The 144,179-nt window shown below is 43.5% G+C and overlaps 1 protein-coding gene across 3 annotated transcripts; it reads left to right on the top strand.

Annotated features, from left to right (window-relative positions):
• Positions 1 to 33,897: 33,897 nt before the first annotated feature.
• TUBGCP3 (tubulin gamma complex associated protein 3) lies at positions 33,898 to 128,817 on the top strand. 3 transcript variants are annotated; one of them, XM_009192254.3, is made up of 22 exons: positions 33,898 to 34,178; positions 52,555 to 52,662; positions 55,700 to 55,767; positions 60,649 to 60,726; positions 61,612 to 61,829; positions 64,276 to 64,448; positions 65,505 to 65,623; positions 66,329 to 66,454; positions 71,795 to 71,863; positions 72,229 to 72,361; positions 74,072 to 74,238; positions 87,075 to 87,185; positions 87,506 to 87,614; positions 92,224 to 92,413; positions 94,941 to 95,076; positions 95,912 to 95,980; positions 98,374 to 98,509; positions 110,829 to 110,917; positions 111,408 to 111,539; positions 116,333 to 116,473; positions 124,468 to 124,584; positions 127,674 to 128,817. In XM_009192254.3, exons 1-22 carry the CDS (start codon positions 34,103 to 34,105, stop codon positions 127,830 to 127,832), a joined length of 2,724 nt encoding a protein of 907 aa, XP_009190518.1. In that variant the 5' UTR covers positions 33,898 to 34,102; the 3' UTR covers positions 127,833 to 128,817.
• Positions 128,818 to 144,179: the final 15,362 nt, after the last annotated feature.

The raw sequence follows: 144,179 nt of genomic DNA, 5'->3' as shown, positions 1-144,179 counted from the left end.
TTGGATATTCTTAGTACTTTTCTTGAAAATCTTCTATAAGTTTGCAAGTTTCCCAGCAAGAAGTTTCAAGGCTCTGGGCTGAATTGTGCTGTATCAAGGAGCAACCTCTGTCTAGGAGACACACAGTTGCACTTTCTCTCTCATGGTTTCCTTCAGGTTCCATTTCTAGTGACCAAGGCATGGGTTTTCACGGTGCTGCCTCATTTGCCAAGTTAATTTGAGATGTAATATTGTGAAATAACAAGAAATATATATTTGGTCTTTGTCCCCAGTTCCTGGCACAGAACCCCTAATTCCTTGGAATTTCTGAGGTGATAAGAGCACCTTTTGTTCTAATGAGGTGACTCTTGGTGGCCCCTGGGAGGGGGGCTGGTCACCGGAAAGACAGAGCCACCATGAGAAGTCTGGAACCCTCAGCTTCAACCCCCCGGGGGAGCTGGAGATGGAGCTCATCACGGATGACGCCCACGTGACGAGACCTCCATGAAATCCTCAACTAAGAGGTTTGGAGAGCTTCTGGTCTGGTGAGCACCCCGACATGCTGGGGGTGGGGCTGGTGGGGGTGCACCCCAGCTCCTGCACTGGCGACTTTCTTCTTCTGAGAGTTCATCCATAGTCTTTATAATCAATCAGTGAACATAAGTGTTTCCCTGAGTGCTGTGAGCTGTCGGCCAACTATGAAACCTGGAGAGGAGTCCGTGGGGATCCCTGATATGTAGCTACACTGGACAGAAGTGGGATTCCTTTGGGGACCCACTGCTTGAAACTGGTGTCTGAAGTGGAGGCAGTCGTGCAGGACTGAGCCCTCAACCTATGGGGTCCCACTAGCTCCAAGTAATGCCATGACTGAGTTTTAGGACATTGCATTGGTGCCTGGAGCATTGGAGGTTGGTTAGTGTGGGGGGAAATCTCCCCTTTTGGTTTCCATAGCATTCTGTAAGAGTAGAGAAAAACAGACTTTTTTTTCCTCAGACATTATGAAATGTGTCTTTGTTTCTCTTAATTCTCTGCCTTGAAGTCTACTGAGATTAGGACAGCTGATAGTCCAGCGGTCTCAAGCTAATTATTTGTATGGTGTATCCTTCCTCATCACTGGTCCTTAGCCCACTCGTGTCCTTCATCACCGCTGAAGTCTTTACATCTGAAGGGGAACTCCTGAGGACAGCATACAGTGGGATTTGCGTTCTGAAATCCACACTGATAATGTTTGCCTTTTAATTAAACTGTTAATTAATACTTAAGGCCGGGCACGGTGGCTCACGATTGTAATCCCTGCACTTTGGGAGGCCAAGGCCGGCAGATTACCTGAGGTCAGGAGTTCAAGACCAGCCTGGCCAACATGGTGCAAATTCCATCTCTACTGAAAGTACAAAAATTAGCCAGACGTGGTGGTGGGCACCTGTAGTCCCAGCTACTCGGGAGGCTGAGGCAGGAGAATCACTTGAACCCGGGAGACAGAGACCTGAGATGGCGCCAATGCACTCCAGCCTGGGCAACAAAGCGAAATTCTGTCTCAAAAAAAAAAAGAAAAAAAAGATATTGTTCCACTCTCCTCTGGCCTTGTTTCTCATGAGCAGTTAGCTGTTCTTTGAGTAATGGTTCCTCACTATATCATGTACAGAGGGAAGACAGGGTGAGGACGCAGGGAGAAGACAGCTGTCTACAAACCAAGGGGAGAGGCCTCAGAAGGAACCAGTCCTGCTGGCACCTTGGACTTCCAGGCTCTAGAACCGTGAGAAAGTAAATATCTATTGTTTAAGCCACACAGCCCGTGGTGCTTTGTTATGGAAGCCCTAGCAAACTAACATACTGGGAAGCTGTTTCCTTTTTCTAAGTGTCAATTTCCTTCTAGAATTTGTCTTCTTTTGAGTCATTCTTCAGGTAGTTGAATCTTTATTTCTTTTTTCTTGAGACAGGGTCTTGCTCGACCACCCAAGTTGGAGTGTACTGGTATAGTCTCGGCTCACTGCAACTTCCGTTTCCCAGGCTCAAGCGATCCTCCCACCTCAGCCTCCTAAGTAGCTGGAACCACAGGCTCGTGCCACCACGCCTGGCTAATTTTTAATTTTTGGTGGAGACAGGGGTCTTGTCATGTTGCCCAGGCTGGTCTTGAACTCCTGAGCTCAAACAATCCCCCAATCTCAACCTCCCAAAGTGCTGGGATTGTAGGTGTGAGCCACTGCGCCTGGCCAGTTAGTTTATTTCTTTTTGAAAAAAAACTTCGTCTTGAGTTTATAGTACTTTCTGTAAGAGGATTGGTTTGACAGGAGCTTACTTGGTCATCACTTGAGACAGATCTTCATTGTTTGTTTGTTTATTTATTTATTGTTATTATTTTTTTCACTCTGTCACCCAGGCTGGAGTGCAGTGGGATGATAACAGCTCACTGCAACCTCTGCCTCCCAGGTTCAAGCAATTCTCATGCCTCAGCCTCCCGAGTAGCTGGAATTACAGGCATGCACCAACACGCCTGGCTAATTGTTGAACTTTTATTAAAGACAGGGTTTTACCACATTGGCCAGGCTGGTCTTGAACTCCTGACCTCAAGTGGTCCACCTGTGTCGGCCTCCCAAGGTGCTGGGATTACAGGCATAAGCCACTGCACTCAGCCCACAGTTTATTTTTGAATATTGACCTGTAGTCACCTTCATCTGTATTTAATTTTTTTACATATAAAATATTTTTTTCCGTGAGTAAACACAGTTTTATATCTTCATTTCCAATCCTTAATGTATTATTATTATTATTATTATTTGCTTTTGTTCTCTGTCTAGAAGTCCAGTTAAAAGGCGAGAGCGTAAGTGGTAACAGTAAACCTGCTTTCTGCTCCTGATCTCAGGGTAACACTGTTTACTGTTGTGTGATTAAGTAGAAAGCTTGTTATACTTGCTCTGTAAATTATATTTTTCAGATTTAAAGTATTGCCATATTAATTGCTGAGAACTTTGATCATGAATGAATATTGAATTTTATGTTTTGTGCATCTTTGGAGATTGTCACACATTTCACTCCTGTGTTCTACTACTGCCGTGAGTTATATTGATGGATTTTCTAAAGTTGACTAATTTTGCATTCCTGGGATTAATTCTATTTGGTCACAATGTATCAGCATTTTAATTAGAATTACTACACATAGTTTGCTTTTTTTTTTTTTTTTTTTGAGACAGAGTCTCCGTCACTCAGGCTGGAATGCAGTGGCAGGATCTCGGCTCACTGCAACTTCCGCCTCCCAGATTCAAGTGATTCTCCTGTCTCAGCCTCCTGAGTAGCTGGGATTATAGGCGTACGCCACCATGCCCAGCTCCTTTTTGCATTTTTAGTAGAGATGGGGTTTCACCATATTGGTCAGGCTGGTCTCGAACTCCTGACCTTGTGATCCACTCACCTTGGCCTCCCAAAGTGCTGGGATTACAGGTGTGAGCCACCACGCCTGGCCTGTTTGCTATTCTTAATATGATTTTTGCATCTATGTTTATAAGGTATGTTGGCCTGTAAGTTTTACTTCTGGCAATGTTTTTAGGAGTTCGGTATGAAGGCTATCCTGGTTCCAAAAACGAGTTGGTGCACTCTTCTCGTCTTTCTTCTGTCTCCATCAGCACATGTGAGACCGCTATGTTTCCTTAAAGTTTTGGAAGAATTCACTGGAGAGGCATATAGGTTTGGATTTTGTTTTGTGAAAAGTTCTAAAGTTATGGATGCCAATTTCCTTAATAAAAAAAGACTATTCAGATTTTCTATATCTTCTTGTCTCTGTTGGGGTAAATTGTGTTTTTCAAGGAATTTGTCCATTTCATCTAAGATGTCGAAATACTTGCATAAAACAGTTCAAAATATCCTTTTGTTATTGCTGTTGTTTTGTTATGGTTGTGTTTGTGTTATACTAACCTGGGCTGACTAAAACGCCACTTCCCGTACCATCAGCAGTGAGCTCTCAAACCCATCCTGAGGACACACTTTTCAGACCACCGCTGCCATGGACTCTTTTGCCTGGGTTGCCCCAGACAGCAGAGCTGGAGACAAGGGCCTGTGTGAAGGTGGTTGATTTGGGAAGAGGCCTGGGGCAGGAGAGGGAGGCTGGGAAGCGTGGAACCGGCACGGAGGAAGGAGAAATTAGGCGTGTGCTGTCAGGCTGGCTACCACTGTTGGTGACAGGCCTCAGGGGAGCCCTGTCCACTCTGCAGTGGGGTGGGAGGAGTCCTGTTACTCCTGGGCCCCTATTCCCTGGTGTCCAAGCATTGCCACAGGGAGTGTTGATGCCCTCATGCGTCCAGCCTGGGGATCCTGCATCAGGAATGCCCCAGAGAAAAGCAAGGGCCGCACAGAGCAGCTGGGTGACACTGGCCACCAGAGCAAGGATGAGAACACAAGGTGGGACTCAGGGGGTTGGGGCAGGGCCACAGAAGAGGCCAGTGCACCTGCAGAGGGCCACAGAGAGCAGCTGGGTGACACTGGCCACCAGGGCAAGGATGAGAACACGAGGTGGGACTTGGGGGTTGGGGCAGGGCCACAGAAGAGGCCAGCGCACCTGCAGTGACCTTCTACCAGCTCCACTTGGCTGGTTTCTGTTCCCCCTTCAGCTCTCAGACGGCCAACGGCCCAGTGCCGCAGGGAGGCCCCATTATTCTTCTTGGGATTACTTCCCTCATGTTTTTGTTCCCCATAATTTGTAGCTACAATGTTGTTTACTTGTTGACTGTCTTCCCGATTCCTTGAACTACAAGTCCAGCTAGCCAGAGACGTGTATTGATTGTATGTTCACCATTACGCAAGTCACCCGAAAGAAGTGCCCTTCCGGTCACATCCTTCCAGGGGGTGCCTGGTACCCACATGAACTCCTGGCAAGACTGTCCTCAGAATAGTCTGGCCCACTTCTGACAGAGCCATGGTTCTGCCATCCCATGGGGTCCCTGCCCGGACATCTCTGTGAGCAGTTGGTTGAACATTTATTTATCTGTCTCTCATTTATTTATCTACACAAGCAAAAAAAAAAAAAAAAAAAAAAAAAAAGGTGGGGTGGTGGGGACTTCGAGAACCTTGTTAGGCATCTGTCTGAGCTTGAGCACTCACTGAATGTCCATTCGTCACCAGATGGAGGGTCTCGACAGCGAGCTGTCCAGGTTCTTGGCACGGTGAACAAAGAATTGAACAAAACGCAGAAACAAAGCAACAAAAGAATGAAGCGATGAAAGAAGAAAGAAGCAACAAAAGCTCAGATTTACTGAAGCAAAAGTACATCCACAGAGTGGGAGGGAACTTGCGCCAGCGGCTCCAGAGTCCCCCGTTAGGGATTTTATTAAATCGCTACCTAAAAGAATTTGGTAACACCCCCAGCTGCCCTACAGAGGCCTCCAATGGCTACATCCTATTGGCCCATGACCAATCAGAGGCTGAAGTGGAGACAGTCTTGTTATTTCAGGAGGGAGGCTGTGGCCTGAGTGCTGCCTGATCCTGCCCAGAACTGGCTGCACCTGCTGTTCTTTTACTTCTGCCTTATCCCTTGCTTACCCTCATTCCCTATTCTCCTGCCTCACATGGGCCTCTTTTCCTCTTCTTTAAAGTGGGGATAATAATAGTCCCTACCTCACCGGATTGTCAGGAGATCGGCAATCAAGTAGGTTGGCATATGTAATATACTTACGTTTGGTACACAAGACATGCCTAGTTATTATGACTACCTGTGCATTCTAAAATAGAAGAGAACCTTTATTCTTTACCTTTCAGCCATAAAGAATACAGAGTCATTAATGCAAATGTGTCCCTTACAATGTATCTCATAAAAATATAGACAACAGAATGTTACATGAATTTTAATTTATTCCATTTCCTAAACCCCAAATGTTTATGGTTTAGGAAAAACAGGGGCTGGTGGTAGAAGCGTGCACAGCAGGACGAACCCAGCATTCTGCTCAAAGCGGCCGAGTCCCCAGGTGCCAACCAGAGTGAAAAGGAATCTTAGGAACAATAATAGTAGAAACCATTAGAATGTGTCACAGCCCTCCAGGCGCGGTGGCTTGCGCCTGTAATCCCAGCACTTTAGGAGGCCGAGGCAGGCGAGTCCCTTGAGGTCAGGAGTTCAGGATCAGCCTGACCAACATGGCAAAACCCTGTCTCTACTCAAAATACAAAAATTTGCCAGGCTCCGTGATGGCAGGTGCCTGTAATCCCAGCTACTCAGGTGGCTGAGGCACGAGAATCGCTTGAACCCAGGAGGCAGAGGTTGCAGTGAGATGAGATCTCTCCACTGCACTCCAGCCTGGGCAACCGAGTGAGAGTGAGTGAGACTCTATCTCAAAACAAACAAACAAAAATAATTTGTCACAACCTTGAGACACAAAACTTTATAGGTGAGGATACCCAAGTTCAGGAAGATTGAGGAACTCCCCCAGGATGAGACAGCTAGAACGTGGCGAACTTGGACTTCTGCCGACCGGCATCCGGCCTCGGGCCCCTTGCTTTTCTCGTTGCTGAGGATCGAGAGGCTGGGGGCAGCTGGGTCCAGGGAGATGCCACCGGCCCTCCTGTTGTGGCTGCCACCTGCTGTCTCTGAGCAGCTTGGGATGACGTCACTGTGTCCAGGCCCCCAAGAGGGGGCGCAGGTGAGCTCAAGAGCTTCGGGGGGACCCTCCCAGGGCTCAGCACCTCGCCGCTTCCTCTCAAGGCCTGAGTTAGCATGAAGTAGGAGCTCAGAAATTATTTACTGGCTGATTAGACAGTTCTTGAGTTTAAGTCTTAGTAGAGATGCAACAGGTCTCTACCAAGAGAATTTGCAAAAAGAATAGAGTTTGTAATAAGGGCTGGGGAGAAGCGTGGTGCTGGGGGCTGGGCTAGTTCATGGACTCATGGGTGACCCCACACTATAGCATGTCCTGTGAAAGAGGACCTCTCCACAAATTTCTCCCCTGTGGAAAGGCTGAGGCCCTGGGACGGCTATGTCCAGGGAAGACAGCGAACGGGCACTGAGTGGCTGCCTCTGGGCTGCCGTCTCAGTGGGCATGGGTGTGGCATGTGTCCAGATCTCAGGCAGGCCATCTCCTAGCCCAGCATCCAAGGGTCAATGCTGTCTATCACATGGTGAAGAATCTGGAGCTCCCAGGGACCTCTGCTGTGACCTGGCCGGGGGTCTCCTGCTCTTTCCTTCTCTTTGGATCTGTTTCAGCTCTGGATGGGTGACTGGGCCCTGGAGGGAGGGGGTGCCCCAGGTCTCGCTGTGTTCACCTTCATCTTGAATCCCGAGAGAGCAGCCTGCATTTGGATTAGGACTGGTGTCCACATTCAGCCCTGTCTGCAGCCAGACGTGCGCCTCCCAACAAAGACAGACGGACAGTGGGACTCCAGCCACCAGGCGTGAACCACCGGCCTCTGGACTGACAAAGCCACCTCCCAGCCCACAGGAGAGAGAGGCTCTGCACGTTGACCTGGTGAAGAATAAGGGGCCGTAAACCATGGGATTCCTTTTGGAGTCCCTTGGGGAGGGAGCTTCTGGCAGAGACGATTCTTCTGGACAGGTTTGATGTATTCAGGTCTCACTTTGCAGTAAGAATTGATTGCAAGAGAAGAAGATGGAATCACCTTCCCTAAAGGTCTTTAACGACAGGATTGGTTTCTGTGTTGGGTCAGTTAACTGGATCCTGCCTGAAGGGAAGAAAAGGAATCAGGGCATTGCCCAGGTTCCTCCTAGTCCTGTGCTTGTGTGACCTGAAATAAAGAGGGTTTGCCTCTGCATCTAGAAAACTGAGTGCACGGGCTTGGCTGGGTCTCAGATGTAATCTGTTTGCACGTGTCGTTGGAGGTAATTTAAATTATCGAAAATACTTTGTATCTGATGTCTTTTAAACGCCAATTTATGAGCACAGTGAGAACAAAATGCTTTAGGCCATCCAAAGAGGTATTAAAGACAAAATACCACACTCCCGTGTCAGTGGAAAAACCAAACTCTGCAAAATACTTAAAGAGATTTATTCTCAGCCAATATGAGTGACTGCAGCCCAGGGAAACACAAGCTCTAGAATCCTGACCCAGTGCTCCCAAGGATCCTGACCCTGTGCTTCCAAGGCGGACAGCTTGTAACTGTTTCACACATTTCCAGGATGTGTGACCCTTACAGGCAAAGTCACAGATCAACACATGGAGTTTATGCGCTGGCTTGGCCAAAAAGGCAGGAAGTATTGAAGCAGGGACTTCCAGGTCCTAGGTGGATTCCGAGATTCTTAATTTTGAAATTGGTTGAAGGAGCAAGGCTTTGTTTGAAACTTGGGATCAACAGAAAGGAATGTCTAACTTTTGACTTTACCATGTGTTAGTTAAGACAAGAAAGTTTGCTAGCTGTGCCAGAGCAAGCCACGGTTCCTGGGGTCAGGGTGGCCTCTTAGCAAGGCTGATGGTCTGCAGATGCGACTGTTGACAGGTCCCTTAGGAAGGAATTTGGAGTGAAGAGCGGTGGCCAGAGCTTAGTGCTCATTGTCATACTCCAGGACAAACCAGGGTACGTCCCCTGCGGAGATGCCAGGAACAGTTCCAGACATGCACCTCCAGGCACGGAGGAAGTGAGAAAAATATTGCCAGAAGACCAATTGCAATGGTCATTTCTGGGGGAAAAAAAGCAGATGAGAGATGGATTTACCGATCAAAATAGGAAGCCTTTGAGGGCAACATTGAGTTCTCTAGAGTCAGGAGGACCTCAGGCTCCTCACCAAACCCGATCCCAGCACTTGGGGGACCTCTCTTTAATTCGGAAGAGGCAAATCCACTACTTTTCAAAGAAAGCATTGAGCTTTTATAATAAGTCAATTGATGAAACTCTTAATGCTATCATTAATAATAGGAAGAATTAAAAGGATTAAATAAATTAGTTGCTGGTGGAGACAAAATAGCCTTGAGGACAGCTGGGACTTTTGACCATCTGCTGTCAGCTCCAGCACCACTGGATCACTCCCGAATGCGGTGTTTGTACTGTGATTGTCAGATCCCAGCACCCTGAGCTGGGGGGACGGTGAGTGACCGCGGCGATAACTCTGAGGCCTGCAAAGAGGGGCTGGCCACCAGCTGCAGGGAAACTGCATGCATCTGGCAGGTTGACACTCTTTTCAATGTGAAGAAATAGCCATTTGCAAGTTATTGGTTTTACGCCAAACACATGAATATCACACATCACTTGTGTTATTTCACAAAAGCCAAACTTAGGGAGTAAAAGTATCTTTTCTTAGCCTTGTAAAATGCTGAAGAATGCCTCCTATTTGGCCCCTTCTCTGAATATTTATGATTCACTGAAGGTCTTTCCCCTAAGTGCCTTTTGAATCACATTTAATATGTCTTCATTTATTTATTCATAGCAAACACTTATTGAATGGCAATATATCGATGCTGGGATATAGGTATTAATAAAGTATGGCCTCCACCCTCAAGGAGCTCAGAGTCAAATGGATGAATCGCACGAGAGTGGTGAGGTTCTGTGCTGAGGCTGCCCTCACTGCCCTGCCTTGCCCCGGGCACACCCACCAAGGGCCGCTGCTGCCAGTACCTGGGCTCCTTCCTGAGGGCTCCCTCCAACTGCCAAGGTCCACTCAGCCTATGAGGCTGGTGGGGCAGAGGGAGTGGGGTTAGCACCCCTGGGAGCAGCCCATAGACTTGGTGGGTAATTACCCAGCATCCAAGTCACCAGCAGGTCGGGGAGACGAAGATACACAGAAGCCAAACCGTGCCCCGATGGAAGCTTGGAAACCTGCCATTTAAGGGATAGTGGACAGGAGGAACCATTTGTCAATTAGTTTTACAAAACCAGGAAAGAGTGGTGTTCCCAACACCAAAAACAGAGAGCTTCCAAAGCAGCCATTGTCCAGTGCTGGGGAGAGCTCAGGTAGGATGAAAATTCAACACTGACTTTTGACCCGGCACTGAGGAGCTTACGCTGACCTTAGACAGGCCAGCAGAGCAGCTCTTTGAAGGGATATGGAAGGAACGAGGGCTGGGAATGCATAGTAACCCTGTGTCTACTAAAAATGCAAAAATTAGCCAGGTGTAGTGGTACGTGCCTGTAATCCCAGCTACTCAGGAGGCCGAGGCAGGAGGATCACTTGAACCCAGGATGTGGAGGTTGCAGTGAGCTGCGACTGCATCACTGCACTCCAGTCTGGGTGACAACAGAGTAAGACTCTGTCAAAAAAAAAAAAACAAAAAAAAAACAAAAAGCCAACAAAAAACAAACAAGCAAACAAACAAAAAACATTGAGGGGAGGTTGGAGACAGGGCTCACTGGGGCCAAGGGTGAGGCGAGGTGTCCTCGACAGGGCCCAGATGTGATATCTTGGGGCGCCGCACAGCAGGTGCACATAGAGAAGAAGCATTTAGGTTTTTCCTTAGTGCAACATGATTCAGAGATCAGGAGGAAGAACGGAGACGCACAGGCAGTCAAGAGCAAGCTCCATAAAGAAGAAAAGGAGCAGGGTCGGGAGCTCAAAGCCGGGGCGGACCCAGGGCTGAGAGAACAGGTGGGTCTGTCTGCGACCCCGGGAGATGAAACCTTGCATTCAAAGCCTTTGAGGAGTTCTTTAAAACACCTGCCTTGGGTTCAACCTGCAGAGATCTTGGTGGTATTTTAGAGAGCACCTCAGGGAATTGCACAGCCAGGATTGGGAGTGCTGGGTCCACGCACGGGCGAGCAGAGGCCCGGGATGGCTTGGAAGGTGATTTATGTAAAGTGCCTGCGCTCAGTGGGCACACAGGAAGTTTCTGCTTCTCTCCAGCATCTTTTAGTTCCTTCCACATTTTAACTTCTCAACCATCTCCCACAGATTCTACAAGCTTTGCAAGAAATCTGCCCTTGCTTCTCAATGTCGTGTCCTATGAGATCACTGCAAAAGAAAATCATTTTTTAAACCATCATTTTATTTATTTTGCCAAAATTGCACTTTTGAGTCTATTGTTGGCAGGGGTGGCAGCATCATTTTTAAGCATTATCGCATACCCGACAGTGGCATTATGGAAACTTGATATAAAACACTCTTTCTATCCTGCTTGGATATTGATTTACTTTCAGAGGACCATTTTCTTTTCATCTCAACCAGATGCTAAAAGGAACTTGAGGTAGACAGGAAGGACGCGTCCTGGGCCAGCTACCACTCAGCTGACCGAAAATAGAAGACAACTTTTCTTCTCCTTTGAAGCATCTTGAGGCATTTTTTAATATATAGAAAGGAACACGTAACTGCGTGTTAAGAGACAGCAGGATTCTAAGTGATAAAGGTAAATCTGAGGGACCCTTTTTGGCTATTTAATTTATGTGCACCCTTCACTGTGACTGTCTGGCATAGGAGCAGAGGTCCAAGCCTCCGTACACAGAACCCCAAGCAAGGCCACTCTGAAAAAGGACTAATGGCCACAAACATATTGATAATTGTGTTTATTTGAATACTTCACCTCTTACCTCATTTCTTTTCCTAGAGTTTGCAACAGGGCTTCCAGGGCCATGCAGTCAACAAAGCAACTTCATTTTATTCCTAATCTTAAAGGAAATATTTATATATACCATATAAGGATTCCCTTTAAGAATTTATTTAATAATACATTATTTATTATTATTATTATTATTATTATTATTGAGATGGAGTCTTGCTGTCACCCAGGCTGGAGTGCAGTGATGCAATATTGGCTCACTGCAACCTCTGCTTTTCAGGTTCAAGTGATTCTCCTCCCTTAGCCTCCCGAGTAGCTGGGATTACAGGTATGCACCACCACACCCAGCTAATTTTTCTATTTTAGTAGAGACGGAGTTTCACCATATTGGTCAGGCTGGTCTCAAACTCCTGACCTCAAGTGATCCACCTGCCTTGTACTCCCAAAGTGCTGGGATTACAGGTGTGAGCCACCGAGCCCGGCCAATAAAACATTTAAATGTTTGCTTTTGAGTTAAGTACATGTACTTGCTTTATTTAGGTAAAATTTGCATACAGTGATATGCATGGAGCTTCAGTGTCCTATTCAATGGTTTTGACACATGTGTATCCCCAGGTAACCAGCACTGCAGCCAAGATATGTGGCCGGATGTGGCATCTCATACCTGCAATTCTAGCACTTTGGGAGGCTGAGGTAGGAGAATCGCTTAAGCTCAGGAGTTTGAGACGAGCCTGGGTTATGTGGTGAAACCCCTTCTCTACAAAAAAAAAAAAAAAAAAAATTACAATACATTAGCCAGGCATGGTGGCGCGTGCCTGTAGTCCCAGCTACTTGGGAGGCTGAGGTGGGAGGATTGCTTGAGCCCAGGAGACGGAGGTTGCAGTGAGTCAAGATGGTGCCACGGCACTCCAGCCTGGGTGACAGAGCCAGATCCTGACTTGAATTAACAAACAAAAAGATGTAGAACTTTTCCATCACTCAAGAAACTCCTGCATGCTTCATTTTGGTCAGGCCTGACCTCTCCCCGACATGAGCATCCACAGTTCTATCACTGTTGATTAGATTTGTGTCATTTCAACTTCAAATAAAGGCAATAATACACAATTGTTTCGGGCTCCCTTATTTTTTATTTTTTATTTTTTTGAGATGGAGTTTCACTCTTGTTGCCTAGGCTGGAATGCAATGGCACCACCTCGGCTCACTGCAACCTCCACCTCCTGGGTTCAAGCGATTCTCCTGCCTCAGCCTCCCTAGTAGCTGGAGGGGATTAGAGGCATGTGCCACCATGCCTGGCTAATTTTGCACTTTTAGTAGAGATGGGGTTTCTTCATGTTGGTCAGGCTGGTCTTGAACTCCTGACCTCAGGTGATCCGCCCGCCTTGGCCTCGCAGAGTGCTGGGTGTTTCTAGCTTCTTTTGTTCAACATAATGTTTCTGAGATTCATCCTACATTTTTATGCTCCAATTGTTCTTTCTTTTTTCAACTGCTGAATAGAATACCACTGTATGATCACACCACACTGTGTGTCTGTTCTCTTGTTGATGGATAGTGCTTTCTGTTGGGGCTATTGTAAACAAAACTGCTCTAAACATTATTGTGAAGTTTTTTTGTGTGGACATATACTTTCATTTCTCTAGGAGAGTTGCTGGGTCATAAGATTGGTGGATGTTTTGCTTTATAAGAAATGTGACACATTTTCCAAGCAACTGCACCATTTTATTATACAATCCCTATGGCAGGAGAGAGTCCAGCTGCTCCACACCCTTTGCTAACTGATATTATCATCTTTTCTGTGTTGGCCATTTTAGTGTAAAGTCCAGTTTTCATTTGCATTTCTTCAAGGGTTAACGATTTGATTCATCCCTCGAAGTTGTCACGTGCACGAGTGTAAGTTGTAGGTATGTTCATAGTAATCCCTTTTTATCCTTAATGGCTGCAGGATCTGCAGTTGTATTTGCTGTTTTATTTATTTGTTTGTTTATATATTTATTTTTGAGACAGAGTCTCACTCTGTTTCCAACGTTCTCTTGCTCGTGACAGGGGGGAACGAGCTCGTCCGCATTCTGAAAACCGCCTTTTTCCGTCAGGCAAAGACTGTGGACCACGATCAAAGAGACTCGTTTGCGGAACGGGGAGAGCCCTCGTTACTCGTTTGTAGAACTAGGAGAACCGGGCGCGGTGGCTCAAGCCTGTAATCCCAGCACTTTGGGAGGCTGAGACGGGCGGATCACAAGGTCAGGAGATCGAGACCATCCTGGCGAACACGGTGAAACCCCGTCTCTACTAAAAAATACAAAAAACTAGCCGGGCGAGGTGGCGGGCGCCTGTGGTCCCAGCTACTCCGGAGGCTGAGGCAGGAGAATGGCGGGAACCCGGGAGGCGGAGCTTGCAGTGAGCTGAGATCCGGCCACTGCCTGGGCGACAGAGCCAGACTCAGTCTCAAAAAAAAAAAAAAAAAAAAAAAAAGAACTAGGAGAACCCTCCTCCCTCGTTTGCGGAACTAGAACCCTCCTTACGGCGAGTTTAGCATTTTCTTCTCTGGCACCGGCTGCGGCTCCCGCTGGACGGCAGGGGGCAGCACCAGGCCGCCTCAGGGACGGACCCGCGCGGGCGGCGCCGGCGCTTCCTCTCAGGCTGCCGGGGTGGGCGGGGCAGCCCGTGGCCTGGGCGGAGTCGGGAAGGGCCTGGCGGGCGCGAGCCTCAGACTGAGGGAAGGAGAGGGCGCCTTTCCGCTCCTCCGTTTCCCTGGAGAAAAGAAGCAAGTTGAGAGAATTCAGAGCCAAATGTAGGTTTTCTCGAGTGGCTCATTCCACACAGCGATCTTGCTGGTAGCCGGGAGTGTGTTTCTTCTGCATCAGATGTTCAAATGCTGTCTTCCAAAATGTTTCTGACTGAGGCAGGAATTGCAAACGAAATCCTAGGAGCTAGAAGAAGAGTGACAGAGAATCGCGAATTTTCAGGCAAGACGCCAGGGATCTGGGGAAGAGAACAGTAAAACGTAACAGAAACAGCAGCTTCCTGATACGGTGGAAGTCATCTGGTGAAGATTTCTTGTACATTTTATATCGACTTTTAATCTCCTACTTTATTAGTAAAGTGTTAACCGAAGAAGTAAGAATGCATTTTGTAGCTCATCATTGTTTAAATGGAGGCTTTGAAATTCAGTCCGTCTTGGTGATTGTAGCTGCAGTGGCTGCGGGAGGGGTCTGGCCTCTGCTCAGCCGCTCGCTGCTGTGGGAGCTGGGCCAGAACACTTGCTGTCTCTGAGCCCGTCTGCTGACGCCCAAAGCCAGGCTGTGATATCTGTGGCTGGGCTGTTCCGTGAGGAAAGGCGCCTCATCTCCAGCTCTTCCTCAAGGCTATGAATATAATCACAGGTGGATGCTCAGGGCCGTGAGTAAGAGTTCAGTGATGCAGCGTTTCATCCAGTGCGTTTCTCTTCCCAGGCCTCTGTGACATCGTTTTCCCGACCAGCTGCCCCACTCTGGGCTTTTACATCGCTTTGCAGTGGCCGCACTGAGAGTCGACAGCTGCTTCAGGACTTAAGGTTCCAGCCCCGTCCCCTCTTTGCTTCCCAGCACTACCTGGTCAGATGGTAGAGGACAAAGTGGAGGCAGAAGAGGGAGGCGCTGCTGACATGTGGGCCAAGGGCTCCCCAGGCATTCTGAAGAGGTGGCTGACAGAGAGCCTCAGCTTCATGGAAAGGTTGGGATAAAGACCTTGTGTGATTGTCTACTCCAAATTCCTGACTTTACAAATGGGCTTCAGCCAATGGTTTGGGTCCCAAGCTGTTATTATTATTATTATTATTATTTTCATTATCATTTAAGACGGAGTCTCGCTCTGTCACCCAGGCTGGAGTGCAGTGGCGCGATCTTGGCTCACTGCAGCCTCTGCCTCCTGGGTTCAAGTGATTCTCCTGCTTCAGCCTCCCAAGTAGCTGGGATTACAGGTGCCTGCCACCACACCCGGCTAATTTTTTTGTATTTTAGTAGAAAAATTTTAGTTTCACCATGTTGGCCAGGCTGGTCTCAAACTCCTGACCTCAAGTGATCCACCCTCCTCGGCCTTCCAAAGTGCTGGGATTACAGGCGTAAGTCACCGTGCCCGGCCTCAAGCTGTTTTTAGAATGGCTTTAACTTTCTTTATATGTAATAGTGAAAAATAAAAAATTTAAAGACAAGCCGGATGTCATGTTTGAAGAGGGGAATTAATCCCATAAAGAATAGCACATCCATGTGATGGGGTATTAGGAGGCCCTTAATAGTCAAGGGGTAGCCTTTTTGATGACAGAGAAAAATATGAGATATGATATTGAGTGAAAAGGGAGGTTACAAAATATGTGTTGTGCAGTCACAAGTGTATGCACACACACGGTGGAAAGAGACTGGGCAGACAGCGCTAACTCATTACCAGGGCTGTCTCCTTTTTTGTGGTTTCCAGATTTTTCCATGCACATTTATTATCTTGGGAGCAGGAAAAAACTTATTTTTGCCAATGAAATAAAAATAAGTTTGGGCCAGGCGTGGTAGCCCACTTCTATAATCACAGCACTTTGGGAGTCTGAGGTGGGCGGGTTGCTTGAGCCCAGGAGTTCGAGACCAGTCTGGGCAACATGGTAAGACCTCATCTCTACAAAAAGTTAAAACATGAGCTGGGTATGGTAGTGCATGCCTGTAGTCCCAGCTACTCAGGAGGCTGAGGTGGGAGGATTACTCGAGTCCGGGAGGATTACTCGAGTCCAAGGCTGCAGGGAGCCGTGATGACACCACTGCACTCCAGCCTGGATGACAGAGTGAGACCCTGTCTCAACAACGAAGCAATCAACTTTGTTGGTGAACATCTGAAGATAGTTTCTCAAACTAAAAGATACCAAAAAAAAAAAAAAAAAACCTTGGAAATACAAAAAGAATGCATGAATTGAAAACAAAAAGCCGTAATACAAGACTCTAAAGACATGGAATGAAACCTAGTAAGAGACTGGTAGATCAAATGAGAGCAAAGCATTTGAATTTGACTGGATTGTTTTCTCACCGGAAATAGTGATTCTATTAGTTCATCATTAACACACTTTTTGAAATTCTGTAAGTAGAACTTGGGCAGTGACTTTTTGCCTGGAAAACTGCTATAGGATCCCAGGGAGGACTAAATTTGAACAGAGGAAGTAGACGGTGTTACAGTGTCTGTTCTAGCTTTTGGTTCTAGAATAGGAAAGTTAGAGCACCTATTTGGGGTGGGGAAGGCAGAAAGCAATTCTCGGTATCAATCAAGAGAGCAGAACAGCCTCTCTCCCTCCATCCTCCATCTGCCCTCTTCTCCCTCCCTCCTTCTCTGCTTTCCTTTCACTCTGTGTATGTTAGCTTTGGCCCCATTCCATAAGCCAAGATAAAAATGTTAGGCATGATAAAATTGTGACTGTTACTAACATTTGGGATGTTTTTTTTTTTTGAGATGGAGTTTCGCTCTTGTTGCCCAGGCTAGAGTGCAATGGCGCAATCTTGGCTCACTTCAACCTCTGCCTCCTGGGTTCAAGCCATTCTCCTGCCTCAGCCTCCCAAGTAACTGGGACTACAGGTGCGTGCCACCATGCCCAGCTAATTTTTTTTGTATTTTTAGTAGAGACAGGGTTTCACCATGTTGGCCACGATGGTCTCAATCTCCTGAACTCTTGATCCGCCTGCCTTGGTCTCTCTAAGTGCTGGGGTTACAGGCGTGAGCCACCGCGCCCAGCACATTTAGGATTGTCATTTGAAATTCTTCATTGGTTCTAAGTTTAAAAAAAACAAAATCTACCAAATATTAGATATTTAGTAGTTAAATGAAATCATTAAAAGAGAGCAAAGACTCACCCCGTTTTAGGTGGAGTAAATTCTGGAACTTTCAATACAAAGACAGGCTGGGAAACTGCAAAGATACCTTCGCAGTTCTTCTTGGTGTGCAAATCTGTAATCATGGATGGAGAAGCTGGGAGGAGAATCGGAAGGCAAGGTCAAACTTTATGGGACGTGATCCATTTGGTTCTTTCAATAAGAATCCAAAATTGGTAAAATACCACAGTTTGTGTTTCTCAGCTGAGAACGTGGGCGAGAGGAAGTAAAATGATTTATTCTCATCAGTAGCAGAGCCACCCAACCCCAGTCTTTGGCCTCAGGCTCTTTCTGTGCTTTATTAAGTCAGCTGCTTTTAAACAGAAAGCCGAGTTTGCACACCAGACTATAATGCAGGTCTTGCCTTGGGAATATTTACATGGAAATCTTATATTCATTCATATTATACACTAAATGTTAGCTGGGCCATTGTGTAGAAATATAACTTGTGCAAAATAAAACCGTTAATGTGTAAAACACATGATGGGGGAGTTTCTTGGTTTTGAGTGTCTGCCTCAAATTATACAGACTCATCTGTAAATTCCAGCTGTATCTTTAAAAATACACTCAAGTTAATGTTGAGTAAAATGAACAAACACTAGTGGCAGTGCGTGATCGGTCACTAGCCCACTCAATTGTTTTGTGAGGCAAATGAAATATAAAAAGATGACAAAGAACAAATGTTTTCCTCTCCTGTGCAGAGATGAACTGAAGCCTGCCGCTGCCAAGGTAATTTATAACATATTTATAGAAATAAATGGCCCGTCTGGGCGTTCATGTGTTTCAAATCAATCACGGAGTACAATGCTCAGTGCCGAGGGAAAAGAGAGGTATTCAGAGGCCTTTTGAGACCTCCTCTGACCACGGTGGTGGCTCGCAGAAGAGTCTGCAGCTGCAGGTTCTGTGGTGGACAGAGGCTCTCTATCTTTACATTATTAACCTGGGTGAAGCGCTTTGTTCAGGCAGAAGGGGAGTAAGTGCTCTAATCATCCGGAAACTCATTAACTTCTTTCTTTCAAATGTCTTATCAGATTTCTCCCTTGATGCTTTCCTCTAATTCTTTAGGACTGAAGGGCTAAAGACACTGGAGAGTGTATGAAAATATATTAAGCAATCACAAATGTCTGAATGCGAGGCACTGCCGTAGAGCTGGAAAGCAACAGCCTGGGGGGCTTGCTGCACAGATTCAACCCTGGTCTCCCCCCACCGTGAACTTGGGCAGGCTACTCACAACTTCAGATTGCAGCTTCCCTTTCTATAAAATGGGGAGAACAAGATTGACCTTGTTCAGTTGTTGTGAGGATTGGAGATGTAACTGCTAAGCGCCTGGCACAAGGAGCAGTAGTGCAGTGATCTTAATTTATGAAACAGCAGTGACATCCCAGGGCTACAGAGGCACAGCAGGAAGTGCAGACACCAGGACTTCTAGGGTGCTGGGCTCTCTGTAGCCATGGCCCGGGGGCACCTGGGCTCTCCTACCCTCTGGCTTCCAGAAGCTTAATAGACTTGATTGGTCACAAGGAATATTCTGTCATGAAAATCAATGTTTTGGAGCAAGCTGAGTCCAGAAAAAGGCTTTGAGAAGGTTTTATAAGCCGGAAAAGGGGGGGCATGGAGCTTGCCTCACATGGCTGGGGATGAGTTGGACCTGATTGGGGCACACCTAACTGCCACCTTCAACTCGACTCCAAAGGTCTGGACCTTCCACAGAGATCTGACCTCAGAACCTGACATTCCAGATGTCTCAGGCCACCTGGGCGAACACAGACATCTCAGCACACGCTTCTCGTTACCTCATCCACTCCTTACAGCAGCCCTGGCCAGAGCTGTGGGAACTGTGAAGCGCTGTTAACGCTACCGAGAGAATGAATCCATCCTCATCTCAAGCCCGGGAGACAGAATGAGAACACTAAACCAATTTACGAAGAAAACCAGTTTATGAATAAACAAGTTAAAGTTCATGGCAAGTGCATCATTAAATGGGCCGTATGAAGAAGAGCAAGATGAGAAAAGATTAAAACATTAGTCATGGAATTTTGTGTCCAAACAAGGACATTTCATCACCATTATGAAAAGCCATTTGTATTCTTTTTAAATTTGTTTCGTTTTGTTTTTGAGACAGAATCTTGCTTTGTGGCCCAGGCTACAGTGCAGTGGTGCGATCTCGGCTCACTGCAACCTCTGCCCCCCGGGTTGAAGCAATTCTCCTGTCTCAGCTCCTTAGTAGCTGGGATTACAGGCAAACGCCACTGCGTCGAGTAGAGATGGGGTTTTGCCATTTGGCCAGGCTGGTCTTGAACTCCTGGCCTCAAGTGATCTACCTGCCTTGGCCTCTCAGAGTGCTGGGATTACAGATGTGAGCTAAATTGTGTTTTAAAATTAAATTAAAATACGTTTAGAATCAAAGAAATAGTGTTCCCCTTGAACACCATACTAAAAAACTTAATATGCCTCAAAAACTGTAACTATAGACCTGAGTTATAAGACAGAAGAATACAAGCAGAAATGATTCTGGAGAAGAGGGGAGTAGTGGCTTCTGCTTGCTAACCTGGAGAGAGAGGCAAAAAGCATCCTTCGATCCTAGTGATATTTATAGTAAAGCCTTATCAAATGTCAACCTTTGAAAATTAATTCCACTTTTTAAAAAAGTATAAGAAGAAACACTACATGCTCATAAAGCAAGGTAACAGAAAGGAGAGTGGCTTAAAAGACTTCTTGACTTCTAAAGTAATTTATCCATCTACTTTCAACAGTTTAATGACATTTTCCTGAAAGAGAGGAGTTTTTCAAAGCCTGGTTGAAGTTTCAATCTGTTGAAATGATGTCAGAACAACAAATCATTCTGATCTCATAAAAGAAAAGTGAGTATAAATTTATAAATTAATTGTAATTTTAAAAATCATTCACTAGTTTTAGTCAATCAATCAGAAGCTCCTGATACTAATTGAGTGGAGTACTGATAAACTCATTAGTCATACAGCTTCCAGTTTAGGCAGGTTGAATGCATTTTCCCTCTATAATATCAAGGTGACATGAGAGATAGAATATAAAAGAATTTTAAAACTAACCCGCATCACGGAAAGAAGAAATGGACTCACGCCAAGATGGATGATTTGCAGCCGTCTTTGGGAATTCTGCACCGCAGCACCCCACCAGCGTCGCGTCACCTAAAAGGATCCATTTCATAGAGAAGAGATGACAGTTGGGGCACAAGTGTGGGATTCGTAGTCTTAGCATGGACTAATGCGAACTGTGGACCTCAGTTAATAATCATGTTTTCATATTGGTCCATTCGCTGTGCACTAATGCAAGATGCTAATTATAGGGGAAACCTGCCATGGGTGGGGAGACGGGGAGAGGTGTGTGACAGTCTGTACTATCTTCTCATTTTTTTTGTAAATCTAAAATAGTATAAAAATGGTATAAAATCTAAAATGGTATAAACCATAAGGTGTAGGCTGGGTGCAGTGGCTCATGCTTGTAATCCCAGCACTTTGTGAGGCCAAGGCAGGCAGATCACGAGATCAGGAGTTTGACACCAGCCTGGCCAACATGGTGAAATCCCGTCTCTACTATTAAAAAAAAAAAAAAAAAAATTGGCGGGCCTGGTGGCATGCACCTGTAGTCCCAGGTACTCGGGAGGCTGAGGCAGGAGAATCGCTTGAACCCAGGAGGCAGAGGTTGCAGTGAACCAAGATTGCACCACTGCGCTCCAGCCTGGGCAGCAGAGTGAGACTCCGTCTATAAAAAAAACAAAAAACAAAAACCAAAAAACCATAAGGTGTACTAATTTTTTTTTAACTCCCAATGATGAAAGAATGTGAAGGTGACACAGGAACCAAGTGAAAGAACTTCAAATATTCAAGTCTGAAACAATTTGAGCAATAAAATAAGCAAAATAGTTTTAGATTATAACTCAAAATATAAATTAATTGCCCACAAATACTGATATAAATAAACTATTGAATAAATAAAAAAATGAGGGAGAATAGACAACTCTCTCAGTCAGAACAATGGTAAATAATTTATGTGGCGTTCCATCCATAAGGCAGTGGAGCATAAGGACCCATGTATTAGGTGTGGGCTGCATAGTGACTTGTTTCCAAAGACTACAGTATGGAAAGAAAAAGAAAAGGAATAACCTCATAGAATAACTTTACCTGACAAACAGCACCCCAAGTCAGGTGATCAAAGTTATTACCACCAAGAGTGACAAGTCATGTTGACAGTATGCACCCTTGATAACATGTGATGAGACCTGTACTTTACCTCTGTGGATTTAGTGCTTTTATATTTGATGTAATTTGTGAGATATTTTGGTTTGATTCTGCCATCTTTATATTCTTTTTTTTCTCTTACAGTATGTTCATTTTTATTTATTTATTTATTTATTTATTTATTTATTTATTTTTTGAGACGGAGTCTCGCTCTGTCACCCAGGCTGGAGTGCAGTGGCCGGATCTCAGCTCACTGCAAGCTCCGCCTCCCGGGTTCACGCCATTCTCCTGCCTCAGCCTCCAGAGTAGCTGGGACTACAGGCGCCTGCGACCTCGCCCGGCTAAGTTTTTGTATTTTTAGTAGAGACGAGGTTTCACTGTGTTAGCCAGGATGGTCTCGATCTCCTGACCTCGTGATCCGCCCGTCTCGGCCTCCCAAAGTGCTGGGATTACAGGCTTGAGCCACCGCGCCCGGCTTATTTATTTATTTATTTATTTATTTATTTGATTGATGGAAACCTTTTATTGTCTAATAATTTACTTTTTTTTCTTTTTTTTTTTTTTTTTTGAGACGGAGTCTCGCTCTGTCGCCCAGGCTGGGGTGCAGTGGCGCGATCTCGGCTCACTGCAACCTCCACCTCCCAGGTTCAAGCGATTCTCCTGCCTCAGCCTCCTGAGAAGCTGGGACTACAGGCGTGCGCCACGAAGCCCGGCTAATTTTTTGTATTTTTAGCAGAGACAGTGTTTCACCGTGTTAGCCAGGATGGTCTCCATCTCCTGACCTCGTGATCCACCTGCCTCAGCCTCCCAAAGTGTTGGGATTACAGGTGTGAGCCACTGCACCTGGCCATAATTTACCCTTTATTAGTTTGGTAGTTATCAAAATTTTTACTTTTCACTTAATGGTTTCCCTAGAAACTACAACAAATATCCTTGACATATCAAAGTTTAATATAAATGGTACTTTTACCTCTTTTAGGACATTTCAAGGGTAACAGAGCACTTTAATAATATTTACCATCTTCTTTATTGGTGAGATATTTTTGTTATGTGTTTAAGTTTACATATGTTAAACTTAAACTATTATTGTTTTTTCTAATCAATATCCATTCATATTTATCTTGTATTTATGGCATCCACTGTTGTGTGTTCCTGCCTACAGTGCCAGCCTTCAGCTAGTATCATTTTTCTTCTCCCTGCAGGAAATGTTCTTTAGTGTTTCATTTACTATAAATCTGCTGGTGGTAAATCTTTTTCATTTCCATTCTTCTAAAAGAGCCTTTGTTTCTCTTTCTTTGTAAAATGTATTTTGGCTGAGTATAGAATTCTAGATTGGCAGTTGTTTTATTTCTGCACTTGGAAATATAATTCCATTTTCATCTGGCCTCTGTGTTTTCTTTCTGCTGAAATATCGACTATCAGGTTAATTAGTGCTCCTTTGATGATAACCTCTTTTTTCCTCTGGCTATTAAGACTGTCTCTGTTTTTGCTCTCCAAGGATTTTGCTTATATTTGCCTCGGCATGGCTTTCCTTAGGCGAGTGCGGCTGTGGTTTGTGGCACTTCTATCATTGCCTTGATGTCTTTTGCCATATCAGGAGTGTCACTTGCCATGATCTCTTCAGTTATTGTCTCTGACACATTTTCTTTCTCCCCTTCTTCTGGATCCCAATTATATGAATGTTACGCTTTTTCACTCTGTCCTCTATGTATTTCATATTCTTTCTCATATTTTAAATCCTTTTCTCAGCATGCTTTAATGTGTCTGTTTTCTTCATGTCACCATTTTTTTTTTTAGTTGTATCTAAACTGCTATTAAGGTCACACATTGATTTTTAATTTCAGTTAATGTTTTTTAATTCTAGAGTTTCTACTGGCTTTTTTTTGTTGTTGTTCTCTAAATTCTTTTTTTTTTTTTTTTTTTTGAGACGGAGCCTCGCTCTGTAGCCCAGGCTGGAGTGCAGTGGCTGGATCTCAGCTCACTGCAAGCTCCGCCTCCCGGGTTCACACCATTTTCCTGCCTCAGCCTCCCAAGTAGCTGGATCTGCATACCACACCAAGGTTTTTTTTTCCTGTATTTTTAGTAGAGACGGGGTTTCACTGTTAGCTTGTGGATGGCTCTGATCTCCCCACCCTGATCCTCCCGCTCCTCGCCTCCCAGCACTGATTACAGGCTTGAGCCATGTCCGGCCCTGCTCTAAATTTGTTTTTGAGACGGAGTCTCTGTCGCCCAGGCTGGGGTGCAGTGGCCTGGATCTCAGCTCACTGCAAGCCTTGCCTCCCACCATTCTTCCTCAGTCTCAGCCTCCCAGTGAGCTGGGACTACAGGCTACCACCTCGGCCTCGGGCTAGTTGTACTCTTTTCCACTGGCTCACCATGTTAGCCAGGATGGTCTCGATCTCCTGACCTCGTGATCCGCCCGTCTCGGCCTCCCAAAGTGCTGGGATTATAGGCTTGAGCCACCACGCCCGGCCTTCTCTAAATTCTTTGCCATTCCCAATCTTTTCTTTGATTTCCCTTAAGCATCTTATTCATAGTGCATTATCTATGATACCTGTAAATCTCTATTTTCTGTTGTTTCTCTTGGTTTTCCAAAACACTGGTTGTCTCCTCACCTGACTGGTTAAATTGTATTGTGTGACTGAGACACTATGTGAAAGCTTATAGAGGTACTTTGAGGCTAGAATGAAGTTTTGTTTATCTAATGGGGATTTATGTTTGATTCTTGCAGGTACTAGGGGCACTAGCAATCCTGCACACCACATTAATCCAATCATAAGTTGAGATAATTTAAAGCTGAGCACAAATCCCTAAAGAGGACAATCTATTTACAGCTTAGTCTGTATTCTACAATTTTACCATCAGTTCCCAACCCAGATCCCTAAGCAACCTTAAGAGCCCATTAGTCAGGCTGACAGACCAACCACCACTCTCCTTATCATGCCATAAACTCCAATTTTTGTTTTCGTAAGTTCAGAGGTAAGTTTAAAGTAAGTTTCAGCTTGTCAGTATCCCAGCTATTTCTTCTGGAAATTGGAGGAAATCCGTGGGGGAAAACTATTTCAAGTGCCAAGGTCATCCTTCTGTGTTTTCTTATTCTCCCAAATCTTGGTCCCCAGATTTTTTTACTGCCTTGTGTTCCAGTGCCTTCGAACATATGGTTTTTATATTGTATCCATTGTTTCCATGTGTTTGCAATGGGAGGATTGTTCTGAATTAACTAGTCTTTCATTACCCAAAATGGAAGTCTGGAAATGTTAGAATAATAGAAGTCATTCAATCTGAACAACAAAGAGAAAATATATTTTTTTAAAAATGAAGAAAGCCTCAGAGACTCATGGGCCTATAACAAAATAATTAACATCCACATCACCAGGGTTCTAGAAGGAGAGCAGAATGTGCGCAGGACTAAAAAGTTGTCAAGGAATAATGTCTGAAAAATTCCTAAATTTAGCAAAAGACATAAACCTATAGATTCAAGAAGCTGAACAAACTCAAGGAAACCATGTCAAGACATTTCATTGTCAAACTCCTAAAAACTGAAGGCAAAGAAAAAAAAATTCTTGAAAACAGCCAGTGGGAAATAACATCCTAGCATCAGGGGAAAACTATTTGAATGAAAGAAAAGTTCCCATTAGAAACCACAAAGGCCGGGAGGAAGTGGCACAACATTTATCAAGTGTTAACTCAGAATTCTATATCTTGTGAACACAATCTTCAGGAATGAAAGCAGAGTCAAGATATTTCACATGGAGGAAACAAAAATAATTTGCTGCCATCATACCTATCCCCAAAGAATGGGTAGTTCTCAAAACAGAAAGGAAATGATAAAAGATGGAATCTTGAAACATCAGGAAGAAAGTACAATGAGAACAATGAAAATATGAATAACTACAATAGGCTCTCTTCTACTCATGAGTTTTCTAAATTACATATGAAGCACAGACAGTACCACCATTTAGCGTGGTTCTCAATGTTTGTAGAAGAAATACTTATATCATAAATAGGGGAATGTAAATGGGCATAAAAGGAGATTGGGTTCACTCACACCATAAATTGTCAACAGCAGTAGACAGAAATAAGTTATGTACATGTAAAGTAGTACCTAAAGAAACTCCTCAAAAAAGATGCACCGGGAAACATTAAGGACAAATCAAACTGGAATTCTAAAAAAAATTGTTCAAATAATTCACAGGAAAGCACGAAAAAGAGAGAAATGGAAAACAGAGAATGAACAGAAAACAAAAAATATAATAGCAGACTTAAGCCTTACATATCATATTATATCAAATGTAAATGGTCTAAATATACCAACTAGAAGACAGAGATTAGAAGGCAGCATTAAAAAAACATGGCCCCTGGCCGGGCGCGGTGGCTCAAGCCTGTAATCCCAGCACTTTGGGAGGCCGAGATGTGCAGATCACGAGGTCAGGAGATCGAGACCATCCTGCCTAACATGGTGAAACCCCGTCTCTACTAAAAAAAAATACAAAAAAAAACTAGCCGGGTGAGGTGGCGGGCGCCTGTAGTCCTAGCTACTCTGGAGGCTGAGGCAGGAGAATGATGTAAACCCGGGAGGCGGAGCTTGCAGTGAGGTGAGATCTGGCCACTGCACTCCAGCCTGGGTGACAGAGCGGACTCTGTCTCAAAACAAACAAACAAACAAACAAACAAACATGGCCCAACTATATGCTATCTATCCTTCAATCACAATCACATAGTAGAATGAAAGGCGAAAAAAATCGAAAAAAATATATACCATGCAAACAAAAGAGGCAGGAGCAGTCCTATTAATATCAGGTAAGGTAGACTTCAGAGCCAAGACAATTATATAATGACATAAAAGTCCAGTTGCTAAGATGGCATAGCAATTTTAAACATATATACACTAAACAACAGAGCTGCAAAATCAGTTAATACAAAATTAACTGATAGAGCTGAAAAGAGAAACAGCAATCCACAATTATTGTTAGAGACCCTAACCCTCCTTTCCCAACAATTGATTGATAGAACAACTAAACAGAAAATTCACAAGGACAGAGAACAACTTATGATCAATCAACTGGATCTGATGGGTATTTGGAGAACATGGCGATCAACAACAGCAGAATATATATTCTTTTCTGGTGCCCACAAAACGTATAAAAAGATATACCAATTCTGACCATCAAACAAACCTCAACATATTTAAAAGAATTAAAATCTTAGTCTGTCTTCTCTTACCACCACTAGAAATCAACAACAAAATAACAGGAAAATCTCCAAACACATGAAAAATAAATAACACACTTTTCATTACCCATGGATCAAAGAATAAGGATCAAGAGAAATAAGTGAAAGTACACTGTACAGAATAAACATGAAAATATAGCATATCAAAATTCAAAGGCTCAGCAAAGCAGTGCTTAGACAGAAATTTATAGCACTAAATGTTTACATTAGAAAAGAGGAAAAGTCTCAAACAATAACCTAAGTGCTCACCTTAAGAATCTAGAAATAGAAGAGCAAATAAACCCAAAGCAAACAGAATGAAGGAGATAATGAAGAGATTAATGAAATAAAAGCAGAGACATAACAGAGGAAACAAATGAGACAAAAAGATGATTCTCTGAAACTTCGTTGCAGGTTTATTTTATAGATGACCTTTATCAGGTTGTGAAAGTTTCTTTCTAGTCATAGGCTGGGAGTTTTTATTATGAAAAGGTCGGTTTTGTCAAGTGCTTTTTCTGTGGCTATTAGAAGGTCATATGGTTTTTTTTCTTTTATTCTATTGAGGACTTACAACATTAATTGGCTTTCAGATGTTAGCCCAACCTTGCATTCCTCAGATAAACCCCACTTGGTCATGTTGCTGGATTTAACCTGCAATCACTTTGTTAAAAAGTTGTATCTTTCTCATTTTGTAGTTTTCTTATGATGTGTTTGCCTGGCTTTGGTATCAGGTTAATACTGGCCTTGTAAAATATTTGGGAAGTATTTTGTCTCTGTTTTTTGTAAGATTGATATCATTTGTTTCTTAAGCATTTGAGAAAATTCACCAGTGAGGCGATTTGGTTCAGATCTTTTCTTTGTGGGCATGTAGTTAATTGCTAATTCAACTTGGTTACTTGTACATCTATTCTAATTTTCTATTCAGTGTTGGTCAGTGCTCATAATTTATGTCTCTTTAGGAATTTGCCCATTTTATCTAAATTATCTATTTTTTTTAACATTTTTAAATTTCTTTGTGATATTTTTAGTTTCACCATGGACCCTAATATGTTATTTCTTTTATTCCTGATTTGGCAAATTTCTGTTTTTGCATTTCCTTTTGGCTTGTTCAGTGCAGCAAATATGATCAGTTTTGTTTTCCTAGAGCCAACTTCTTTCAGTTTCTTCTGTTTTCCGTATTTGTCATACTGTTTTCTGTGTCACTGATTGCCATTCAGATATTTCTTTTTTTTTTTTTCCTTTTTTTGAGATGGAGTCTTGCTCTGTCACTCAGGCTGGAGTGCAGTGGCGTGATCTCAGCTCACTGCAACCTCTGCCTTCTAGATTCAAGTGATTCTTCTGCCTCAGCTTCCCAAGTAGCTGGGATTGCAGGTGTGGGGAACCACGCCTGGCTAATTTTTGTGTTTTTAGTAGAGATGGGGTTTCACCATGTTGGTTAGGCTGGTCTCTAACTCCTGACTTCAGGTGATCTGCCCTTGGCCTCCCAAAGTGTTGGAATTACAGGCGTGAGCCACCATGCCCGGCTTTATTTATTTATTTTTTTTCTTTTGAGACAGAGTCTCTCTCTCTGTCCCCCAGGCTGTAGAGCAGTAGCATCATTGCTGCTCACTGCAACCTCTGCCTCCTGGGTTCAAGCGATTCTCTTGCCTCAGCTTCCTGAGCAGCTGGGATTACAGGTGCATGCCACTATGTCCAGCTAATTTTTGTATTTTTGTAGAGACAGGGTTTCACCATGTTGGCCAGGCTGGTCATGAACTCCTGACCTCAGGTGATCCGCCCACTTCCGCCTCCCACAGTGCTGGGATTACAGGCGTGAGCCACCGCGCCCGGCGTCCATTCTGATCTTGTTGCCCTTCCTTCTACTTAGTTTGAGCTTGATTTGGTTTTCCTTTTCTAGATTCCTGATGCAGAAGCTTAAACTATTCCTTTTACCTCTTCCTTTCTAATGTAAGGATCAAAACTTAGCAGCATCCCATCAATATTTTGAAATGTTTCTTTCTTTTTTGAAACTAGTTTTATTGAAACAGAGTTGGAATGCAACATGCTGCCTGGAAAGTTGGCTGCAGCCCAAATGCCTGTGGGATCTTTCAGGTCTGACCACGGGCGATGACAAAGGCCCCACCTGGCTGCCTCATGGTGTGTGGCCAGTGCACTGCCGTGTCTGAAGGCTGTTGTAGGGAAGGACCTGGGTGCCCTGGGCATCCCCTGTGCCCAGCCCAGGCACCTTCCTTCCGAGACCACACGGGTCCCTTGGCTGAGGCCTGTCTCAGGTACCTCTGCCAAAGCCTCCTTATCAGGGGGCCTGGAAGACATTTTCCCACTCTGACTCAGTATTCAGCACTTTTCCACTCTAAGCTGCCTCCCTCTCGCTCTTCCCCTGACTCCAGGGCCATAGAATGGCAGAAGCCTTTTGTTAGGGGCTCTCTGGGCAGTGAGACAGTATTCCTTCACTGCTGTCTTCACAGACACACCTTAACCTTCACCCAGTGCTGTGGGGGAAAGTCAAACACTGGGGTGGGGCTGGCACCCTCCGTGAGGCCTCTGGCTCCTACTCCTGCCGGGAGTAACACCTGCCTGGTGGAGACGGTGTTTGGCCTTTGACCCACCCACCACCCGGCACCTGGCAGCCGGCCCCTCCCGCTCAGTGCCTCACAATGCACAGATTAAAAGTGTGTCGTTTATTACATTTAAGAACCAGTATTGAAACATTATTAGTCAAAGTCCGTACTTTATTCAGACTACCTAGTTTTATCTACTATCTATGCCGGTTGTGAACTATTCCATCCTGTGTCCAGGCATAATGCAGAGAACGCTGTCCTGGCCACCCTGGGGGTAGCCATGGCCACAGGTCATTGTCACAGAGTCCAGATGTTCCATTTGGAGTCAACCAGTAAACACCTGGTCACTGTGCCCACTCAGTGGTACTCCGGCCAGGACTCTGTAACACACTGGCGTGGATGCCCTGTTCTCTGGGTTTCCAACCTCGCATCTCCAGGACTCTGTAACACCACGCATGCGGATGCCGTGGATGCCCTGTTCTCTGGGTTTCCACCCCGTATCTCCAGGACTCTGTAACACCACGGCGTGGATGCCCTGTTCTCTGGGTTTCCACCCCGTATCTCCAGGACTCTGTAACACAATGGCGTGGATGCCCTGTTCTCTGGGTTTCCACCCCGTATCTCCAGGACTCTGTAACACAATGGCGTGCATGCACTGTTCTCTGGGTTTCCATCCCATATCTCCAGTGCTACTGGGCCAGGGATCTTTGATGTGATTCTTTTGTTCCCAATGTAAAGGGGCAAGTGGACTAAGTTGACCAAAAGAGAGGGTAAGCCAGGTGAAACCATCTCAAGTTTGTGTTATGCCATCCCAATACTGAGTGGTCTAATCTCTCGGTTGGCGTAGTACCAGCATTAAGGCATGTGTACTGGTTCCTTTTACTGAAAAGCTCTTCCTATGGCTTTTGCTTTGCAAAGTATTATTATTATTATTATTATTATTATTATTATTTTGAGATAGAGTCTGGCTCTGTCACCCAGGCTGGAGTGCAGTGGCCGGATCTCAGCTCACTGCAAGCTCCGCCTCCCGGGTTTACGCCATTCTCCTGCCTCAGCCTCCGGAGTAGCTGGGACTACAGGCGCCCGCCACCTCGCCCGGCTAGTTTTTTTGTATTTTTTAGTAGAGACGGGGTTTCACCGTGTTCGCCAGGATGGTCTCGATCTCCTGACCTCGTGATCCGCCCGTCTCGGCCTCCCAAAGTGCTGGGATTACAGGCTTGAGCCACCGCGCCCGGCCGCAAAGTATTATTAATAGACCAGTGATGCACACTAGCCTTCGTCATACTAGTGCTAAGCACCAATGACTGTTCCTGAGAAACACAGACACATTTCTGATATTCTGTCTACCATTGTCCTTGAAGAGGAGCTGCCAGAACCACCAGAAAGGGGCGTGAGGCCACACACCTACCAAGTGTTGTCCTGTAATTGACTAGCACAGGCCCAAGCCTACTGCAAGATGTTTGCTTCATGGGCAATGGCTGGTGATAGCAGCAACAAAACATAAGAACTAGGGACAAAAAGAAGGAAATGTGGTGGGAACTTGTAAAGGAAGACCTTCCTCACCTATTAATGATGATTCTCATTAAGATACAGGCCTGGTCAGGTGTCTTGAGAAGGCTGATCGCCTCAGATGTTGTTTTCTTCTCATCCTTGTTGGAACTGGAGAGTTTTAGTTTTAGATCACCAATCCAAGATGAAGTCCAAATTGGCAAAGCAGCTTTCCTTACATGGGTGGCAGGTATCCAGGAATCAACTCCTTTAAGCTTAGTGGCACAAGGGTTGGTTAGGAGTCCTGATAAGGTTCCTTCCTCTTTCGTGGAGAAAGTCCTTTAAAGGATGCTATTTCCTACAAAGTCTCCTGGCTGAAGTATGTGGTCCTTGAGTTTTTGCTTCTTGGAGCTCAATGTGGAGAGTCTTTGACTAAGTAACAGTTTTTACTTAGGTGCCTTATGAGGCTGCTGCAATACTACAACCTGTCCCTTTCTAATATCATTGATTTACAGTTTCCTGGAGACAATTTCATAGGTCTGTCCATTATAATTTCAGATGGAGACAGCTGGCATTTACCCATAAGGGCTGATCTTAGGTGAAGCAAAAACAAGAAAGTGCTCCCAGTCAAGGAAGTTTTAAAACTTCAGTTAATTTTGTCAATTGAGTTTTGATTATTCTGCTTGTGCATTCTACTAACCCAGATGACTGGGGTGATAGGCACAATGGAAATGCTGGAAAATGGGCCAGATTTTGCATACTGACTGGATTATTTGTGCAGTGAAATGAGTGCCTCTGTTGCTATGAAGTTCTTGAGGAATTCCCCAAGTCGAAATAATTTTCTCTAAGATAACTACTTACCGCTCAGGCTGCTGCTTTTCTGCATGGAAATGCTTCTGCCCATGAGAAAATACACAAACCATCACTAGGATGTGCCTGTATCTTTGTGATGTTAGTAGCTGAAAAAATCTAGTTGCCAGACCTCAAAAGGGCCTTCTGGTAAAGGGAAATGACCTGGAGAACTGGGTCAAGGTTTCCTTGCATTATATTCTGGGAAGACAGCAGTGACTGTATACCTAAGAGAAACAGTTGGAGAAGGTTTCTGATGACATTGTTCTCCTAAAGAAATCAATAATCTTATCAGGGTCCAGTGAGTTACATCGTGTATGCACATTAAGAAAGACGGCTGGGCCAGGTGCGGTGGCTCACGCCTGTAATCCTAGCATTTTGGGAGGCCGAGGTGTGTGGATCATGAGGTCAGGAGATCGAGACCATTCTGGCTAACATGGTGAAACTCCGCTCTACTAAAAATACAAAAAACTAGCTGGGCACGGTGGCGGGCGCCTGTAGTCCCAGCTACTCGGGAGGCTAAGGCAGAATTGTGTGAACCCAGGAGCTGGAGGTTGCAGTGAGCCGAGATTGTGCCATTGCACTCCAGCCTGGGCAACACAGCGAGACACCGTCTGAAAAAGAAAAAAAAGAAAAGAAAGATGGTTGTAACTTAGTTGGAAGTATGAGTTGGAGATTTGGATTGAGCTAATTTTACATAAAAATCTAACTTCCTTAAAGGCCAAAATGGTTTGATCTTTTTGTTCAGATAGGTTTATGGTCACCCTGTTTGCTATACTATCTGCTAACTGGCTTATCTTGCTTTTTTGAGTGTCTTTGAAAGGCCTGGAATCTTGATAATGGCTAATGATTTTGGCAATAGTATGGTTTCCCATAATTCAAAAAAAGGCACCCATTTTTTTTGTGGGCTGACTAGAAAAGGTTAAAAATCCTCTTTGTCTCCATAGCATTCCAAAATTATGAGCGACTCTGAGCGTATCTGCTATCGGTATAAAGATTAGCAGTTATTCCTTTTGCCAACTGACATGCTCTAATTAATGCTATTTGTTTGTTGAGATGGTTGCTCCTGGAAGACAAGCACTTTCCATTTCTTTGGGCAAAGGCGCTATGGCATAGCCAGTGTAATACCTTCCAGCTGCATCCTTTAAGAAAGAGCCATCTGTAAACCAAATAACATCAGCGTTAGTGAGGGGGGTTTCTTGTATGTCTGTCCTAGGAGACAGCTGGTCAAAGATGATGCAGTCATGCAGCGTTTCAGCTGAAGGTGGGGGAGAGGGTGGCAGAATGTAGATGACATCTGGACACTGTAGTATGGGGCTGAGAGAATAACTTCATAAGAAGCCAGTTACTAACTGATCGTGTTGAGTGTGGTGCAGGTTTAGAAGCGCTTCCACAGAATGTGGACTGAAAGCAGTGAGGGGTGATGGCATCCTTGGTGCTTTGGTTGCTCTTGCAGAGCTGTGATGGTTGTTGCTTCATGCAAGGAGGCAGTCCTTTAGCTGCAAGGTCTAGTTGTTGACTGTAATATCCTACAAGTCTGCTTTGTCTCCATGTTTTTGAGTCAGAACGCCAACAAATGTTTTACTTGCTAACAACTCTGGAACTTGAGCTGGACCCAGTCCCGACGGGCCTTGCAGACAGTCACATGTGTGGCTGGCCTCAGCTGGGATGTTGGGATAGCTGGATTGTCCTCCCTCTTCCATTTCATGGGATCTTGGGATCTCTTTCCATCATTTTTCCTTCAGGAAGTTGGCCTTTTAACATGGTAGCTCACGGCTCCCAAGCGTGCACCCATGTGTAAGCTTTAACGATTGCACTGAAGATGGCTTGGTGTAATTGTCCGCTTATCGATCCTTTTCTCGGTAGGTCTTCTCCTGTTCTCTCACTCCGTACGTGATTGATTTATTTTCCCAGGACGTCCCAGTCACCCGGGCCTGGGGGAGCGGCCTGCGCGGCGGTGTGAGGTCGGGCCTGAGCAGGGCGCCTGCTGGAGAGTAGCAGGTGACTTGCCACACCGCATAACCCTCTGCACCCTTTAAACAGGCGGCTTTCATCAGAAGCGTGAATCAAACCAATGCCGTTAACACACACGCCCCCATATAAACACACCAAATTATGGCCTTTAAGGTGCTACCGGCCACCAAGTGCTCTCCAAGGAAGCCCGTGACGCTCGCGACTCCAGGGCCGCTCTGTCCGCGCAGCTCGAGGGCCTCGGGCCACCTGTCGCCCGGAACTTTCCCGGCCGGACGGGCAGCAGCCGGGGGAATACGCAGGGCAGGGCCGGGAACGCTTAGGCAGCCGCACGCGCGGTCGCGGCGCAGGGAAGAAGCGGGGCATTGTGGGAAGCGCCCGCGCTTTCGGCGGGTTCCGTTAAAATGGCGCCCTGGTGGCCGGCGGCGCTCGCGCCTTAGCCTGTCGGGAGCCGGGAGCTTGAGGGGCGCAGGGAGGGCGCGGGCCGCGGTCCCTGCGCTTGCGGCGGCGGTGGCGGCTCTGCCCAGACCCCCGCGCACAGTCCCGGGCAAGGATGGCGACCCCGGACCAGAAGTCGCCGAACGTTCTGCTGCAGAACCTGTGCTGCAGGATCCTGGGCAGGAGCGAAGGTAGAGGGGCCGGGCGACGCGGGGCCTGCAGACCCACCCCGGGGGCCACTCCCTGCGCGTGCAGCCCTAATACGTCCCGGGGCTGGAGGAACGAGGATGCAGGGCCGGGGCAGAGGGCTGGGGACGGGCCGAGGACGTGGGGCCCGGACGAGGGAGCGGAGGGCTGGGTTCCGGGGTTAGGGAGCCGGGGAGGAGAGCGGAGGGCTGGGGCTCGGGGGTCAGGGAGCCAGGGAGGAGAGCGGAGGGCTGGGGGCCGGGACCGGGACGGAGGGAGTGGAGAGCCCGAGGCCGGGGCCAGAGCGCGGGGCCGGGAGGCGGGAGGGCGGAGTCCGGGCCGGAGCGGGCTGAGTCACCGCTCACTCCGCGCGCGGGTCCGTCAGTGAGGATGGGAGGAATGCCAGCTCGCCAATTTATGCCGGTTCTCTGGTGTCACACGCCAGGGGAGGGCGCCTCTGCGTGCCTTTGGGTTCATGCTGCGTGGGGTGGAGAGAGCGGCTGCGCCGCGGAGGAGCATGCGGGGTGCTGGAGAGTCACATCATCGTCCCTTTTCATTAGGAAAGTTTAACAGGCTTGAGCATTATGGGAATGGGGTGTTAACGACTGTTATCTGCCATATTTTCTACTGTTTAAAGGGGTGAGGGTTGGATTTGATATAAAACTATTCTGGGAAAGTTCACATGGCGAATATTGTTACTAATAAGCTAAACTAATCCTATACAGTAGGCAAAACCATTTTGTAGCCGAGGTACTTTGAAAGAAATGGTACAGGATGCCATTTCTTGCTCCGTGTTTTGGCCAGGTTGGTGGGGGGGAGGGTGAGTATGCACCGTGAGGGAGTTTTCTGAGTAATGGAAGCAAGTGTGTTACGTCTTAAGGACCAAAATGTGGAAAAGAAGTTATTCAGTTTTTGAAGGAAGACTTCAAAGTTACATTTAAAGTACTGGGAATGCATTTTGACTTTTTATGCTTCATGACAATTACTGCGTGTAATTCATTGGATGTTCTATGATAATCTTTGGGCAATCATGAATTATTTTGTGTTACTATTAAATGAGTGACTTCACACAATTCTTGCTACATTTTGTAAAGTTTCATTTTATCTCTTTATTTATCTAAGAAATCTTTGAGGACAACCCCGTCCTCAAAGTTCCTCCCAGGAACTATGCTAAGTGCTGGTGATGCAGATGCACAAGTCATTCCTCCCACAGATCTGACACTCTAGTGGAAGAGACAGATGATAAACCAGCCATGTTAATTAGCAATAAGTACTGTGGTGAAAAAGTACGGTAAAGGAATAGAGAGAGGCAGATCACGAGGTCAGGAGATCGACACCATCCTGGCTAACACAGTGAAACCCAGTCTCTACTAAAAATACAAAAAATTAGCCGGGCGTGGTGGCGGGCGCCTGTAGTCCCAGCTACTCGGGAGGCTGAGGCAGGAGAACGGTGCGAACCCTGGAGGTGGAGCGTGCAGTGAGCTGAGATTGCGCCACTGCACTCCAGCTTGGGCGACAGCGAGACTCCGCCTCAAAAAAAAAAAAAAAAAAAAAAAAAGAAATAGAAGAGACAGGTGAGGGAAAGCCTCTGAAATATTTACAGAGACCTGAATGGAGTAAGGGAGGGCCATTTGAACATCTGGGGAAGGTTCTGAGTAGAGAGAACCAACGAAAAGGCCTTGAGTTATGAGCATGGCCTGCCCTCCTTTGTTTTTGTCATTAGCACACTGAGTTTCCTTTCTCATGTTTCATGTTCCTCGTCATAGGGGGAATCAGATAAAACTAAGATTGATAGGACTTATCCAACTTAATGTCAGTGTTTTCCTTGTACCAGTGGTTCCAGAGTTTTTTGTTCTAGGGATAAACCACACATTTATACATTCCCATTGTCATAATTGGATTTTGAAAGTCATTCGTCGTGAGCTAAAATGGTATTTCTCAACTTAAAAACTTTTTTTTTTGAGACAGAGTCTCATTCTGTCGCTCAAGCTACCGTGCAATGGCGCTATCTCGGCTCACTGCTAGCTCCGCCTCCCGGGTTCACGCAGTTCTCCTGCCTCAGCCTCCAGAGTAGCTGGGACTACAGGCGCCCGCTACTACGCCCGGTTAATTTTTTGTATTTTTAGTAGAGACGGGGTTTCGCCGTGTTAGCCAGAATGGTCTCGGTCTCCTGACCTCGTGATCGTCCTGCCTCGGCCTCCCAAAGTGCTGGGATTACAGGCGTGAGCCACCACCGTGCCCGGCCAAAAACGTTTTTTTTTTTTTTATTTTTAAACATTGAAGATTCTTTGATATAAAAGTTTTGCCCCTTCTAAGAGGTTGAAAAGCTTCTTTTCAGCAAAATTCTGTATCCTACTGTCTTCCCATTTAGAATTGTGTCTAAATTAAAAGTGGGCTCTCAAATCCTGGCAGGGTCCTCTCTGAATTATTTATTTATTTATTAGAGACGGAGTCTTGCTCTGTCACCTAGGCTGGAGTGCAGTGGCCTGATCTTGGCTCACTGCAACCTCTGCCTCCTGGATTCAAGTCAGTCTCCTGCCTCAGTCCCCGAGTAGCTGGGATTACAGGTGTATGCCAGCACTCCTGGCTAATTTTTGTGTTTTTAGTAGAGATGGGGTTTCACCATGTGGCCAGGCTGCTTTCGAACTCCTGACCTCAAGTGATCTCTCCCTGCCCCCCACCCCTGGCCTTCCAAAGCGCTGGGATTACAGGTGCCAGCCACTGTGCCCGGCCCTTTCTGAATAAATTATGTCATGAAATCCATTAAAGGTGATGCTGTTTTTGCTGTGTTCTAGATAGCTAGGATTGTCAAGCATTTATGATATAATTTTAAATTATGCTGTTATTTACTGAAGAATTTATAAATAGTAGCTTACCTTGTTCATTCATTTGTTATACCTTAGTGAGCAAAGGAGCAATATTAATTACTACCTTTACAATATTTGATGTTAAAAAATTTGATTAGTGGGCATTTTATCTGGTAACTCCAGAGAACATTTGATTAATTATTCTTTGATGACATGTTACCAACAATTGGCCTTATGCTTTTGTAATACATTGCTTCTTTAGTACTATGAAATCAAGGCATGATAGGTACTTGTTACTTTTAATGAGAATTTCATACGAATCACATTTTTATAAGGTATCTTTTAAAAAATTAAACAGTTGACTTCAAGGGACCTTCAGAAGCAAAGCACCTACATAAAATGGTGCTTGACAATTTTATAAAGTTAACATAAGCGTGATTTACCACCTTTTCCAACTTATAACATCTGTGAATTTGCTTGAAACACATACTGCCAGCCAGTCATAGTCAAATCCTGTCTTCATATCCCTGCCCCTCCTGGGAGCACATTTATTTATTATGTCTTTGGGTAGTTATTCTTATCATTGGAAGCAGTGTGCTTGATGTTAGTGTTTCAAATCTGTCAGAGGTTACACTTCTTTTCATAGCTACTTTGTAATCCTTTTTCTATGAGGTAAAGAATACATAAAGAGGAATTTATATTAGATAAGTATTTCATCGTAAATGTTCAGGTATGACTACAGTACACCACATATTCGAAGATGATTGCCATAATATGCAAGACCTCTATTGACTGTACTACAAGCCACTAGCAGAAGATAAAGGAGTATTGTTTTGGTGATTCAGTACGACAAGTGGTGTTGATTTCGTGATTTTCCAAAACGATAAAGAGCTTTTGATGAAGTTCCAAATACCACGCGATCTTCCTTTGGTTATGTAATTACATCATTGGGAAGATCAATGTGTATTACATGTGTATTAAGATATACATTAGCTGTGTATTAAAATTTCAGAGTTTCAGGCTTTGTTTCAAGTTGTACTTAATGGATTTACTATTTTTAAATAAGTTAAAATTTAAAAATTGTCTTGGTTTAAATTTCTAATATGGTAACTATGGATAGATACAACCTACATAAACAAAAGCTTTTTGGAGTTCTCAATCTTAATAGTGTAAACAAGCCCCAAGACCAAAAAGTTTGAGAACCACACATCCAGAGTAATGTTTTTGCTGTTTTAGAGCATTGCTTTTCAACTAGAGCCATGCATTGGGATCACCTGTGATTACACAAGAACCTGAGGACGTTGATTGCCTGTGGGAGGGGGAACTGGTGGCCAGTGGTTGAGAACAGGACTTTTTGTGGTATCTAACTTCATGCCTTTTCATTTTAAACTCTCTAAATGTGGGACCTACTCAGAATTAATACTGTGGGCTCCATCTCTAGGGCTTCTGATCCTGTAGGTCTCTGTTGGCGCTTGGCATCTGAAACATTAAAATGCGTGAAAGTTACTCTGACTTGCATCTGGAGTCAAGGATGGCTAGTGGATGTGCTCTGTTCCTCTACTGAGCTCTGTGGCTTACTCCCAACTCCCCCCTGACCTCCCCCATCCTTCAGAAAAGCAGGAGTGTGGAACAAATAAGCCACACTGTAGACAAGAAACAGGAAGGCAGAAACTTAGGTCTTCCCAAACAGTTCAACTTTTCTGCAGTTTTTTGAATCTTGAGAAAGCACCCAACTGTGGAGTTTCTGTATTCACTTGAGTCGCATTTATTTTTGTGCATCTTGAAGTTCGGTTGTCATTTTTAACCTGAGGGTGTATAGAATCTTTTGGGGATACAAAGGGCAACTTTTTTGTTTAAAAGCTCTTGGGCCCACATCCAGGTGTCTCTGGAGCCTTCACATTTGGGACTGAGTTCCGCAATTCCAGCTGAGGGTCTTGCCTTGGCTTGGTATCTCTTCTAGTTCCGCTTCTCCTCTGCAGTCAGAGGGTCCTTTCTAGAAAATCAATCTCATCGAATCTGTTAATGGCTTAATTTGCTCTCTACTAATAATCTTCAGGATGAAGACCAAATTGTCTTGCTTAAGGTTAAAAATTGGGTGCATTTTTTGAGTTGTGATTTTAATGGCTGTAGTAGATATAGTATGTATTTAAATAATATTTTCAGGTTAATAATAATACAAATAGCTAACATTTATAGAAAACTTAAAATATGCTGGATGTTGTGCTTATACCGTGGTAGAATTATGGTGAACCTCATTTTGTAGATGAGAAAACTGAGACTGAGAGATTAAGTAGTTGCTCACTATCATCTAGCTAGGAAATTGCGGGGCCGAGGTTGGAACCCAGGTTTCTGATTCCACAGGTTGGTATTTTGAATTAATTCATCCCTGCTCTTAAGTATTGAATTCGATGGCGAATTTCTCTGTGTGCTTGATAGAGACAAGTCATGGCCCAGCCTGTGGGACGGCGTCTCACTGCTATCTGCTCTTGTGTTTAGAGTGTACAACTCAGCAGCACTGCTCTCTGGTCAGGCAGCGTGCCCTTGCATTCACTGAAATATTTTCAGAGGATCATCAGAGGAGTCTTCACTCCCCTCCCGGGAACCTGAGAACTGCCCACCCCTCACACACCCAGAGCAGATTAGAGGTGGGAGAACTAGACCACTCCTGAGGTGATTTGTGGCCAAAAAGATGGAGTACTCTATTTTTTACTCTTGGATTAAGCAGAGTCATCAGAGATCTACATCTGGACCTTGTCACCTGGGGTTCTCAATGGAGTGACTGGCTGAGTGGCATTTAGAGCCCCGTGGCACAGCCTTCCTGCAGCAGCAGTGTCCAGTGTCGCCCTTCCCTGTGGGTTCCCCTCTCTGCTCCCGGGGCTCCTCATGCGGCAGCCTTGGCTGCCAGGCTAACGGCGCTTCCTGCAAGGCCCTCCCTCAGCATCTACTTCATGAGTCCTCCTAGTCGTGAGCTGTCATAGTGCCCTCATTTTCTTTGACGCTCTTATCACAGTCTGCCTTGGGTACTCATGTGCCACATTTGTTGTGTTTATGTCCGTCTCGTTAACCACTGTACATCATATTGTTAGGGCCCGATGTGTTTGGCCTGTAGTAAGTACTTAGAAGTTATTCATTGAGTTACTGATTGAGTTTAGTTATACTTTAAACACTGAACAATATTTTAGGAGTATTTAAACCAGAATTGTGTGGTGGACATTGCTTGATTTTTCCCAGCTTATTCTTTGATTACAGGTTCACTAAACAAGGATTGATTGCCATGGCTAATTTCTTTAGTAGTCCAGATTCTGTGCTTTTCCCTTTGAAACACAGATTAAGTAGATTTGGTTTAATAAGTAACTGTTGGATTTTGAAAATATTTTATAATCAGAAAGAAGGATAGACTGGAAATTTGGTTGGTAAGAGGACAGGGAGACCCAGGTGTGGCTGAAGAGGTAAGTGGGAGTGAAATGACGACGTCCATCTGAGGTGCAGAGAAAGTGAGGAGGCGAAGAGGAGAGTGTTTCTGGTATTGAAGAGTTCCTGACTTTTTGGTGGGAGAAAGCTGAAAAGTATATAAAACATTTGGAGTGGGGATATTTATGTGATGTACTTGAGTGTGAAAATGGTAACCTAAAAATAATTTTTACTGTGTGTGGTGGCTCACACCTGTAATCCCAGCACTTTGGGAGGCCAAGGCGGGAGGATTGCTTGATCCCAGGAGTTTGAGACCAGCCTGGGCAACATGATGGGACCCTGTCTCTATAGAACATGTAAAAATTAGCTGGGCATGGTACATACTTGTAGTCCCAGCTACTTGGGAGGCTGAGGTGGGTGATCACTTGAGCCTGGGAGGCAGAAGTTGCAGGAAGCCGAGATCTTACCACTGCACTCCAGCCTGGGCGACAGAGTGAGACCCTGTCTGGGAAAAAAAAAAAAATTTTAACTAAAATAGTGACACAACTTTTTAAGGAAACTTTTCGATGATACTTTTAATATTTATAAAATTAATACATACTCAGGGTAAAAATTCAGAGAGTGTGGAAAAATGTAAGGAAAAAAATAAAAACTACCCCGACCCTGTGACCACACAAAACGTTTTAGGTTTAATTTTGTTCCTTTCCCCACCATGTAGGCATTCCCTGGATCCTTGCTGACACACTGCACCTGTGTCTGCTTTAGCTAGAATAGAGACAGAATGATGGGGGGTGTGAGTCCTGAGAGGATGTGGAAAAGAGCAAGCTGGGCGCCAAGCTGGAGGTGAGCTTGGTGTGTTCCAGGAATAGCAGGAGTGAAATGTGGGGAGCGAGGGGCTGGCTCCCTTTGCTGGGGCCAGGAGTTTGGGTTCTGTTGTGAGTGTGATGGGGGGTGAGTGAGTAGAGTGATGATAATATTTATATTTTAAGAGGATCACTTTGTTGGGTGGATAATTCACTCTAAGGGGGCAAAGGTGGAAGCAGGTGACCAGCTCCTCAGGAGACTTCCTGTAATGGGATGGTAGCTGTGGAGTGATTATATTTGGGATTTGCTTTTAGGAATAGAATCGACAGGATTTGCCGATCTAAATAAGTACTTAATAGTCTGAAAATGTCTTTATTTCCCTTCGTGCTCCTATTCCTGAACTCTTGGATCATCAGTCAGATAGAGACATTTTGGTCTGAAGTGTTTTTCCTCTGCCCACTTTGAAGGTATTCTTTCATGATGGTTGAGAAGTCTGATGTTAATCCATTTCTTACTCCTTTGAAGTTGTATCTGGTAGCTTTTAGGATTTTTAAAAAATCTTTTATGTTCTGAAATTTTGCAATAATGTGTCTAGGTGTGGAACTTAAAAATTTACCTGAATTAACACTTAGATTAAGCAGAGTCATCAGAGATCTACATCTCTTCAATCTGAGGACTTTTTCTTTTTTTAAAATTTATTTTTTTTCAAAACTAGTGACATACTTAGAAATTTTTTTTTTTTTTTTTTGAGATGGGTCTTGCTGTGTTGTCTGAGCTGGTCTCAAACTCCTGGGCTCAAGCGATCCACCTCAGCCTCTGAAAGTGTTGTAATTACAGGCATGAGCCTCCATGCTAGGCTGACTTTTTCTTAATGATAGAAAAATTTTACTATTTTATTCTTCTTCATAATTTCTAACTGTTCTGTCTTTTGTTGTGTTTGATTTTTCCAGCTTGCATTTAAAGTGTCCTTTAGTATCTCCATTCTGCTGTTTAGCCCATTAAAAAAAATTCTCAGTGTTTAGGTTCACAGTGATTTCCTCTGTGCTACCATTTTGCCTTTGTGCTGGCAGCCACTGTCCTGTGTCTGTGGACGTCCCCGCTTCTAGAATTTCGTGTAAATGCAGTCATACAGTGTGCAGTCAGAAGTTTTGAGACTTGTTTCTTTCACTTAGCATAACGCATTTGAGGTGCATTTACAGTGCCCTATCAATAGTTCATTCCTTTTCATTGCAGAGTAGTGTTCCATTGTATGATGAACCAGTTTATCCATTTAACCAGCGAGGGACATTTGGCTTGCTTCCATTTTTGGCAGTTATGGATAATGCTGCTATGAACATTCATGTGAACATAAGTCAGTTTTGTAGGATAAACACCTACAAGTGGGGTTGCTGGGCCTCGGGGCAGGTGCATGCTCATTGGTTTCAGAAGTTGCCAGACTCTCTTCCAGTGTGGCTGTGGCTGCTTTGCCTCCGCACCAGCAGTGTGGGAGCGCTCCAGGGATGCCATGGCCCCACTGGCACTCAGCAGTGTTTGTGGTTTTTATCTTAGCTGTTCTAGCAAGTGTGTTTTGATATCTCAGTGTGGTTTTAATTTTCATTTTCCTAGTGATGTTGAACATCTTTGTGTGTGTGTGTTTTGCCATTCATATGTCTTCTTGGTGAATTATCCGTTCAAAACTTTTTTTTGTCTTTGTGTTTTGCAAATTTTTTTTCTCAGTATTTTCATTCTCTTAACAGTGTCTTTTGCAAAGCAAAAGTTTTTAATCTCAATGAAGGCCAATTTATGAATTTCTAAAAAAATGGGGTCATCATTTTGGTGTCATGTAGGAACTCTGCCAAACTCAAAGTTGCCAAGATTTCTTCTTTTGTTTTGTTTTATTTCTAAGAGGGGCTTATATTTTACTCTTTTATTTGAGTTAATTTTTGTTGGGGTGATCAGCCCCAACACGAGGTCGTGGGGGTGACGAAGTCTGGTGGAGTCAAAGGAATGAGAAAAGACAGTTTGAGAGAGAAGGTGGGTTCAGGGGACCATGGCTAAGTGTGGAGGCTGTGAAGGTCCCCAGCTCTGGAGGCCCAGACTATTTATTGGTGATCAGACAAAGAAACAGGTGGTGAGAATGTGGGGGTCGAAAGGTCACGTTGCATTAAGCACATGATTTATAGCTGTGATGGTTTAGCATATGCTCTGCTGCTTGAGATAATGGAGAGCAGGTTCTTTTAACTCAAGTTAACAGTCGATCCTAGGAGAGCAAGGAGCAAGGAGCCAGCAAGTCTAGACACATTTCATAGCCACGAGCCCTGGATTCTATCCAAGCCACGAGGGGTCTTATGCCCTGGGCTTAAATTATGGTGCATCAGGGTAGCCTTCTTCCACCCTTTAGTGCAGAAGTTGGTGTTCCAGAGGCCACAAGGGATTTTAGACCCTGGACCCCGGACATGTTCCAAGACTCTTTTACATGATGTCAGACATGCCCTGCCTCAGCTTCTCCCAACACTCAGCTTTTCCCAACAAATTTTCATATATGGCATGTGATATAGGTTGAAATTCATTTTTGAGTTTACCAAGAAAGTTTTTTCCCCCCTCACATTTTAGTTGCTTTCTTATCTTGAAGACTAAAAGTTTTAAAACGGACCTTTAAAAAATGTTGATGCCATGGCCCCCCACTCCAGACTAATAAAATCAGAATTTGTGAAAAGTGAGTCTTGGCATTAATATATTAAAAAAAAAGTTTTATTTTAGAATGATTGCAGACTTACAGAAAAATTGCAAATATAGAGTTTCTGTAAGCCCAGTACCATTTCATCTATTATTAGCATCTTACATTCCCGTGGTGCACTTGTTAGAATTAATCAGTAATGATACACTAGTATTAATGAAGCTCCGTAGTTATTTAGATTTCCTCAGTTATCACTCAGTGGCCTTTTGCTGTCTCTAGGCTCCCTCTAGGAATGTTCCATTCAATTGTCTTGTCTCTTTGGGCTCCTCTTGAAATTGACAATTTCTCAGACTTTTTTTTTTTTTCCATGATCTTGAGAGTTTTGAGGATTAAAGGTTATTTGTAGACTACCTCAATTGAGTCTGATATTTTTATCATGACTAGACTGGGGTTATGTATTTTTGGGAGGAAGACCCCCGAGGTGAAGTGACATTTTCATCACATCCTATGGAGGGTACCTGCCACCAGGGTGATTCATCATTCTTGAAAGGGACCTTCCTCGCTTGGCTAAGGTGTGTGTGCCAGGTTTCTCTGCTGTGAGTGACTCTCTTTTTTCTGCTTGTATTGTGCTCTTTGGAAGAAAGTTACTATGCCCAGCCCACCCTTACAATGTGGAGTTATGTTTTAGCTACTTCCTTGAGAGTGAAGTGTCTACATAAATTACTTAGCCCTTATTATCTTTTAAATTTCTATAAGGTCAGTGGCAATATCCCCTCCTGATTCTGTGTCTTGTCTTGTTTTTCTTGGTCAGTCTGGTAAAGGTTTATCAATTCTATTGTCCTTTTTTTTCTTTTTTCTTTTTTTTTTTTTTTAAGAATCCAGATTTTGGTTTCATTGATTTTCCCCCCCACCATTTTTTGTTGTAAATTTCATTGATTGCTGTTTTTTTTTTTTAATTTCCTAATGTATACTTTGTTCTTTTTCCAGATTTTATCGTATAAACTGAAATTATTGATTTGAGGTCTATCTTCCTTTTTAAAGAAAGCATTTTATGCTGTAAATTTTCCTCTAAGGACTGTTTTAGCCACATCTCACATATTTTGGTATGTTGTGTTTTTATTTTCATTCAATTCATTTTCTAATTTTCCTTGACAGTTTTTATTGCCCATGTATTTTTTTTCAACTTTGTTGAGGTATAATTGATAAATCCAAAATGTATATATTTAAGGTGTGCAATGTGTTGCTTTGATGTATGTATGGATTGTGAAATGATTACCACAATGAAGCTAGTTAACATGTTCATCAGCTCACCTCGGTACCCGTTTTTGTGTGTGTGTGTGTGTGTGTGTGTGTGTGTGTGCTGAGAAAAACCTGATTTACTCGCAGCAGATTTCAAGTACACAATCCATTGTCACTAACTGCCGTCCCCATGCTGTGCGTTAGGTCTCCAGAACTGATTCGCCTATGACTGCAAGTTTGAAGTGCTTGCTCTTGGAGTAAGAAGTTGCATTGCTTTCTTCTACTGCAACCCCTTGAAAGTGCATTTACTGCAGTTTGAGGCTTTTCCCCGAGAGATTTCTAGGACCTTTATAGAGAAAGAGAAAGGAGTAGCAGTTTTTCCAGTTTGAGGCTTGTTCTCACCTTTCTTCAGACAGCTCAACCTTGCTTCCATTAAATTTTTTAACTGTTCAGAATTACATTCATTCCATGAATTTTTAAGTCTTGTAGTTGTTACTGTGAAGATGCAATAAAATGTAACGATATAAAACAACCTTTTAAATAAAGTTTAATTTAAATAATGAAAGGGACATATATAATTTTCCTATGACTGCTGTAACAGATTACCACAAAGTAGTTCATTTATCCCTGTGTGTTTCTGGAGGCCAGAGCCAAAGGCAGTGTTGTGGGCTAACTGCAGGTTGCAGGGCTGGGCTCCCCCTGGAGGCTCTAGGGGGTGCTGCGTCGCCTTTTCCAGCTCTAGTGGCTGTGGCGCTCTTGGCTCATTGGCTCCTTGGCCCATGTGTGTGTTGACTGACTGCCAGATATTTGGAGATTTTTCAGATACCATTCTCTTAAGGATTACTAGTTTAATTCTGTTAGTGTTAGAGGACATACTTTGAATAATCTTATTGTTTTCTGTTTAATCAAACTGCTTTGTGACCCACAATTCAGTCTGTCCTGAACGTTCCACGGGCATTTGAAAAGAGTGTGTGTTGTTTGGTTGTGGGGTGGGCTGTTGTGTGAATACCGATTAGGTTTAGTTGGTTGTTGGTGTTCAAGTCTATATCCTTGCTCGTTTTCTCTTCACTTGCTCTTTTGATTACTGAGAAATGCCCCTTGGTATCTGCAGATGTATTTGTGAATGTCTGTTTTTCCTTTCAGTTCTGCTAGAGTTTGCTTCATGTGTCTTACAGCTCTGCTGTATAGAGTGTTCACGTTTAGAACTGCTATGTCATCTTGGTGAATTGCCCTTTTATCATTTTGTGGTCCCTTCTTTATCCTTGTTAATTTTTCTTAGTCTAAAGTTTACTTTGTCTGATAGAAATATAGCCAGTTCACGTTCATTTTGAATAGTGTTTTTGTGGACTTTCTTCATCCTTTCATTTTTAAGGATGTCTTTCTTTTTTTTTTTTTCTTTTTTTTGAGATGGAGTCTCTCTCTGTCGCCCAGGCTGGAGTGCAGTGGCCAGATCTCAGCTCACTGCAAGCTCCGCCTCCCGGGTTTACGCCATTCTCCTGCCTCAGCCTCCCGAGTAGCCGGGACTACAGGCGCCCGCCACCGCGCCCGGCTAGTTTTTTTTTTTTTCTTTGTGTTTTTTAGTAGAGACGGGGTTTCACCATGTTAGCCAGGATGGTCTCGATCTCCTGACCTTGTGATCCGCCCGTCTCGGCCTCCCAAAGTGTAGGGATTACAGGCTTGAGCCACCGTGCCCGGCCGAAGGATGTCTTTCATCATGTCTCAGTTGGGCTCCTTCTCGACAGCACATAGCTTTAAGGGGTGCCTTTTTCCAGCTTCCCCTTCTGTGCTGCTGCTCTCACTCTCTGGTTCCCAACACACTTCCTCATGTTCTGGCTAAAATCCAAACCCCGCAGCCTGCCAGCCTTGTGATGGAGTCTTGGGGCCGTTATTGGTTCTTGCCAAGTGTGGAATGGGGCAGCCCACTGTGGGGGTGCCCCTGAGTGAAGGTGGAAGGGGCCGGTAGCCTGGCACAGGGCTGGGAGAGCGGTGGTGCTTCCTCCCGCCCTCCCCACCTGGGCCCTGGCTGGGGAGACTGGGCCTGGATTGGAGGTGTTTCAGTCTTTGCTTGTTTGTGGTTTGGGTTTTGGAGTGTTACCCGGCCCCAGCTGGTGTCGTAGACAGCAAACACATAAACAAAATATCAAAAAGCAAAAATGGGGGAAGTCACTCCAGGTTTTCCTTTGATCCATGAGTTTCATACCCAGTCTGCTCCTCTTACCCATTGTTCAGAGTCTTTTTAGAGGTGTTTTATGTAAATTTGCCAGTTTTACGTTTTTTGCCATCAGTAGTGGAGTGTGCTTACTCTGTCTTGACTGAGATGACTTCTGTCTGTAGTTCCTTCTTTCAAGTCAATCCTGTTTATTTTCTTTACATCTTTCAGGGATTCTTCAGTTTCTGTTTCACCAAGAGTGCCCTTCTTAGGTCCACTTTTCCGGTTTTGTTTATGTCTTCCTTAAATCCTTTCTTACATTTCTGGGGATTTGGATTCTCTATGGATTGGACAGGGGAAGCCACACTGGGAGCTCAGAGTGCCCACTTGAAGGTTCTCTGTGGATTGGGCAGGGGACGCCACACTGAGCGCAGACTGCTCACTTGGATTTCCAGATGCCACTCATAGTTCCACTTCCTTCCTCGGATGGAGAACAGTGTTGGCTTTTGCTGGCGGATGCAGCTGGGCACTGCCCTGTTGGGCTGCTCGTTTGCATCTCAGGTTGAACTGGGCCCAGCACTCAGTGGTCAGGGGGTGCGGGGATCTGGAGGTATCTACTGGTAGCTTGACTTCTGGAGTCCTAGAAGTTGGGTACACAGGCAGGCTATCCCACCCTGGTGCCAACTCCAATTCACTTATCGAAGTGATTGCTTTACTCGGAAGGTGGAGGCTTTCCTAAGTATTTCTTCCTGACCCTTGACATTCTTTTACTGCTGAGACTGTAGTGGGGAACCATTCTTCTCCCAGATCCCTTGTACTGAGGGTGGGAGTTCCTCAGATTGGGAGTTTGCCTCTGCAGAGATGACAGCCTGGATTTTTTCATGGGCTAAGGCAGTTTCTGTGAACCATGTAACTTCCCAGGCCCTTCCCTTATCATCCTTTCTGTCTTGTGTGACTTCTTTGGACATGTATTGCACTCCAGGTTTCTGCCTCCCCACTTCTGCCTGGCCTGATCTGGTGATTTCCTTGTGTCTTAATTTCCGTCTTTTTGCCTTTTTGTTTTTGTTTTTGAGATACTTCTTCAATTTTAAATGCAAGCTTTCTACTTATTTTAAAAAACATCTGCCTTCATACTTTTAATATTCAAGAGCTTGTCTTCTCTGAATTTATGGCATCCTGTTTTATTTCATGGATGTGTTATGTCTAATCTCGTAGGCCATTATAGCTTCTTTGTTTTTGTACATATTCCCCCCATTTTCTTATTTCCTATGTTGTCACTTTTTCTTAGAGCTTCCTTTTTTCCTTCTTGTGTTTGTCTCTTTTTTGTGTTAGATGGTGCCCTCGGGTGTCTGGTGATACCTGTTCTTTTCATCTTTAAGAGTGGAGTTGTTGGAAGGTCTTGGCTAGGGCAGCATTTGCCCAGTGCTGAGCTTCCTTGTGGAGGACAGGCACACGTCATCTTATTGTCCTTTACGGATACTGTGTTATTTGACAATTGGAAGGTTTTTGGCACCCTGCGTTGAGCAAGTCTTTAGGCACCATTTTTCCAACAGCATGCGCTCACTTTGTATCTCTGTGTCATATTTGGAAATTCTCACAGTATTTCAGACTTTTTCATGTTATTATATCTGTTACGTTGATGTGTAACTTGTGATCTTTGATGCTACTATTGTAATTGTTTTGGGGTGCCATGAAGTGCACAGACTTAATAAAAAAATGTTGTGTATGTTCTGACTGCTCTGTCAACCAAGGGTTCCCTGCCGCGCCCCCTCTCCTCAGGCCTCTCTGTTTCCTGAATCACAGCAATATTGAAATTAGGCCAGTTAATAGCCTTACAGTGACTTCTTACTATTTAAATGAAATTAGTAATCAACAGAAAACCAAACACCACTTGTTCTCACTCATAAGTGGGAGTTGAACAGTGAGAACACATGGACACAGAGAGGGGAACAACACACACCAGGGCCTGTTGGAGGGTGGGGGGCGGTGAGGGCGGGAACTTAGAGGATGGGTCACTAGGTGCTGCATACCAGCATGGCACACGTGTACCTGTGTAACAAACCTGCCACACGTGTACCTGTGTAACAAACCTGCACGTTCTGCACGTGTATCCCGCTTTTTGTTTTTTAGAAGAAATAATAATAAAAGAAATTAGTGTTCAAGTGAAATGAAGAGTAACATGTCTCTCACTTTAAATCAAAAGCTAGAAATGGTTAAGCTTAGTGAGGAAGGCATACCAAAAGCTGAGATACGTGAGAATCTAGGCCTTTTCTGCCAGTTAGTCAAGTTGTGATTGAATAGGAAAAGTTCTTGAAGGAAATTACAAGTGCTATTCCAGTGAACACAGGAGCAATACATTGAAACAGCCTTATTGCTAATATGGAGAAAATCCGAGTGGTCTGGATAGAAGATCAGACCGGCCACCGCATTCCTTTAAGCCAAAACCTAATCTCGAGCAAGACACTAACTCTGAAGGCTGAGAGAGGTGAGGAAGCTGCAGAAGAAAAGTTTGAAGCTGGCAGGGTTTTTTAGTTTATGAGATTGAAGGGAAAAAGCCATCTCCGTAACATAAAAGTGCAAGATGAAGCAGCAAGTCATCCAGATCTAGCTGTGATCACTGAGGAAGGTGGCTACTCTAACAACAGATTTTCAGTGTAGGTGAAACACCCTTCCATTGGAAGATGCCATCTAGGACTTTGATTGCTAGAGGGAAGTTAGTGCCTTCCTTCAGAGCTGCAAAGAACAAGCTGACTCTCTTGTCTGGGGCTAACGAAGCAGGTGACTGAAGTCGTTGAAGCCAGTGCTCGCTGACCATTCCAGAAATCCCGGGGCCCTTAGGAGTTATGCTAAATCTACTCTTCCTGTGCTCTAGAAATGAAACGACAAAGCCTACATGACAGCACATCTTTTTATAGCACGGTTTACTGAATATTTCAAGCCTACTGTTAAGGTCTGCAGCTCAGAAAAAGATTGCTTACCGCTCGTTGAGAATGCATCTGGAGTTGTCTTGCCTGCTTACATGCATCTGTTCTGCAGCCCATGGGCCAAAGAGTAACTTCAACTTTCAAATCTTTTCACTTAAGAAACACATTTTATAAGGCTATAGTTGCCATAGATAGAGATTCCTCTGATGGATCTGGGCAAAGTAAATTGAAAACTTTCTGGAAAGGATTCACCATTCTAGAATTAAGATCATTTGTGATTCATGGGGGGAGGTCAAGTTGTCAGCATTAACAGGAGTTTACGGGAGGAGGTCAAATTGTCAGCATTAGCAGGAGTTTGGAAGAAAGTGATTCCAGCCATCATGGATGACTTTGAGGGTTCAAGCCTTCAGTGGAGGAAGGAACTGCAGATGTGGTGGGGGAATAGCAAGAGAAGTAGAATTAGAAGAGGATCTTGAAGATGTGACTGAACTGCCACAATCTCTTGATAAAATGTGAACGCATGAGGAGTTGCTTCTTGTTGATGGGCAGAGAAAGTGGTTTCTTGAGATGGAACCTACTCCTGCTGAAGTGCTGTGAAGATTGTTGAAATGACAGCAAAGAATTTAGAATGTTACATAAACTTAGTTAATAAAACAGTGGCAGGGTTTGAGAGGATTGGCTTCGGTTTCAAAAAGAAGTTCTACTGTGGGTAAAATGCTGTCAAACAACATCACATGCTACAGAGAAATCTTTCACAAAAGGAAGAGCCAATCGATGTGGTAAACTTCATTGTTCTCTTATGTTAAGAAATTGCCATAGCCCCTCCATTCTTCAGCAGCCACCGCCCTGGTCAGTCAGCGTCGTCAGCATCAAGGTGAGGCCACCGCCCTGGTCAGTCAGCAGTCATCAGCATCAAGGTGAGGCCACTGGCCTGGTCAGTCAGCAGTCGTCAGCATCAAGGTGGGGCCACCGGCCTGGTCAGTCAGCAGTCGTCAGCATCAAGGTGAGGCCACCGCCCTGGTCAGTCAGCAGTTGTCAGCATCAAGGTGAGACCCTCTGCCTGCAAAAAGATTGCGACTTGCTGAAAGCTCAGATGATGATTAGCATTTTTAAGCAAGAAAGTATTTTTGAATTAAGGTGTGTATATGTTTTTTTCTTTTTAGACATAATGCCGTTCCATACTTAATAGACCATGGTATATTAAACCTAACTTTTATATGCACTGGGAAACCAAACGTTTCATGTGACTCACCGTTTGTGATATTTTCTTTAATGTGGTGATTGGAACCAGTTCTGCAGTATCTCTGTGGTCTGCCTGAATTGGACTAAGACCCATCTGCTTGTTGGGGATCCCCACCCATCACTGTCTGTCTCTCTTTTCTCTTGGGCTGATCAGTTTTCCCATAGACAAATTGTGCATCCTGGCGTTCTGGGAAGGACTGGGGGTCCCTGAGTTGTCTGTCACCTTTGCTTAGTGACCGGGGCTACCTTAGTGTCCATCCAGACCAGGCTTGCTGGGCGGGTCTTGGTGGCTGTCTGGCAGTGTGGGATTGGGTGGAGGACCCAGGACTCTCTTTCCATCCAGACTTGCAGCCAGGTCTCCCCCTTCAGCCCTGCTTGCTCGTGCATCCTGAGAGTATCCAGTTCCTTCCTTTCCTGAGCCTGCTTGGGCTCTGCAGTGGGAACTGTATTTCTTTTTGACATTTGTTCCTCCTACTCCCCTCTCCCCATTCTTAGTCTGACAGACATTTAGTGTTCAGGTTTCATTGTCCTCTTGAATCAGTTACCACACATCCATCTGCAGTCCGGCTTCTCACATTTTTTGACTTCTGATTCCTTTCTGCCTTGTTTTCTTTGTCCTTGTTGGTTTATGCTTTTAGTTTTAAAAACTCCTTTATCCTCAATTTTATGATGTTTTTGAAGGGAGTGGAGGCACATGTGTTTAAGCTGTCATCTTCATCTAGAGGTGCAAATGCAAATTAACTGTCCGTTTTGACTGTTGAGTGACCCTCTTCTGGCTTTTTGTGTTTGTTGACCTGGGAGCTTCTCAGAGGCTCTCTTGACCCGGCCTCCTCCTCATGTTCATGTGTTGGGATGTGACCCTTTCTGTTCCTTTTCTTTTCGTGATTACTGAGCCAGTTTGTTTTCTGTCATCTAGGATTTTTCAGACTCTGGTATGTTACTGTTCTCATTCTTATTTTAAATTGAACTCTTATTTCATTCATTCATTCTGTTTTGATTTCTTAATAGCTTTTCTGTCCTCTCAGTTAAGACCTCGGGGAAATGGAAGATAGATGTTACTACTAGTTCATTGTTCTTGAACTGGAAGCTTCTGGTGACCAGAACTTAACCTGGTTGGTAACAATCCACATCCTTTTGTTTGCCTTTCAGCTGATGTAGCCCAGCAGTTCCAGTATGCTGTGCGGGTGATTGGCAGCAACTTCGCCCCAACTGTTGAAAGAGATGAATTTCTAGTAGCTGAAAAAATCAAGAAAGAGCGTACGTATTTTTCTTAAATGTCATGTGGTGGATTCTTAAACTTGTCAGAACTTAAGCAGATGTATGTATGCATGTCTGTAGGTGTGTATGTAGTTCCCAAGCACATTTTAATATTGGTACAAAATAAGGACAAGTCAATTCTGTTGTAGAGTCAGAACTATTAGAACATAGTACTTTAGAATGTTTAATTCTGGGATGGTGCATAAAGCTTTTGCAAATCCTGGCACCTTAGAGAAGAAAGCTTTCCATTTGTTAGTTCTTGGCTGGCGAGTAGATTATCTGATTATCCCTGGCAGGGCTCTGCCGCCCCGCTTCACCTCTGGAGAGCCTGAGTGGGAAGCTCGGCTCTGAGTAATGAGCCGCCACACATGAGCAGTCCTGTTTGAAAGGTGGTTTTTGCAGGTGGCCAGCTCTCCATCCTTATAGTTCTCTGGACTGTATAACCCAAACGGAGTGGCGCCTTTCAGTTGGCCTAGAAAAGAGGCCTGCGCGAAGGTCAGTGCATTTCCTTGCTGGGCCTCCCCGTTAAACTGCCCAAGTGGAGTAGGCGTTGGCCTTGGGTCTCAGTAATAACTCCTTCTACAAGTTCATTTGGCCTTGGGTCTCAGTAATAACTCCTTCTAGAAGCCCATTTGGCCTTGGGTCTCAGTAATAACACCTTCTAGAAGCCCGTTTGGCCTTGGGTCTCAGTAATAACACCTTCTAGAAGTCCTGCATGGCACAGTTTTCCACACCTGGCGGTTGCATTACGAACTGTGTTTGGCCCATGGTCTGTGGAGGTCCCATTTTAGAACTGTGTGACCGCACTAGATGGCAAGTCAGCTGGGGATAGAGTTGAAGGTGTGACCCAGAGTACTTCACCTAGACATAGTTCAGGGCTGGATGAGCAGTGGAAGTCTGAAGTGATCCATCTGCTGTTACGATGCAGAGCGCTGGGGAATAAAAATGGGGTATTTAAACTGCTGTTAATATATTAAAATTTATTTTCCTCAATGTCTGTAAAACAACATGAGAACACTATACTGTCCTTGAAACCTAAACCATTTTACCCGTTTGAGATGATTACTGAGGACTCCAGCAGTTAGGTACTGCATTAACAGCCCGTTTCCTTTACAAAGTCACATTTCATGGCCTCAGGGTGAGCATATTACCCGTATTTAAACATGCTACTATGCATGTGTCAGTAGCTAAAAATCAAGTTTGTTTAAACTCATACTTAAAGAACTGACAGCTACATTGCTGCAATGGATCTTCAGGGGAGTCTGGGATTTTCCTTTTAAAGGAGAAAACTGTAACAATGTAGAGTTTGTGTTTCCTGTGTGTGTCGTGTTTTGAGATGAAGGCGTGTTGTGTGTTGACTGACTTGGGTGCCTCTGGGGTGTCCCAGCAGGTGTCCCAGCTCTTCCTGGGAACCTCCAGTGAGCACCAGCTCTTCAACACCTGTAGTCCTCTCCCGCGATGGACACTGTTTATTTGTCATGTCTTACGAATGCTGAGACGTTTGAAATTTGATTACAGTTGTTGATAGATTAGTTGAGTTATGGTAGCTCTGCTCTCTGGAATAATACAGAAAAGTTAATTTTCCATTTGATATAACCGACCTCAAATATAAAGTGCTCGTGTTTTATATTGAAACAAATTGCAAAAGTGATCATGTGTGACAAACATTTTCCACACTGGCAGGTGGGGTACATTGTAACTGGAGATGTGGTATAATTTAATAGAGAAGGAATTTAATAGAGAAACATCACTTATTTGTAAATACTATGTGTTCATTTTTCTTATTTTATTGTGCTGTGACTGTAGTGCATGTATGAATTAGTGCCAATCTCATTCTATAGAAAGAGCATCACTTGCTTGATTTCATGGTTGTAATTGGAATCTGTTTATGTGTTGTAAATACAGTAAATTATATCAAATTTTAATTGCATTCATTTTGTTTAATGCATTTTACATAGTATATTTTAAGATAGCTTTCCTTTTCTATATAGGAAGAGTCGAATGTACAGTTACAATTACATTATGTAATCTCTGGTATGTGCTTCATACCAAAATCCTTTTTTAACTAAAGAATGTGGGGTTGTCTGTAGAGTCAATCATTGTCTTCGTACAAGTGAATTAGAACATTTAATGCTAAATGTGATTGACTGATGAGCTTTTTATAAAGTCATACTACTAAAATGGGATAAATACAAAGGTTCATTAGAGAGTGTTGAAATTATAAGTTAGCCTTTGAAAGTGGCACCTTTTCTAGTGGGTGTAACAGCTTCTTTGAGAGGCACCTGCACACAGGTGGTGTTTGCAGTGTTGTAAATGTGAGCAAAGTGAGTTCTCTTCCCCCAGGGAACCCAATATGACCGCAGCTTCTCCTCCTTCATGGAACAGAACATAGAATGAACTTCTCATTCGCTGCAGCTGCTTTCAGATAATTTGTAAGTGTAGCTGGAACAGCCAAAGACATTTGTTAATCAGATGAATTGGTGGATGAAAATTAATAAGCTATTTTGAATTTTATTTTGAAACAGTAATTGATTATGACATTTAATACTAAAACAAGGTGAAACATTGCTGTGTATCTTAATAAAAATGTTTAGGATGTGTAGTTTCCAAGTAGAATGAATGACCATGAATATTGTACTTGTTTACTGTCCTTGGATTCAGGATTCCTGATATTTTCACTTTCCATCCCTACCTCCAAGTGACTACTGTTAACTAGTTACAGTGATCATAGTTTGCCTTACTGTTGATTAATATTTGTAGATGGACTGTAAGTACTCCCATTATTTCTATTACCTTACCTAATTTTCACATAAACTCTTTGATCCCAGCCTAATATTTTCCATACTTTACAAATGTCAGGGAGTTAGATGAATTGATAGGATTCATAGATCTTAAAAGTTGCTCATCATCTAATTTGACAATGGCTTTTGACTCTGAATTCATCACTTGCGAGTTATGTTATTGTAGGTGAAATAGTATCATACAATGAATTTTGGTGTTTGTAATTACTACGCTTATTTTCTTTCTGTCTTTTCAGTTATTCGACAACGAAGAGAAGCAGATGCTGCATTATTTTCAGAACTCCACAGAAAACTTCATTCACAGGTACAGTGCAGAATTCTGGAAGTCATTAGACTCATTGTTGAGGACATGATGAGTGGTATAGGAACCTTTGAATGTTTTTTGTGGTATCTTATTAAACTTTTCTATAATTGGTAATTGCTTTTAATTGTAGATTGTATTTGCTTTTTTGTGTGAGCTTCAGTATTAGAAGTTTTAGCTGGATTTAGTGCTAAATTGTTTATAAAGATGAATGAAGCTACAGTGGGAAAGTCAACAGAATTTGTGAGTTTGTATTGTAGTCGCTTAAATACATTGCTGGGAGGAAGTACATTGGTAGAAGTCTTGACTTATCTTCATATAATAGCTAAACTTTGATAAACTTATTCATTGGATCATAATTTGTACTGCCATAGTAAATAATGAAAAAATTGATTTTGAATGTGGTTGGATATTGATACTTGAAAATGAAAGATCTAACCTTTTTTTTTTCTTTTGAAATGCGGTTTCGCTGTGTTCCCCAGGCTGGTCTCAAACTCCTGGGCTCAAGTGATCCTCCTGCCTGAGCCTCCCAAGTAGCTGGGACTACAGGTGCAGGCCACCAAGCCCAGCCTTGTATTTTCATAAAAGATTTTGGCAGCCTGTATGCCAATACATTAATTGAATCGTAGGGTGAGATTTTTGTGAATTCTGACTATAAAGGAACTTAGTTCATCCAGCTTTCTTTCCTTTTATGGAGAAGAAGGTGAATCTAGAGAGGTTTAGTGCTTTGCGCAGCAAATACTATTAGTGTTACACAGTGAAAATGATTGAGTTAGGCCTAATGCTGCTGGTAATTAAACTTCCTCTGTTGTTGTATTGTGCTCTTGAAACACGCTTAGTTCATTTGCTGCCCATTTTGATTCCTTAATTGTTTGACTTGGATTCACTGTTTTAAGCATGCTTTTTTCCATAATATTTGTGATATTATCTTTGTAATGTTTACAGAGTAAGAAATAGGAACCTTTTTTGTCCATTCATTTCCAGGCAGATTATTTCAAACTGCTGTATCATTTGCTTTTCTTAAATCTTTCTCCATTTTTAAGACCATTTTCTACACACTGAATGTTAAAAAGATTTGCTTACTGGATACCATATTTCTCCAGATTCTTAGCCTTACCAAGGTCCCCAAAGGGAGACTTCATCTAGGAAAAGCTGTTGTATTGGTTAATATCAGCCATTGGATGAAAACATATTTAGACACCTTGTGACTTAGAATGGTTGTTTTCCAAAATTTTGTTTGGAGCTATGAATGTTTATTCCTAAATATCAATGTTAAGTAGTGGCCTGCTTCCTAGGGCTCGCCCCCAAAACTGACTTGCTTGGCTTTTTCATTGCATGACTGAAACATGATGAAAAATACTAAGAAGTCATAGTATAAGACCAACGATTAAACAAAGTAGAATAGCAGATTCAGGTTAGTAGCCATTCCATCATTTTACCAAGAATGGCTCCGCAGAAGGGTGAAGGTTGTTGATCCTATTTTTTATCTCGTCTTAGTTAGGGCCCCATGTGTGGGTGTGCTGTGCAGACCACGGGGATGAAAGGTCAAAGGTGCAGTCGACTGTTTGCTCTTGTTGCTGTTAGACCTAGAGGGAAGGAGTCGGGAATGGAAGGAGGGTCCAGGTTGACATGGAGATGGGAGTAGAGTGCCGTGGTGTTCTTGAGTTGGGTCTGAAGCGTGGCTGAGCAGGAAAGGCCGAGCGGGGAGGATGGCTTATGAGGGGAGTAGAACAAGAACATTGTGCAGCTGGACTGCCCAGGCAGGGCTGGGGCGTTGAGGGCAGGGAACAAACGGCGTGCAGGTGCTGTGGCTGCATGGTAGGTGGTGCCCTGTTGATGAGGGGTGTTCTGGTATGGCAGTACCGGGAAAGCTGAGATCAGCTCTTGTGCTGGGCACTAAGCAGCTGCTTTGCAAAGATGTTTATTTGGTGTTCCTCTAGCTCTTACCATGTCCTGATAAGACTTTCTTCACGTACAATTCAGTTTGTGCACAGTTTTAAAAGTTTTATACCTGAACTTGCGGTCCTGTAGTTTCAGAGTCTGAGGTGGCGGGTCTGAAGTGGTTTCGGATGGCTAAAAGCATCTGTACTGCCAGAGTGGTGGAAATGATCTGGTTTCACCCACCAGATTTCTCCTCTACCCACTTCTGCCCCCCCTGAGCTCTGTAGACCTGGCGGATTATACTCCCGGCCTCTCGCTGTGTGTCTCCCGGTTGGCTTCAGCTGGAACTGGCTTAAGCCCCAGGGTGAATCCAGAGTTGGGAGAGGGATGACACCAAACTGTCATCTCCCCTGCTGCTGGGCAGCTGTTTGTCAGTGGCGTAGCTGTGCCCACAGCTCCTGAGGGCAGGCCCTGCGCTGTGTTGGGCCCTCCTGGAGCCTGCGGCTACTGTCTCCAGCCCTGACCCCTCTGGTCTCAGGGTCATTAGTGGCTTCCGGCTGGTGGTGCTCCCTAGTGGCTCCTGGCTGGTGGTGTTCCACCCGAGTGGGTCCTGGCTGGTGGTGTTCCCATAGCGGCTCCTGGCTGGTGGTGTTCCACCCGAGTGGGTCCTGGCTGGTGGTGTTCCCAGACTGCCTCACCGTCTCCTGTGGTTTCCGTCCACACCTTCGTATCAAATGGTCTTCAGCAGACTGAAGAGATCCTCGGTGTTTTATACTTGCTCTTTTTATAGTTAAAAAATGCTGCCTCCTCCTTTATGTCACTTGCTAGGTTTTTGGTGCGTAATTTTGTTCATTTTTGAAATTTCTCCACCTTCACCCTCAAATACATCTTTGCTAAAATAAAATCTGAGATTTTTAACCTAGCAGTTCCTTAGTGCAAAGGTAGAACATTTCCTGCCGTCTTTCCCTTCACCTACTGGTCATTTCACTCAGAGACTCCCTGAAAACTCCCACAGGTTCTCACAACTTGGCATCCTCTGAGCTGAAGGGAGCGTTGCGCCTTATTCCACCCTTCTGGGCATCCATTCACATCCACCTGCACGCTGCGTGCTCTTTCTTCTGTGTTCTCTGTTTTGGTGAATGACAGCACCGTTGATCTTGCCCCCATGAGAACCTGGGTGTCATCTTGACTCCCCAGCTATACCTCTTGTTTGGAGGTGGACAGACCTGGGGGTGAACCCTGCATGTGGCTCTGTGATTTGGCTGAGTTATTCATGTTTGCTGTCCTTCGTTCTCTCATTTGTGTCATGAAGAGAATAAGCCCTGTCATAGTGTGGTTGTGACGATGACAGGATTTAATGCGTGGAAAGAGCTAAAGGTTGGCGGCCGCTTGGCTCCTTGGTCCTGGGCCTGAGTGCCTGAGCCTCACGGGCCCCTGATGCCGGCTTGCAGGGACTCGCCAGGGACGTGTGCCTGAGCACACACTCGGCTCACTGTATTGCATTCAGCTGCTTGCATCTCCCTCCAGATGACAGCAGTCTTCCTCTCATGTTGTCCCCTCCAGCCAGTTCGTCACTTGTGTGGTGATGGTGCCTCTCCCCGCGACGTCCTTCGCAGGCTTCCTGCTGTTGTCTTTACCTCCAAATCCAAGTTTCTTGGTGCAGCGTGGAGGCCTCCTGACTCCTGGCCTTTGTCAGGTTGCTGTGTTCTCCTGTCTGTCGCTCTGCACGGTCCATCTTTCTAGGGGACTTGAGTCTCCTCCGGGAGCCCTTTTGTGAGCTGTGAAGTGCCATTTGACACATTGCATCTGCCCACTTGTCTGTTGCCTGTGGTGAGACACGCTCCATCAGGGCTGGGTCTGTTTCTTATCCTTGTGGCCCTGGCTGGGGAGTGAGTTGAGTTTCTGAAAAAGCCTATGTCAACCAATTTTCTGAAGTTAGACAGTAATTTAAATACCTGGGATGAGCTTACTTTTAAAAGAAACTTTCAGAGAATGTGTTATGTAATGGAGAGTTTACATAATATAAGCAATCATCCCATCATTTGTTTTGTAAATAAAGGTACTTACATATTGTAGCCTGTGCATGCAAAAGGTAAGGCTGTATGAATAGAATATACTGAGGTTTGGCTGCTGTTATGTTTGTGAATCAGACTGGTGTGATACACACTTGGAAATTAATGAAATCTGTGTGATGACCCTTTCATAGAAACCTGTGGGTTAGTTATCTTGACAACTAAGTGCTTCAGACCCACATTTTTTTTTTTTTTTTGAGACAGAGTCTTGCTCTGTCTCCCAGGCTGGAGTGCAGTGGTGTGATCTCAGCTCACTGCAACCTCTGCTTCCCAGGTTCAAGCGATTCTTGTGTCTCAGCCTCCGAAGTAGCTGGGAGTACAGATGCATGATACTACACCTGGCTCATTTTGTATTTTTAGTAGAGATGGGGTTTCGCCATGTTGGCCAGGCTGGTCTCGAGCTCCTGACCTCAAGTGGTCCTCCTGCTTTGGCCTCCCAAAGTGCTAGGATTACAGGCGTGAGCCCCTGTTCCCGGCCCAGACCTACATCTTGACTTCAGGTACACATGATGCTGAGACTAACTTCTGCTTGGGGCTTAAATGGGATGTTGATAAAGGAAAAAATAATTCATATATTTTTATGATGGCTTTGTCTCATAATTATGGTTTTGGGGACATTGTAAGAATTATTTCAGGGGCGATGATACTGTTATTCAGCAATAGGGTAACTTAAAAAACTTTTCTTATTGGGGACTTTAGAGCTAGTTAATAGGGGAGCGAAAGACCAAAGGGTGTTGGTTGCATGAGGACATTTGCTTCTGCCTTCGGTTGGGTGGCACTGTTGAAAATACTTATGAACTGTTAGATTTGATGTCACTATGTGAATTTTGAAATGCATTTCTAGTTTTGAAATACAGTTCAGGAAAGAGGAAAATAAGACTGGAGAGTAATATAAAAATCGTTCCTTTAATGTTAACTTTTTTCCAAACAGGGAGTTTTGAAAAATAAATGGTCAATACTCTACCTCTTGCTGAGCCTCAGTGAGGACCCACGCAGGCCGCCAAGCAAGGTAAGCGGCTTTGCCTTCGCGTTTTCGGGTCCGTCGGGACACCCCGGCAGACTTTGATAGGAAACGGCTTCTGCAGCTAAGAAAATCATGCTAGGAAAGCAACAAGCTTGTCTGGTCGTGGAAGGTCAAGAGATTTCTTTGACTTTTTCTTTTTAAGTGCGTTTTTAGTCAGTGTGCAGTTTCTTGAAGATGTTTTTCAGAATTTTGTTATTCAGACAACAATGGGTGATTAAATAGAGAATAAACGGTCAGTTTTCAAGATGTTTACTTTGTGAAGTTACTGATATTGGCACCGATTGGCAATTCTTTAGGAGTTTTTCATGCTCTCAGTTGTGAGCGTTCTTTACTTTTGTGCCAGTGAAGCCCTGTCATCACCGGGCTGAGTGTCTGCCCTGCAGTATGTCAGAGTGATTCTGGTGCTCTGTGTCCCAGAGTCTGCTGTAATAAAGTACCCACCAGAGACGTGGGAGTGCAAAGAGGGTGAAGCGTGTGGGTGAAAGAGTTCTGTCTATTGCTAAAGGCTTCGTCTGAGCAATCATTATATATTAATATACATGTAAAGCATATAAATATGAATATATAGAAGTAACAATTATTTAATAATGCCTAACTTTAAAAAATATCTAAGTTTCAGTTTGCTTGAATCAGCATGAGTGTTTAGTTATCAGACAATGTAGTAGTTGTTGGAGTTCAGAAAATTTTCTAAAACTTTATCAGTTTAGGCATATTTCAAAAGCATAACATCTAATTTATTGTTAATGAAGTATAGAATCCAAATCCATTTACAGAAATAGAAGGAAAATCTGAATATAAATGACCTTTTTAGGTTTGGGAAGACTGTTCTGTAATTTTCTGTCTCTGCTCTTAGTGTGTTTCTCTTTTCAGGTTTCTAGCTATGCTACGTTATTTGCTCAGGCCTTACCCAGAGATGCCCACTCAACCCCTTACTACTATGCCAGGCCTCAGACCCTTCCCCTGAGCTACCAGGATCGGAGTGCCCAGTCAGCCCAGAGCTCCGGCAGTGTGGGCAGCAGTGGCATCAGCAGCATCGGCCTGTGTGCCCTCAGTGGCCCCGCGCCTGCGCCACAGTCTCTCCTTCCGGGGTAAGGCCACGCCGACGTGCACAGATTCTCTGTGTGTTAGAAACAGAGACTCCTGCAGGTTGTTAACCAGACATCGGTGTTCACCCGCAGTGTCAGTGTCAGTGGGCTTCATACGTGCCAGACAGCATTCTGGGCACTCTGTCCGACGCTGTCCGTCTCTGAGTGTTACTCCTCTTCACAGCTGTGTCACCCGTCTTCAGAGCCGTGTCACCCCTCTTCAGAGCTGTGTCACCCCTCTTCAGAGCCGTGTCACCCCTCTTCAGAGCCGTGTCACCCCTCTTCACAGTGGTGTTACCCCTCTTCACAGCTGTGTTACTTACTCCTCTTCACAGCTATGTTACCGCTCTTCACAGCTGTGTTACCCCTCTTCACAGCTGTGTCACTCCGCTTCACGGCCGTGTTACCCCTCTTCACGTCCGTGTTACTCCTCTTCATGGCTGTGTTACCCCTCTTCACAGCTGTGTTACCCCTCTTCACAGCTGTGTTACCCCTCTTCACGGCCGTGTCACTCCTCTTCACGGCCGTGTCACTCCTCTTCACGGCCGTGTCACTCCTCTTCACGGCCGTGTTACTCCTATTCATGGCTGTGTTACCCCTCTTCACAGCTGTGTTACTCCTCTTCAGAACTGTCCTACGGTAGGGGTTCTTTCACTTTGTAATCGACAGAGCTGGCTGTAAAGTTCCGGCCAGTTCTCAGCTGTCACTGAAGTGTCCATCACGAAGGAGCTTGAAGTACCCTGTGCAAAGCCCTTCATCTAGAGGTTCTCTGACTGTGTGCTCAGGTTTTTCTCTTAGGGAATAGTGACCTCTTCATTGATGTACATTTTTCTCCTCACTGGATTCTTTAATAAATCGTTAAGTAAAATAAAATAAGGTTGAACTTCCCTCGAGTGCTGAGATCTTTAAGGATTGTGACATTTTAGTGCATGTGAATTAAGATGATGAAATGCAGGAATGCACAGCGAAGGTGTTATGTACGTGGTCAAAGCACGTTTTCAGGAAATACAGGATTTACAGCTGAGAATCAAGCAGGTGCCGTTGTCATTCATGGATGGAACTTTGTTTTCCTTTGTTTTTAATTACGCATTCTTCCTATATGTAGATAAATAGGTGGATTTGCTTTTTGCCATAGTTGGTTCCTGGAAATCGCATTAAAGTAGATTATCATAAAGTAGATATTTTTCCAGAAAAACAGTGACCAAGGATTTAGCATCAAATAAATGGTGTTTTCCGTATAAGTGTAATAGAATTATTAAATCATTTTGTGATTTATACAATTATGTTCAAGACACTCAAAAACAGAATGTGTGTTCTATACGTATGAATTACCAATGGGGTCTAGCGTTGTGTAAAGAAAACGCAAAGCATTTAAAAACAGAACTTGACACATTTAATCTAAAATTTAAATTCCAGCTAAAAGAATCAATTGACATTCTCATTTATACCTTAGAATTTAAATTAATTACTGTTATCCTATTAAAAATCTGTATAGAGAACTTTGAACTGAAAGTCTTTTAGAATTGTCCTCTTAAATTTAGGACTATGCCCAAAGACATAGTTTTAGTGAATGTTGTTGACTTCTTTCCTGATGAAAATGGAGTAAAATAAGAACTGTTTTAGTTCTTTCCTGTTCTCCTTACTTCATGAGTGGATTGTGGATGAACCCCCCTAATACTGCACCAGTACTAATTCCAAGCTCTGGCACCTGGAAACTAGTGCAGCTGAGGTTCTCATTTTTGTGTTTTGCAGTCCCAGGAAGTGATATTTAGTTGCATCTGTCAAAACTGACGCTATTAGAAATCAGCTATGAGGTTCTTACATTTTTCAAAAAACAACTTTGACATAGTCTCAAAATTGCTGACAAGCCATCTTGACCTTGAATATGCATTTGAATATGCTGCTTAGATTTTATACGTTTGTATATGTTAGAAGTTAATTGAAAATTACAGTGTTTCTTTTCATAGTGAGCACCCTGAAGGCTGAAGACAGGTGTGGCCAGGCGCTTGGAGCCTGGGACAATGTCACAGTGACTCCATTCTACTCAGTACATGGGGACTGAACAAGAGTTGTTGATTTTGAAATTAAAATAAGTAGAGAATTTCAAAGTGGTTATAGGGGGGGTATATGTTTATAAAGAAAAGCCAAGTAGATTTTGATATTAATGGTAAGAAATATATATGTAAGGTAGCAGTAAGATGATTTTTCAACCACTGTGTTGGGTCTGAACGCTAGGCCAAGGGTCCCAAGGAGGCTTGGCCAAGTTCAGGGGACTTGGGACTGTCTGTTACTGATATATTCGGTTAGGATAAAGTCATGGTATCAGCTATCTGAGATTTATAAATTTACATAATTCACAATAGTAATACAAGAGAAATTTCTGGGGACACTTTTGTCTCTTCAGTGAATAGTCTGGCTATTAGAAGATAATACATGTTTCTTTTTTTAGACAGTCTCATCAAGCTCCGGGAGTAGGAGATTGCCTTCGACAGCAGTTGGGGTCACGACTCGCATGGACTTTAACTGCAAATCAGCCTTCTTCACAAGCCACTACCTCAAAAGGTGTCCCAAATGCTGTGTCTCGCAACATGACAAGGTCCAGGAGAGAAGGGGATACGGGTTGTGAGTAAAGATCTATGTTTATACAGCTTTTCTGTGAACGTTTGGAATTCGGCCTTTCCTTATTTTAAAGTACGGCCCAGGAGCCCCACCTCAAACCTTTTAGTGGTTTCTTCTTGTTCTTATGATGAAGTCCAGAGTCCCTGGTGGTCTGCGGCACCTTGGGGAGTCTGGCTTTCCACCCCAGGCTCCCTGGACTTCTTCCTCCCAGCACAGTCTGCTTTCTGGCTGCTCGTCCATGTGGCCTCCTCCCCACACATCTCTCTTCTTTGCTGTTCCTCATCGCATTCTCCTGGTCTGTTTTCATCCTGCCATTCTCCCTGGTTTGAAAGTCTTTAAGGCTGGGTTAGGCACCGTAGTAAAAGTCATCTTCTTCCACCAAAGTCTTAAGTCCACAGAGGGGCTAAGTCTGTTTCATTTATGGGGCCAGTGCTTAGCACAGTGCCTGGCATGTCGAAGAGAGTCCCTGAGGAATTACTCGATGGTGAGATGAATACCTCATGGAGGGTTTTAAAGCCCTGCTAGATTCCAAAGGGAAGCCTGAGTTTCTTTCTTGAGAACACTACAGTTAGCAGCATTTGAAACATGAGTGTCCTGAAAATAGAGGATTGGGCTTCCCTGTTGACTTATAATCTGCTGATTCTGGAATGGCTCTGGATGTTACCTGTACCTGTACTTGTGTAGAATGCGAAGGTGAGGAGCATCTGAGAGCCGGAGGACATCCTGGCAGTCTTAGTCCCCCGCAGCAGTCTCTACCATCTGCCCCACTCCCCCTGTCCCCATGTGTAGCTCCCGCGTCCGGCGTCTGTCTGTCCACGGCCCACACTCATGTTGTGTTGGACAGTTGTGTGTTCGTGGCACAGCAGGCCAGCCTCTAAACTGAGACTCACCTTGTTTCTTTCTAACTTCATACTCTCTGTTTCATCTTGAACTTATTTATTGAGTTAGTAAATTTCATCCGGGTGGCAAATATCTAATCTGAAGCTAATTGTGTCGTAATATCTGTTGTATCTTAAAATGTATTGTCTAGTAATTACTCTTTAAAAAATGATTTTGCAGGTACTATGGAAATTACAGAAGCAGCTCTGGTAAGGGACATTTTGTACGTCTTTCAGGGCATAGACGGCAAAAATATCAAAATGAACAACACTGAAAATTGTTACAAAGTAGAAGGAAAGGTATGGTAACATAAAATCTAATTTAAAATATTCAGAAAGAAAAAAAATGTCATGAAGTCCAGATAGTGAGCTGTTGATTGATAAGGTGGTACTGGGATTTTGCGAATCGAGTGTGAGGTGAAATTGCACTGTGGAATCCTGGTTTCTATTTCTGTCCATTGTGGCTCGTTCAGTTTTATTATGGGGACCCTTTGTGATTAATGTGTGCCTCCTTTCCTCGCATCTACTGATGGGGCCACCCCATAGCTGATTTCTGCATCCTGCTGTGTGATGGCTGAGGCATCCAGGGGACAGAGGTCCCTTGGCGCCTTCAGCATTGATGCAGGATTCCAGGTCAGGGGTCTTCACCCACTTTTGCTTCCTTTTTCCATAACCTGCCTTTACCATGCCCATTTCTTGTGGTGTGAGTCACACTGGGGCTTTTAGCCCTTTCACAGCGTAACTGAGATCACAGACCATCTCTGCCACACCGCGGGTCAACTGCAGGGTGGTGTGAAGGGAGCTCATGGTGCCCTTTGAGGTGCTTTCCATCACGCTGTCACTTGATGTGCTTTCCTTCCTTTTAGTGATGGGATCTTAGTTTTAACTTTTATGTCTTGAAGCCTAAGGATTATAATATTAAAAGTATAAGTGTTTGAGAAAAACACTAGTTAAAACTCTGGTATTGACTTTTAATGTTTAACATTTGATGTATTTACTTTTTAGGCAAATCTAAGTAGGTCTTTGAGAGACACAGCAGTCAGGCTCTCTGAGTTGGGATGGTTGCATAATAAAATCAGAAGATACACGGACCAGAGGAGCCTGGACCGCTCATTCGGACTCGTCGGGCAGGTGTGTTCATGGTTCCTAGGATGCTGGGATGCCGCGTACTTTGGGAAACGCTTATTCTAGTTGAAATCTTACTGAGAAATAGCTCCTCCTACGGCTCCTTCCAAGTAAAGCAACTTTGAGAGTCAACTGTCAGGGTCCACTCAAGAAAGTAGAAACCACAGTAGGTGCTGATGAGGACACTGAATGCAGCAGGTTGGCTCAGGAGCTGCTGGAGGACTGTAAAGCACAGAGAAAATGGTGAGACAGAGCTGGCCATGGGGAGCTGGCATTGCCCGATTCCAAACGCTCAAGGGGGGCCCTGCCCAGCTGCTGCTGCCTCCTCCGGAAGGTGGAGGAGGGGCCCTGCTGGGATGGGGCCTGCTAACAGGGGACACTCCCAGCTGCGTGACTCCCCAGGCAGCACGGTGAGGCAGGGTTTGGGAACACTGCTGAAGCTGGAGATGGGAATCCGGCTATGGCTGTCTGGACAGCCCTGGGTGGGCACTGCCGGTGGCACAGTGCATGGCTGGGAGGGAGCTGCTGCTGCTTCTCCTCCTGGTGGAGCCTGACAGGGGGCAGCCGACAGGAGCTGTGGCATCTCCACTGTCCAGCCCTTCTTCGTGGCTAAGCAGCATGTGGTCTTGTCCATAGGTTGCTTATTGGACAGTAATTACTGCCAATGAAATCTCCAAAAATTACTGACTCACAAAATAACTGTGTACTATAAGCCCAGCATAGCACAGGACTCATGGCAGTGTGGCTGGTGAGTAGGTGGGTGGCTGGTGAGTAGGAGTGTGGCTAGGGGGTAGAAATGTGACTGGTGGGTAGGAGTGTGGTGCTGCAGTGTGGCTGGTGGGCAGGAACATGACCGGTGGATAAGAATGTGGCTGGTGAGTAGACACTTGGTGTGGCAGTGTGGCTAGTGGGTAAGAACATGGCTGGTGATTAGGCGTGTAGTGTGGAAGTGTGGCTGGTGGGGAGGAGCATGGCTGGTGGGTAAGAATGTGGCTGGTGAGTAGGAGCACGGCCAGTGGGTGGGAATGTGGCTGGCGAGTAGGAGTGTGGGTGCTGGGTAAGAATGTGTGGCTGGTGAGTAGGAGCCTGGGCGGTAGGTGGGAGCCTGACTGGTGTGTAAGAATGTGGCTGGTGGGGAGGAGTGTGGCTGGTGGGAAGGAGCATGGCTGATGGGGAAGAACGTGACTGGTGGGGAGGAGCATGGCTGGTGGATGGGAGTGTGGGTGAGTAGGGAAGGGGGCAGGCACTTATGGCTGGTGGGAGGGAGCGTGGCTGGTGGGTGGGAGTGGCTGGTGGGGAGGGGCGTGGCTGGTGGGGGGGAGGATGAGCATGGCTGGTGAAGGAGGAGCAGCTGAGTGGGAGGAGGCAAGCTAAAGATGCGGGGAGGAGTCATAAAGCTGAAAGGTGGGAGGAGGATGGAAGCATAAGCTGAGGTGGGGAGGAACATAAGCACTAATTAAGAGGGAGGAACATGGAAACATGGCTGGAGTGGGGAGAGTCAAGCTGAGTGGGTGAGGAACATAAGAGCATGGCTGAGTGGGGAAAAGAGTGGAATTAGAGGTCATGGGAGGCCCGTGGCTAAGTGGGGGGAGGGCCCGTGGCTGGAGTGGGGAAGAACTGTAGTGGGTAAAATTGACCTGCGTGCTGCTTAGTCAAGCTGGAGTGGTCAGGAGTCATAGCTCACGTAGGAGGAATTGTCGCCTAAGTCGGAAAGGGGCCAGTAAACTGGTCGGGAAGAGCAATGCGATCGTCGATATAGTGCGTAAGCAAGTCATAAACTCGTCTCACGAGGAGTCTCATAAGCTACCGTAGGGAGGGCGTCGGGAAGGCCAATATTCGTCGAGTCGTCGGTCGGTAGGCCTATAGTGTAAGCAAGTCATAAAGTCGGAAAAAGGCCAGTAATTCGTAAGGGAAGGCGATAGCTAAGTGGGAATGTCGCTAATTAAAATTAAAGGAGGCAATAAATTGATCTATAAATCGATAAATTATGAGTCATAAAATTAAGGAGAATGGCTTCATAGGGGAGGAGGCTGATGGCTGAGTGGGTGGGAGTGTGGCTGGTGGGTGGGAACGTGGTGGGTGAGTAGGCCTGTGGTGTGGCAGTAGTGTGTAGAGTAGGGAGGGAGGCGTGGTTGGCAGGGAGGAGTGTGCCTAGTGGATAGGAGTGTGCTGTGGCAGCATGGCTGCTGAGTAGGAGTCACACTTTGAGCTTTGAAGCAAGGCAGCCCAGGGTTCCAGTTTGGGCTTCTCCTTTAATGGTCACGTCATCTTGCACAGGTTATCTTCTATTTGGCCCACAAGTTTAAGTCCCATAAATGAGAGTGGAGTAGTGATTACCTCCAGATTGTGAAGATGGGGAGAGAATGTGTATAAAGATGCTGCTCTCCAGGCTAGGACTGTTTCTATTCTGTTTGCCAGTCTAGTGAGTTGCTCGATGACCAGCCACCATTCTCCTTCATTGCAAAGGCAGAGAGAAGTGAGCTGGCTCTTTCTTGAGGCAGGTGGGACTGATGGGCCATCCCCTCAGCAGCCAGCTGTGATTTTAGAGTCCCTGTCCCCTTTCTCGAAGGGAGTGTTTGATCGTATCTCGGTTTATATCATCATCTTATGCAAGTGTCACTGATAGGTCCTAGTTAACTTGGTAGACATGAAGCAAGACACACACACAAAATCAATACAAGATAACGAAATAAACCGCTATGTAGATACTTTATTCCAGGAGGTGGATTGATCATCACTATAGTAGTATCATATTATGTGTTAGAGCAGGGGTCCCAGCTCCTGAGCTGTGGACCGGTACTGGTTCGTGGCCTGTTAGGAACTGAGCCGCACAGCAGGAGGTGAGTGGAGGGTGAGCAGGCGTGACCGCCCGAGCTCTGCCTCCTGTCAGATCAGTGACGGCGTTAGTTTCATAGGAACGTGAACCCTGTTGTGAACCGTGCATTCGAGGGATCTAGGTTGCGTGCTTCTTATGAGAATCTAATGTCTGTCTAATTATCTGAGGTGGGAACAGTTTTATCCCAGAACCACCCTGCCCCCCCCATCCCACACTGGTCCGTGGAAAAATTGTCTTCCACAAAACCAGTCCCTGGTGCCAAAAAGGTTGGGTACTGCTGTTTATAGTACTGGACTTTAGAGCCTCTTCTTTTATCTCCTTATTGATTATCATAGCAGCCCTCTAAAATGATCAGGGCAAGCATTAATTGTCCCCATTGTGCAGATGTGAAAATTGAACCTTAGCAAGTTTAATTGATTTGACCAAGTTGCCCTGACTAGTAGATGGCAGATATGGACCAGGGTGTGATGTGTCACTTCTGCTCCAAAGCTGTCTATGTTCTATTTCCATTTCCTCCTTTTTGAAGTCATTGCTCTGTGCTATCCAGTTGCTGAAGGAGTGATGGTTTATTTATCTTATTTGAAGTGCCAGCGTGTGCACTCAGTGGGGTGACTGTGTGCCCTAATTTATGCCTTGCATAATTTGTGTCCTGTGTCAGTATTACCAGTGCCCCCAATTAGCCTTGGAGGTGTCCTGGCTCTAGACATACCAAGTGGAGCAAAATCATATATGAATGAAGATACTGTTTTGTAAGCGTGAAACTTACATGTGCATTTAATGAACCAAGGTGGAAACAGCCTCTGCTAACCATAGGCCTTTCGGTTTGAATGAGTGCGGCGCTGCCACACTCTGCCTGCTCTTGCACTCTTTGGTTGTAGACCTCTCAGAAGCTGACTCACATACTGCTGTGTATAAATACTTCCATTCTACACGATGGATAATGATTTGATTATTTCTGCAGGGTTTTTTTTTTTTTTTTTTTTGGTGACAGAGTCTTGCTCTGTCGCCCGGGCTGGAGTGCAGTGGCGCCATCTCTGCTCACTGCAAGCTCCGCCTCCCGGGTTCGCCCCATTCTCCTGCCTCAGCCTCCCGAGTAGGTGGGACTACAGGCGCCCGCCACTGTCGGGCTAATTTTTTGTATTTTTAGTAGAGACGGGGGGAGGTTCACCATGTTAGCCAGGATGGTCTTGATCTTCTGACCTCATGATCCGCCTGCCTCGGCCTCCCAAAGTGCTGGGGTTACAGGTGTGAGCCACCGCGCCCGGCGGCATATTCAGCAGGTTTTTAAAAGCTTCGATGTGTTTGTGTTTCTGCCCTCCTGCCCTGGGGCTGGGATGGAGTTTTGGTAAAGAGTGATGCTGTGCCTGAGCAGATTCCATGTCATTTTCTCTGTAAATATTACCGAAGAAAATTGACCTATGGTTTAATAAGCACCTTTGTGCTCACCCTGTGCCAGGCGCTTGCCCTAGGTTACTGCATTTATTCTTCCCTGTGTAGATGAACCGAGAGGTTCATACCGTTGGGGGCTGACGCTGGTGGTGCCTCCAGCGGGAGCCCTGGATTTTGCCCCGTGGTCTGTCTCATTCCAGACTCTAGGACGTTTCTTCTTGCACACCTCACTTTTGACGTGTTCTTTTGTGTCTACAAAATTAGTATGTTTTATGTTCATTTTTGAACTTGAAAATGTTCACATTTGTCTTAGTCCACAAACCATAAATGCAGTAAAATACACCTATAGAAGACTGCTGATATATTTTAAAAATATACAGAAAGTTATGCAACCTACATATTTACTTGAAGAAAACAAGTTTAAAAAACATTAAAAAAAATTTTGATGGCTTTTTGCTGGATAAAACTGAATGAGAAAGAACACAGGTTTATCCCCTGCAGGCTGCTTCTGCTGTAGGCAGCGCTGCCCCCAGGCATCCTGGAGTTACATCCCACAGTTCGTCCCTGAAGGCTCTTGCCACAGGACCGGATGCAGGTGTATAAGGTGCCTCTTCCAGCTTCTGATTCCGGTTGACCTGACTCCTTTCAGCATTTAAGATTGGAGATGTGTGGAAAAGTTCTTACTACTAATAGAGGTCAGAAGAGCAAGCAGTGCAAACAGAACGAAAATTAGGGGGATTGGCACTGAGCTGCTAATTTTTAAATTTTGTTAATTAAGAGCCTGAAAGAAAATTACGTTCTAACCCTGAATATTTACAGGGGATATAATCTTAAAGGATCATTCTCTAAAGTGACTGCACTTCATGAAAACTATACCATATATTTTTTTTCCATTCCTCTTCTGCAAAGTTCATGCTTTTTGTACTAAGGAACAACGCTTTTTTCATGTTATTAAAATGTATATTGTGGTGATTAAGATGATTAAATTATTGACAAAACCTGAATTTAAATCTTGTAGCACCCCACCTGAACTTTATCTAAAAGCATTATACCTTTCCACTTAAAATCAGTCCATGTATAATGAGTGTGTTGTGCTTTAATTATATTTCTCTTCCACACAGAGCTTTTGTGCCGCCTTGCACCAGGAACTCAGAGAATACTATCGATTGCTCTCTGTTTTACATTCTCAGGTAAATATTTTATTTTTATTTTTATTTCTTCATGATTCTAAGCATTATGAAATTGAAGCTATATAGAATGTTTTAAGTTACTTCATACATTACTTTTAAAAGACAGCAATATTTTTCATAATATTATTTGTAAGATTTGAATATCAAGTTTCAATGTATCCCAGAGCCAGTTAATTGCTAATTTTCGGAGTTCCACCAGTTAAAGGTCACTTGTAGCTTAAAAATACTATTGTTTTTTTTTAAAGGGGACTTTGGCTTCATTTTTATGAGGAAAATCATTTTCTTATATTTACTTGATATAGATTAAGAAGTGTGACCTATGTAGTTATTTGTACTTAAACATTTCTATCTTTGTTGTTTTTTAGCTACAACTAGAGGATGACCAGGGTGTGAATTTGGGACTTGAGAGTAGTTTAACACTTCGGCGCCTCTTGGTTTGGACCTATGATCCCAAAATACGACTGAAGACCCTCGCGGCCCTGGTGGACCACTGCCAAGGTCCCGTGCGCGTCTCTCCTGTGCGCGTCTGGTGCTCGCTTTGTTTTAGAACTTGTCCTGTGCGCGTCTCTCCTGTGCGCGTCTGGCGCTCGCTTTGTTTTAGAACTCGTAGGGTGCGCCATCCAGGCTTGCTTTTGTGTCCTAACCTTTTTTATCCTTCACGGTCGTGTTGATTCAATAGGAATCGACAGATATGAACCGAGAGGGAACGTAACCAGTTGCCAGTGTGACCCAGTATTTACACGGTAGAAGCTTGGGCTGGCATTGAGATGGAGGTGGGAAGGAGGGAGGGTGTCTTGTGTTTAAAGATTTCTCTCTTGCGTGGTCCTCGGTTACCGTTCCTGACAGCGCGTGTTGCTCCCTTGGTTGCCTTTCCTTGCATTTTGCTTTTTGCCTTTATTCCTTCTGCGGTCGGGGACCATGTTGGTGACTCTCCGTCAGATGTTCCCATATTTGCATGTCTTGCTTTGGCCTCTCTGTCTCTAGGTTCTGTATTGCTAGTTGCTTTCTGACATTTTTTCTCATTGTTTGTACTACCGTAGCCAAGAACCTCTTTGCCTTTTCCCTCATTTGTATCATTGAGATCCTAGTAGCAGTTACCTCTTAGGGTTGTTACGACGACATGAGATGGGCGAGCCGGCCATCTGCCGCACAAGAGTTCCCTTCTCACTGCCATCCTCTGCTCGGGGTGGTCCCCAGAATCTGCACGGCCCCCTTGGTCGTCTTGCTGTCTGCACACCCTCCTCTCTCACCTCTTGGCACTTCCCTCAAAAAAGAGAGAAGTGGAGAGCAGTAAATAAACACCAGTGTTTTCTCCAGTTCCCAGGGCTCCTCCGGAACTGGATTCCCCCCAAACTCCTCTGTCACTTTCCGTGTCCCGCGGGCCCCTGGGGTCCTTCACTCCCCTCACTCTGCTCAGCCTGTGCGCTTGGCCTTGGCGCTGTAGGGGCTGTTATAAGAGCTGCTGTCGGATCCCCATATTCAATCTCACACCCCCACTTTGTATACACACACCAGAGCCATCTTCTTAAAATCAGACCCCGTCACTCCTCTCCTTAAAATCTACCAGTGGTCTAATAAAATCTTGAATTCTTAGCATAACATAAGAATTCTTCATGTGCTTCTATTTCCAGACCGGATTTTTGCCACTCCCAGTCCTTCATACTGAGTAGCTCTGGCCCAGGCCCGGGGGCCTCTTCTCTCCACGCAGAGCAGTGTTTCTCACACTGTGTGTTGTAGCCAGTTAATGGGTTATAAAATCAGTGATAGGTTGGGTCTAGCATATCATACCAAAAAAAGTGCAAGTATTGATTCATAGAACTTTTGTTTTTCACATACATTTGTGCCCTCCATTGCACCGTGACGCGTGAGTCTTAGTATGCCTCAAGGAAAAAAGGCATGAAAAGTCATGTGAACTTTAGATTGTGTAGCCAGCAATTTTTTTGCTACTTTTTGTTTCTGAAAAATTCCTCAGCAGCTAAAGAGAGGAGTGACTCACAGACTTGTGTAAAGCCAGGGTTGGAGTCTGGACCTCCTGGTTTCTGAATCATGGCATGTTACTGCTGCTTCTGGGTCCAAAATGGTATTAACTGTAAGAAAACAAATGCTCTTTATCTCAGTTACTTGGGTGTCTTTGGTTAGTGTGAAGTGACTGGTGTGTACTATGAGTGTAAATGTGGATTTTTTTGTATTTTCCCCCATTTCTCCCAGGAAGGAAAGGAGGTGAGCTGGCCTCAGCTGTCCACGCCTACACAAAAACAGGAGACCCGTACATGCGGTCTCTGGTGCAGCACATCCTCAGCCTCGTGTCTCATCCTGTTTTGAGCTTCCTGTACCGCTGGATATATGATGGGGAGCTTGAGGACACTTACCACGAAGTAAGGATCGGTGTTCGGTTCTGAGACTTGGATTTAAAAAGCATGGGCATGCAGTTATGCTGTTTCATTTTTCCCCTCGTGATTACCATATTATCCTAACAGGAACGCGACTGCACTTCATTTGAATACCATATACGTTTTACACAGTGCCTTGACAGCTGGTTAGCTCACTGAACAGCATGAGTTCTTTGGTTAGTGGAGAATTGTCCAAGTTTATTCCTCAGCAAGGTGGAGTCACTCGTCCAAGTTTATTAGCACATGGATGGCAAAGCAGGACAAGGCCTCCTGAGTCTTGGGGGAGTCTTCATCGCAGATTCTGCTGCTTTGCCATGATTACTTTGCAAACTCACTTTGGTGCTAACAGCTTAATGAAACAAGTTAGTTGTATATATATCTATTGAAATATGGTCCGTTCTGTAACACAGCATGTGCTGCTTAAAAATCACTTGTGTAGTAAATCACATGATAGAAATGATAGGGCTTTTGGTGGGAGGTAGGGTGAGGGGCACCACACTCAAAAGGTTTGTCAGTAACATTAAAACAACAGAAAGACAGGAATCTAACGAAAGTTGTACAATTTAACACGTTAAAGCGTTAAGAAATACATAAGCACTGCCATAAATATCACATTGGCCTTGGAAAAGCCCTGGCGTTTGCTTGTGGGAGTGGGCTGTTGGGGCTGCAGCCTGTGTGTGACGGGAAGTGGCAGAGGCCTGGCCACCTGAAACGCAGGTGTGCCTGTGTGTGGGTGCTGCTGGCTGTAGTGGCCTGTGTTCTTCTGCCGTTTCTCATGGATCAAATTGCAAATAAGCAAATGTGAAGTTCGTATTATGTTCAGTTTGTTTTCTAATTTATTGTTTGTGCTGTTACAAGTTGTTTTTAAAGCAAGCGTTGGGGCAGAATGGAATCTCTCTGGTGCTCTGTGTGCTTTTGAAACACATGGGCGGCATGGCGCACGCGCATCTGCTTGGGCGAGTTGCTCAGCCTGTCTTGTAGCGCTTTCCCGATGGTGTATGTAGTTTTTCTTTATTACCGGACATTATTTCACGGTAGGGACAGATCTGTTTTTATCTAGCCACTCTCTTATTGATGGAGATGATGTTTTTTGTAGTTTTTAATCTTATGAACAGTATTAAAATGAACATCCTTTTATGTGTCTCCCTGAGCGTATTTATGGCCCAGTCTCGGCTCACTGCAAGCTCCACCTCCTGGGTTCACCCCATTCTCCTGCCTCAGCCTCCCAAGTAGCTGGGACTACAGGTGCCTGCCACCACGCCCGGCTAATTTTTGTATTTTTAATAGAGACGGGATTTCACCATGTTGGCCATGATGGTCTCAATCTCCTGACTTTGTGATCCGCCCGCCTCAGCCTCCCAAAGTGCTGGAATTACAGGTGTGAGCCACTGCGCCTGGCCCATGGGGATGCATATTTTATTTTATTTATTATTATTATTTTTTTATGATGATGCATATTTTAAACTTTGATTCTGCCATGTTGTGCTCAGGAGTGCTTATCCAGGTTGACCCAGCTATCAGCTTTCTGTTATAGTCCTCATTCCCGCGTCCTTCTCAACACTTTGTATAATAATATTTTCACGTAATGCACAAAATGTGCCATCTCACTGGGGTATTTATTTGCATTTCCCTGATTACTAGTGAGACTGACCAGCTTTTCATGCTTATAGGTTTTTTTTTTTTTGTTTCTTCTCTAATTACCTGTTAGTTTCCTTTGCCCATTTTTCTTATGGATTTTTCTTTTTAGGAGTGAATCATGGATGGTTTTATATTTTCAAATTTTTATATATGGAATTGCTCTTTTAAAAAATTGTATCTTTTAACTTTTTTTCACGTTCTTCCAAACTTATAAAAAAGTTGGAAGAATAGTACAAAGAGTCATTGTACTGTTGACTGATCCTTAACTGAGACTCCACACAAGTTTTACCATGTTTTATCATAAACTAAATTTCTCTGTATTCTTGAATCTGTTTCTGGATTGTCTTTTTTCTGTTTGCTTTTTATCTGTCAGTGTTATTTAAATGACTCTACTCTGTGGTTTGAAATTTGGTAGAGGCAGTCCTTTTGTTCTTTTCACAATTTCTTTGTTGTTGTTTTTGCACATTTATACTTACATATGACTTTAGAATCAGCCTGTCAATTCTGTTAAAAGATATTTTAAAAATTTTTATAGGGATTGCATATTGAATTTGGAGATTAAAAAGAGTTTTCAGGCTTCTTGTTTTCCTTTTGCTGAATGAACTTTCTTTAAAAAAAAAAAAATTGAAGCTTTGTAAGGTATGTTTTATTTCACTAATGGTTCCCTAAAGTTTTTCAAAGCTTTTGTGAGCCTGTATCTTCCTAAACATTAAAATCACGAGTAAACTTTTTTTTAAACCCCTTCCTCCATTACGATGAAGAATCGTGTCCATTTCCCGGGTTCTGCATACCTGCATGTACCGCCACACACTTTTTTTTTTTTTTTTTGAGATGGAGTCTCACTCTGTTGTGCAGGCTGGAGTGCAATGGTGCCATCTCGGCTCACTGCAACTTCCACCTCTGGGGTTCAAGCAATTCTTCTGCCTCAGACTCCTAAGTAGCTGGGACTACAGGGGCACGCTGCCACACCCAACTAAGTTTTTTGTATTTTATTAGAGACTGGGTTTTACCCTGTTGCCCAGGCTAGTCTTGAACTCCTGAGCTCAGGCAGTCCACCCACCTAGGCCTCCCAAAGTGCTGGGATTACAGGCATGAACCACCGTGCCCGGCCCTGCACTCTTAAGCTCTATACCTGTTGTTAAATCTGTGTTATTTTATATTTTTAATTTTTTGTATGCAATTTGTAATAAGCCACTGTCCAAGTCAAGAAATAGCACTTATCAGTACCCCTATTGTGTACCCATCGTTGTCCCCTTCTCCTTAAAGGTAAACTTTATCCTGATCTCTGACACTGTAGTTAGCTCAATTCTTATTTTAAATTTTATATAATACTCAATGTTAAAATATATTTACATGTCATCTATAGAGGTATATTTGATATTCATCATTTAAATTTGAATCCTTATTTTTAGGTTTCTGGAAAGTATTATAAAATTATTTAGTTGACTTAAAGTTCTAGACCTAATTTTTCAAGATTAAATGGAGTCTTAAATTCTTGTACTATTTAGTTTTTATCATCATGATAAGGTTCTAAGGACACGTAGGTAATGGGCATTTCCTTTGGTAGAGTGAAGCTTATCATTTTTAATGCATTTATGTTCAGTTATTCCATAATTACAGGATGAGGTGAATTTTGGAAGCTGTTTAAAAACCTGTGCAATTGATTATTTAGAATGCATATTATAATTTTAACCAAGGAAGTGTAAGAGTTGTACTCTGAAAACAATAGAACATTCAATAGAACATTGTTGAGAGGAATGAAAAAGGCCTAAATAAATGGAAAGACATTCCATGCTATGGACTGAAGATTTGATATTGCTAAGATGGCAGCGCTTCCCCAACATGAGACACATTTTCAATGTTTGATATTGTTAAGATGGCAGTACTCCCCCAACACGGGCCACGCTTTCAATGTTTGATATTGTTAAGATGGCAGTACTCCCCCAACACGAGCCACACTTTCAGTGTTTGATATTGTTAAGATGGCAGTACTCCCCCAACACGGGCCACGCTTTCAATGTTTGATATTGTTAAGATGGCAGTACTCCCCCAACACGGGCCACGCGCTTTTCAATGTTTGATATTGCGCTAAGATGGCAGTACTCCCCAACACGGGCCACGCCAATGTTTGATATTAAGATGGTACTCCCCAACACGGGCCACGCTTTCAATGTTTGATATTGTTAAGATGGCAGTACTCCCCCAACACGGGCCATGCTTTCAATGTTTGATATTGTTAAGATGGCAGTACTCCCCCAACACGGGCCACACTTTCAGTGCAATGTCTATCAAAATTCCAACAGCCTTTGCAGAAGTGGAAAAGCTGATCTTCAAATTCACAAGGAAGTGCAAGGAGCCCTGAGGCCAAACAGTCTTGTAAAAGAACAAAGTTGAACAAACTTTCTGATTTTAAAACATGCTACAATGCAGGGTAATCAAAACAATGAGATACTGGCATGATAGACCTCTGGGTCAGTGGGATAGAAGCGAGAGCCCAGAAGTACATCTTCATTTTTATTGATTTTCAATAAAGCTGCCAAGATGACTCAATGGGGAAAAAAAGCCTTTTCAGCAAATGATAACGGGACAACTGGATAGCTGCATGTAGAAGAATGCATTGGGATCTCTGTCACACACCATCTGTAAAGATTAACTCAAAATGGATCAGACACCTAAATTTAAGTGCCAAAGTTATAAAACTTAGAAGATATTGTGGTAAATCTTTGGGACCATGGATTTGGCAGCAGTTTCTTAGATATGTCACCAAAAGCATGAGCAATGAAATCAGACTTTATCAAAATAAAAACTGTGTACATTAAAGGGCACTTTTGAGAAAGTGAAAAAACCACCCACAGAGTAGGAGAAAAGTTTATCCAAATCGCTTACCTGATAATGATCTAGTATCCCAAGCAACTCAACAAGAAAAACCAGTTTAAAGAGGATTTGAGAAGATATTTCTCCAAAGAAGATACAAAAATGGACAAATAAGCACAGGGAAAGATTATCGTTAGAGGGAAATGCAAATCAAAACCACAATTAAATATCACTTCACAGCCATTAGGTTCGTTAAGAAAAACAAACCAACGGCCAGAAAATAACAAGTGTTGGCAAGGATTTGGAGAAATTGGAAACTGCATCATTGCTGTTAGAAACACAGAATGGTGTAGCCACTCTGGAAAGCAGTTTGGCAGTTTCTAAAAATATTAAATATGGATTTACCATGGGACCCAGCAGTTCTACTATTAGGTGTGTACCCACAGAAACGAAAACACGCATTCATCTAAAAACTTGCCTAGGAACATTTGTAGCAGCGTCATTTATAATAGTCAAAAGTGAAAACAGCTCCAGTGTCCATCAACTGATGAATTGATAAATAAAATGATGTATATCCACACAATGGAATATTATTCAGCCTTAACAAAAAAATGAAAATCTGATACTTGCTACAGTGTGGATGAACCTTGAGAACATTGTGCTCTGTGAAATCAGCCAGACACAGAAGGCCATATATTGCATGATTCCATTCGTATGACGTGTCCAGAATTGGCAAATGCATAGAGATAGAAAGTAGTTAATGTTGTCAGGGACTGGGGGTGGGGAGGCAGAGAGGAATGAATGCCTGCTTAATGGATACGAAGTCTCTCTCCAGGCTGATGAAAATGTTCTGGAGTTAGATCATAGGAATGGTTGCACGACCACATGGTAAATATACTAAAAGCCACTGAGTTGCCCACTTTAAAATGGTGACTTTTATATTATGTGATTTTCATCTCAATTAAAAAAAAATGTAGAAGTTCTGAGGGATGCCAGCTATGGTAGCTCCTGTGGCTCTTTCCTGGGCCTTCTCCCTCCCTGCTGGGTTGAGGAGCTCCGGTTCACCAGTGGAGTCATCGTGCCTAAGTAGAGCTCTGTAGCTCTCAGGCTGCACATCTGTTTGGCCACACATGGGGCCTCGCAGGAGTTTTAATGTGGACTGATACGGGCATGAGGATTTCCAAAGCCCTGCAGTGTGTCTGCTGTGCACTGAAACTTGAGGACCCCTGGCCTACTCACCCTCCGATTCCCTGCAGCAGCCCCCAGAGTCGGGCGGGGACCTGCAAAGTTAGTTCTAAAATTGAGGTGATGGGAGGGGGCTGAGTTCAGAGTGCCACCTCCTTCCACACCAGCTCTGCACACTCATCTCCCTTCCACACTCACACTCGTCTGTGCAGTAGTGCAGGCTCCACGAAATTCCCTTGGAGGGAAAGAGTGGGAAGAGAGTGAGGGATAAACGATTGCAAATTGGGTGCAGTGTATACTGCTTGGGTGATGGGTGCACCAAAATCACACAAATCACCGCTAAAGAATTTACTCATGTAACAATGAACAAACACCGCCTGTTTCCCCAAAACCTATGGAAATAGAAAATTAAAAAAAAAAATTCTCTTAGGAAGAACTCTGCTTTATCTAGTATGTCCAAACTGAATGTCACGTCAGTGATGTGGCTTATTTTTTAAATAAATAAAATTTAACACATTAAGAAGGATTAGTGCCTATTTCAAAACACCTGCAACAGCTTAACATCTGATGTGAAATGTGTGGCTCCTGTTGTGACAAAGGCATGGGTACTGTGGTTTGTTAGTCACATTTATAATTGAAGGAAGAGGTATATTTCAGATAGAGGTTAGTGAGGTTAGTGAAAGTAAAGATGAGATTAGTTTTCCTTCCAAGTCCACAGACCCGTGCTGTGCTGTCTGTCTGTGGGTCCTGGTAAGGGAAGCCCAAGTGGGAACAGGACCCAGGGCTTTTCTTTGACCTGGGCTTTTGCAAACACGAGAGATGCATGGGCTGGGCATGGCGCTGGTGTGAGAGCTGCACTTTCTGTATTGACCTGATACCTGAATTCACCTTCACCTCCAGTTCCTCCTGCCTGGGAGTCGGAGGATGCCTGTTGAATGGGGACGCGGTGCGTCTCCCTCTTGGCTGTGTCTGTACTACTGCTACTGCCTACTGCTGTTCCTCAGGGACTTCCTTACATTGGGTTCCTGCCAGTCTCCGGGACCTCGATATCTCTGTTGATGGCCCAGAGAAAAACTTCCAGATGACATCTGGGCTTTGCTGTGTCTGCTGTGGTGTCATTGAAAGCTGCCTCTAAGTCTAACATCTGAGATTTTACTTTTTAACAATAAAAAGGATATAGACCTTTAGCCCACGAGTGCTAAGAATGTTATCTAAATTTTATTTTGTTTTTATTTTTATTTTATTTATATCTTGTATATTTGCAAAGGCAGACAAAAATAGAGGGCTATAAGAGTTTGGAAGGTATTCTGAATGATTAAGTTGGAAAGCACTTTCAGCATTTGGGAAAAGTATATTTTTTGCTCTTTTTTTGTTGTTGTTGAGATGGAGTCTCGCTCTGTCGCCCAGGCTGGAGTGTAGTGGCCGGATCTCAGCTCACTGCAAGCTCCGCCTCCCGGGTTCCCCCCATTCTCCTGCCTCAGCCTCCCGAGTAGCTGGGACCACAGGCGCCCGCCACCTCACCCGGCTAATTTTTTGAATTTTTTTAGTAGAGACGGGGTTTCACTGTGTTAGCCAGGATGGTCTCGATCTCCTGACCTCGTGATCTGCCCGTCTCGGCCTCCCAAAGTGCTGGGATTACAGGCGTGAGCCACCGCGCCCGGCATTTTTTGCTCTTAAATGTAAGTACTGTGAAAGTAAACCAAGTTTTTCCATTGTGTTACTACTATCTGGAGAAGCTGCATGGTGAATCCTTTCTGTAACTAACCTGACTTCTTCCCCCGTAAACTGAAGGTAAACAAGTTATGCCAATATATTCAAGTTACAGGCAAAACCACTCAGTTTCCAACTGCCCTTTGGATAGTAAAGATTAGGTGCTTCGACTAGCAGCAAGAAAAGATGGGACAAGTTAAAATTAAACTCTCTTGCTTTCAAAATTGGATTTCCAGACTTGATTCACATGTTTACTTAAATGCTGTGATAATATTCTAAAACTACGTCCTTGAATTTGAAGATCCACAAAGTATGGATGAGACAGAATATCTCTGGATCTATTTAGCACCCTTGCTGTATTACTGAAATTTAAAAGTTTATCATATAAAATATCTTACACCTTTGGAATTTTTATGCCATACCTCTTGAAATATTGTAATTATAAGTTTACCTTGTAAATTATCCTTTGTTGTACAGAGAATCTGACCAATTTACTCATTCCACTGGTCCAGCTGCCATTTTATTTATTTTTATTTTTTTTGAGACGGAGTCTTGCTCTGTCGCCCAGGCTGGAGTGCAGTGGTGTGATCTTGGCTCACTGCACGCTCCACCTCCCGGGTTCACGCCATTCTCCTGCCTCAGCCTCCCGAGTAGCTGGGACTAGAGGCGCCTGCCACCACGCCCGGCTAATGTTTTTTGTATTTTTAGTAGAGACTGGGTTTCACTGTGTTAGCCAGGATGGTCTCCATCTCCTGACCTCGTGATCCTCCCGCCTCGGCCTCCCAGAGTGCTGGGATTGCAGGCGTGAGCCGCCGCGCCCGGCCCATTTTATTTTGTCTAAGTGTGGCCTTAGGAGAGATCTCTTGGTGGCTGCCTGCATGATTGGCAAGTTGAAGTTGGAATTTTTTATGGTTTGCATTAATGGATCTGATTTTTAGAAGTTGCTTGCTAAGAAAATTACCCTCTTCATTTCTGTTTTTAGTAGGGAGGCCTTGGCATTTGTCCAGCAATTAATGAGAAATCATGGTACAATTATGTTTTATTTTTTTTCTTAATTCTTTCTGCGTTTGACATAATGGTGAAAATTAAAGAACCTTGAGTGGAAAATGCCTTAGCAAAATAAAAGCGTATAGCAATTATATTCTGACCTTGGTTTTTTTCCCTTCTATGACTATATATTTTTTCACAGAATTAATTATATTCTAAAGCGTACCCAGGCTCTCTGTTTGCTACGAGATGTTTGCTGCTAGAGTGATTGCGTGCTACTTTGCCCCTAGATGAAGCAGTGCTTTCATAACTTCTAAAGATGCCTGAATTGCCTGAGATTTTTTATGGTTTAAATTAAGTTTTCTTTATTGTTCATACTGATAGAAATCCGGCTGTACTCCAGCTATTAGGATAAATTAGTGTGTTGTCTGTAGAAACGAGCTCTTCTAACGGAATAACAGACATACAATTTATATGCAGTTACTCTAATCTGTAGTATGGCAAGGTACAGAGCAGTCCCGGCATGAGCACGGTGACTTAGTCGCTGCTGAGATTACTCACGGGGGCTTATTTCTATCATGGACAATTTAAGTCTATGTTAAGGTGATGACGCCTCCGTGATAGTATTGCTGTTTACCCCTGAAAGGTAATGTAGATCACAAAAGTCTAAAATAGATCAGTGAATGCTTCAGTCATTTAAATTGATACTTAAAGATAAGACATTTTAGTTGAAAATAAACGTAGCAGCCTCTTCCCCGTGGTCATAAACATGTTGGCACTTATTCATGTGCCTGCTGATGCAGGAGATTGGCTGTGCCTAATTCATACTGTCTGGCCCTTAAAAGGATCAAATAGAAGATCTTGACATCATTAAGATTTAGTTTCCTGAAATACTTACTCTTGGAAGTAGATTTCTGTGAAAGAAAAAAATTGATTTTTAGTTGGTTGCCCTGGGAGAATGATGTTATTTAAAAAAACAACAATTTACTGGTAGCGTGTGTTCAGTGTTTGGCTAGAATTACTTGATTCTTTTATTAAACTTTTTTTTTTTCCTAATAGAAAAGTATTTGCAGTTTAAACAGTGTTGATCACATAAGCACATACAGAGGATGAAGTTAAAATTTTCCAGTAACCCTGTCAGGACCAGACACATTCTGTTAATATTTGTATATACTGATTTTTTTCTGTGTATTTGTATGTATCATATGCATAGTATTTTGTCAACTTATTTTGTTGAAGTAAATAATGAACATTATTTTATGCCATTAAATATTTTTTGACACCAAGACTTATTACAATGATCTCTGAAACTCTATTTTGTGAGTATAATCGTCCCGTGGTATACGAGGGGAATTGGTTCTAGGACCCGCGTGGATACCAAACTCCACACGTACTCATGTCCTGCAGTCGGCCCTGTGGAACCTGTGGGTTGGGAAAGCGGGCCTCCCATACGAGTGAGTTTCACACCCTGAGGAGGCTATGTTTCTGTGTGTGCCGTTGGCTGTAAGTGGACCCGCACAGTTCAGATTGGTGTGATTCAAGGGTCAGCTGTATCTGCGATTTTTTCCTGGAAAGAACTACGCTTTTCATCAGATTATTGGAAAGGGCTGTGGTAGATAATATCTATTTTTAATGACTACATGGTAATATTTTATAATTCATTTATGTATTCCCTTGTTTTTAAGACATTTAGCATAGCATATTGGAAGTATGATATATGCTGATGAAGAATATTTTATTCCAGTAATGCAAGTATAACATATTATTCAGAGTTTATTCATATTCACAAATGAGACTGTCCTGTAATATTTTTGGTATTTTTCTAATCACATGTGCTAGTGCCAGTTTCATGAAATCAACTGAGGCCATCCTATATGTATTTCTGTGGCCTATAATACATTAAGCAACCTAAGAATTATGTCTTAAAAAGTGTTAGTAGCCCTGTGCCTTAGTGATAGTATTTTGTATTTCCAGTTTCTTCTGAAGATACTGTTTTCAGGGTCTCCTCTCTCTTGCTTCTTGGGTTAATTTTGACCATTACATTTTGCTAAGAAATCGTTAATTTTGTATTGCTATGTAATTTTTAAAGATATTCGGGATTTATGGAAAGATCACCAACAAGGCACTTGGGGTGTGATACGACTGAAATGTGTTTTACCGCCTGACTGGAGAAATTAGCCATGCATCACAGGGCAGTGCTGAGTCTTAGGCCTTCCAGCTTTTAACTGAAAATACTGCCAAGTGCTGAGGTCATGGTCCCAGTGCCATTTCTCCTTCAAAGGAAGTAGGGCTCCTTGGAGAAGTGGCTGATTCTAGGTATTGGAAGAAACAGAGCTAAGCCTGCATCACGATCTATAGCAGAAAAGCAGGGCAGATCACTCGGGTCCAGTGTGAAGGACTCAGGAGCGGCTTGAAGAGGCTCCCCCTCCCCGCATAGGAGATGGAGAGCCCCAGGAAGAGCATAACTGTGATGGAGGAAGCACTGGATATGCTTAAATCAATACTCTCATGATAATTAAAAACGAATTGGTTATCACTGGAGAATGTAAACAGAGGCATTATCAGATGCTTCCTCAGCATTTTTTGATATAGTCAAATGGTTTCCTCTTTTAATCTGTTGATATAATTAATTATGGTGATATTAACAATTCCTGATGAGGCATCCTTAGCTCAGAGGAAAGGATGGTGTATTCATTAAATGGGGCTGGCCCGGCCAGTAAAGAAAAAAATGCCATCTAGGAGAAAACGTAGACTTCCCCCTTATAACATACTGTGTGCCAGGATTATACGAAGTTCCAGAGGAATTAAAGATCTAGGTAATAGGCCGGGCATGGTGGCTCCTGCCTGTAATCCCAGCACTTTGGGAGGCTGAGGCAGGCAGATCGCTTGAGCTCAGGAGTTTGAGAGCAACCTGGGCAATATGGTGAAACCCTGTCTCTACAAAAAATACAAAAAATTAGCCGGGCGTGGTGGTGTGCTCCTGTGGTCCCCGTTACTTGGGAGGCTGAGGTGGGAGGATGGCTTGAGCTGGAGGGGCAGACGTTGCAGTGAGCCAAGATCGTGCCGGTGCGCTCCAGCCTGGGCCAGAGAGTGAGACCCTGTCTCAAAAAAAAAAAAAAAAAAAAAAAGATCTAGGTAATAAAAATAACTCAATAGAAATACTGAAAGAACTTGATGGAGAATATTTTCATAATCTAGGAATGGGAAGATCTTAGGAAGACAGGAAACCCAGAAACCATAAAGGGAGACAGACATTTATCTGTGTGTAACACAACAGAGAACCGAAACATGGACCGTACCATAAACAATGGCAAATGATTGACTTGGAAAAATTAAATCTCCGCTATTTAATGATTCACAAATGATCACTGTTCCTAATGTACAAAGAATTTTTGTATATTGATGAGAGAACAAAATGAATAGAAAGATGGGTCAAGGGCATGAAAAGACCGTTCACAGGAGAAGAATGGCAAATGGCAGTTAGAACTATGAAAATATGCTCAGCTTCGTTTTTGGTTAATGACAGCAATATAGGATAACCATGATTCCACCTAACTGGCAAAATCTAAAATGAGCCAGGATTGCAAAAACAGGACATCCTGCCCCTGGGAGTGTCAGTCTACACAGCTGTGTGGAAAGGAAACCTGGCATTGTCTATAAAAACTAAAAGCTACTTCAATTCAGCAGTTGTGCTTTTATAAAACAAGTTTATAGAAATAAAAGCGCTAGTCTGTTAGGGTGTATGACTGAAAAATGAGAGTGGCCTCATTGTTGCAGTGGCAAGTAAACTGGAAGCAACAGCCATTGAATTTTCTCCTTACTACTCGGTTTCCTTTCTAACGGCGGTGCTGTAGGTGCCCATCAGGGTCAGGGCAGGGGAGCTGTGTGCCAGTGAGGAAGAAAGCTCCTGAGCACAGATGGTTCCCCAGGGAGCCACACAGGGGTCCCTTCTACAGTGCCACCTGGCTGGTGCTGGCCCCTTGTACACGTGGGTACATGTACAGCAAGGTCTGCCCATAGGGCTTGGGACTTGTCTGTGAACAGAGGACCCCAGCCTGGGCCCCTCTGTGTTCCAGGCTTTGGGGCTCTGCAAAAGAGAGACTGCAAGGGCAGGCAGACTGATGGGAGGAGACACAGCTGCTGCCTGTGAGGGAGGGAACCCCAAACGCCTGCACTGTTACTGAGGAAGAGCTCCATGCGGCCCCGGAAGCCTCAGTGTTAGGCTGCAGAGGCTCTAATGGACGTTCTGAGTCTCCAAGGAAGACATAACTTGTTTTTGTTATACTTTAGTTTTGAAAGTTTAGGAAATACATAGTTCAATTTAGAGAGATCTCTGTGTTTCGTATAAGTTTATTGTATAAATGGGTAAGAGTCTCTGTGTCTGGAGAACTTGGCTTTCTAGAATAACTTATTCTTTGATGTTGCTGTTGGTTATTATTTTGCCATAAATATCACTCTTTAATGTTTCCATGCCCCTTCGCTCTCAGTTTTTTGTAGCATCAGATCCAACAGTTAAAACAGATCGACTGTGGCATGACAAGTATACTTTGAGGAAATCGATGATTCCTTCATTTATTACGATGGATCAGTCTAGGAAGGTAGGATTAGAAGAGATTTTTGTGATTTTGATGTTTTATGGCTATGTATACTTGGATTATGTGACAAAACCAATTTCCATAAAACTTCATGCGTTTTGAGATTGTCAATGTTCTGGAGATGAAGTAAGTGCATATTAATTGAATACATCAACATAGTATGTGTTCAGTGTATCTTTGAGTTACTAGAATTCGCTCCATACTGTAGCAGGTGCCTTGTTACTTTTCAATCAATAGCCAATTTGTCGCTTAGGAATATTTGTAGATTTGGGCAATCGTTTTAAATTTACATAAAGGTAATCATTGAATGTTTTTCTTTTTAGGTCCTTTTGATAGGAAAATCAATAAATTTCTTGCACCAAGTTTGTCATGATCAGACTCCCACTACAAAGATGATAGCCGTGACCAAGTCTGCAGAGTCACCCCAGGACGGTACGATGATGCTGGTGGGATGGTGATGGTGGTGATGGTGGTGATGGTGTGATGGTGTGATGATGTGAGGACGGTGATGCTCACGGTAACAGTGATGATGATGACGTGGTGATGGTGTGATGGTGTGATGATGTGATGATGTGAGGACGGTGATGCTCACAGTAACAGTGATGATGATGGTGGGATGGTGATGATGGTGATGGTGTGATGATGTGATGATGTGAGGACGGTGATGCTCACGGTAACAGTGATGATGCTGGTGGGATGGTGATGGTGGTGATGGTGGTGATGGTGATGATGTGAGGACGGTGATGCTCACGGTAACAGTGATGATGATGGTGGGATGGTGATGATGGTGATGTGGTGTGATGGATGTGTGATGATGTGGAGGACGGTGGATGCTCAATGTAAATAGTGATGATGATGACGTGGTGATGGCAATGACGACGGACGATGGGATGACGATTAACCGCGTCAGGACGGGTGGCGGTGGTGGCGGATGGCATGGCGGCGGCGGCGGACGGTGGCGGATGATGGCGGTGGCGTGGACGATTTATGAGGATCTGCCGTGACGGCAATAATGACTTACAATGGCAGCAAGATGGTGGTGGCGGACGCGTCGATGGCGGTGACGGTGATGGTGATTGACGGCGATAGCGTGATAGCCAGACGAGTGGCGGCGGATGACGGCACGCAGGGTGGGCAGTGATTTGCGGTGGACAGTGATATGATCTGCACAGGACGGCAAGTGATGATGGTGAGGGGTGATGCGTTGACGGTGGTGGCGGATTTACGCGGTGGTGGCAAGGATGACGGTGACGGTGATGCGGCAAGCGACGGTGGTGGTGGTGGATTTACGATGGTGGATGGTGGATGGTGGTGAGGTAGCAGTGATGCTGGTGATGATGTTGATGGTGATGATGGTGGTAATGATGATGGTGATGTGATGATAGTAATGACATTGATAATTGTGATGGTGATAGTAATGATATGATGATGGTGATGATAGTGGAGGTGATGGTGGTGATGATGTGCTAATGTTACAGATTACTTAAAAGTGTTTTTTGTACCATAGGATTTATAGATCATTGGAATTACTCTCTAAAACACCTGAATACATAGTATTATGTATGTATATTTATAGTACTGTGTAAATTTTTAATTTCCTTTTTATACAGAGTTAAACCGTAAGTGTTGGAATAGGTATAGCTATTTTGTCCTTCTTAATTTGTGTTACTTTTTAAAATGATAAAGTGACAGTGTGCCAAAATAAGGAACAACAGAAGAAATATTGCTAATGGTAGCCCATTCTTTGGGATGCAAAGGCTTCGTTTGGAGAAGAGCCAGGACTTACTGCACTTACTGTGTTTATTGCATTCAGAGTGCTGCATGAGGGTTCAGCTTGTGTGAAGCGCTGAGGCTTTCCCTCATTCTCTTCCTTTTCCCCATTTGCTGCCTGCCCCACCCTCAGTAATTTCATGATGATGTTTTGTGTATGGCTAACTTATATTTATAGCTCTCCAGTTTTGGCTGTATTTGCTATTATATTGTCATGGTTCATTCAAAAGGTTTACTTTGCGTAGGACACTGTGGTAGCCACAGGAAAGAGATGATGACTTCACCATGACTGTTCCTTTCATGAGCTTATTAGTCTGGTCTTGGAGAGGAGATGCGTAATAAAATAACCAGTAGTCAGTAATAAAGGTGGAAAGTGATCAGGGATGTGAGATTTGCAGGTGAAGTGCTTTGGGTATTTTCAGGCAAGGCTCAACAGGAAGGCTTTGGAAAGAGGCAGAAATTGCACTGGCTGTGGAGAAGGAGGAGAATTTGGTTGTGGGTTATCGTGCAGCCCAGGACAAAGGAATAACGTGCATGAAAGTGCAGATGAGAAATAGGACGAATTAGACTTATCTAAAGATTGTAGTGAAAATAAAAAGGTGTAAGTTATTGTTATTTATTAATGTGACAGACTTAAAGAGAGACAGACTAGGACCTGGTGTAGGAAGTAGGATAGGTTACTGGGTGTGGTTTTAGCTACGGGTGTTACTGGAATGACAGATGTTCTCTAACAGGACTTGGCTCTCTGGACAGGAGGGCTGGGGATCAGGAAGTCAGTGATGGCACTAGAACTCTGAGCTCATGAGGCCTAGTCGGAAGGGCAGCAGGGAATTTTGGAAGAGGATAGCACTGAGAGAGGAGTGTCATTTAGGGCAATTTGGTTTTCAGTAACTGAGAGGACTTACTAATGGAGGCTTCCAGCATGTATTGGAAATGCTGTACTGAAACTCTGGTTAAAAGTTAGGGCCAAGTATAGAGATTTTGGAAGCATTTATCTCACCATGGTAACTCAGGACCAGGCAGGCAGGATGGTCTAGCAAGAGCTCCCGTGTGGTCCAGGGCAGGTCCCTTTTCAGGCGTGTGAGAGCCATGGCCCCTCTCACCCTAAAGCATTCACACACCATTTTACGTGTATTTTTTTGGGGGGAGGTCCATATACCCCAGATTAGTTCCTGGAATAGAGATAGATGTGATCCAGTGCAGATTCTGGGGAAATGCTTCTACATTGAAGAGGTGGAAGGAAGAAGAACCAGGAGAGCAGTTGTGTTCAAGTCATGACCTTTCATGGTGCCTAGAGAAGATGGCGCAGAAATGGGCTGTGCCTGGGACAGGGCGTCCCCACGCTCCTGCTGTGCGGGAGACTCTCCATGAAGGTTGCTGCTGCTTGTGCGAGCTCTGAGTCTGCAGTACTGCCGGCGGCCCCCACACCCACCGCCCCACATCTGCAGATTCAATCAACTGAGGATCAAAAACACTTAAAAAATGCAGCCATTAAAAAAATACAAAAAAAATCCACCCCAATAGTGTAACAGCTATTTGCATAGCATGTACATTGTGCTAGATATTATAAGTAATTTAGAGGTGATTTAACGTACATGGGAAGGTGTGTGTAGGTTAGGTGCAAATATTGCTCTGTTTTATAGAAAAGACTTGAGCATCAGGGGATTTCTGTATCTGTGGGGGTCGTGGGATTGGTCCCCTGCAGATGCTGAGGGCGACAGGGCGCTGCTGCTTCTCTGAAATGACTCCTGCTGTCCCCATCGTCCTGTCCACGGCTGCCAGGGTCAGTGGAGAGCAAAGTTTCTGCTGTTGAGTGTTTATAGTATAACTGGGAAGATAGAAGATACAAATCCTAAAAGACTCTTAATAATGGTCAAAAAACAGGAGAACATGTCAGATTCATCTTTATCTGTGAAAAGGTTATGAAGATGTAAAAGTGTGAATAAAGAATAAAGAGTGAAAATTTAAAAACTGGAGCACGAGCGATGCCTCAACCCTGAAGGAGCAAAGAGAGCTCCGAGGAGGCTCTGGGTTCCGAGGCGGCTCTGGGTTCTGTGTCTTCATAGGCTGGTTTGGGCTGAGACTGATTAAGACTGATTCAAACCTTCTCTTTGGAATGAAATGTTTAATGACTCAAGGGTATAATGAAAACATTTCCAGAGAAAAATCTTTATATCATTAAAATTACGTAGATCAACGGAAATAGAACCCCATGCCCTTAAAACAGGACCGTGGTGAGCTCATCAAGGGGTTCCGTGGTGTCGTGACTCCAGGCAGACCTCACTCATCCTCAGATAACTACAGCTCCTTCACTGGGAGCATCTTAGTTTTTTTACTACCAGTGTGTAATTGGAATAATAGCAACACTAAAATAGGCCTGTCTTAACTGCTTTCTTATTCTGAAGGACAAACAAATCTTAGGAGTGAAGACTGATATATTTAAACTGGGTAGCTCAGATAATGGAAAGAGACTTAAACTGAATCAGAAGCTCTCGCCTTTCTTGTCCTTGCTTAGTCTTTGGCTAGCGTTTTGCTTTCTCTCAGTCTGAGGTTGTTCCTCCCACTGGGGTTATTGTCTAGCTTAAGTGTTATTGCGGGTTTAATGAATGATGTATTCATGTAAGTTTTAAAACCGGTTTTGTGCTTTGCGGATGTAAATCAGCACTGTAAGAAGCTCTGTTGTGTGTATAGTCTCCACCTGCGATTTCTTCTCAATAGAAAGCTATGGAAATGCTTTCTTCCCCTATGTTACTGCGTAGAGTCAGGCGTCTTTACCGGTGACAATCTGGGTTTGTCCCCTAGACGTCTCCAGCAATCTCTGTGGAGTTCACTCTATGATGCGTGATACTACTCAACTTTTGCGAGTTGTACAATTCACAAAGCTTATTTGCATGTGCTGTTTTGGTCTTAAGACTGATTTATGGAAACGTCTTATGGGTATGGACGGGTGACTCAGCACTGGCTTGCCCTGTTACCAGTGTGTTTTGGTGAGACTTCCGGTTAGTTCCAGTGTATTAAGGGATTTGGAAATCATGAAGACGCACACGTAGGCGTCTGCTGTGAACCCAGCTGGCAGAAGTGTTCTCATCTTTGTGGTCTTAGGGCTCTGGTCTCCTTCGTGGAACGTCCAGCTGCCTGTGCCTGAGGTCGGTCTGTTACTGGTGCCACAGACCGTGGTTGGCTGTGAGTCTGGGTGTGTGTGCCTTCACTTCTCCTTTGTGAAAACACAGGCTACGGATGCATGTGTTCTCTTCTCTGTTGTTCTTTACAGCTGCAGACCTGTTCACAGACTTAGAAAATGCATTTCAGGGGAAAATTGATGCTGCTTATTTTGAGACCAGCAAATACTTGTTGGATGTTCTCAATAAAAAGTACAGCTTGTTGGACCACATGCAGGCAATGAGACGGTACCTGCTTCTTGGTCAAGGAGACTTCATAAGGCACTTAATGGACTTGCTAAAGTAAGACACTATTTTCATTTCTATAAATGAGTAATATATTTGACATGAGAAGGAATCTTGTGTTTAAAAGAATAAATTATATTAAAGGAAAATGAGTTGAATTCTTCGAGCATACTTTTTAAAATAAAATCTGAAAAGAATGTAAAATTTTCAAAAGGTAAAGCCCCTATATTTTTCTCTGGTTATCAGCAGAGCATCATTGTCATGTTCTGTGCTTTATTCATAAGAGAAACTGGCATTTATTACCAAAACGATGGCGCTTACAGTCTTCATGTATGAGGAGTTTGTCTAATCACAATTAACTTTAGCTTGAGTTTGAAATAAAGCTGAAAAATAAAATACACATTTTAAAATTGAATTTTACTTTTATATTTGTAGTTAATGTTTCACATAAAAACAAAACTACGGCCCTTTTTATTTTGCTCCCTGACATTTCTCACGGCATCTTCCCTTCCAGAGTTAAATGTGTGTCCTTCTCCACCAGTAGAGACAGAGACAGTTCTGGACCAGAGCCTGCTATGCTCCTGGGTCTAGAGACAGTGCAGACCCCGGCCCAGGCAGTGTGAGCCTGGGAATGAGCACCCCCGGGGGCCACAGCCTGGGCCTGGAGATTTTCACCCAAGTGTTTAGAAGAATGAAAGTTATTTTTTGGTGTTCCTTTTAGGACACTTAAAGTAAGCTAAATGTTCCCTTTAAGACACAAAATCAGCCGAGCGCGGTGGCTCAAGCCTGTAATCCCAGCACTTTGGGAGGCCGAGACGGGCGGATCACGAGATCAGGAGATCGAGACCATCCTGGCTAACCCAGTGAAACCCCGTCTCTACTATACAAAAAAACTAGCCGGGCGAGGTGGCGGGCACCTGTAGTCCCAGCTACTCGGGAGGCTGAGGCAGGAGAATGACGTAAACCCAGGAGGCGGAGCTTGCAGTGAGCTGAGATCCGGCCACTGCACTCCAGCCTGGGTGACAGAGCGAGACTCCGTCTCAAAAAAAAAAAAGACACAAAATCATAACTTACCTTTAAACCCTGCCAGTGCTGCCCAGGCAACTGTTTTAGGGCCTCAGGTCCTCAAGTTTCAGTGGATTGCAGACTAGAAAGCTTGCTTGTGGGCCCAATTCAGAGAATGAGATTTTCAGGTGTGGGGTGGAGGATTGCTGCGTTTGTGGGGACTACACATTGAGAACCACTGTTTGAGACATGCAAGCTCTTACATCTTACCTTCTAGCCAGAAGCCAGTCTCCTTTGTGAAAACTCATATGGCTTTTTGAGGCATACACAGCCATAGCTGGCTTGCGACATGCTCATGCCTTAGTCACAGCTGATGTCTGCTAACAGGTTTGTAAGAAAAGAAGGTTCACTAGTACAGTAAATGCTGGCCGTGATGAGGTCAACACCTGTGTGAAGTATGAGTGGTGATGAGCTTTTAAAGGGGAAATGTTCTCTAATGCCATGGGTGTGTATGTGGGTGAGTTGGTGCCGCTGGAGATGAGGAGCCAAAGTGAGGTTTGGAGGACCCTGATGGTGTCATAGGTCCCATCATAGAGCCGGCTGAATGCATTTGCCTTGTGCCCAATCTTAATGTTGAAAGTGTCACAATGCTTCCTTTAAAGTGAAAAATTCATTTCTCCTCGTGTCGTATTTTAAGTTCCTAGTTTTTAGGTTTATTTGACATTTTGTGTCTTTTTTACCTCGTCGCTGCCCTGCGTTTTGTAGAGCTTTCGTGTCTACCTGAGTTGATTAGTGATGTTCTTAACTTGGCAACCCCCTGATTAGAGACGTGTTAGCTTCATATTTATAAAAGCAGATATCAGTAACCCTCAAGAAATGCTTGCTGAAAGTGTAGTGGTTCTTGGCCCTTTAGAATCATGACATCCATATACCTAATTGCTTTGATTCAATAGACCTCTCCTCCTCCCATTGGGTCTAAAATGAAATTACATCAGCTCATGCTGCTCATAGGCCAGCCTAAAGTTTGAAAACTTTGTTAACATGTATAGCTCGTTTAAGTACTTTCAATTTAAGCTGAGTTGGAGTCTCGCTCTGTCGCCCAGGCTGGAGTGCAGTGGCGCGATCTCAGCTCACTGCAACCTCTACTTCCCAGGTTCAAGCAATTCTCCTGCCTCAGCCTCCCGAGTAGCTGGGATTACAGGTGCCCACCACCATGCATGGCTAATTTTTGTATTTTTGGTAGAGGTGGGATTTCACTATGTTGGCCAGGCTGGTCTCAAACTCCTGACCTCAGGTGATCCACCCACCTCGGCCGCCCAAAGTGCTGGGATTACAGGCTTGAACAAATGTTCCTGGCCAAAATCAGTATTTTTGAGATTTTAAAGAAATGTAACTCCACAATAATTAGTAAACCCTGTTTGCAGTTAATGTTCTGAAGCTTTTGTTGCCACATTATTGTATTGGTCCCATTTGTCTTTTGAGTTTTTATAATTTGAACTCTTTTTATAGTTTATACTTTTTTTAAAGTTCATTATGAATTGAAGTAATATTTTCTTTAATTTTTAAAAAATTTGTTAAGACCAGAACTTGTCCGTCCAGCTACAACTTTGTATCAGCATAACTTAACTGGAATTCTAGAAACCGCTGTCAGAGCCACCAACGCACAGTTTGACAGTCCTGAGATCCTGCGAAGGCTGGACGTGCGGCTGCTGGAGGTACTGCGGCTCTGCATGTTGGGAACGCCGCCCTGGCACCAAGGACCCACTGGGCTGGGGCGTTCTAGCAAGTGTTTTCCATGTTACTTCAGACACAGCTAGCCGTTATCTTTCTGGAAACTGGGCAGCGTGAGTAGGAACTCCACTCTGTCACTTGTTGCTGCCTGGTCAGCACATCTCCTCCCTCTACACCATCTGGGTCTCCGTTTGCCCATCTTGCAGGGAGCCTTGCAGGGCTGCTAGGCTTAAGTTGGAGAAAACGCATGACACCCTTGCCCTGAGCTGGGTAGCACACACAGATGCTTAGAAAATGGAGCTTTCTTCTCATAGTAAATCCAACAGGAGCACAAGACATGGTGTATGATGATATTTATCAGAAAATTGATGTTTTTAGTTTCAGTTTGGTAGGACATGACTTTCCTTTAAGGGTATGGGTATTAACATAAACCCACTCTTTACTTAGTTGTGATGAAAGATCATTAGCAGAATGGTTGGTTTTCTTAAAATATTGCAGGAGTCATCTTGGAATAACTAAGGATTTGGAACATATTTAGAGGCAGTGCGTTTTTGTTGTAGCAAATGGTGATGAATTTTAAACACATTCACAATATTCATTCAGAAATACACCATTCCTTGCCAGATGTTTGCAGAGCACCTACTGTGTGCTCATTATTGCCTAATTGGTGAGGTTGTAGAAGTTAACCAGAAGATGCACTCAGAACTGCTGAGCAGTTTTTAACAATGGGGCGTTATTTTACTGCTTTTTCTTTGCGTCAACAAGTTCTTCAGCAGTAAGCTTAAGGTCTTGCAATTATGTGTTTGTTTCTGTTGTTAGGTCTCTCCAGGTGACACTGGATGGGATGTCTTCAGCCTTGATTATCATGTCGATGGACCAATTGCAACTGTAAGATTATCCTGCATCATTTTATAGTATTTACGGCTGTTAAGATTGTTAAACATTTTGTTTGAAATTAACTTTCTTCTCTGGGGACTCTAATTCAAGTGATCACTCGACATCTAAGATATACTCATTGAATAAATACTTAAGCCAAAATTGTGTGTGTTTTAAATGATTATTAATGAGTACTGAAATGCTCTCTCATTTTAAAAATTCTTAAAAATATCATTTGTTCTATCATAGGTTTCAGCAACTCCTTAATAAATGGGCTGTTCATTCCATTCCATTATTAGACTGTGGCAACTAGTTTAGGATAATTTGAAAGGAACTGTAAAGTGTATTTTAGGGGAATCATATTTTTACTACTTAGATAAAATTTGGTATTTAGTATTCATTTAAACCGACGAGGAAACAGCTGTACTTTGTTCATAGTGCCTTCACCTACATCACAGTTACCACATTATAAAAGGATGACCTGGAAAGCTGTCTGTTTACATGCCTGCAGTTAAAGTGCCTCTTTTTAGTGCTCATTTTGCAAGTATTCAGACTTGAATAAATTTCCTTGACCAAGATACCCCTCTAAACTTACTTCAATCATTTTTGTATCTGAAATACTGAAGGAAGGACACTGCATTTCTTTGAGGTATTGGGAAGAGTATTTTGTTGAGAAGGAATCTAGTTGGACTCTAAAATTTTTTGTTAGTGGTTCTGGTAGAGGCTGCTTCGTGCTGTTTTCCCGCCTCTCAGGGTGCACCTCACGCTGCTGAAATAATTGCGTCAGGGCACACTCACCCTCTTTCCTCTTGGGGGTAAGAAACCTGCCACTGGTAAGTGTGTCTCTCCTGTCTACAGCGAGATGGGAACTGCTGGTGCAATTTCCTTTTACACATAAATTCCTGGTATATAACCTTTATTGATCAAAGCTACTATATTTTAAGTGTATAGCTTCTCTTAAATTTAATTTCTCATCATATTCAAATTAGCTTTTTCTCTTTTGACTTATGTCCTAACCAATTTAAAATAGTTACAATGCAAAAAGCAGTGTGATATTTTAGCAAATTATTTATTTAATTTATTTTTGACACGGAGTCTCATTCTGGCACCAAGCCTAGAGTGCAATGGCACGATCTTGGCTCACTTCAACCTCCGCCTCTCGGATTCAAGCGATTCTCCTGCCTCACCCTCCCAAGTAGCTGGGATTATAGGCACGAGCCACCATGCTGGCTAATTGTTGTATTTTTAGTAGAGATGGGGTTTCACCATGTTGGCCAGGCTGGTCTCAAACTCCTGACCTCAGGTGATCCACCTGCCTCCCTCCCAAAGTGCTGGGATTACAGGCATGAGCCACTGTGCCCGACCTTAACAAATTATTTAAATTAGCAACTTTCATATCTCCTGCCTTGTTAATTTGCATACATTACATATTATTTTCATAGCATAAAAGATACCATAGTACGGATAATTGCATCGATTATTTCAGAAAGTCTGAGTGCCTTGACAAATAGGTAAACTGAACGTTGCCTAGAGAAGAGATAATTAATTATTTCATAGTATTACAGATCTTATTAAGAGTGTCAAAGGTGTCATGCCATGTACATAAACAGTTGCTCATGCAATATTGTTAAATGTTTAGGTTTGTAAAGCTCTACTTTAGTAGAAGGACTCAAGGAAAAAAGTTTATATCATAGATTTATTTTAAAAAGGCAAATCTATCACCTGAGGCCAGGAGTTTGAGACCAGCTTGGCTAACATGGCAAAAACACATCTCTTCTGAAAAATACAAAAATTAGCTGGGCATGGCGGCACACACCTGTAATCCTGGCTACTCGGGAGGCTGAGGCATGAGAATCCCTTGAACCCAGGAGGCCGAGGTTGCAGTGAGCCGAGCTCTCACCATTGCACTCCAGCCTGGGTGATAGAGTGAGACTCTTATCTCAAAAAAACCCCCACAAAAACCCAAAATAAAAGTAAATCAGTGAATATAACCTGAAGGATTCTTTTCAGACTGGAGATTCTTCTAGGCCTACCTTCCATGAGATTCACCACCCTTAGGAGCTACTGTTACAGAAGAAAGTGTACCCCTGCCTCACGGATCCCTCAGGCGGGTTGGGGGGAGTTGTAGTGAAGAGTCCACATTTTAGATTAGGCTTAGACTAGTCTAAAATGGATTGAAAATCCTGATAAACTGTTTGCAAGTTGTGTAACGTTAGGCCTCTGTTTCCTTGCTTTCTGTTCCTGTGAGTTTGCTTAGCATGCTGCCTAGCATGGAAGTCATCAGTGTGGTTGTTACATTATGATAGTTTGCTAAAATGTACCTTTTGAAAAAAAAAGATTGAGACCTGTACTGAGAGGATTCTTATGTGGGGATACTATAAACTCGTCCTCTGCTCTTATCCCAGGTGTTTACTCGAGAATGTATGAGCCACTACCTGAGAGTATTTAACTTCCTCTGGAGGGCGAAGCGGATGGAATACATTCTCACCGACATACGGAAGGGACACATGTGCAACGCAAAGCTGCTGAGAAACATGCCAGGTGAGCCCTCAGTGCGGCCACGGTCCGCACACACTCCCAGCAGCGTCCAGCCCCCACGGTCAGGGGTCCGCACACACTCCCAGCAGCGTCCAGCCCCCACGGTCAGGGGTCCGCACACACTCCCAGCAGCGTCAGAAACATGCCAGGTGAGCCCTCAGTGCGGTCACGGTCCGCACACACTCCCAGCAGCGCCAGAAACATGCCAGGTGAGTCCTCAGTGCGGTCACGGTCCGCACACACTCCCAGCAGCGTCCAGCCCCCACGGGGTGCGGTTTCCAGCAGCTCCGCGGAAGTTAAGGTAGACTCACGGTGTTAGCTATGTATTTTTTCCAGATGGCGAACTTTCTTTTAAAATCACATTTATAGGCCAGGCGCAGTGGCTCAAGCCTGTAATCCCAGCACTTTGGGAGGCCGAGACGGGCGGATCACGAGGTCAGGAGATCGAGACCATCCTGGCTAACACGGTGAAACCCCGTCTCTACTGAAAAATACAAAAAAAACTAGCCAGGCGAGGTGGCGGGCGCCTGTAGTCCCAGCTACTCCGGAGGCTGAGGCAGGAGAATGGCATAAACCCGGGAGGCAGAGCTTGCAATGAGCCGAGATCCAGCCACTGCACTCCAGCCTGGGCGACAGAGCAAGACTCCGTCTCAAAAAAAAAAAAAAAAAAAAAAAATCACATTTATTTTTTATTCTAATATTCACATATATACTTTTAAAAAATTGCCTATTTTTAGGGAAAGCGGTTTAATACATCACTGACTCATTTAAAATTCACACAGTGTTTTAACTAAATTGTTTTTGAGAATTTCTTTGATGTTTTGTTTTGTCCATAAACCAGAACATGGGAATATATTATTTAAAACAATCTAAAACTGTAGTAAAAATTCTTAGGTATCAGATAGTCAAGATTATTTTAATGTTATGAACATTGAATGACTTAAATTACAAGTAATTTTGAAGTCTTTATATAAAATTGATTTGGTCAGAACCCTTGAGAAAGTATTTCAGTAGGTACGTCTCTAAAGAAGAACCAAATGGTACATGCCTTTAATCCTTTGGTGAAAAGTAATTATTAGGAATAAAAAGAGAGCAGTTGTTGGGAGAAAGCAGTTCATGATCTCTGCTTCTTTACCAGCTCAGAGGCTGGTCCCTGAGCAGCTAGCAGAGATCCAGAATAGTGACCCCGCCGAAGGCTGTGGGGCAGGGAGTTGCCTGTCTGAGCCAACACTGACATGTAGAATTGTCGGTTTTTACTAGGTGTTGATACTTGACTGTAGTGGGGAATGAATGGTAGAAATCCTCCGAATTAGCTGAGAGGGAAGCAAAGGGGAGATTTTCTTTTAAAGGCAGTGATGACTGCGGGCTGGATGCCCTTCTTGTGAATGTGCTGCCACGGGCAGGCGGGGAGATGGGAGGAGGGCTGTGCTGAGAGGACTACATGCACGCCTGGGGTTCTGCGGGTCTCCTTTCTCCACGGTTTCACACCGTCCTTCTCGCCACTGTTGCGGGATCCCTCGCTCAGAGTTGTTTTAACTGGGTATGTACTTACTTGCCTACACTTTTCCTTCCCTCTGTCTTCTTATGAATACCACTGAGTAGATCAGTTCCTGGCTGCCCCCTTCACGAGGCAGCGTCTTATAGTGAGTTTAGACCAATTCAAGGCCAAACTGATGCTGTCAATGTCACGTGTCAAAATAAGCCTCTGCGAAGGCTGAGCTCCATACCAACTTGAAATATGGGCTGGTCGCGCTACAGTTTTCTGATCTGATTATCAGTTTAGCAACGTCTGTATCAATTTGCTCTTCTCTTATTGTATTGAATATCAATAATGAGTTTTGTTTTCTAGTTGGAGATAACATAAATTTTTTGATCAGTTTTCTATGTATGGGAAAATGTATATTTTATTATTTATGAAATTTATTTATATCGCTAGGATCCTGCTTCACAGAGTTTAACTCCAGCTTCTTTTGCTGAGCCTTCCCCCTCGCTATTGAAACTTTTTCTGAACCATTTTTAATAGCACGATATTACCTCATGTACATATCATTTCATCATTTCTCTTTGGACATGTTTTTTCCTCCAATTTTTTGCTAATATAAATAATGCCATGCATGTTTTTTATAAATGCATCTTGATATGCCTCTCTGAATATTTCTTGAGAATAGATAGAAGTGGAACTGCTTGTTTAGCAGTTTGAATTTTAGTTTGACTTTTTACTTACTAAGTATTCATATTTTAACTGTATTGATATTATCAGATCACTTTTTGGGAAATGTGCACCAATTTAGTTCACATCTCAGTAAGCCCAGATTGTGTTGTTGAAAGTTGTCTATATCACTGTTTTTGCTGACACTGGCTATTAATTCAAATAAATTGTCAGTTCATAGGTGAAAATGGAAGTTCATTTCAACTTTTATGCTTTTTAAATGTTATGCTTTAAAAATGATTGATGAAGGTAAACACTTTTATTTTTAAGACGGGGTCCCCATTTTTGCCCAGGCTAGCCTCAAATTCCTGTGCTCAAGTGATCCTCCCACCTTGGCCTTCCAGAGTGCTGGAATTACAGGCATGAGCCACCAGGCCCGGCCTCTTTTTTCTTCGTTTTGCTGTATTATGTAGTATTCCCTTTATCTACAGGGGATATATTCTAAGCCCCTCCCCCCCACCCCATGGATGCCTGAAACCTCAGATAGTATCAAACCTTACATATACTGCTTTTCCCCATATGTACTTACCTATGATAAAGTTTAACTTATATGTTAGCCACATTAAGTGATTAACAGCAATAACTAATGACAAAATAGAATTATTTTAACATCATACTATAATAAACGTTATGTGGGTGTTATGTCTCTCTCAAAAGATCTCACTGTACTATACTCACCTTTTTTTCTCGTGATCTATTGACCTGATAAATGAGACAGCTACTGAGTGACTAGGGGGGCAGTAGTGTATACGCTGTGAATTTGTTGGACAAAGGGTTGATTAACTTCCTGGCTAGGATGGAGCAGGATGGTGTGAGATTTCATCACTACTGAGAACAGTGCTCAATTGAAAACTTATGAATTGTTTATTTCTGGGATTTTCCATGTACTATTTTTGGACTGCTGTTGGCAGCAGGTGACAAACAGCATAAAGAGAAACTGTATGGGGGACTACCATGTTCCCTTTTTCGGGAATTGTTTTACCTGTGTTTCTGTTGGGGTGTCTGTGTTCTTACCTTTAATAAAGAAGTATTTTAAAGTAGTTCATGGCCAAGCAACTTCATGAGCAGAAATCAGCTAGCTGATCTTGCTAATCCAGCCCGTTAGAAATGTCCTGCTAATTATAAATCTGAAGCAGATTACACATGGACCCTGTAGAGAGCTCCCATCAACAGCTGCCACGGGGCCTCGTACAGGTGTGGTGTGCAAAGGACGGCTTAGTCTTAAAGTGTCAACAGTTATCACCCTAGTGTTTTAACAATATTCATCTAAGTAGTAACTTGTTCCATCCATCATGTGCAGTAAGTAGTTACATGTGAAAGTGCTTTGCTGGGGACAAGAGTTTTTGATCATGGTCTACCAGGAAGGTCACACCCATTCCTCATGTAAGATTGTCTGCTCTTCCTGCCTTTACCAATCCTGGATGGTAGCAGTTTTTTATGTATTTGCCAGTCAGCTGGACAAAACACAGTGGCTAATACTAAAATGGTTTGTTAGATTCAATTAATCTAAAAAATATTTCTACTACTGGAAACTAAATTCATGTTTCAGATAACATTTCACAAAATGAAGTAGACCAGTACAGGTAACTGAGCCTGTATTCTTTCTCAGCCTCTGTGTGGGGTGGGGAGGGAACGAATGGAGGCTTTTTCTTTCTCTTTCAGCTTCCCTCCCTTTCCCCTTTCAAAACAGTGGCATTGAAATAATTTGCTTTTGGTCTTTATTAGAAATAAAATCAATCTCTTACGTTCTTGAGGGAAAACAAGGATGCGTTCATCTTTCATGAAGAATCAAGATGAAATTTACGTAGTTAGGTTCCAATAGAAGTCTGATTCAGAAATAATACTTTCTTAGTTTTCCTCTCGTTTTTAAGACATTAACTTACTCATCTGAGACAAAAATTAATGTTTAGACAGTGAGTTTTTAGAGGGCTCTTAAGAGAATATTAATTGTCTGAAATGGTCCCTGAAGTTCTCAGGGAACAGTGGTTAGTGGAGATTTACGTTTACCTTTTTTTTTTTGAGATGGAATCTCGCTCTGTTGCCCAGGCTGGAGTGCAGTGGTGTGATTTTGGCTCACTGCAACCTCCACTTCCCAGATTCAAGCTGCTCTCCTGCCTCAGCCTCCTGAGTAGCTAGAATTACAGGTGCCTGCCACATCATCTGGCTAAGTTTTTTGTAGTCTTAGTAGAGATGGGGTTTCACCGTGTTGGCCAGGCTGGCCTCAAGCTCCTGGCCTAAGGTGATCTGCCCACCTTGGCCTCCCCCAGTGCTGGAATTATAGGTGTGAGCCACTGTGCCTGAGGTTTTTTTTTTTTTTTTTTTTTTGGAGACAGAATCTTGCTCTGTCGCCCAGGCTGGAGTACAGTGGTGTGATCTCAGCTCACTGCAAACTCCGCCTCCCAGGATCAAGCGATTCTCATGCCTCAGCCTCCTGAGTAGCTGGGATTACAGGCGTGTGCACCATGCCCAGCTAATTTTTTGTGTTAATATTTGTAGTAGAGATGGGGTTTCACTATGTTGGCCAGGCTGGCCTCGAACTCCTGGCCTCAAGTGATCCGCCGGCCTTGGCCTCCCAAAGTTCTGGGGTTATGGGTGTGAGCTACTGTGCTCAGTCACTGTTGAAGATAATGGAACTCCACTCGCTTAAAATGAGATGTAAATACTACTACATTTTAAAATTAGAGCTTGTACGCTAGACACTAAATTATTTCTTGTCTAAAATATAATGATAGCAAGTTACAGGTTTTCCTTTATCTTTTCTAATCCCACTGAATGAAATGTGCTGTCGAGAAAGTGAGTGTCTAAATGAGGCTTTGTGGGGTAGGTGTCGAAGAGCAGGGTCTGGCCATGGAAATAGCTTGGTGGGGCCACATCTAAACCAGCAGGTCCCTTACAATTAGGAAGCTTTCAAGTAGAAGGCACTTTGGAGATACCACAGTCAAACCTTCCTAGTGTATATTGGAGAGCAGCCTGAGACCCAGAATCTGAAAAGGTTGGACTGGCCCACATTTGGTTTAGGCCCAATATATTGAAAAATAAGATAAATCAAGGTTTAACAGCTCATACTACATTTTGTTTTGGTTTTCCTTTCAAACATATTTTATTACTTCTAAGATACACATTGTTTTCATGTTCTCAATGTGTCTTAAAGTCTCTTGAGCTGCAGGGCTCCTGTTGCCTGCAGCTGTGTAAACCTGGCCCCGGCTCCTCTTGGTGCCTGGAGCTGGGCTCTGTGCTCCGGCAGCATAGCCTTTGGTACTGGCCACAGCTGCGGTTCGTTGCCTTCAAAAAGATTACACCCTGGCTCCACCCTGGCTCTGTTTTGAAATGAAAAGTTACTGTGTTTGCAGAAAAGTGTAGAAATAGCAGTGGAGCATAAATTTGAAATCCATGAAGCACATAATTATTATTGAGAGAAGAACCAAAATGCCACCTTTCCATGTAAAGCAGCACCGCGGATTTTATCTTACCAGGAAAGGCAGGTGCCCGCGGGCCAGCAGTGTCCCGTGAGGGGCCCATCTGCGCAGTGGGTTCAGAGGGTGTTTCCCGCACAGGACTGTGGTCAGAGTGTCTGTCAGTGTGATTGGCAACTGGTTTACTTTCTTGATGATTCATATAGTAATGATTTGTCTTACAAATGACAGTGTCTTAGACTCAGTGAATGATAAAAGGTGAGTTGAAATTTTTCTCTTCAAAATTTCTGTGTGTATCTATCTGTGTTTTTGTATCCTGTGTTTTATATCCTTAGTGTGTATCAACCGTCCAGTGTGGCCTCGGCTCTGCAGGATATGTGCTTGCTGTGTTCGTTGTATGTTTCACTCATCATTCCTGTGTTTCACTAAGGATCCAAAAGATACTTAACAAAAGTCTTTTGGATCCTCAGTGAAACATACAAATACAGATAAAAAAAATTCTCTGTGCCTGGCTCCAACTGATAGAAACTTTAAGCTGAGCTGTAGGTGCTAGAGCTACATTGCCCGGGGGCGTCCCCACCCCACCACCTGTCTCTGAGATTGTATGGTCTCAGCTGTTTTCTTGGTCTTCTGCCTCAGTTTCCTCATCTGGGGGATGGGGTGTTGATGGCACTTACTTCGTAGTGTTGTCAGGATTAAGTCTGAGTGAAAGTACTTGGAGCAGCACCCGCCTGTGGTGGGTGCACCCAAGTTCACCATTGCCGTGGTTACTTTACAGGTGGTTAGAGACTTTGAAAACAATCCTAGTTCTTAACAAATGTCATTTGGATCCTTAGTCTTGAGAAAAATAAATCAGATGGGTACTTTGATAAGGTCACTTTTAAATACAGTAGCATCACTATAAATATGGGTTGAGGTTGTTTTGAAATTTTGAACTAATTGTTTTAAGGCATTTTCTAAAGAAACCAAATATAATGTTTAGCACTACTCGGTGCTATCTCTAGGGGCATCTCCGGATGTGAGGGAGTCCTGGTGGAAGGTGCCTGCCTGAACAAGTCCTTAAGAGCCAGTGTTTGAGTCAAACTTGAAGTTCTTTTGACAGCCTTTAGGGGTCAGTGGAGAACTACAGAAGAGCCTGTTGCTTAGCTGCTGCCCAAGCGGGAGGAGATAGTGGCCACCCAATTTTGTGTGTCGGCGGTCCAGTGTGGCGTCGGCCCTGCAGGAGGTGTGCCTCCTGTATTCATTGGACCTTATTGCCAATGTTGCTTTGCTTTTGGGATTCTTATATAGTTACTTGTGGGTCAACCATAAAAACACATTTAAAACACGTTCCTAAAATATATATTCAGAGTGCTAGGTAAAGAGATCCTAGGCATGTTGGCAGGTGTAAATGGAATTTTTTAGGAACTAACGGACTAGTTGTGCCTTGTGAATTGAGTTCATAGTCATTACAGCCTTAGAGCAAGTAGAAGTCCAGAAATACTACTTTCTATAGTGTTTAATCTCTTATTTGGGAAAGAAAAATAATTATGGTATTGTAGGGATTTCAGACTTCTGTCATGTGGATGATTTCACCAGGTTTCTTTTCAGTAGCAGCATCCTCACAGCAGCAACCAGATGTCTCTCACTGTCGCGGGGCTTTGTCTTAAAAGAAGACCATTGGAGATGCTGTCTGCTGTACTCATTGTAGACACAGTAAAAGGTGATTTTTCTAGAAGGAGAACTATATTCACTGGTGGTACTTTAAGACTGTAAAAGGAAAGAACACCTATATTCACATTGTTGCTAAATTGACCTTGCTTATAGAAACCTTTTGAAAGGTGTGAGTTTGAGTACTCAAGATCTGAAGGAATGCAGACTGCCTGCTCTGACGTTGAGTGTCCAAATCACGCATTTTTTTCAGGAAATCATCATTGAGGGCCCACTTAGTGCTCTCTGTTGCTGGTTCCCAGTAACGGTGTGACAAACCAGCTCCCTGTGGCTAAGCAGCTCATGACCTGTTAGGGCAGAGCAGACATTTACACAGGAACTTACAGTCAGTCAATACAGGAAAATCCAAATGGCATGGGAATGTTTAAATGAGCCACCTGACAGACGTGGGGGTGGTTCCCGAAGGCTCCAGAGGTGATGGTGTCCAGTCTGGCCCTGACAGGTGAGGATGAGCTCTTCGGGTCAGTGGGGAGGAGAGCAGCATGTTCGGCAAAGCTGGGGAGGGGAACTGTGCTGCCAACATGGGGCCGGGGAGCCCAACCGGGAGCACGTCCTGAAGGTCTGGATTCAGGTTACTGAGAATAATGAACCTGGGGCGCGACCGTGGCGATTAGCAGGGCAGCCAGTTGTAATAATCCATGTGCAGTGATGTTGGCCTTTATGGTTACAGCAGCCGCGGGGCTGGAGGGAAGGGAATGGATTTGAGGGTGACTTGGCCTGTGGCGCCAGCAGGACCAGGTGATGCGTGTACGGAGGCCAGGAGGTGGTTGGAGTCTCAGTGGCACCTGGGTCTCTGACTTGAGGACCTGGTGGGTGGTGGCATCTTTTACCACCCAGGGAGCACTGGAGGAAGAGCTGCTTTGAGGGGGATAATGATTCCATTCAAATACGCTAATTTGAGGTATTTTTTAGGATACCTTGTGAGGCCATTAATTAGACTGGTCTTAAACTTAAGATAGATCTAGAGGTAAATGTTTTAGATGTCATCAGCCTGGATATACTTGAAGTTGTGGAGTGGAATGCGGAAGGGACATCAGTGAGTGGGAACTGCAGTCTCACCGGATGGCATGGCTAGGAGGAAGATGGGGTTGGGGCGGGGGCCGTAGACCTGTCTGTCGTGGTGCACGATATCTTTTCAACTAACAGACCCCTTCGGAGCTGCCATATAGCATCTGAAAATTTAAAGATATACTATGGAAGAGTTGGGCAAAATCAAAGTCAAAACTTCTAACGAAGTTAGACGCTTTGTTTGTTGGGAGGCTGTTTAAAATGCCCATATGGAGAAGGAAGTGGAGGCTGAAAATCACAGAGGAGGAACAGATGGATTCAGAGTAAGGGGTTCGGGTTAGCCTTTAAGGAGGGAGAGGTTAGCATGCTAGGAGGGAGAGGCGGGCTTGGAGTGACTGGGGGCACGAGGGATGCAGGCAGAGCTGAGGCCAAGACAGCGAAGCAGTGCAAACCTGGTGGAGCCAGGGCTGCGGGATGGTGAGGCTGGGAGTGAGGGAGAGAAGGGGAAGGCCCCAGGCAGCACTGGGATGGGCTGGGGTGGGATGTCAGGAGTTTAGGTGGCACTGAGCATTGCATGACAGTGTTGTTTGGTAGATGTGTTTGTTCTGTTTTATGGCCATTCAGTAGCATTTTTATTTCCCAGTGTGACATTAAAGAATCTAGAACATTAATCAGAGAAATTGTACACTCAAGAAAATCAGAGATTCTGAAACAGAATTAGTGATTTAATCACTAATCACTGTGTATCTACTTTCAGATTGATTTGAAGCCAGAGAAAAAATTTCTGGTTTCTTAATAGAGCAACAGTGAAACGTAGAAGATGTTAGCAAAAGCATATTCGTGCCACGAAAAACCGGCATGTTACTCAGATGCTGCTGACTTGACTGACCCTGAAAAGAACTCTGGAGGAAGCCTCAGAAATGCAGGCGGAGCAGAGCAGCATAGCCCTGAGCATTCATGGGACTGAGCTGCTTCTGTCACGCGCGGAGCACCCAGCAGGGGCTAGAAAATGGAGAATAGCCACAAAAAATTTTTATGCTTCTGTAACAAATCTAGAGTCCCTCAGAGAAAGTGCTGATAGTAGCCGGCTTCGCATTTTTAGGTGAAGGTAAACTTTTAGGTGAAGTTTCACCTTTCATTTTTCGATGAAATCTACAGTTTTGTCAGTCGGCTTAAACCTTCTCTGAAAGAGGTCAGGATGGATAAGTATAACCTGGATAGTTGCTTGAAAAGGTAGAAAATAAAACAGATTGTACTCACTGTGCACAGGTGCACAGCTAAATTTTCAGGTCACACTGAGTGTGTACCTGGGAGGGGTCGATGGAGACATCGATGTCAGGGTGAGACCTGCGAGTCGTGGCTTGTGACTTGTAGAATTCGTGACTTTGTTTCCCAATGAAAAGATCCACCAGTTCTGTGATGATATTAACATAAAAATACAAAAACCTTCCACAAGTGGTTTCTAAACTATTTCGTATAACTTTGCTGCACTGGAGAGAAATCGGATCACATCCGAGAAATATCTTGAGGACAAATCTATGTACGCTCTGTGCACCTGTAGAATGTTTTAAATACTCACCGTTCTCCAGGGAAGACTGGCTGTAGATTTTCCGTTATAGTCCAGTGACTTCAGTGGGAGAAGACACAGTCCTCTCATTTGAGCTCTGCGTTAAAACCTAAAATTCAGTGCAAGTGGTGTTTTCCTTAGAATCTTACTGAAACCATAACATGGCTGAACATCACTTAAAACAACACTTTATTATACCCCTTTACATTGAAAAGTAATTGTAGTTCGAGGGGTTTTGAGTATTATTCGATTAGAAATCTTAGACTCTATTTATAGTTTTAGTAGGGAAAAGTACACTTACAATTCTAGGATTTCATATGAACCTCAAAGCTGAACCCTTTCTTCGGATACACATTGACCATATCTATGGGTTGTAGATTCCTAATGGCAAGAAGGATACTTGGGGTATGTGGAGTGCACACTGTGCTGCAGGAACCTCGTGAGTACAGATGCCTGGCAGATATCCCGGGTCTGCAGGAGCCCTGTGAGTACAGATGCTGGGCAGATGTCACAGGTTTGCAGGAAGCCTCGTGAGTACAGATGCTGGGCAGATGTCATAGGTCTGAGGGCAGCTGGGTCTCTTTTGAGGGTGTTAGAGCTGAAAGTGCATCTCATGGCTGTGGACACTATAGTTCACTATGTTTAATTGTCTGTGGGGCCATGTAAGGAGCGGTGAGGATTCTTTGCAGAGTTGTAAACTTCGTAAGTAAATCTTGGATATGCCTCTGGTACATCAGTCATAGCCATTGGCAGGGGAGGCACTTGAGCCCTTGAGTGTGTGTGTTCCCTTGTGAGGCGCTGGGTGGCACATGGATATGGACGAGGGCCCTTTGGAGCTCCTGGTTGGTTGGGTTGCCACCTCCCGCCTGTTCATTGCCTGAGGGACAGTGTGTCATCCCTCTCTTTAAAAAATGAATTTGCTCCTTCTGAAAGGTGCATTGTCTGAGTCTGCCATCAATGATCCCTAACTAAAAATTCTTCTGCCTCTTTGAAAGCAAGTTCTTTTTTTGTCTTTTGAAATTTATTTTTTTAAACATCTTTCTTACTGGCTGCCATCTATTTCATTTAGGTAGGTGCTGGTATATAATGTATATTAATGTCTGCTTTACACCTCTCTGGTTCTCCCTCACCTGAGCCCTCTGTGTTCGAGAATTCTAGCCCCGTGCCGAGGCCCAGGCACCAGGGAGGTGAGGAGTGTCCTCCTCTGCAGTGTGCCCTCCTCCTCTCCCCAGTGCACGGCGCGTCCCTGGAGACCGGGCGCCAGGGTCAGGTGGTGATGCTGCCTGTTAGTGGAATCTGTGCTTTCGGACAGCGTTCATGCAATTCACATACATATTTCATGCTTGTATAAGTTGATCATCTGTTTAAGGATTTACATTTTTATAAGGCTTAGAATTCTGTCTCCTCCTCTCCCACTTTTCTCTACTAACTGGGCTGTCAAGTGTTAAACCAAGACAGCAAAACTGCAAGGTGTCAGTTAATCTTCAACTTACAGAAAGAGTGTTTTTAAAAAGTTTGCATTGCCATTGTTATTTTTACACACCTCTATAAAGAGGCTTAAGTCCCACTACTTCTTTCCTCTCTTGAGAAGAGGCAAGACTGACGTCTCACATAACTGCATGAGTAGCAAGTCTCGATCTCGTTATCGAGGTAACTCATTGAGGGCATTTGAAGCAGTAACAAAACATGTCCAAGCTGACCTGTGCTACAAAGCCTTTTTGTAATCACCTCACTGATGGGCCTAGCTCTGATTTGTAATCACCTCACTGATGGGCCTAGCTCTGATTTGAGCCATCACATACATTAGTGTAACAATATGCTGCCATAGTCTTTGAACAAAAAATTAAAAGTGCGAGCAGAGAACTGTGCTCTGTGGTGACCTTCCAGCCTGGTGATGGTTGTGTGATCTCCTAAAGGATAAAAGGAGAGTCTGAGCTCGTCCCTGACCTCCCTCGAGGCTCCTCTTTCTCACAGGCGTTAAGGCCACAGTCGGTTCCTTAAAGAAATGTCACCTTTATCTCCAAAGAGCAAGGGAATAGTAAATGTTTCACGCACAGCAGGCAGACTAATTGTAAAGGCATGAAGCAGAGCTTCTGTTTATTCAGTGCACTGCATTATTATAAAATAAATGTTTTGTATTTAATTTTTAAATACAATTATATTTTGTTTCATGTATTCCTTATTAGGCTCCTATTAGGTAAAGTAGTATAGTACTACTTGGTTAGATAGCTCAATTCTCGTTTAGTTTGAAATGTTCAGAAATTGGTTATGGAGAGGTTTTTTCCTGTTAAGGGGTCAAGAATTTAAATGACTGATTTTTTGTTTTCAGATAGCTTGCAGGTGGGTAAGGGAGAACAGCACGTTGTCGGTAAGTGTACCTGCAGTGCACCTCTGACGTCAGCTCTTCCCTTGCAGAGTTCTCTGGGGTGCTGCACCAGTGTCATGTTTTGGCCTCTGAGATGGTCCATTTCATTCATCAGATGCAGTATTACATCACATTTGAGGTACACTTCAGTCACTGTGTTGATTTTAGTTTCAATAAGTCATGTCTTGGTATATGTATATGTGGTATATATATATGTTTTACATAGTATATATATATATGTGGGTATATATATGTGTCTGTGTGTTTATGTGTGTGTATATATATATATTTTTTTCTTTTTTTTTTTGAGATGGAGTCTTGCTATTGCCTAGGCTGGAGTGCAATGGCATGATCTCAGCTCACTGCAACCTCCGCCTCCTGGGTTTAAGCGATTCTCCAGCCTCAGACTCCTGAGTAGCTGGGATTACAGGCACCTACCATCACTCCCAGCTGATTTTTGTATTTTTAGTAGAGACAGGGTTTTGCCACGTTGGCCAGGCTGGTTTCGAACTCCTGATCTCAGGTGATCCGCCTGCCTCGGCCTCCCATACGTGATATGTATTTTATGAGTGATGCTACACTGGGAAGAACATGAGCTTATCTAGCATCTTTAAATTGTTGTTTCCCAGGTGCTGGAATGTTCTTGGGATGAGCTTTGGAACAAAGTCCAACAGGCCCAGGATTTGGATCACATCATTGCTGCCCACGAGGTGTTCTTAGACACCATCATCTCCCGCTGCCTGCTGGACGGTGACTCCAGGGTAAGACGCCGACCTGCTTAGAAACAAGAAACCAAAAGAATAATCTTCTTTTCTTGGGTTCTTGTCAAGTGAGGGAATCTTAGAAATCCCCTGATGCAGCCACTTTGGTAATAATTCACATAATTTTATTACAAGTTTAATGTTGAAGATACAGTTTCTGAACAGAACTGGAACAGTAGTGCAGTAGTGCTGAAACAAGAATATACTCTAAACTAGATATAAAAACGGTAGAAAATAATAATGCCTTTTCATTTTCTAGATATAATGATATCCTATTGTGGTATTCAAAAGAGAAAACCGTGAGTTTTGAGGTTAATATCTGAACAAAATAAGCAACACAATATAAGAACAAAACAGGCCAGGCACGGTGGCTCACGCTTGTCATCCCAGCACTTTGGGAGGCCGAGGCGGGTGGATCACCTGAGGTCAGAAGTTCGAGACCAGCCTGGCCAACATGGTGAAACCCTGTCTCTATTAAAAATACGAAAACACTAGCCGGGAGTGGTGGTGTGTGCCTGTAATCCCAGCTACTTGGGAGGCTAAGAGAGGAGAATCACTTGAACCTGGGAGGCAGAGGTTGCAGTGAGCTGAGATCACGCCATTGCACTGCAGCCTGGGCAATAGAGTGAGACTCTGTCTCAAAAAAAAAAAAAAAAAGGAAACGAAACACATGGTAACATGTATGACAGTTTTTGCAAACATTCTTTTCCTTTAGGGTCCATGTTCTGAAAGTTGCACGTTCCATGTGGCAAATCTTCTAGAGTTCTGCTTTTATCCTGAGGTCTGGGGCAAGAAGGAACCACATTGCTTTCACTTGAAGCAAATATATTGTGAAGTAGGGGGCAAATATCAAATGCATTTTGGACATGAACTCCGTGACTTCACAGACGTTTCCGGCTGGCGGAGGCTGCCTCCAGCTGGGCCTGCACTCTCCTCGGGGCCTGTCAGCGGAAAGCACACCACTTCAGGGCCGTTACTTCATCTAAATTTTAGTATATGTAGGTTAACCAGCCATGAATTTCATTATTAAAGAACTATCATGTCAAAAAGTGGTTGAGATCAAAGCTGCTTCTATATGGAATGTTTTACATGTTTTTATAAATATGTGGAAATTATGTCAGAAAAATAATTTAAAATACTTCGAGGATAATTAATAATTAAAGAAATATACATCTTGAGGTTTGAGGCCCTTGAAACCTCTATTACTAACCATGGTGTTGTTATTGGACTAAAACCACAGAAGGTTTCATGGTGACTGCCAGCCATTGCCTCTCTGTATTCAGTAGATGCTGATGAGCATCGTCCGCACACGTTTAGGTCATCAGTGTAACAGCTCTGTGTTCCTAGACTCGTGTGCCATTGGCCAGCATGGCCTGTCTCACAGTGCAGTTGCATGGCAAGACAGACACGGGCTCTGTAGCCAGGTAGACCGAGGGTTGAGTTTCACTTCATAGCTTTTGACTCCAGAGTTCTGTTTTAAAGGGCGTGATCCTAGTCTCTTCAATAGATTTGTAAGAATTATATAATTCAAGTATAATGTTGACCATAGTGACCGGCAGATAGGTGTTAGTTGCTATTTTGTGCCTGGGTATGTGTTTTACAGAGGTGTTTACAGTCACTAGATTTCATGCATTTCAGAAAATGTTTGAACTACTGAGGACTAGACCCATACTGGTATCAGTCCAATTGTGGCAAATAAGTAACACTCCACACAGCTGACAGATAATGTAGGAGATTTAGCCCGCCTACAGGTATGAACATTCTGTATAAGATAAATTGTCATAGCTTTTGCCCCTAGACAGTTTCCACTGATAAGAACCCTATCTGGGGGAGGAAAATCGTCCCATTTGTAGCACAGTGCTCTTGTGAAAGTGGGAAGTGGGGTGTTCGTGTGTGCGTTGCTCCCACCTGACGTCGTTGAAGGAGTCATGCCAGAGGCTTCATGATCGTTTCTGAACTTGCCTTTGCTGATGGCTTTACTCCTAATTTGATGATTTGTTTAAAATGAGGTTTTTTTTTTTTTTTTAATAAAAAGAAACCCAGTATGTAAAGCAGATTAAAACAATCCATTATTGACATAAGTAATTTTAAGTAGAGCATTTTTATTATGTCACTCACTAAGAAAACCAAGACGGTTCTGATACGTGTAATTTTGAAGCTGGACTCTGTGCCTGTTTTTGTGGTTTTTGTTTGTGCATTGTTGAGAGAAATTGTGAATTGGTACCACTGAGGTTGCCAAAGAACGGCCTCCTGCAGGTGCCCTGTGCAGACAGATTGCCAGCAAAGCCCTGCCTGGCAGCCTGAGCTTGAAGTCGATGTCAGTGGGTCACCTTGTAGATAGATTAACTCTTCCAAAGATAATAAATTATTCTTTATTAGACTACATAAAGAAACAAATTAGAGAAATCTTTACTAAAAACAACAGATTAATCCGTCTCTTTTAAGTTGCTTGTTTAAGATCCTGTCAAAAGGACAGAACAGCTTCTAAGATGAGAACGTGTAAGATGGAAGATGTGTTTACCGCATTAATCATGTGGTGGTTTTATGTTAGGAACAGCATCCCTTGATCACATCCTTCTGTCATTTGCCAAATCAGTCCACATTGTTTTTGTTGCCATGTACTTTGGAGACCTGATTTTGCATAAGGGCGTTGTAGTGAGTGAAAGAGAGCATGGGTTGTTCACTGCCCAATACCAAGTTCTCCTGCTTCCGTTTGTTCCAAAACCCAGTCAGCAAATACTCATTTCAGCTTTGTCTCGCTTGAGATCAGACGTTAGTTCAGCTCTGAATGGTGCTGCTGTGACTTACAAATGAATTTTGAACCAAAGCATCGCCAGCCTTTCATAACGGAAAATATTTTTGCAGAATAGTATTAGTCCATTAGACAATGGGTGGTGAGAAGTGGCTTTGCAAATATCTTCATTAACTGTAAAGTTGTGTTAAAAATAGAGTTAACTCAACTTCTTAGTTTCTCCCCAAGTCGACTGTATTGTGTCTTCCCAACCACAGGCTTGGAACCTCTCCTGTTATCTCGGTTTCCTTTATGCTTCTCAAGTACAGTTGTGTCATTTTTCTCCTATAAACTTCTTGCAAATCTTTTGTTACATTATTGCTGCATTTGAGAAATTTGGCTGGTCTGAAATGGTATTGATTTTATTACTTTGATCTCTAAGTTTTCTAGTCTAATATTTTCTTGGCGCATATTTTTTATAAATAAAAACAGTTTTTGTTTCTTTCATTCCACACAGTCTGCCTTTGCTTCTTTTTTACGCTTCAGAGTGTTAGCTAGGCTGACTCTAAGCACAAAGGGAATCCCAGTCTTATTCCTGACGTTAAAGTGATGCTTTGTTGCTTCACCATTGGCTGTTTTGTTTGCAAAGACATTTGATAGGACCTTTGTCAAACTAAGAGGGTTCTGCCCTACTCCTAGTTTGCTTAGATGCTTTATTTAAATTATGAGTGGGTGTTGAATTTTATCACAGTTTTCTTCTGCACTATTGAAATTAATCCCCGCTCTGCCCTCAGACTGTTAGTGTGTTTTTTCAAACCTAAGATGGCAGAGGGTAGAGTTAACCTTTCTCTTCAGTCATAGCACACTGCCATCAGTGGTCCATGAAAAGCCTCTCATATTTTGTTAGGTTTAATTTTATCCTCTGCCCTGCCAATACTCCAATTCCACCCTCCTCTACCCTCTTCCCTGCTGTTTGCATCGGTTTTAATGTGTTTGCTGTATGGCCTTGGGTATATAGATGGTATTTTCTGTGGATACATTTTTAATTTATGTAAATGATTTTGTGCTGTAGATTTCATTGTGTCCTTCCATGCCACACTACAAGAAAGATTAATGAAGTACAGTAGTTGTTTACTGAAGATTACTGTACAGTAGTTATAAGCAATGAACGGGAGATCCCTGCTGTGACATTGATATTTGTTTAAAACATTAGGAGTTTTTTCCTCATATTAAGGTATCCTTTTATTCCTGGTATAAAATATGATACACTTTTTAAAAACCTTGCTGAATTTGCTTTTTATATTTTACTAAGTACTTCTTTTCTCATATTTTTGATTACCTGCTTTTGCTATATCTAAAGAAAAATGGAGATGCTTTCCTATTCTTTTTTTTTTTTTTTTGAGACGGAGTCTTGCTCGTCACCCAGGCTGGAGTGCAGTGGCGCGATCTCGGCTCAGTGCAAGCTCCGCCTCCCGGGTTCATGCCATTCTCCTGCCTCAGCCTCCAGAGTAGCTGGGACTACAGGTGCCCACCACCACGCCCAGCTAATTTTTTGTATTTTTGGTAGAGACGGGGTTTCACCGTGTTAGCCAAGATGGTCTCGATCTCCTGACCTCGTGATCCGCCCACCTCAGCCTCCCAAAGTGCTGGGATTACAGGCGTGAGCCACCGCGCCTGGCTCCTATTCGTTTTTAAGTCTTGAAATAGTTTTACTCATTACTACCTGCTATCTAGCTTTGACATTTGGGCAGAACTTCATTTTTGTAAACTTGTGAGGACTGGAGATGATTTGCAGAGAGCTCCTGGCCCACCGTGGGACTCGGGCAGTCACAGTTGCTCTTGTTACGGGTGCAGGTGCAGGACGGTCTCGTTTTGCTGGTGCCCAGCACAGCACTGCTCAGCCGGAGGGCTCAGGATATGTGTGGCGAGGGAATGAATGAACAGCTAATGAGCACTCTGGGAATTTTAGTTGAAATCTTTTATATCTTTTCACTAAATGTCAATGTTTTAAGAAACTTAGCTTGTTGAGGCTCTATTCATAAAACATTGTCATCTCTTTCAGGCACTCTTAAATCAACTTAGAGCTGTGTTTGATCAAATTATTGAACTTCAGAATGCTCAAGATGCAATATACAGAGCTGCTCTGGAAGAATTGCAGAGACGATTACAGTTTGAAGAGAAAAAGAAACAGCGTGAAATTGAGGTATGGCCTTTACACTTGTGAATTTATCTATTTGAATAATGAACTCCTTGCCACACACGATAATCACCAATGCCAACAAATAACTTACTTGCCAAAATTGTCAGACAGGTTGAGATGTGCCTATACTGCGTTTGAAGTCCCGAGAAATCACTGACAGTTGTAAAGAGAGAGGGGCCACCCTCACTGTCATCATCATCCTGTTTCACAAAATAAAAACAGCAACATTCATGAGAGTCACAAGTCTCCTGCCTGTTTTCATTACTAAGTGCCACAATGCCGACGTCACCTGTCGGAGTCTCCACAGCCGCCTCCACTCTGCATTGCTCTGGTGTTTGAAGCTTGTGGATCATGCACCATGCTGCATTTTGCAAACGTGTGCATCTACAGATGCTCCTCAACTTACAGCAGGCTTATGTCCCAATAAGCACCTTCTACATTGAAAGTGCATTTAATATAGATGGAGCATCCCTAATCTGAAACGTGAGAAGCTCCTAAACCTGAAACTTTTTCATTTCTGACATGACGTCACAAGTGGGAAATTACACACCTGACTCCTTTGCTTTCTGATGGCTTATTGCACGCAAACTTTGTTTCCTGCAGAAAATTATAAAAAATATATAAATTTACCTTCAGGCTACTTTGTATTTAAGGTGTGTATGAAGCATGAATGAATTTCATGTGTAGACTTGCGTCCCCTCTCCAAGACATCTCATTGTGTATATACAAATACTGCAAAATCTGAAATTCAAAATACTTCTGGTCCCAGGCATTTCAGATAAAGGATACTCAACCTGTACCCCGATAAACCCATCGTTAAAGTAAAAAAAATCTTAAGTCACACGATCTTAAGTTGGAGACTGTATATGTGTGTTTATATACCTGTAATGTAAGTATATGTGTATATATAATATGTATAGGTATATATGTATGTGTATACGTGTGTGTGTGCATTGCATGTATGTGTGTTTACAGGTACATGCGTGTGTGTGTGTGTACATGTATATGTACATGAACCAAATTTCTGTACTTAAACGGTTATTTTCAGATTTATTAAGCAAGTTTGGCTGTTTATGGGATTTCATTTATTTTCTATGATCTGTATAATCTTTTACTTTTTCAAGATACAGTCATGTGCCACATAAGGTTTTGGTCAATGACAGACTGCATATATGACAGTGGTCCCATAAAATTATAATGCCATATTTTCACTGTACCTTTTCTACGTTTAGATATGTTAGATACACAAATACTTACCATTGTGTTACAGTTGCCTACAGCGTTTAGTATAGTCACACGCTGCCCAGGTTTGCAGCCTGGGAGCATAGGCTGTGCCATATAGCCAGGGTGTCGGCAGCTGCACCACTGAGGTTTGTGTAAGGCACTCAGTGATGTTCACACAGGGACAAAACCACCCAGCGATGCATTTCTCAGCATGTGTCTGTTTTTAATGTCATATGACGGTACTAACTCGTGGGATCGTCAAAGACATTATTCAGTCAGTACAGTTCGGTTAGTTTTACTGTTGAGTATTGTTTCCCTTAAAGCCTGTGTTAGAGGACCACATGTAGCTTAGAGAGTCCTCCACGGGGAGCACAAGTTATTTCTTTGGTGTATTTTGGAAACATTTGTATCGCTGAGGGCTCTCATTATTCAGAGCGGATTTCGGTAGTTCTGGAGTGTCGTCGAGTTGGCACACAGAAGCTCCTGGACCTTGTCCAGGCAACCTTGTGGATAACTTAAAGTCAGACATACTCACGATTCTGCCTAACTCTGTAACTTCCTGGCTTTGTGCCTTTGGGTGGCTCACCTCTCCAAGATGTCGTTTCCTTATCTGTAAAATGGGTGATAAGGAATATGACCTCACAGAGTCACTTACCTGTGTGTGATGATATATGACGCTTGTTTAGTAGCCATTCAATGGATGCTGGCCACTGCCATTTGTAAAACTGCCCGTGTGCCCCAGAGAAGCTTCCATTCTAGAGAATTACTAAACTGTCTAAAAGTCGACCAAAATCAATTCTTCGGATTTTAACCCTGTGCTAATAGCGCATCTGCCGGCCATGTGGGAGTGGAAGGTTCTCTTGGGCACTTAGCTGTCACAGTGAGTGGGACAGATGAGCAGGCCACGTCCACGCTGATTCGGGATATTCCATTCAGACTTCCTTAAAGATACAGGAAGAGACACAAAAGCTAAAACCGTATCCGAGAAGTTATTTAAGTTCAAAAGGCAAGATAATATTCAAAGCCATCATTTCGACCTGAGGTCCCCTGAAAGTTCTGAAGAGATCATGCAAGTCGCTTCCTGGAAAGGTGACAGAGCCCCGGGTGTGTGCTGGGACCGAAGCGGCGCCCACCGGCTGCACCCCCTGGTGCCGCCATGTTCTCCTTGTGCTGCCGTTGGGTGGGGGACTCCAAAGGGTCCTTCTCCTCCTCCTCATGGCTCTTCTGTTTCTTTCCACTTTTCTTCTCACACACTATAAATATCAATTTATAGTGATTTTACAATACAAATGTAGGACTTTTACTTTCATTTTTTATCAATGTATCTTCAATGTTGAAAACCTTGGTTTCTAACATGATCATACTTAATTATTTGCCGTCTTACGATAATGCATCCGTGCTTGCACCCATACATGTGACTGTCTCAGAATGAGAATCCCGATGCTGCCACTGATACGGGAACAGTATAGTTTTGAAAATAGTTTTACTTTTTTTGCATTTTTCTTTTTTGAGGGAAAAAATATTTCTTCTGTTATTCTAATAATTTAAAAAAATTTTTTGCTGAAATTTTTTCCACTAAATAGAAGCATTCAAATTCCATGTGGTGATATCCTTGAAATAGTTTGGCTCCCATAAAGGTCTTCTACCAACTCACTGCACGGTTAGGTTAAGTGGTTTCATTCTGGCTTTTAATTTTTAGGGATTGCTTTTACTTATCAAACAGAATTGAATATAGTTATCTAAGATAGTAACCTGATGCCAAAACAAAGCATCTGGGGAGTTTAGCTTTTGTTGCTCTCTGTGTCCTAGTCTCCCTTGTAAACAAGGATTGGGAAATCCACAGTATTATCACACTGATAGATCAAAACGATAATGTGTTACAAGTTTCAGCTTATTCCAAGCATAGAACCCTCCCTGTTATCATTCTAATAAAAATATTGTAATTCATGCTTATAAACTAAAGTGGAAAAATTATATGATCATCTCAATAGATGGAGAAAATCATTTAATACCAAGTAAAACCCAATAAAAAGGTTTGCATGAATAATCTTATAATAAAACATCATACTTGGGGTGAAATATTGGAAGCACATCCCTGAATGAGACACACACGCTCCTGCACTGATGCTCCCAGCCAGGGCTGCGAGCTGAGAGGAAGTACAGAGAGAAGGAAAGAAAGCTGGCATTTTGTTGTTGTTGTTACAAAAGTCTGTGGTTGTGTAAAATGTCTCTTGCCATGTACAAAAATCAAATCGAAATGGATTAAAGACGTAAATCTAAGATCTCACATTGTGGAACTACTAAAGGCAAACATTGGGGGAAACTAGGACATTGGTCTGGGCAAAGATGTCTTGAGTAATACTCTACGAGCAACGGCAAAAATGGACAAATGGGGTCACATCAAGTTAACAAGCTTCTGCACCCAAAGGAAGCAATCAACAAAGTGAAGAGGCAGCCCAGACAACGGGAGAAAATATCTGCAAACTACCCATTGGCGAGGGATTGATAACCAGAATATATAAGGAGCTCAAACAGCTTAACTGGAAAAAATCTAGTAATTCAGTTAAAAAATGGGCAAAGGATCTGAATGGACGTTTCTTGAAAGAAGACATGCAAATGGCAAACAGGCATCTGAAAAGATGCTCAACATCATGGATTATCAGAGATATGCAGATCAAAACTACAGTGTGCTATCATCTCACCCCAGTTAAAATGGCTTTTATCCAGAAGTCAGGCAAGAACAAATGCTGATGAGGATGTGAAGTAAAGGGAACCCTCGCACACTGCTGAGGGGACGGGAATTAGTCCAGCCACCGTGGACATAAGTTTATAGTCGAGCACACGTATGTCCTTAAGTTACAGAATAAGATCACAGTAGTTAAAAGAGTGGTGTGGGCTCAAGGAAAGACAAGTAAGTGGAACAGGGTAAGGGCCAGAAGCCCACAGGAAGACTTTACTCTGTGGCACGTGGCGCTGAGAGCCATGGGGCCTGGGCCTAATTAGGCAGCATTGGCTAATTTTAAGCAGCTCAAAATATACTATTTTACTCTACTAAGTTTAGATGTTTAATGTTAAAATTTTAAAGGCATACACCAACAAATGTTGGTCAGGATGTGAGACAACTCTTCTGCTGCTGGTTCTGGATAAACTGGAATAACCACTTTGCAATACTGTTAGGCAGTGACCAGTGCTGAACTCAGGACTACTCTGACCCAGCATTCTCTCTCCTAGGTGTAGTGCCCAACAGAAGTGCGTCTCAGGCACACCAGGCCCCATTCCCACAGCCAGAGTGTCTCAGGCACACCAGGCCCCGTTCCCATAGCTAGAGCGTCTCAGGCACACCAGGCCCCGTTCCCATAGCTAGTGCATCTCAGGCACACCAGGCCCCGTTCCCATAGCTAGGGTGTCTCAGGCACACCAGGCCCCATTCCTGTAGCTAGAGTATCTCAGGCACACCAGGCCCGGTTCCCATAGTCAAGGGCTGCCTCTAAGCACACCAGCCCCACCTCTGGAAGCAGAGTTGCCTCAGGCACACCAGGTCCCGCTCCTACAGCCAGGGCGCCCCCAGGCACACCCAGGCCCCATTCCCAGAAGCAGCTGCCTCAGTGCCACCCAGTCTTGCCCCAGCCAGGGCTGCCTCAGGCACACCCAGGCCCTTATTCCCTGGTGAGTTTTAATGCCTCAGGCCACCAGGCCCCGTTCCCATAGCCAGGGCTTCTCCGGGAGGAGAGGTGGTGATTGGAAGGGGCCACAGGAACATCTGGGTGCTGAGTTGCCCTTGCTCTGCATCTGCATGGGGGTGACCTGGGCATATTCATCTTGTGATAAATTATTAAGCTGTTCACGTATGAGTTTTTACACTTTTTTATGTGTGTTATACTACAGTAAAATAGTAAATTTCAAAAATTTGTTTAAAGAAATAAAAGAGGTTGGTGAGGAAAAGATGGAAAGTAAGTACTGTTATTTCTTTATCTTTTGCAACCAAGCATCAAAAGATACTGTTTAAAGCTCATAAATGAAGTAAAACAGGTATACCTGTGTTAAAAGATGTTAGAGATATGAATAGAATGTTTTCTAAAATCAGATGGCAAAAGGAAGGAGGACAATAATTATTATTGCCCAGATTAGAATATTGATACCATCTGAAGAAAAAGATGGAATGTCTTATGAAGTATAGGTAAAAAGGTAACCACTGGGACGCAGTGTCACTGCCTGGCTATTAGAAGAAACACAGGTGATATGGTAGAAGATTACCACCCTCAAACTGGAAAGCGCAGTATAAATATGAAGACAGAACTAAGAGCAGATGTACGTCACGTCGATCAGGGGACTTGGGTTCAAAGCTGCCCAGTAGAGATGGTGTTTGCTTGATGGCCCGGGTGGGGGTGCTGGATGGCTGGTAGCTGAGGGCGGAAGGTCATTATCTGGGCAGACCTACCAACTGGGAAGTTCTGGCCGGGCGCGGTGACTCACGCCTGTAATCCCAGCTCTTAGGGAGGCAGAGGTGGGAGGATCGCTTGAGCCCAGGAGTTGGAGACCTGCCTGGGCAATATAGCAAGACCCTGTTTTCCACACAAAGGCGGGAGGGGGAAGAAGACAAATTGGGAAGTTGTGGCGTAGAACAGAGTGATGTAGACAGTTCAGAAAGAAAACAGTGGACATGAACAAGGCACATAAAGCAAATTAAATTCTTCAAAGCAAAGCAGGTTGTGGTTCAGAGCACAGAACAGTGAACACGGCAGGAAGGGCGCGTTGGAGTGGTGGGAGGAGCAGGGCACAGTGAGGACCACGCAGAGCACAAAACAGTAAACACGGCAGGAAGGGCGCGATGCAGTGATGGGAGGAGCAGGGCACAGTGAGGACCACGCAGAGCAGGCAGTAAGCACGGCAGGAAGGGCGCGTTGGAGTGATGGGAGGAGCAGGGCACAGTGAGGACCACGCAGAGCAGGCAGTAAACACGGCAGGAAGGGCGCGTTGGAGTGATGGGAGGAACAGGGCACAGTGAGGACCACGCAGAGCAGGCTTCCTGCAAGGCCCAGGTCACGCCGTATCAGTACTCACTTAGAAAACCACCAGCAAACAGGGAGAAATGGGTCAAAACACATGGATATTAGACAAATAATCAGTTTCTTACAGACTATGGAAGATAAAATGCACATAAATAAGAAAATATGAAAATTCATAACTGCCTGTATTAATAAATTGGAGAGAAAGTAAATAAACATCCCACTCAAAAAGTTGGAAAAGCAGGAATGAAACCTAAAGAAAAAGCCAAAGGACATAATTGGTAAAGATGAAAGTGAAAATTAGTGAATCAGAAAACAAGTTAATAAAGTCCAAGAGCTGGGCCTTTTTGGGGGCCAAGGAGTGGAGGGAAATTAAGCCATGAAGGAATCTGAGAGGTAGTGGGAGGAGAAGGCACAAACTTACAAAACAAGTGAAAAGAACATACTCTTTTGCTCAGCTCTGTGGAAAAAATCTACTTGAAGGAAATCATTTTCCATAGGTTTCCGAAATTGGCCCCATGAGAGAAGGGAAATTGTAAGCGGGACAAATACTAAAGAAGAAACAAAGCCGTCGAAGGGCTCCCACCAAAAAGCATCAGGTCAGCCGTGCTGAGAAAGCCTCCCAAACGCACCAGTGGTCAGCTTTGTGCTCTGTGAATTGTTCCAAGTCAGAAAAGGAGAGTTTCTAACTTGTGTAGGAAGCATCACGAGGCTGATGCCCTATCTGAGAAAAAACAAATCTGGGTTATAAATATTGATGGCGAAATTTCACATAAAATATAATTGAAAAATGGCTAGCAGAATTTAAAAGCGTAATTTGCGAAGACTAGGATTTATTTCAGGAATGTGTAGGTTTGGGAAATCCAGTAGTATAATTCACCGTATTTGACAAGCGAATTAAATCATGGCTGGGAGCGGTGGCTCCTGCCTGTAATCCCTGCACTTTGGGAGGCCGAGGCGGGCAGATCACCTGAGGTCAGGAGTTCGAGACAAGCCTGGTCAACATGGTGAAACCCCGTCTCTACTAAAAATACAAAATTAGCCCGGCATGGTGGTTCATGCCTATAATCCCAGCTACTCGGGAGGCTGAGGCAGAAGAATCACTTGAACCCAGGAGGCTGAGGTTGCAGTGAGCCGAGGTCACGCCATTGCATTCCAGCCTGGGAGAGTGAAACTCCATCTCAAAAAAAGAGAAAAAAAAAAATTCCTATATATGCTGTCTGAGAAGACATTTAGTCAAATTCATCATTGATTGAAAATGATCTTAAAAATAGAAATAAATGGGTATATCTCCAGTACTGAAAAATACATCATGGTTAGGGAACTAGAAGCATTCTCATTAAAGTCAAGATCATAGTTTAAAGGGTGCGGACACTTTGAGCCAGCTGGTTCCACTTTCACACATACTGTCTTTGTTGTATAAAAACGTGTACAGCACAAGGGAAGGATAGAAGGCTGTTTACATCACACTAAATGAGATGAACGATATACATTGTTACACGTTATACAATGTGATATTAAAAACAACAGAGGCAGTTCTCTGCGCTCAAATGTGTTCATATGAAATATTTTCAAGATACATTGTTAACTGGAAAAAGTAAACTGGAGAGCAGTCTGGCATCAGAAAATGATTGTGAAAGTATTGAACGGTACAGAGAGGCATAAAAAGCAGACACGTCCCGCTCCTCACATACCTGTTTTCAGCCCTACTCTGTAATCTGTTTTCCATCGTGATTTTACTTACGTTTGGTACTTTTGATGCTCCAGGGCCAGTGGGGAGTGACGGCAGCAGAGGAAGAGGAGGAAAATAAGAGGATTGGAGAATTTAAAGAATCTATACCGAAAATGTGCTCACAGTTGCGAATATTGACCCATTTCTACCAGGTGTGTATGAGGAGTGGCTCTTCACACCACTCTGCCCATGTTCTGTTCCTGACACTTGCTTTCACAGTGACGAGAGCTGAGTCAGCCCTGTCAGTCTGGCACTTACTTGTGTAGGTTTGAGTAGCACCCATGGTGGACCCTGTGACCCTCTGGGGGACTCAGGTATACCTGGGCTCCGGGCATTGCCATTGTGCCGCCAGTGAGAACCCTGGTCAAAGGGTGGCCCCTGTGCTCCCCCGTGGTGGGTGCGGGGACCCGGGGGTAGCTCCTGTGCTCCCCCGTGGTGGGTGTGGGGACTTGGGGGTGGCCCCTGCACTCCTCTGGTGGGATGTGAGGACCCAGGGGTAGCCCCTGCGCTCCCCCGTGGTGGGGTGTGGGGACCCGGGGGTGGCCCCTGCGCTCCCCCGTGGTGGGGTGTGGGGACCCGGGGGTGGCCCCTGTGCTCCCCCATGGTGGGTGTGGGGACCTGGGGGTGGCCCCTGCGCTCCCCTGTGGTGGGGTGTGGGGACCCGGGGGTAGCTGCTGTGCTCCCCTGTGATGGGTGTGGGGACCTGGGGTGGCCCCTGTGCTCCCCCATGGTGGGGTGGCCCTGGCGCTTCCCTGTGGTGGGATGTGGGGACCCAGGGGTAGCTCCTGTGCTCCCCCATGGTGGGTGTGGGGACTCGGGGGTGGCCCCTGTGGTCCCCTGTGGTGGGACTGTGGGGACCTGCAGGCGTCTCTGCAGCCTTCACTTGGGCTTTTCTGTGACTCCCAATGGGGACTGTCCCTGAGGCAGCTGCCCAGCCTGGGTGAGGGGCCGGGCAGCCAGCAGACGTTGTAGAGACCCCAGAAGGCCGGGGACGGCTGCTCTGCACGTCTGTACCTCTGCTTTTGCCTTCATGTATGGGTCCAGTTTCTCATTTCTTCCATTTCTCAGTGTGATCTTAGAAGTAGAGATGAAGAGATTTCATGAAAAATATTTGTTTAGTCGCTGATCAGTAGTTGTGGAGCATCAGTCCTCCAGCCCTCCGACATCGTGGGTTTGTGTGCTGGTGCCTTCATGTGGTTCAGAATTGAAAGTGAGACCTCACTCGCTCTGTTCTGTGGCATCTAGTTTGTTTCCCAGGTCCTCATATCTTTTTTTTTTTTTGAGACCAAGTCTCGCTCTGTCATCCAGGCTGCAGTGCAGTGGTGTGATCTTGGCTCACTGCAACCCCCACCTGGTGGGTTCAAACAATTCTACTACCTCAGCCTCCCGAGTAGCTGGGATTACAAGCATGCACCACCACACCCAGCTAATTGTTATATTTTTAGTAGAGACAGGGTTTCACCATGTTGGCCCGACTGGTCTTGAACTCCTGACCTCAAGTGATCCACCTGCCTCAGCCTCCCAAAGTGCTGGGATTACAGGCATGAGCCACCATGCCTGGCCCTCATACTTTTTAAATATTCATTTTTCTTCAAGATAACTAAGAAGGAACATTGTCCCTTTTACAAGGGGTCTTACTCTGGCCTTGGCCTACTTTTTGCATTCTTGTTGAAGTTTCATAAAAGGGGATAGTGACTGGCAGTCATGCTCTGTGCACAGGCATCCCTATTGAATGGTGTTTGGACACGATGCCTTCTTGAACTCATGTTATTTGTACAGTATGTATTCCTGTTTCTTAAAAATGGGCACCTACTGGTTAGGTCCATACAACTCACTGACATCAGGCAGACAAATCCTTTGTGTGGCTACAAGGGAGCAGCGTGGAATTGTGAAGATTTGTCTGTGCTTATTTCTGAGAGAGACAACGATGTTCTTGTTCATGGTTCCACATTTTCCTGAGGGAGTTAATACATTTTTAAAAAGTAATTTTGATCACCGTAATCCCAGTTTTGCTCAAATTACAGTCTTAAATCTGAATGGTAATGATTTACAAAGAAGATTCTTTTCTGTAACAGCAGAAGTCTGTCTCTGCTCTCTGTGGTGGTGCCGGAGACAGCAGGGGGTTACTGCCATTGACTGGGAAAGAACATCCAGTCTCAAACCTGTGAAGAAATATTCTTAGATTTCCTTTTAGTCAGTTTCACAGATCGTTGTATTTCGATTTCATCACATCATCACGAAACAGGAAGTCACTGTCTATATTTTGGCAATATAACTTCTTAGGAGTGTTCTCCCCTCACCTAAAAAGGCAGTGATTCACACACACACACACGCATGCACGCGCGCGCACACACACACAGTGTTTGCCTGATCAGAGGTGAAGTTACTTTATCAACACACTAGAGCCTGTGCCCAGACCTGCCTGTGAGCTTTGGCATTCGTGTTTCTGACTAGAAGCTGGGAAGGGGCAGCGATAGCTGGTGAAGACTTGGGTGGGGCTTGGTGAGGGCACGGTGCCTCAGTGACTTTTTCTCTGCAGATGAGGCCTTTCCAGGCCAGTAGCTCTTGAACAGATCAGCACCCCGTGGCATGGAGCAGGCTCCGGCACTGGGCAGGCATGGGCCTGTACTCAGTACGCAAGTCTTTCAGCCTGAAATAGAAGCAGCCGGTCCTTTCGTCTAATCAGAGTTAGGGGGAACTTCTGTCACATCTTTACAAACGCCCTTCAGTAACAGGATGGTAGTGACACCAGTGCCCATGAAGAGGGCGGCTGCAGCCTCACTTACAGCAGCTAGACCCACAGACCTAACCGATGCTCTCAATTTGTTCTCCAGCGAGGGCTCCAGGACGAAATCCTCTTTTGTGAGTCATGTGAAAGATGAACTGTGTGGCACTGAGTTCTGCATTCAAAATGAATAGAATGTTCTAACATCTGTTACTTTGCTGTTTTGCTTATTCTCGTGGAACTTAAGAACAAAGTGAAAAAACCTATTGGTTAGTTGTTTTCAAATAAAATGTATTCTTCACTAATTTGTCCTTGTGAAAGGGCGCCTGTTCCTAATGCAGATGCACTGACCAGCAGCCCTCGCTCCCTGGACACCTGCCCTGGTGGGCATTTACTAAGGGCCTGTTGATCTGGAAGGAAAAACAGACCCAACCCAAAGGGGATTAAGGTCTGGGGAATACATTTGTGGGTCGTTCTTTCCTGAAACAATATTTCACTCCTTTTGCTTCTTTTCAGGGTATCGTACAGCAGTTTTTGGTGTTACTGACGACCAGCTCTGATGAAAGTCTTCGGTTTCTTAGCTTCAGGCTGGACTTCAATGAGCATTACAAAGCCAGGGAGCCTAGGCTCCGCGTGTCTCTGGGTACCAGGGGGCGGCGCAGCTCCCACACGTGAAGCTCGCGGTCCTCGCAGGGAGCTGCAGATGATGTTCCTTGCACCGCTAGACACAAAATTCCCATCGACGTCGTCCAGGACCTGCACGCTGCGGGTGTCCTGCCCTTCTGCCCACGAGTGCGCCATGTTTCAGTGGAGCGGCGTGCGGGAGAAGCCACGCGTGTTTCTCACGTCGGAGTCGAATGCATTTGTAAATCACTAAGTCAAGTAGGCTGGCTGCCCTGTTCACATTTGTCTCTAAAAGTCTTCATCGCTAAAAGATACCATAATTTGCTGAGGCTTCTTAAGCTTTCTATGTTATACTTTATATTTGTCACTTTAAAAAATCCATTTCTTTTAGAAAAAATTAGGGTGATAGCATATTCATTAGTTAAGATGGTAACGTCATTACTATTTTTTTAACATCCTCTTTAGAGGTAATTTTTGTTAACATAACCAAAAATTAAATTGAAACAAAATGTCCCAACTAAGAACATATATAGAGCATTTTATTTTTTTTGAGTGTTGTAAAATATTAGCCTCTGTGAGATCCTTTGTATCTTAATGCATTACCTTTACACATATTTATTCTTATTTTCTCTCCTTCCAGAGTTTACATTTTTATATTTAATTTACTATTTCAGATTTTTAAAATAGTATAGAAAAAAGTAGGAGTGATAGAGAACAAAAATACTGTTACACAGTGCAACCCAAATACCGTGAATGCGTCAGCTAAAGCAGCGTGTACATAGGAATGATGAGAAAAAGTTAATGGAGTATTTTATTTTCAAAGTCCCTGATAAGCATTGGAAAGAAATCGACATGGATAATGAAGATTTCCTTTTTCCTTGCCTATTTTTTCATTGTAAATATTTATATACTACTGACCAAGATGTTGGGGTGGGGGGGATTGTTTTTTGTAAAAATGTCATTATCAGGTCACATAAATCTGCCTTTATGTTGCATAAGTGAAAATTTAGAAAATTAAAAGCAATTATCTTTCAGATGCATTCGTTATTTCTTGAATAGTTAAGGAAGGGACAGTTTACTTGCTGGATTTGAGGGTTGATAGGATTTGATTTAATATACTACAGCATATGAATTATTTAATAAACGAAACCAGGAAATTAGACTTTGCATGACTTTCGGTGTAGAAGCGAAGGCAGTGCCACCACTCAGGCCTCAGGAGCTTCACACCTCTGACTCCTTTAGGTATGAATTCCATTTAAAACTGAAGGGGCTGTCAGGAATCTTGGCCATGCAGAAACGAATCCATGGCGAAGGCCGGAAATTCAATGTTATTTTAGTTTTAAACTTCATAAAATCAGAAATTTGAAACAGGTTTTTCTACTGCAAGGTTTTCTAGAAAGTATGGCGTATTGTGTATCTCCGAGAGAGATGTGCCCAGGTTATTGACCATGCAGCCAGATTTTATTTTATTTTATTTTAATTTAATTTAATTTTATTTTATTTTATTTTATTTCAGAGAGTTGTTCCAGGGATTAATCCTCGGTAAAAAGCACCCTAGCAAAGCCCGCCCTCGATTTTAGGGATTACGACTCCATTGGAGTGTAGGAGTCACCAGGATTTAGGTCAGATTTGTGGACTATGGAGGGCTTCTGGGGAGTGTGGCCCTGGGGGGTGCCTGCGGGTCTGAGGGTGGGAGCTGGGATGGGGTGAGGCCTCTGAGGAGCTGCGTGGGACCCACTCCCCGTCATTGTGGATGCACAGCTGGGCTAGTTAGGGAGCCGGGGTCCCAAAACCCAGCATCAGGCAAGCATGGATGACTTGGGGGCTCCACACTGGGCTTGTGCGAAAAGGAGAACCCACGGTGTGGGCGACCGCACCAAGCTCTGGGAGGGTCGCGTCTTTATCCAGAAAATGCTAATTATTCTTACGTGTCATGCTTATTGTAAAGATTAGTGATGCTGTATCCTTAGGGTCCTGGGCAGCTCAAGCAGGCCACCTGGCTCCGTCCACGAGGACACCTCTCGCCCACCAGGAAGTTCAGTGACTGTGGCCGAAGACACAGATATCCTTGGTTAGAAGGGTTGGCAGCCCTCATATCCTGCTGCATGGGTAGGCTCGACTGGAGAGGGGAATATTCTTGCCTTTCTTGCCTGGTTGTCAACTGCAGTGTTCATGGCATCATGATTCTCAAGTACCTCTGGAAAAATGTGCCTCCAGACATTAAAATGTAGGACAGAAGGACACAGCTTTGTTGAAGGAAAAGAGTACTTTTACCAAATAGCCATAGGCATACTTGAATCTTGTTAACGTGGCCTGTGTGGAAGAGATGTGTGGTGCAGCTGAGGCATATGTAAGGGGCAGCCTTCATCCACAAACGATGCGTGTGTTCTGAGCGCCCCACTGCGTGGCCATTCCCCAGCCTCTCTGCCTCTTCTCAGCCCTCTCTATTCCTAGACACAGCAATATTGAAATTAGGCCAGTTAACCCTACGGTGGCCTCTAAGTGTTCAAGTAAAAGGTAGAGTCACACGTATCCCACTCTAAGTCAAAAGCTAGAAATGACTAAGCTCAGCGAGGAAGGCGTGTTGAAAGCCAACATAGGTTGAAAGGCGTCTTCTGCCAAACAGTTGGTCATGTGAATGCGAAGGAGAAGTTCTTGAAGGAAATGAAAAGTGATATTCCAGTGAACATAGAAAGACAGGAAAGCAAAACAGTCTTATTACTGATACGGAGAAAGTCGTAGTGGTCTGGCTAGGAGATCAAACCAGCATAACATTCACTTAAGCGAAAGCCTAATCCAGAGCAAGGCCCTCACTTCAATTCGGTGAAGGCTGAGAGAGGTGAGGAAGCCGCAGAAGAAAAGCTGGAGGCTAGCAGAGGTGGATGGATGAGGTTGAAGGAAAGAAGCTGTCTCCATAACACAACTGCAAGGTGAAGCAGCAGGAGCTGATGGAGAAGCTGCAGCAAGTCGTCCAGAAGACCTAGCTGAGCTAATTGATGAACGTGGCCAGACTGACACGTTTTCATTGTAGACGAAAGGGTCTTCTGTGGGAAGAAGATGCCATCTAGGACTTTCATAGCTAGAGAGAAGTCAGTGTCTTACCTTCAATGGAGAGGCTGATTGTCTTGCTAGGGGCCAATTAATGCAGCTGGTGATGCTCAGTTAAGGCCAATGCTCACTGGCCCTTCTGGAAATCCTAGGGCGCTGAAGAGGGATGCTGAATCTCTGCCTGTGCTCTCTAAATGGAACAACAAAGCCTGGATAACAACACATCTATTTACAGCCTGGTTTACTGAATATTTTAACCACACCCCCGCCCCCCCCCCCCCCCCGAGATCGATTGCTCAGAAAAAAAGGTTATTTTCAAAATGTTACTGCTCATTGATGGTGTACCTGGTTGCCCACGAGCTCTGCTGGAGATGTACAAGGAGGTGCATGTTGTTTTCCTGCCTGCTAACACAACATCCGTTCCACAGGATCAAGGAGTAATTTCAACTTTCAAGTGTTATGATTTAGGAAATACAGTTGGTAAGGCTATAGCTGCCATAAATAGTGCTTCCTCTGAAGGATCTTGGAAAAGTAAACTGAAAACCTTCTGGAAAGGATTTACCATTCTAGATGCCATCATGAACACGATTCATGGGAGGAGGTAAAAATGTCAGCATAAATAGGAGTTTGGAAGAAGATGATTCTAATCCTCATGGATGACTTCGAGGGTCGAGACATCAGTGGAGGAAGGAACTGCAGATGTCGTGGGACTAGTAAGAGAAGGAGAATTAGAAGCGGAGCCTGAAGATGTGACTGAACTACTGCAATCTTACGATGCAACTTAAATGGATGAGGAGTTGCTCATTCATGTAGCCACCTAGTTGCAACGTTCATCTGTCCATCATCTTTGCTTATGGATGAGCAAAGAAAGTGGTTTCTTGAGATGGAATCCACTCACGGTGAAGATGCTGTGAACGTTGCTGAAATGACAACAAAGGATTGAGAATATTCCATAAACGCAGTTGGTAAAGCAGTGGCAGGGTTTGAGAGGATTGTCTCCAATGTTGAAAGAAGTTCAGTGTGGGTAAAATGCTATCCAACAGTATCACATGCTACAGAGAAATATTTTGTAAAAAGAAGAGTGGATTGATGTGGCAAACTTCATTGTTGTCTTTTTTTAAAGACTGCCACTGCCACTCTAACCTTCAGCAACCACCACCCTGATCAGCCAGGAGGTATCTGCGTCTAGGCAAGACCTTCCACCAGCAAAAAGATGACAACTTGCTGAAGGCTCAGATGCTCAGTAGCATACTTTAGCAATAAAGTATTGTTTATGCACGTTGGTTTTTTAGGCATTGTCTGTTGCACACTTAATAGACTATAGTGTAAATATAACTTTTGGATGCACTTGGAAACCCAAAAATTCGTGTGACTCATTTTATTGTGATACTTTCTTTCTTGTGGTCTGCAGCCAGACCCATGATACCTCTGAGGTCTGCCATATTCTTTGGTGTGGAAATAATGATCAAAAGAATGCAATTCAGTGTGTAAATGGTAGGTGGGGCCAGGTTCTTTCTGTATTTGGTGAACCTGGACTGGAACGTGCAAGCGTCTGTTGGAATGTGACTTGGTGGAAAGAAAGGAAGAATGGCGGGTCAGATGAGCTCATGATGTGATTCTTAAAATTTTGCCAATTGTCAGGAAAATCACTGTCTTGGACAAGTGTTTGTACTAATGACTTGTAGTTTTAGCAGCGTATGAACTGGTTGGCATCTTTGGTGGGCAGGTTATAAAGAATGTTTCCACTTTCTACTGTGGTTACCGCACCATTCAGATATCCTGATTCTGAGGTAATGTATGCATTTTCATTTAGGTTTTCAAATTTGTTGGCATTCATTTTTACATAGATTCCTGGATAATTTTTCAAATATTCATTTTTGAGTTTTATTCCTTAATATTTTCTATTCATGGCTCTCCTTTCCCTTGCTGGTCACATTTACCAAATTTTGTTTATGTCTTTCAAGAATTATCTTTTTTTGGGGGTGGGTGTTACTTATTTTACTATAGATACATTTTTTTTTCTTTTGCTTTATTCATAAATTACTTTTTTTTTTTCCCCCCTGAGACGGTGTTTGGCTCTTGTTGCCCAGGCTGGAGTGCAGTAGCGTGATCTCGGCTCACTGCAACCTCTACCTTCCCGGTTTAAGTGTTTCTTCTGCCTCAGACTCCCAAGTAGCTGGGACTACAGGTACGTGTCACCACGCCTGGCTAATTTTTGCATTTTTGGTAGAGATGGGGTTTCACCATACTGGCCAGACTAGTCTCGAATTCCTGACCTCAGGTGATCCGCTCGCCTCAGCCTCCCCAGGTTACAGGTGTGAGCCACTGTGCCTGGCCATAAATTACTATTTTATATTTAATATCTTCTTTTGGTTTAATGTTTCATGAATTGAATATGTATAGAATTTGTTGTGTCATTGTTTAATAAGCATTTCCAACTGTAAGTTATCCTCTGCATGTAACTGTAGTTACTATCACAGGTTTTTACATATATAGTTTATTTTCAATGTTATTGATACCTAACTAGTATGTAATTTCTGTTAATTTTCTTAATTCTGGATATAGTTAACATTTCAAAATTTCCAGGAAGTTTGGTTTTTTTTCCTTCAATTTTTTTCTTTTGGAAAAAGAAAAAGGAAAATTTGCCAAACATGTATCAAAATATATTACAAAGCTATAGTGTATATACAGTGTGGTATAGGAACAGAAAGAAACATCCATGGAGTGGAATAAAGTGACTAAAATTGCCAGTGTTCACAGGTCTTTAGTAGGTTCACTACAGAAATACGTCAAGTGTCTGATTATTCAACAAATGCTTTGGGGTAAATTGTTTCAGGCACAAACCATTTGGAGAAAATTTAAATTAAAGACTTTAGCTCAGAAGAAAAATTCAGTTAGATTAAATTCAGGTAGGATAAATATGAATGATTAAAAGCATAATTACTAGAAAAAAATGCAATATTTTTATAATCCCAGGGTTTCTGACTTTTAACATGACACCAAGGATGAAAACTATGAAGGAAGGTGATGAAAGATTTAACTACATAAAATGGAAAACTGTTTCCCAGTGAAAGTCAACATTACAATAGTCAAGACAAATGACAGACTTAGAAAATCTAATTACAACATTGACCACAAAATCTATATTCTTAATTATAGCAGGCCCTTGTAAATGAATTTAATGTCTACTAATAATTCCAAGCATATCAGTGAGGAATTTAGGAAAGAAATACAAAACACAAGAAAACATATAAAACACAAAGAAATATGCTCAGTCGTAGCCTCACTGGTTAGGTTGTCGTGACACAGAATATGTTATTGTGTTAATATTAACACAGTTCAAGTCTGTAATCTGATGCGTGTTGATGGGCGTGGGCAGCAGGAGTCCAACACTACAGCCCTGGAGGAAGCGTTCTTGCATAGCGCCTTCCCTGCCCCTCTCGTCATGGTCCCATCCCCAGGCAGCTGCTGCCCTGCTTTCTGTCATAGATGGCTCTCATTTTGTAGAATTCTGTTACATTTGGTTTGTCTGTGTTGGGTGTTTTCAGTAACCCTAATTATGTCCAGGTGCATTTCATGCGGTTCCTGCATCAGAAGTTAGCTCTGCTTTTTTTCTGAGTAGCCCCTGCTATGGCTGTATCACCCTGGGCTCATCTGTTCTCCTGTGTGAGCCTCTTTGGGTTGTTCCCAAAGTACATTATAAACAAAGCTGCTGTGAACATTGGTGCACAAGTTATATAGATAAATACTTTCATTTTTCTTGAGTAAATTCTTAGGAGAGGAATGGCTAGATCATGTGAAAGGTTTGCATTTAATTTTTTAAGAGACTGCCAAAATGGTCAAACCATTTGACATTCTCAGCATAAGCGTGTGAGATTCCAGGGACTCCAGTCCTTGTCCATTCTTAGCGTGGTGAGCACTCTTCATTTTAGGCATCTTATAGGTGTGTAGTGGCATTTCATTGTGGCTTTAATTGATCTGGTTTGTAAATGGCATCAGTATTCCTAATGTGATGTTATTGAGCATCATTTCATGTGCTTATTTGCTGTGAAACCTTATCTATCAAAATATTTTTCCACTTTTATTGTTATTGAGTTTTGAGAGTTTTTAAAATATGTCTGGATAAAGTGTTTTATTAGATAGGTGACTTGCAAATGTTTCCTTCCAGTCTATGGCTCATCCTTTTTTCAGATTGAGCATTTACTAGGTTATATCCTCATCAGTATAGGGATTTTCATCTAAGTCCATGGTGTGGACAGAGTCTCCCAGGGGTAAAGTTTATAGGATTAAAATACAGACAAATATTGACATGCACAGGGAAGCTGCTGCTGCTGCTTTTTTGCTGTCATTTTTTTTTATTTTTTTTATTTAGATGGAGTCTCACTCATTAAAACCTCCACCTCCTGGGTTCAAGAGATTCTTGTGTCCCAACCTCCTGAGTAGCGGGGACTACAGGCTCCCGTCACCATGCCTGGCTAATTTTTGTATTTTTAGTAGAGGCAGGGTTTCACTATGTTGGCCAGGCTGGTCTCGAACTCCTGACCTCAGGTGATCCACCCGCCTTGGCCTCCCAAATTGCTAGGATCATAGGCGTAAGCCACTGCACCCAGCCTTTGCCGTCATTTTAACCATGAAATGGAACTCTTCAGAGGAAGCAATGTCTATGTATTAGCCTACAGTTAATGGAGAGTCCTCACTGTGATGATCGTAATTTCAGTTGCTGGCTTTAGATCAAGGCTATTTATTTAGCTCTGCCCTGTTCATCACAGGTGGTTGCCAGGCACTTGAAGTATGGCTAGTCTCAACTGGGATACGGGGTAAGTGTAAAATGCATCCTAAATTTCAGATATTTAATATGGACAAAATGTAAAGTATTTCAATATTTTTTCATACTGATTACATGTTGAAGTGATACTATTTTGTATATATTTGGTAAAATAAAATACATTATTAAGATTAGTTTTACCTATTTTTACTTTTTTTAATATAACTGCTAGAAAATTTATACTACTTATATTGCTCATGTTATATTTCTGTCAGATTGTGCTTTCCGCTCCCTCCTTCCCTCCCATTTTTCCTTCCTTCCTTCCTTCTCCCTCCCTTCCTCCCTTCCTCCTTTCCTCTCTTCCTTTCTTTCGCTTTGCTTTGTCGCCCAGGCTGGAATGCAGTGGCGCGATCTCAGCTCACTGCAACCTCCGCCTCCCAGGTTCAAGCAATTCTTCTGCCTCAGCCTCCCGAGTAGCTGGGATTACTGGCGTGTACCACCATGCCTGGCTAATTTTTGTATTTTTAGTAGATAGGGTTTCACCATGTTGGCCAGGCTGGTCTCAAATGCTTGACCTCAGGTGATCTGCCCGCCTTGGCCACCTAAAGCGTTGGGACTACAGGCGTGAGCCACCGTGCCCGGCCAGATGGTGCTTTTTCACATGACCTTTCTCCCTTCCCAGATTCCATCCAGGACATCACGTTACATTTGGTTGTTTTATCTCCTTAGGCCCCTTTAAGCTTTGACATTTCTCGGATTTTCGTTTGTGATGTCGCCAGCAATTTTGAGGATTAGTGGTCGGTATTCTATAGAATATCCCTCAGTCGGGTTTTGTCTGATATTTTTCTCATGATTAGACCGGAGAGTATAGGTTTTTGGGAGGAAGACCAGGGCAAAGTGCCATTCTCATCACATGTTGTCAAGCATGACTTCTCACTGGTGGTGTTGACCTTAACCCCTGCCTGGCTGAGGTCGTGTTTTCTCCACTGCAGACTCGCTGCTTTTCTCCTCCTTTTCCTATTTCTGTCTTTAGGAGGGGCCACTGTGCAGCCCGAACTCGAAGGGCTGGGAGCTTCTCGAGAGTAGAATATCTGCATATATTAGAATATCTGCATATATTAGAATATCTGCATACATTAGAATATCTGCATACATTATTTGAAGTTCTGCATGGGAGCCGGTGTCTTTCCCCCACATATTTATTCAAGCATTTGTCCTCTCAGCGTGGACATACGAAGATTTATTGTCAATTTTGCATTATAGTCCAATCCTTTATTTTGTTGTTCAAATGGTTCTCAATTGTTTTTGAGTTATGGTAGCTTGTATCTTTCAGGGAATTGGTCCATTTCATCTAAGTTGTCAAATCAATGGGCAGAGTATTGTTTGTGGTATTTTCTTATTCATTTAATATCTGTAGAAACTGTAATGGCGTTACTGTAATCTCATTTCTGATATTAGTAAATTGTGACTTTTCTCCTTGATTGGCCTGGAGAGAGATGAATCACTTTTCCTTATCTCAAAGCAGTGGCTCTTGTCATCGATTTTCCTGTATTGTTTTCTGCTTTATGTCTTACGGATTTCTGCTCTCATCTTTATTATTTGCTTTCTTGCGCCAGCTCCGAGTTTCTCTTTTTCTTGAGGTGGAGGGTAAGGTGACTGAAATCCTTCTGCTGCATTCCACAATTAGTTCTTTTCTTTTTTCTTTTTTTTTTTGAGACGGAGTCTCACTCTTTCGCCCAGGCTGGAGTGATGTGGCGTGATCTCAGCTCACTGCAACCTCCACTTACTGGGTTCAAGCAATTCTCCTGCCTCAGCCTCCTGAATAGGTGGGATTACAGGCACCCACCACCATGCCCAGCTAATTTTTGTATTTTTAGTAGAGATGGGGTTTTGCCATGTTGGCCAGGCTGGTCTCGAACTCCTGACCTCAGGTGATCCACCCACCTTGCCTCCCAAAGTGTTAGGATTACAGGTATGAGACACCATGTCTGACTCACAAATGCTGTGCTTTCATTTGTATTCATTTCAGAATACTTGCTAATTTCTCTTTTCTTCTTTGATCCGTGGGTTGTTTAGAAGTTTGTTATTTGGCTTTCAAATATTTATGGATTTTCCAGATATCTTTCTGTTACTGACTTATGATGTAATCTCATGGTGGTCAGAGAACATATTTTGTGTAAATTCTTTCACATTTACTGAGATTTGTTTTATGACCCTAAAGAAGGTTTGTCTTGGTAAATGTTCTGTGAGCGCAGAATAAAAGAATCTTATTCTGCTGTTTGGTGGTGGAGTGTCTTGTGAAGTCAATCAGTGTAAGTTGGTTGGTATTAATCATATTACCCGTTGAGGTCTTCTACACCCTTACTGACTTGTGTCTACTTTTACTTTTCAATTATTGAGAGAGTGTTGTTGAAATCTCTGACTATAATTAGGAATTTGCCTATTTCTCTTTGCACTTCTCTCATTTTTACTTCATGCATTTTGAATCTCTGTTATTATTAGGCTCTTAGGTATTTAGAATTGTTATGTTCCCTTGATTAATTGTCCTGTTTGTCATTATAAAGAGACTTTCTATTCCTGGTAATATGCTTTGCTTTAAAATATACTTTGTTTTATAGCCACTCCAGCTTTCTTTTGATTTGTATTAATTTGATATATAGTTTTTTCATTCTTTTAATTTTAGTCTTATTTGTGATTTTATATTTAAAATGATCATCTTGTAGACAGCATACAGTTGGGGTGTGTGTGTGTGTTTTATCTAATCTGGCAATCTCTACCTTTTAATTGGAATTTCTAGACTTTACATTTAATGTGATTATTCACTTGGTTGGGTTTAAATCTACCATCTTGTATTTGTTTTTCTTTATTGCTGAGACAAGACCCTTCTTAGTACTCATTTTAAAATTAGGTAGTTAATTCAACAAATATTAAGTATCTGTGATGTACCATTGTTAATCTGCACTTTCAAAATTATTAGAGAAGGAAGACTTCAACTTCTGGTTCAAATGGAATAGTAGTGACCAGATTTACCCTCCTGCCTGGTACAAACAAAAGTGCCAAAGAAACCAGACAAAATAAAACAGTGGGTCTCATGTACACCTGACAGCGGAGGACAGAGACCTAAGAGACTGGAGAAACCAAGGTGAGTGCTACAGTTGCCCTGACTTACCGCCTGGATGAAGCTGACAGTCTGCAGCACAGGGAGCAGGGCCTACGCAGAGCGCGGCAATTTCTCTGAGGTGAGACGGAGCTGATTGTCCTGGGAAGCTGAGGTGGCTGGAGTTTATAGCACAGAATGTCCTAAGAGACACTAACTAAGCAGAGGAGAGGTCAGGGCTAGAACTCCATGTGTGGGAATTGTCAGCATAGAAATAGTACTTGATGGTACGGGATTTCCTTGAAAGAAAGTACAGATAAGAAAGTTCAGGACCAACCCTGAATTTTTAGAGGTTGAGCAGGAGAGTTGGAGAGTCTCAGGATCCAAGAGAACAGAGTTGCAAGAAACACACCGTTAGCTCTTTTGAATACTGCGGAAAGACAGAATGAGATGATGATAGAAAATTGGTCATTGTGTTTGGCAAGATAATTTTGACAAGAGGTATTTTATTGTAGTGCTGGTTTTTCGGATTTATTGGTTTTTTAAAAGAAGCAGCTTTTGATTATATGGACTTTATATAATTTCTCCACACATGTATAGTTTAAAGTTTAATCATAAAGCCAGCAGCCACTACTACCTCCTAGTTTAAAATACAGGACATTTCTAGTAACCTGAAAGCCTCTTGGCTCTTTCTGATTATATTTCCTGCTCTCTGTGCAGGTAAATCATCTTTTTTGTGGCAATCACTCTCTTGCTTTTCCTTATAATTTTACCACCTGTGCATACGCTCCTCACAATAATGGATTCATTTTGTCTACACTTGAATTTTATGTTAGTGCCATCTTTCATATTTTATAAGTGAGGTCATACTGATACCTGTAATTTGAAGGTATCACGTTGATATCATGTCAGCTATAACTGACATTCACTCATTGATATGTACTATTCTGTTTTTTTTTTTTTTTTTTTTTTTTAAATCATACCATAACTTCTTCAGCCATTCTACTGTTAATGGGTATTTGGATTATTGGCAATGTTTGCCTGTTACAGATGTTGTGGTGTGAGCATCTCTTGGGCATATACGCAAGAGTTTTTCTAGGGTAAATACCCACGGGTGGAATTGCTAGGTCATAGGATATCATCAACTTTACTGCACAGTGCCAAGCTATTTCACAAAATGCCAGTTACGTTCCTACCACCAGTGCGTGAAAGTTACCATTGCACAGCATTCTGGAACATTTGGCATTGCCAGGCTTTGAAAGTTTAGCTTATCTGGCTACTGCATGATGGTATCTCATTGTGGCTTTAATTTTTTACTTATTAAATACTAATGAGGTTGGACATGTTTTTTATATTCACTGGCCCCTGTAATTTTTTCATTTTTGAATTTCTGGTGCAAGTGTTTTCCACTCTCTGGAGGGTTGTTATGATTTGTAGGAGTTACTTAGGCATTTGTATACTGATCTTTTGTTGGTTACATATATTCCATGTATCTTTCAATTTCTAGCAAGATTTTAACTTTCTTTGTGTTGTCCTACTTGAACAGACATTTTAACTTTCAATATAGACCTATCTATATTTATGTTTTTTAAAAACGTTATGGTTAGCAAATGTGTATTTTTGCTTTTTATTTTGTTTGTGACTTTTATTTTAGTTCAGGGGGTGCATGTTCAGGTTTGTTACATGGGTAGATTGTGTGTTGCAGAAGTTTTGGATACAAATGATCCTATCACCCACGTGGTAAATGAGCATAGTAGCCGATAGGTAGTTTATCAGTCCACCCCCACCTCCTGCCCTCCCACCTCAAGTAGCCCCCCGTGTCTGTTACTTCCATCTTTGTGTTCCTGTATGTTCAGTGTTTAGCTCCCGCTTATAAGTGAGAACATACGGAATTTGGTTTTCAGTTTCTGTGTTAATTTGCTTAGGATAATGGTTTTCAGCTACATCCATGTTGCTGTAAAGGACATGATTTTATTGTTTTTTGGCTGTGTAATATTCCATTGTGTACACGTACCATATGTTGCGTATCCAGTCCACTGTGGATGGGCATCCAGGTTGATTCTGAGTCTTTGCTATTATGATGGTGCTGCAGTAAACACACGAGTGCGTGTGTTTTCGTTTGTTTTGCTTTTTTGGTGGAACGATTTATTTTCCTTTGGGCATATACCCAGTAGTGGGATCACTGGGTTGAATGGTAGTTGTGTTTTAAGTTCTTTGAGAACTCTCCAAACTTTCCACGGTGGCTGAACTAATTTACATTCCCACCAACAGCGTGTAAGTGTTCCTTTTTCTCTGAAACCTCACCAACATCTGTTGTTTTTTGACTTTTTAATAATAACCATAATGACGGGTGTGAGATATTATCTCATTGTGGTTTTGATTTGCGTTTCTCTGATGATTAATGGTGAACATACATGTTTATTGGCTGCATGTATGTCTTTTGAGAAGTGTCTTTTCATGTCCTTTGCCCATTTTTTAATGTGGTTGTTTGTTTTTAACTTGTTGAGTTGTTTAAGTTCCATATAGATTCTGGATGTTAGAACTTTGTCAGATGCATATTTTGCTGATATTTTAACCCATTTCGTAGATTTTCTGTTTACTCTGTTGATAGTTTCTTTTGCTGTGCAGAAACTTAGTTTAATTAGGTCGCATTTGTAAACTTTTATGTTTGTTGCAATTGCCTTTGGGAGCTTAGTTATAAATTCTTTGCCATGGCCCATGTCCACAATGTTATTTCCTAGATTTTCTTCTAGAGTTTTTATAATTTTAGGTCTTACATGTAAGTCTTCAATTAACCCTGATTTGATTTTTGTATATGGTGAAAGGAAGGGGTCCGGCTTCAATCTTCTGCATATGGCTATCCAGATATCCCAGCACCATTTATCGAATAGGGAGTCCATTGCGTGTTATGGTCGACCTTGTCAAAGATCAGCTGGTTGTAGATGTGCAGCCTCATTTCTGGGTTCTCTGTCCTGTTCTGTTGGTCTGTGTTTTGTTTTAGTTTTCAACCCAGTACCCTGCTGTTTTGGTTGCTGTAACCTTGTAGTACAGCTTCAAGTCAGGTAGTTTGATGCCCTACATATATACTTCCCATCACTGAAATCATGGAAGATAGCCTTCTATCTTTTATTCTAAAAAGTTAGTGCAGGTTGAGTATCCTTATCCAATATGCTTGGGACCAGAAGTGTTTCATATTTTGGATTTTTTTTTTTTCAGATTTTGGAATATTAGCATTATGTTTACCTGTTCAGCATCCCTAATTCAAAAATCTGAAATCTGAAATGCTTCAATGTACAGTTCATTTGAGCATCATGTTGGTGCTCAAAAAGTTTCAGATTTTGGATTTTCCAATTTGAGATGCTCAACCTATAGTTTTATCTTTAAGTTTTGTTTTTAATGTACATGGGATTAATTTTAACGTATGGTATGAGGCAGGAACCCATTTGCATTCATTTTTCATAAGTGTATTCAGTTGCCAAGCACCAGTAATTGAAAAGCTGGATCTAAAGTACTGTTTCTGTCATAAAGCATGAATCTGTATATGTGTGTTTTGTTCCATTGATCAAATTGTCTTGCCCCACACCACTACAAGACTGTCTTAATTTCTATGGTGGTTATTCTTCAAGAATGGCTATATCTGACCTTTTCTCTTTCGTGTACATTTTAGAATCTAGTTCTACCTGCCCCACCGCCAATAACATTGGTATTTTGGTTAGGATTGTAAGGTATCTGATGTGGTTTGGATCTGTGTCCTCACCCTAATCTCATGTTCAGTTGTAATGCTCAGTGTTGGAGGTGAGGCCTGGTGGGAGGTGATTGGATCATGGGGATGGATCCTTCGTGAATGGATTAGCACCATCCCCTTGGTAGTATTCTCCTACTCTTCTCCTGGTAGTGAGTTCTCACAAGAGCCGGTTGTTTAAAAGTGTGTGCCACCTCCCCTGCTCTTGCTCCTGCTCCTGCCATGTAAGACGCCTGCTCCTGCTTTGCCTTCCACAATGAATAAAAGCTCCCTGAGGCCTCCCCAGAAGCGGATGCTGCCATGCTTCCTGTGCAGCCTAGGGAACCATGAGCCAATTAAACCTCTTTTCTTTATAGATTACCCAGTCTCGGATATTTCTTTATATAGCAGTGCAAGAAAAGACTAATATAAATTGAATTGGAGAAAGATGACATTATAATACTTATTCTACTGATCTGTGAACATACTGTATCTCTCCATGTTTGCCTAGGTCTTTCAAGATTCTATGAATTTCTACATGATGGGTTTGCACAACTTTTGTTAAATTTATTCTTAGGGACTTTATTTTCTTAATACCATTGTAAATGGTATCTTTAAGGTATAATTTTCTACTTGTTGCTGATGCACAGAAATACAATTATATTTTATCTTGTATTTTTTTGAGATGGTGTCTCACTCTGTCACCCAAGCTGGAGTGCTGTGGTATGATCTTGGCTCACTGCAACCTCTGCCTCCCAGGCTTAGGCGATCCTCCCACCTCAGCCTCCCAGTAGCTGGGACCACAGGCATGTCACCATGCCCAGCTAATTTTTTGCATTTTTTGTAGAGATGGGGTTTCACCATGTTACCCAGGCTGGTCTCAAACTCCTGAGCTCAAGCGATCTGCCCATATCAGCCTCCCAAAGTGCTTGGATTACAGGTATAATCCACCATGCCTCGCCAATTAATTTTTTATATATTATTTTGTATCCAAAAGCCTTGCTAAATTATCTTTGCCATTATCTATTAATTCTAGGAGCTTATCTGTTTTGTTCATTGGATTTTCTGTGTACCTAGTCTGGCTCTCCCAAGAAGGAGGTAGCAAGATGGAATTAGATTTATTAGGGAACACACCTGCAGGGGAAATGGGGAGGGATTCGGTGGGGGTTGGGAAACCCAGCAGACCAAGACTGAGCATATATCCTCATGAAGAAGGAGAGGAGGAGGAAGATTGGCGCAAGGATCTGAGACTGCAGTGCAGTTCTGAGGTGTTTGGCAAAGCCAGTGGGGATCCTTGAGCTACAGTTGTCTGTCAGAGGAGTCTCATGTCTTCCAGGACGGGCATGGCTGGGGGCAGCCCGTGGACAGCATGACCTCTGTCTGCATGGAGGCTGGGAGGCCTCTGCCTGTTCCTGGGCATAACAGCTGTGGCCTCAGATCACATTCCCACAGATGAAGGTCTCAGCCATTTTCGTGGCCACACAGACCTATTTCTCCAGACATCTGGAGAGCAAGTCTTTTATGTTCCTGTGGGCCTCTCTTCCCGAGGGGAGACTCTGAAGAGGGTGTATGGGGTGAGTGGCAGCCCTGGCCACTGTGTATGCGGCTGGAATCGGTCTTCCCCTCCCGCTCTGTTCATGTTAAATTCTCCTCACCCTCGGGGATCTTTTGACGGGTGTTGGTGGCTTACCTTGTGATGTAACCCGAACTGAAACTCTTAGGGTGCGAGGGTCTGAATCTTCGGTAGTTCACCCCTTTCAGGCCAGG

This window comes from Papio anubis, chromosome 15 (assembly GCF_008728515.1).
Source record: "Papio anubis isolate 15944 chromosome 15, Panubis1.0, whole genome shotgun sequence".
Lineage (NCBI taxonomy): Eukaryota > Metazoa > Chordata > Mammalia > Primates > Cercopithecidae > Papio > Papio anubis.
The sequence above is the reverse complement of the archived record's forward strand: the minus strand, read 5'-3'. Positions and strand labels throughout refer to the sequence as shown.

Coding starts and splice junctions, on each gene's coding strand:
- TUBGCP3 (XM_009192254.3), top strand. CDS start 34,103: ATGGCGACCCCGGACCAGAAGTCGCCGAACGTTCTGCTGCAGAACCTG. Junction 65,624..66,328: donor GTTACAAAGTAGAAGGAAAG/GTATGGTAACAT, acceptor TTTACTTTTTAG/GCAAATCTAAGTAGGTCTTT. Junction 74,239..87,074: donor TTGAGGACACTTACCACGAA/GTAAGGATCGGT, acceptor CTTCGCTCTCAG/TTTTTTGTAGCATCAGATCC.